The sequence below is a fragment of the Akebia trifoliata genome, chromosome 7, assembly GCF_017979445.1.
Source record: "Akebia trifoliata isolate Shusen 1 chromosome 7, ASM1797944v1, whole genome shotgun sequence".
Taxonomy (NCBI): domain Eukaryota; kingdom Viridiplantae; phylum Streptophyta; class Magnoliopsida; order Ranunculales; family Lardizabalaceae; genus Akebia; species Akebia trifoliata.
The window spans coordinates 33,309,802-33,430,721 of record NC_141381.1 but is presented as its reverse complement, the minus strand read 5'-3'; the positions used below and the strand labels follow the sequence as shown (position 1 = coordinate 33,430,721).

Sequence of the window (120,920 nt, the reverse complement as noted above, 5' to 3'; positions counted from 1 at the left end):
GAAGAAGGAAAAAGTGTGAGGGGATTCAAGGGAAGAGGTGGTAGTTCCTAACATATTTTTAGGAAAGAAGCGTCTCTTATGAGAAAGAAAAAGTGATTTTATTAGTTAGGTTTTAGGGAAAGTGACCCAAAAGATATTGCAAAAGCACAGGAGCTATCACTCAAGATCCTCTTATCATGTTGTGCCTTGATGCATCACTCAATTTTATCTGTCTACAGCCCATAGTTTTCATTTATTTTATGTTTTATATTATTTTATTTCATTATGGACCCTTCTACAATAATTGTATAGTTTCATGACAAGTCTTCAATAATTGTTAATAAATTTAATTTCTTTATATCATATTTAATAGGTTAAATCATTCACATCTAGGGAGCTATAAGTATATCATATTTAATATGTTAAATTCAAGAGGGTGCCCTGACCCATTGCATGTTGTTCTTATCTTAGTATTATGCTTAATAGTTTAAGGAATGATTTCCAATCAATATTTATAAGAAATTCTACGATCATAAATCTAATATAAGATTATAACCCCAAGGGGTTGGTTGAGTGACAAGTGGAGCCTTGATGAGGTTCTCAAGAAGAAAAGGTCAAGTGTGCGAAACTCCAAGAAACAATAAATTCCTTACGATCACCCTCCAGAGTTTGGTTGACTCTTAACTCAACCAGTTGCACATAGATCTTTTTAAAGGGATAAATAAAAATTCTAAGATAGATTATTCTTTTTATGATTGATACTTAATTACTTCATAAAAAAATAAATTTTATTTCCCTCAAATTAAAAATAAATAAATGATGCTCAATTCATAAATAATGATGGTTGTGAGCATTGAAGGAGGCCTTAATAAAGTTTCAATTTCTCTTATCCCAAGAAATGGAGAAAAATAAAAGAATTTACATATGTCTAAGATTCTTGACCAAACAAGCCCAAGAACTCTCCTCCCCATGTTAATTGAGAAGGGCATAGGATTGGAAAAAGGAAAAGAAAATCTTCATAGAGTTGGCAATGTCAGATGAGCAGGTATAAATTTTTGTAAAAAATAATGTTTAATAATTAAATAACAAAAGGTAAAAGTTAAAAAAATAATAATTTAATTTAAAGGTGGACAAGAAAGCTTAGTGTATATTTTTATTTCTATTTTTTTACAATAGCAGTGGTGGTGGTTAATCATTTAATGCTCACTTATTCATGCAGGCGTGGGTATAAATGCAGAACTTTAGCCATTCATCTTCTCTTTCTCAATTTTCTTCAATGGGTCTGATTCTCTTAGATCTCTTCTTCTCTGTAAACATAAAACATGGCAGTATGTAAACTGTAGTAGCTGAGAGAAAACAGTACTGTTTGAACAAAGTTTACAGAAAGGTTTCCAATAAAGGGGAGACTGCCAAAAGTAGCACCGAATTTAATGTGGGTTTGGGGTTTTCTCTGTTTTAGAGCTTCTGGCTTTTAAAGCGTTGATTAGAATCAGTGGGTTGGCCTTTTTGTTCTCTGGAATCAATGTTTTGTGTTGGAGTTTTCTCTTGATTTGAAGTGAGTTTGTGCTATTTTTGGTCTTCTCTTGTGTAATTTTGGATTGCAATTTAGAGATAGCTTTGGAAATTGTAGCAGTTGCTCCTGTGTGATCTCTGAGACATACTAACCAAGGTACTTGGTTTGATATATTGTTGTTTGGGTTTCTCAGCTAATGTCCTGAGTATTGTTTTTGATTTGTGAGCTCTTAGTTGAAGTGGGTTGCTGCTTTTCTTGCTCTAATTGAGTTAATTTGATTTGGGTTTTGGTTTAAATTTGATCTTTGTGTATTATAATATTGGGTTAGGGAGATATACCTTTGTTCTTGCTGTGTTTGCTGGTCTATTTTTATGTTGCTGAGTGGAGTGAGATATTTGGGCGAATAGTTTAAATTTGGGTTTGAAAAAACAAGTGTTGATCCTTCGAATTATCATTCATCTCATCTAAGATGTCCGAAGACTGGCGATTTGGTGATGCGAATCTCACAATTGGACCAATGGGTTTAGATCCTAGAGACAATTCCCTTGGGGATCTGATGGGTTTATCGGCACGATCATCTGTTTCCATGGTGGACTCATTTTGCCCCACTCTTTGGGATCACCCCAATTCACAACAATTAGGTTTTAGTGACAATGATCTTCATACAAGCACAAGTGCCTCCAATTCAGTAGTGATTAGAAAAGGGCTTCCTGTTACTTCAAGAATTGATATTGATAGAGAACTTGGTATGGGTTGGAATCCCTCAAATTCGATACCGAGAGGAGATGGTGTCGGGATCCTCCCTCAGAGCTTGTCTCAATTTCAAGCTGATCCCGCGTTCATCGAACGAGCGGCCAGGTTCTCATGCATCAATAGTGGCAATTTTAATTATATGATGAATCCTTTTAACATTTCGAAACCTCTGAATCTGAATTCTAAGAGTGGTGGACCAATTCAAGGGCCACAGGAGATTCACTCAGCTGATGGATTGAAACCTTTTCTGGGAGCCCAATCTCAAAATAATGAGCCGAACATGGCTGAAGTTGCCAAAGATGTTTCTATATCCATTGAGTGTAATGAGATGGAAAAGAAGAGCTTTTTAAGGGGTTGTGAACAAGGAAAACAAGGAACTGGTGTGTTTAACAATGAGTCTGATGAGGCTGAGTTTAGCAGTGATGGCTGCAGAGAGGAGCCATCTATATTGGAGAGTGTTGGCAAGGAACCTTCGTTATCGTTAGCTAAGGGAATTGGCATGAAGAAAAGGAAGAGGACTAGTGAGGTAGAAATAATGTTTCTAAGATCTTTGTTTAATTGTTATAGAGTTTACAACTTTATTCTCATCCCATGATCCTAACTTGTTTATGTAATAGAATGTTGAACTTAACCGAGCTAAAGGAGCATCACAACTTTCCGGTGAAGCTTCCATGGGTGACACTGAAACTAAGGAGAAAGTTGATCACAATCCAACTTCAGCTAAAGATGGTTCACAAGCTTTGGATTCCCCCAAGGAAGATTATATTCATGTTAGAGCACGTAGGGGGCAGGCTACAAACAGCCATAGTCTTGCAGAAAGAGTAAGCTTTTTTGTTTGGAAATTAATAGTTTTTTTTTTTTTGGATAGGTGAATCAATAGTTGTTCGAAGGTTTTCAATTTATATTGATTTGTTTGGATAATAGGTGCGAAGGGAAAAAATCAGTGAAAGGATGAAGTTTCTTCAAGAACTTGTACCTGGTTGCAACAAGGTAATTTTCTGGGATTCTGTTCGATATTTCACTAGAATTCCGTTCGATAATCTTTATATATTTTACGAGAAATTCTCTGTTTTGCAGGTTACAGGAAAGGCTGTCATGCTTGATGAGATCATTAACTACGTCCAATCACTTCAACGCCAGGTTGAGGTATGTTAGTAATAATCTGAATTTTTCTTAGGACTCTTGGCTGTTCATTAAAAAACAAATCGAATTTTTGTGTGTTTGTTTTATTCCAATCTCTTAATAGAAAATATAAATTAATAGAGTTAATGTTAAAATACGAAAGAAATATTTCTATATTTCCCTGAACAGACTATGCTCAAAAACATCTTTTCGCATCCTTCATTAACTTCTTTACTGTTAAATAATACTGTTATATTTAACTACAATTGGCCATCTATGATATTCAAGGAGATATCATTGCTGAAGCCAATTGAATGGGGTTTCTGCTCCGTGTGCATGCATTTGTCTTGATATTTCAAATATGTCATATAGAATTCATGGCATATCGGAGTTTTCTGCCGTGGGTTTTCAATTACAAATTGTCAAATATAGAACAATGCAATATTTTTTATCCATCAAGTGGATTCTTTTAATCATGGTGATTTGTGATCCTTTTATTTGTGGATTTTGTTAACGTGCCCCTGAGGGCATACGTTAAAGTGCGTTAAATACACATTGGGATCTGATTTTTGTACCGCAATTGCCCTCAAAATTTTTGTTTTAACCAAAAAACCCCCAGTTGATTGTTCCGAAGGTGTGCTTAATGCATTTTAACTTGTGCCCTAACAAGACCCTTTACTTATTTACAAGCTGATTGCCAAAAATATGAAATGTTTTCTTCTCTTGCTTCAGTTTTTGTCGATGAAGATTGCAACTGTTAATCCAATGCTAGACTTTGAAGGGATCCTTGCAAAAGATGTAAGTGAAGCTGAACACACGGATGTATATTGATTTTGTGTTTTTTATTCCAACATGAATAAACTATTTCTACTTTGTTCATAACAGATCCGTCAGTCATCAGGTGGTCCGTCTACAATGAGATTTTCACAAGATATGAGTATGGATCATCCATCTTATCAGGGATTGATCCAAGGAGGAATTCCTGGCATTGGAAATCCCTCTGATGCACTTAGGAGAACCCTTCATTCTCAATTGACAGCCATGGACGGTGGTTACAAGGAACTTGTTTCTCAGGTATTTTTTTCTTTAAAAAAAAAAACCAAACTTGTTCACCCATAATACTTAACTTCTCTGTTTTTTATCAGAATAGAAACACATGCTTTATTTTCTTGGTTTTTTTTTTTTTGTTGTTGAAAGTTTCCAAGAATAATTCTATCTGGCAGTATTGAAGAGCATTTGTTGTTCCTGCTCTAATGTTTTCTTTGTTGAACCACTGTTTTCTTAATTGACATGAAACAAGCATGAAACTTGGCTGACATATGGTGTTGTGAAATCACCGACACATAGAAAATCTCTTGAAAAACTTTTCTAATGTGTCTATTTGGATCCCCCAAACCTGCAATTGAGGCAAGCAAATATCTATGGGCTGATATTTAATCCTCTTGGCTTATCTAGCCTATTGCAGTTAGAGGACTTCAAAGAAACTTGAAGAAAATGCACTTATGAAGAAACTTAATATGCGGGCATTTTTAATTATTTTTTCTTCTAAAGAACATATATGCAACATAAGTTTGGAAATTTAAACATTTTTCACAATCTTATTGGATCAATTACAGATACCTAATGTATGGGATGATGAACTCAACAATGTCATCAAGATGAGCTTTGGCGCCAACATTCCTTTCAATAGTCATCAAGACTTAAATGGTAAAAATCTCCTTGGATTTCCACTAGAAGTTACATTCTTCTCTTATCCATCTCAAATCTTGTGATAATAACTTCATACTTGTCATCTTGGTTTCGCAGGTTCTTTGTCTCAAGGGAATATGAAAATTGAGCTCTGATCCTTGACCCTTTTCTACAGCCCTGCAATCCACCCTACCCCTTGTGTGTATGCATTTCTATTATTTCATGGAGATACCAAATCTAATAAAAGGTTCTTCGACCATTCTTTATTGCCGATAAAGATAAATGCATTTCACCTTGTACTGGAAGAAGATCCTATATTACTCGAGGAACTACTAATATGGAGCTAAGACCAACATTTGTTTTAGCTAAAGGAGTGGGGATGAATCCGCCGAGGGGTTTCTCAGGTATCATACCACCTTAGTTTCTTAAAATTGAGTATTATTTACCATATGGGGAAAAGAGAATACTATTCTATATGGATGCAGCGTTAACCGTAAAAAATGTGATGTATATTTAATTGATGTATGTTAATCTTCCAAATTAAAGCTTGTTAGTGAGAAGCTCAGTTGGGGTTGTCTGTTGTTGGATCTGTTGTGAATCTTGTTGGGTTGAGAAAGATCAACTGTTCCCTTGGAAATGATGTGTGTAACAACAAATTAAATGATACTTCTTTTTTTATTTCTCCAAAACCAAGTAAATTTGTGTCTTGTGGTTGTAAACTTGTAATTGTTTCTCATGTTTTCGGTTGCTGCTATTGGTTGTCGTCGCTGTTATCGAGACAAGGCATGGAAATTGGCTTTGTAAAGTAAGTTTTCTCTCTACAATTCAAAATGTTTACTATCTTGTAATGTTATTAGAAGAACTTCTAACCCCTATTTTAGACAATGTTTACTATCTTGTAATGTTTTCCACTTATGTTCCTTCGAAATGGGTCTCTCAACAAAGTAGGATTTCTAAAGTATTTGTGAAAAGTTTAGAGAATTTTTTTACAATTAAAATCAAAGTTTGGATATTTACTATAGTTGTGGAAAGGATTGGGGATTTATATACAATTATGGAAATTTAAGTGACCTAATTTTAAATACTAAGAAGCTAAGGGACTGTCTATAATTCAGAAAAGTAAATGGCCTCAATAAAAATATGGAAAAGTGTAGGGGCTTTTAGAATTATGGAAAATATACGGACTATATGATATAATTGGTAAGATATTTAATTATGAAAAAGTTTAAGACCCAATTAATAATGAGAAACCCTTTCCTTAGTCCTTACTATGATAGCGAGGAAAAAGGCATTACTAAGCCTCATCTACCATCAAAAAGACCTCGAGATTTGTAATGAATCTTGAGGTCTTCTTGACGGTGGATGAGGCTTAGTAACGCCTTTTTTCCCTCACTATCATAGTAAGGCTAGTCGGATTTATTAATAATTACTAAATTAGGAATTCATCCCTCACCAAAAAGAAGGAAATCCTAAGTAAAGAAACCCATTTTACTCATCAACGACTTTCTGGGGCAAGCAGTCAGTGAACCTTATTGCAATGTAATAACATGTACTGGACTACACTGTATCATTTAGTAGTTGTGGAAATAATGGCCAGAGAGATTGAAAATAGAATGTATTACTCTCTAGCCTTTTATGGAGAAACTTATAACTATCAAGAAGGCAAAGTATGGTTGACGTGTACCACTTTGATTGAAGGAAAAACCCATCTTGCATCAACTAGATGATACAACATCTCGAGGAACTTAAGGGATAGGAATTAATGATCAAATGAGCGAAGGGCCAGTTAAATTTATTGGTAAAGTCGATGGGGGTTGAGATAATAAACTTGGTTTTCAACTCCTAGTGATCTCATTAAAAATAGGCTTACTTGTAAAAAAACAGATATAAAAAAAATAAACACAATTTTATCCTTATTATCTGAAAATTTAAAAAGAAATAAAATATTATAATAACAATAAATAAATAAAAACATAATTTGATAAATATTTCGGAATATATATTGTGAGGGTAATTTTGAGACTTGTTTGGTCCATGAGTTATGTAAATTTATTTAGAAAACTCATCACCCAAAAGTCAAATAAAAGGCACTTGAGTGCAATAATGGTGTTCCCCTGCATCCCATTGGAACCCACCATCATATCCACACTTCACATAAGAAAAAGTTTTTCTCACCTTTATTTGTTCTCTAAAGCACTTTAATTGCCCCCACTTAATCATTCATATAGGAAGATTGTAATTTAAACCATAGTTGAATTTTTTGGTAATTTAGATAATTTAAACAGGAGCAAACATATTGGATTAGAATGAAGAGAAAGAGAGCTTGGAACATCGAAAGATGGGTAGCCACATGGAGTCATTAAGCTTTTCATGTATGAAAATCCAAAATGAGAAACTCAAATTGCAGTAACCAAGGCTTTACATGAGGATTTAGGCAATTTATTTTCTATCATCATATTGAGAGAGGGCTATTAAGGATGGGAAAAAAATCAAGTTATTGATGACTTGTTATATCATGATCTCGTTGGAGCGTCAATAACTGGACGTGAAAAGGACTACAAAGATCAATGGGGTCGAAGTGGAGCCGTCACGTTATAAAGTGAAATGTTAAGGAGGAGAGTGATTAGTCCCATATCAGACAAGAGAATATTTAGAACTTGGACTGTAAGGATAAACTAGACCGTATAATGTAAGGTCTACCAATGATAAACAAAACCTTAAGAAAATGGATACTTGTGTGATAGATAAAACCATCAAATAGGACAATATCATGAGTGAGGCCTAATCCATTGTATAACCCTGACACAACGCGTTTTAAAATCATGTGAACTTTAACTCAAAACGAATAATATTATATTATTATAAGTTTGGGATGTTACGTATTAACATAACTTAAGATGTACCAACCAAAAGAGAAATTTCTAATCGAGAGAGAAAGACAAAGGATATTGTAACACCAAACATATTGGAAACTTCACTTTAAGTTGTAAATTGGTCCCACCATTTCAAATGATCAAAATAACATGATGTAGTATTGTACACTTCAGGGTAGAGCAAGGATTTTGCTCCCATGGGGGCAACTAAGATTAGCAAAAAAATAATTGTGTGGGTAATAGCAATGGATTTTTTTTCCGCCGCTAATATTTGGGATACAAAATTGCACTTCCCTGTAAAAAATGTATCTCAAGGCACACATATCAATGATTCCCAAAGTTGTCACGGTAGGAGAGTCAATTGAGTGTGTCACGTGGGGTAGTCAGATTATCACTGACTCTATTTTATAAGAGACTAATAAAAATGATAGAACTACCCTTCAAGCTTCTGGTTTTTCTCCATTTGGTAAAGCTTGTAGTTTACCAAGGAACTCATATGTTCATCACACATAATCTCAACTATTTACATACAAAATCCATCCAAACGTCAAGATACAATATGTATCTCAAAAACAGAAATACATCACAAATCTTATCTATTTAGATTTCATATGTACATTGTCAAGAGGATTGTGTGATATATATATATCACACATTATTATCATTATGACATATTTCTCTAACCATTAAGCATTCAATAAAGGCCATCCGATTGGTTTTGAAAATCTTTCATGGGACCCAAACTCCAATGATAGATTCACCAGGATATCAGGATTGATTATAAACAAAGCACCAAATCTTTAGCAGTGGAACCACCCATATACAGTTATAAAACGTACAAAGGCTCCATTTCCTTGGATCCTTGCTGTCGAACCATATGATGATGGATAGGATCCTTATCGAATGTCGTCACATCTCAGCTTTTTGTCGGACACAGAGATTCCAACGTCGTTGGATGTTAGAATTTTCCAAAATTCTTGAATGTTGTTACGTGTAACTTTCAGTAAAATGGCAAGCGTACGCATGTGCGTAAGTTAGTGATGTTCCTTAGATGAGGGCCGTGCTTTATGCTTTAATTATACCACACGTGCCACTTTCTTTCTCGACGCCGAAAATCTCTCCTTATTTCAGATCCTCGCGGTTTCGGAATCTCAGTTTACTCCTCTCTCTCTCTCTCAAAAATCCAGAAAATAATGCAGATTTGACAATAAAAAGGCCTAGATTTCTTCATTGTAGTTTCGGTATCCGATCCAAAACAAAAAAAATCTAACACATCTCTCTGTTCTTCTCCCTCTCAATCGACGAACTTCAATCGCATTCGATGCAGAAAGTCAGATTACGATGCTCTTTTCTCCCCTCGATCTGATCTAAAACACAAAAAATATTGAATTTTTACGTCGATTTCCTGGTTTTTGATTCGAAATGGGAGGTGTAACGTCGTCAATGGCAGCGAAATTCGCTTTTTTCCCGCCAAATCCGCCTTCGTATAAACTAGTAGTCGACGAGGCGACCGGAAAAATGACGATTTCCGACGTTCCACAGAAAGAGAATGTAGACGTGTTGAAGCTTTCCACTATGAAAGGAAACGAGATAATTGCGATGTACGTGAAGAATCCATTGGCGTCGCTCACTGTGTTGTACTCTCATGGCAACGCTGCTGATCTAGGGCAGATGTATGAGCTTTACACAGAGCTTAGTGTTCATCTCCGTGTCAATTTAATGGGGTTTGTACAGATTTCATATTTTCGAAATTTTGAATTTCAATTACATATTTTGCTTACAATAGTAGAAATCATGTAAAAAACAAAAAAGTAAGCGTTTTGAATCCAAACTAGTTCTGAAATTTGATTTGTTTTTTTTTTTCTTCTCTGTTTGAATGCTCTTGAATACAGATACGATTATTCCGGGTATGGGCAGTCTTCTGGAAAGGTATGGCATCTTCAACCAAGATTTATTGATTTAAGGAATTTTTTTTTTTTCCAGTTGATTAAGTTGGAGATTGTTGATTTATGCTTTTAATGGCTACTGATAGCCGAGCGAGCAAAACACATACGCAGACATTGAAGCCACGTATAAATGCCTTGAAGAAATATATGGAGCAAAGGAGGAAGATATCATCTTGTATGGGCAATCAGTTGGTAGTGGACCAACTTTGGATTTGGCAACCCGATTGAATCGATTAAGAGCTGTGGTTCTTCACAGTCCTATCCTTTCTGGTCTCCGGGTTATGTATCCAGTGAAGCAAACATACTGGTTTGACATTTATAAGGTTTCATCTTTTTCTTTTTTGTTTAGATGTTTATAATAACAGAACCTCTGTTGTTTTGTTGTTGATCTTTCTGTCAAATTAATGCTTTATTGAATGAGTGTCTATCTGTTTTCTATGCAGAATATTAATAAAATCCCAATGGTTAATTGCCCAGTCTTGATAATCCATGTGAGTCTTTCTGTTCTGTTTTTTTAGATGTTAAACCAATTATCACTTGTTAGCTTGATTTGGTAACTAAATCTTAATTAAATTGAAGATGTGTGCTTTAACTTACCAACAATACTTGTTAATTAACTAGCATTCCCTTCATCCAATGCTGTATTCGTTGCTAACTGACTCTTTGGATGGGTAATATGCCCTAATCCCATAGATTGTAATTGACCAATCATTTTAACAGGCTCGTCCCATGGTTTCTTCTTTGCTGTTAACCTCTATTTTTAGCTCTTCCAAATTTAATTTATGGATTTTACCTTTGAAGATCGTCGAATTGAAATTTGGGTTGGGTTTTCTGCCAATGAAGTGGTGTATCACTGATTGAACTCTTCAGTGCAATGCATAGTTGCGCAGGGGGTTCTGCATTTCTTCCGGGGTAGGTACACACTAGATGAATACCTTACCATCCATTCTATTATAAGTCTCAAAAGAATAAGATTGTAAATGGGCATGGAAATTATATAATAAAACACAACGGATATTCCCCTCCTTTGCCTCAATCTTTAAATCCTATAAAGAATGTATCTTGAGGACACCTTTTACCTTTTTTTGCCTTTACTCTTCTTGCCCTTTCCAAGAATACTCCAAACTTTATTGCATTTTCTCTTCTACACTCTTTCCAAGAGTACCCGTTCGACTTTATATATTGTCTTTCCTCATCTCCCCTTTCCAATAATACCCTTCCAATGTTATTGTCTTTCCTTTTCTCCTTCTCTTTTAATAATACCCCTACAACTTTATTATCTTTCCTCTTTTACCCCATTAACCCAAGAGAGGATGCCCGTGCCTGCTATGATAATAATTCTCAAGGGAATATGCTGCTTACCAGCCATTTCATACCAAATTGGTAGGGTTCATGAGTGTAAGTCCTACGAGAGTTTTCAGACTTTTTCGGGCCTTTTAAAAATAAAGACTACCTGACCTAGGTCAAGGCCCATTTACTTCTAGTAAAATACATGTTTGCTTTCCTTGAAATTTGATGTGCATGTGGTGTAAGAAGTGTCACTTAGCTAAGTGGTAAGACGTGTGAAGAATTGTTCCCACGTCCGTAATTCAAACCCCCTTGAACCCATACTTCTTATGCTAACCACTAACCATATTACCAGTCACTAACCACTAATAAAACATTTACTCATAAAAAAAAATAAAAATTGATGTGGTGTAGATTAATTTACAATTAAGTCGGTTAAAACATTAGGCATGCTAACTTGGGTAGCTGTTTGACTGTTTCATGTGCTTTCAGGGAACTGCTGATGAAGTTGTGAGCTGCTCCCATGGTAAGCAGCTATGGGAACTCTGTAAAGAGAAGTATGAACCTCTGTGGCTTGAAGGAGGGAGTCACTGTAACTTGGAACTCTATCCAGAGTACATAAGGCATCTCAAGAAGTTCATGTCGGCAATTGAGAAAGTGCCACACCTCAGGATTCAATCTGAACAAACAGCAGAGAAACCAGAGCTTCCTCAGAACAGCACGGACAATGGAGAGAAGTCAAGAACAAGCATGGACCAGAGAGAGAGGTCTAGGCCAAGTACAGAAAAAAGAGAGAAGTCTAGGCCAAGCACAGAACATAGAGAGAAGTCAAGATCCAGCACCGATAGAAGAGACAAATCAAGAAAGAGCGTGGATCACACTGAGAAGACTGGGAACAGCATGGACCAGTCAGAGAAAGCGAGGAAAAGCATTGATCGGTTAGATAAAACTTGGACTGGCAAAGAGTTTCTTTCTGTTTTCTGTTATTCTTTCTTTTTATTCCATTGTGGCCAATGTAACTTACTATGTAAGTATAAATATAATTTCTGGTTTTCTTGACTGCTGGAATCAAATGGTGGCAGCTTCGGAGTCATGGTGAGATCAGTCGCATTGTGCAACATTGATTGTTTCAAGCACACAGCTCCCGACGTCTGAGGAAAACAAAGGTTAGTGCTTGCAATTGGGATATGTTTTGTTTTCGTTTTTCTTTATTTGATTTGATCAGTTGAAATGTGTGGGGTTTGATATACTATCTTCAAATTTTTTTTTCTCTTCTGTGTTTTCAGAGGAAAAATAGCAAATTTAACAAGGCAGATGTTGCCCCAATGTATTATCTGTCTATAATAATAGAGAAGTCCTATCTTTGTACTTACAAGTGTGCCTTAGTTACTAGGATGGAATTTTTTTTTTAGTTTTTTAGTTTTTTGTACAAGACTCCTCCTTTTATTGGATTTTGTTGAAACCAAAAGCTTTGGACTTTATGGTGGTCGAGTCTGCATAACTGTATCAGGTTTTCTGGCATTAATTACAAAAAACAAAGCAGGAAAGCTGAAAGCCAAATTTTATCCAAATTTAATGGCTTTTAATTTGAGGGCCAGCATGAAATTTGTTATGATAGGGTGGTATTAGAACATCTATCACTTTATGAAAATCTCAGATGCAGTTCAATGTTTACAAGTAACAATATTGGCTCTTACCAGACTTAGTTTTCTTTCTTTTTTTTGGATAAGTTTATTGTTTTACGAGGAATTCAACAGGAGTAATTTGTACTCTAAAATTGGTTTCAAATGATTGTAGGTTACTTGAAAGATTTAGGCCTTAATAATATGTTTAGATTTTGTACTCGTTGTTTCTTCTTTGAAGTGCTTCTGTTTGCTATTATATAGTGTAATAATATGTATTTAAGCGGAGAAAAATGTCACTATACACCCATGCATGCAAGTATTTTGTACAGGACCTGGGATATGCCTACATGGTGCTTAGCTGATCATCTTTGGCAATTGGGATTTTGTAAGTCGAGCTTTCATTTCAATGATAATTAGAACAGAGGGACACGTGACGCATCTGAAGGAAATGAGATCCATTGACCCAAAGGCGGCATACCTTTCCTTGTCACAGCACAGACCTGGTGGATTGCGAGATTCGTACTCTTGAAACTGGATGGTGAAACACTTGGACAGAACCGATCTGTAGAGATCAATAGTGGGTCAGTTCGTGATGGGTGAAGCTTGATCCATCTCAGGTCTCTCATTTTTCCATGTATAGGTTACATCTAGCCTATTACTTATATATTGTTCGTTATCGGGGAAAAATAGTGTTTTATAGCTGTGATTATCTCCAAAATGAATAGCTGAATCACACCAATGGAACGTGATGTGGCCATTCATAGGCAAGTGTCATGCTACATGTGACATATTGAATGTTACCCTCCAAATTTTAATGTTTATGTAATTTTTGGCTAGTCTAAAAAGTTGATGTCAATACCATTTTACTGTTTCTTCTTCATCCTCTCTCTCTCTCTCTGTAGTATTTTTGGTAATTCTAACTATGATTTAAGCACTTCATGGGATCAGGAGGTATGGTAATTGGCTGACCTTAAATGAATCCTACTCTCCTATTCGCCTATATACAAAGCCAAGTCTTTCGTTAATGAGAGAATTGCTATTTGCTTTCACTACCTCCACACCCAGACCATTTCTACTGGACTCCCTCTTAGTTTATTGCTTATCAGAGTTACTCTTTACATTTTTTTTTTTTTGATAAGTACTAAATTTTCTCGGAAGTGTTTTATGGGTACAGATTCATAACTGTGGGTACTTGTAATGATCGTCAACATTGTACATAATTATGGGTACAAATTCATAACTGTGGGTACTTGTAATGATCGTCAACATTGTACATAAAATCGTAACTCTGAGAAGTACCCATTCCATTCCTATGCATACAGACAAATCAAGATTGGCTCCAGTCTTTATAAAACAGAAAACCCTACTCTTAGATTGTCTTCAACCCACATTCTAATGTCAACATCTCACATATAGCTACTCTTTTAACAATACCATTAACATAGTTGCTGAGCATGGATTACTTTGCAAACTTTTCCATTCTATGAACACCTTTACCTCTCATGCTTACCACCCTCTAATCCAAAAGCCAATCTCCATAAAAATAAAAATCGGCTTGAATTCACGTCATGCAACCAGGTCCCCCAGATTTCTGTATCTAGCATCTAAAATCCTCCATACCCAACATGCTTTAGTGGTATGCAGAATAACATACCTTCCCTCCATTCCACCAGATTCTTAGGCCTTTACCCCATTCTCAGATTCTTCATCCTTTCTTGAATTAACTAGCCCATTGACAAGCTGAACCACATGGCTGATTGCCACGACCGGTCTGTCCAAGAGAATACCCTTCTCAGAGAAGCAGCTTCTGAACTTCACAAGAGATCATAAACCTGCAACTCAACGATTCTTCCAACATTTTTAGAGGTTTGGTAGAAGTTCCCTGCAACACGGCTCACCTTATAGCTGAAATCTACAAACCATCCCAAGGATATTTGTTTCATTAAAATGAGAGCAATTTTTTTTTCCTTCTTTTTTCTTCATAATATTTTTATCTTTCTATTGTAATGTGTGAAGGTTGATCAGTCTGGCCTTCCCCTGGGCTGTATGATATCGAAAACAGACTGCGATGACAGCTTCTGAGAATCTCATTCAATTAAACTTAATTATGATGTTACATATTTAAATAAAGAGGTTATAGGTCTCATAATTGTTATCTGCATCTCATAACGTTCTGTTCTATCCCAACTAGATTCATCTCTTCTCACCGCATAAAGATCTAGCAGCTTGTAGAGCAAAATATGATAGAATGATGCTTGCTCCAGCCCGTCGGAGGCACATCAGTGATTCCATCATCACTTTTTCTTCATCTATCATTTTCAAAACACCAGCAGCCTTTATCATTGAATACTCACCTGAAACCTGGATCAGAAAGGGGAAATAAGTCAAGCTCTCAATAAATGAAAAGAGTTCAGAAAGAAAACCACATATAATATATAGCTAGAAAAGAAAGCTAAAGCCTCCATCAGGTGTAGTAACAAGTATTGTCACTCAATTTGTTTGGAGCATCAATGCCTCCTCTAAATTGGTTCAGTTGAGTTCGAACTGTTTTCTCATTTTGAAGTGGGTAATGCCAACCTGACATTACCCTCCTCTTCTGGTCTCGGGACCAGCGATCAGGGCAAATAAACAAAACAAAGGCAGACAAGCAATTAGCATCTAATCTCAGATATTTCTGTTTAAAACTACATATTGGATGCTTCTCTATTGAATATTCGCAAGAGAATCCACAATTAGGTCAGAACTCATCCTAAGCCACACTGGTTGACATCAATTTCGTATATGATTATACAATTCCAAGTAAATTGTACCCTTTCAATTACAAAATTGGAAATAATCCGAAGGGAAAAATTCCTATCAAGAATGAAGAAGGCAAGTTGATAACCTCAGGGACAGAAAAAGATTCTTAGGACTCGAAGCTATAGCTAAATTGGCATTCTATTACCTCGCTCTCTGTAGTAAAAGCATATTTTGAAGGGTCCAACCCAGCTTATTATAAAAAAGAAATCAAAGAAGTAGACAAATGAGGAAGTTACCTGATATGCAGCAATTGGTAGATGGGAGTTATCTCGGAGAAGCCGTATAATATCTAAGTAAGGCAGCCCAGGTTTAACCTATGAATTAGATTAAATTACTCTTATTAGTGTCCTGCCACATACTGATATGTGGGATGGGAAATGCTCATACAAAGAATGTTTACCAGAAGGATATCAGCTCCCTCAGCCTCATCGGCATGGGTCTCAACCAGAGCTTCTCTATAATTTGCTGGGTTCATCTGGTAACTTTTGTTTGCCAATCCAAATTGATATGTGATAGTAAGCAACAGTTACATAAAATTTAAGAGATTCAACAATGAAACTAAATTTTTCTGAGCTTCATACGTTTTTTTGTCTCCAAAACGTGGATTTGAGTCTAATGCTTCACGGAATGGACCATAAAATGCACTTGCGTACCTGTTTGACATACACATTTGATTAACATATTAAAGAAGTAACTGGTACCAGATTATTCAGGCAGGATAACTAAAAGTCGCCAGAGTGGTTGCTAGTCCAAAGCAAGACAAAAAATGTTGAACAAGGAGGCTCCCAAGAGTTAAATGCACTAAAAGAAAGAAAGAGATCTCAAAGCATAAAATATTTCCAATAGGCTCCTATTTGGCACACAAAGTCAATGGCTCCCAATCTCCTATCAGCTCATGTGGCTCACATGCAGAAAGGGTGAGAGCTACAATTCTACTTGCTCCACAGAAGGAAATTTTGAAGTGTCATACTAAAGTATGTGTTAATTACTTTGCTGTATAAGACATGATAGACACATCTAGAAAACCTTCAGCATCCAGAGCTTCTCGGATTGCTCCTACACGACCATCCATCATGTCACTGGGACTTACAACATCTGCTCCTGATCGAGCCTTTTTTCACACCATGCCAATAGAATCACAAATTAATTTGGAATAAGGTTGAGTTGAAAGAATAAATACAAGTTGTATTCTATGAGTACTTCTTAAATTACCTGAGCAACAGCCTGCTTGCATAATTGATGAACTGTTTCGTCATTAATTATGACTCCTGTTAGAAATACCAAATGAGAAGTGTGATGAATAACATATAATTATTTTTTCTCTCCCAAGATTAAAGATCAAACTGAATGTTTGCTTCAGACTATTAACTTGCATCTTCTGAAAATTTGAAATAATTTAACATCAAGTAATCAAAACCACGAAATTGCAGACCTCACTTTCAAAAAGGTTGCTAAACAATTAGATGCTGGAACCTAGAACTGAGAAATAAGCACAGCAACAACAGACAAACCCTGCACCAATGAAAGAAAGATGACACTAAAAAGGGAATGGTTATTGGGATTAAACCTAAGCATCTCAATTTGGGTTGAAGTGCTGACAATTTCTATGTAGTCAATTATTGCTGGATTTAAAAGCCAACAGGTCGAGACAGGCTTACTTCAAAGGTATTGAACTCTTATCATCCAATGAACTCCTTCCAACTAAAGAGCTCAATTAAATCTATATTGAAGGTTTTCTGAATTGAAGACAAGATGAAAATATGTGCAAGGAGCCACACATCTAAGAAATTTTGGAGACATCATTGCTTGGTCCCCTCATAGGAATTCACATTGCCATCTTCTTATATCAGCAGTACAGGTAAGGAGATAAAGACAATATCAAGAAAGTTCCCTCTACAAGTGGTATCAATGATAAGAACAAAGCCAAATCAAGAATTCTTCTAGGATCTTACCAGGCAAGAACCTATATGGTGGAAAAAGGCTGCTTTAACATGAACTGGGCCTCTTGAAAGGGGCCATGAAGTAGGGAGAACATATATTGTAGATGAAACTAAAGATATAAGCGACTCCGTTAGTATTTCTTCCACTCACACCCTATGAGATGAAGATGTTGAGATGAATGACTTAAAGGATGGTGAAAGATCAAAATAGGAAATGAACACAACTGCGAAGATTTTGTAGCAGTCCCAATATGTGATAAATTGGAGGAAAACCAATTAACCCTATTCATTTGCTAACCACCAACCCTGTACCCATCCAAAAAAAAAAAAATGAAGGAAAGCCGATTGAGATGGTCTTATCATGTGCAACTCAGCATCAACAAAAAGAAACATGCATGTTGAAGATTATAAAAGAGAGACCAAAAGGGATGTGGATTGAACCTAGAAAAGGGATAGGTCAGTCGACCCTAGTCATTTAGGATAAACCTTCGATAATTTTCCAAAGCACAAATTACAAGCATAGCCACTCATCAGTTTATTATTATGGTTAATTAACATTCAATTAGAACCCAAACCATGTGACATATAACGTCATAAACTCAATTTATTAACAGACGAGGTTTAAGAGACAAAAACAAAAAACAAAAATCTTCAAATATTATCCTTACCATCTTCTCTGACAATGCCATCATGCCCGTCAGAGGAATATGGGTCCAAAGCAACATCAGTGTATATAACCTACAAAAACAAGATTTTGTGGCATCTATAAAACTACCATACTTCACACCCAATGAAACTGTAGAAAAATGAGGAAACTGAAATATTTAGACTCACAAGGTCAGGGTACTTGTCTTTGAGCAGACGTATTGCTCGAGGCACCAGACCATTCTCGTTATATGCTTCATCTCCAGTAGGTGACTAGGGGAACAAGAACCAAAAAAATTATGAAAAATAATAAAGTAAAATATATATAACATCATTCCCTTCAGATAAAAGACCCTAGAGCATTAAGAAACGAAATTGGGATTGGAACAGTGAAAGGGAGAGGGAAAAGAACCTTTAAAGCATCTGGTACTTTAGGAAAAAGGACGACACTATTGACACCAACATCACGGGCCTTGTAAACCTGCATCAAAGAAAGCTTCAGTATTAGAAACTGCTCAGACAGAAAAGTGTCCAGTGATGTAAAATAAACAAGTTTCAATGTATTTGATTTAGTGAACAAACATTCCAGATAATAAAATATAGAAAACTTCAAAATGGAGCATAAAAAAAAGCTTAATCACCTCTTCCAAAAGACCATGTCTCCATCCAAGCCTATAACATCCAGGCATAGCTCCTATAGGAGTGTCCTCTTCACCTACAAGTCCAAAAATATGTAAGTAAATAGGTGACAAATGATCAACATTTACAACTACTACCAACCTTCATGGATAAATAGTGGGTAGACAAAATTTGCAGGACTTATTTGCGTTTCCTGGAATGAAGCTCTTAGCACTGGTGACCTCCTATTACGACGAGGACGCCTACTCAGGGACTAAAAGAAATGAATATACAAGATCAGAGAACACAAGTGATTAAAAAACACATAAATGAAACCATTCCTATTTCAAATAAACAAGAAGATTTTTTTTATTGACACAAAAAGGTCAATTTGGGATTTCACAGAATTTGACCAATTGCAAGACATTATCTGTATTGAGGGCTTCCCTAATGTGGTTATTTTTTGTAAATTGGTGATGCCACAATGGGAAAAAAAATTATAAAAGAATTGGAACTCATAAATGGCAAGTGCTTTAACACCATACACCACAATGGGAAAAAACTTTGAAGGAACCCTCTCCATTGAGTTACATGTGGCATTTCCAAGGGGGTGTTCCAAATTTTGGCAGAAATGTAGGGGTGTGAAATAAATTCAAAACGCCAAATGTCTTGTAACAAGGAGGGTTCCTTCAAAGTAGGACTCTACCACAATGTGGATCTCCAGCCTAATAACATGGATACATTCACTAACAAGCTGAAAAGGTAAGGTAATTTAGAGGATCTTCATTGCTAAGGATAGTAATCAAACATACAAATAATGGGATCACAGGAGTTCCAGTTGGTGCCGCCGCTTTAGGAGGTACAGGTGGCGCTTCTGGAGCGTTCCCAGCTACGACAGCAGCTTCGCTTTCCTCAATACTTAATCCTGACTTCTTCAATGATGTTTCTCGTTCGTCACTCGCTCTTATAACAAATTGAGTCCGTGATCGTGTCTTGATTGCACGCTTAACGTTTATAAATTGCAATTTTACTGATGGCTTCAAGCCAGCATAGCTTTGCCCATCAAAACGCCTAATTGTGCCAACATTGTTTGGACCAACAGAAATTGTGGTGCAGGCCATGAATTTCCTGCAATTATAATTCTCGAGATTTAAAGATCGAAAAACCGAGTGTGATCCAATCCAGAAAGCTAGTCCAAAAATCAATTATGAATCTGATAGCTAGAGAAGCAGAAATCTAATAAGAACAGATGAATCAAAATCAGATTTTTAGGATGAATTAAACAACCCTAAAAGCATTGATATTAGAATTAATGAGATATAATCTTCTTTCAAGAGAGAGATCTGACAATAGATCAAGCGCAACTACAAATAGAGCATCTGAAGGAAAATTTTGGATCAAATATAGGAGAATTAAGCTGAGAATCTTACCTCGGATTAAACAAAAACAGGTTTTTTTTAGAAGAAATTCAAGCTTTGCTTGCGGTTCAAACCAGCAAAGTCTGCGCAGCCTTATCGTCTGATGTTAAGAAACATGAAAACAACTTCAGGACTCCTACGTGGCAAGCAGCCTTATCTTCTGATGTTAAGAAACATGATAACAACTTCAGGATTCCCACATGGCCCTACGTATATACAGGATCGTGATAATCTGATTACCCCACGTGGCAAACTTAATCAATTACCCTAACGTGGCAAGTTCAGGAACCGTAGATCGGCACTCCTCAGGATACACAGCTGCACTTTCCCATAAAAAAGTGTATCTCGAGGGAACTGTGTTTTGCGAGGAACACGGATCTATGGTTCCCGAACTTGTCATGTCGAGTGGTCGATCGAGTTTGCCAGTCAAATTATCACGATTGGCATACGGGAGGTTACCTCACGTGGACATACGTTTAGGTGATGTTAAGACCCTAACCAATGCTCGAAAAATACTTAGGTGTTAAATGTAGTGAAAAGTTGAAGTATTAACCTAAACATCATAACATACCCCCACGTTTCAAGGTTGACATCCTTGTTGGCCTATTTTATGGCGAACTCTTTGGCCTTCTTTTTAAATATTATGTATCCCTCTTTTTTTTTTCATAAGTCGCCCCTTCCCAAACTAATCACGATAGCCTACCATGGCAAACCCCTCCCCCCCTCCTTTTTATCCAAACCTCTTCCATATTCAATATTATAGAGGAGTCTCTCTTTTTCTCGTTTTTTTTAAAACCCCTTCCATATCCCATACTATAAAGATGCTCTTTTTTTACTCTCCACAATCTCCTCCCTATGACTCGAACACTGGACATGGGTTGTCTTTGATACCAAAAGTTAAGATCCAAACCAACGCTCCAAAAATACCTAATGGAGTAGAAACATGAGATCTTTCGCGTCATCATGTGAAATTGACTGCTGATGAGATAAAACGCACAATTACAAGTTTGGCATGATTATTGTTTAGGGCTGCAACCTAGGTGGGTTGGAGAGTAAACCTAGGCTCAACCCAAGCTCGACTCAACCCAATCATCAGGCTCGAGCTCTCTAACCCAAACTCAATCCAAGCTTAATCTTCTAAAATCCGGTTGAACTTGGTCCAAGTTAGTTAATTTTAGGTGGATTGACTCGTTGAATATCCCTAATTTCATTTTAATCACTAAATAATTTTTTTATAAAAATATAACATTAAAAGCAAAACCACTAGTAGATTGTAGATAAAATCACATACAACCTCAAAAATCATTATTGAGAGAATATTTAGACAAACCATACTAAATCAAAGTCCACATTAATAACATCCAATTGTCCAAAAGCCATAACAATAAGATGGAATCAAGAAAGTAAAACAAAAAATATATAATTACGATAAAAATATTTATAAATTAGTATATAGGCATTAGATTCAGGTTGGGTTGGGTTGCTTGATCCCTCATTTCGATCCAAGCTCAACTCATTTTCTACATAACTCAGTCCAGGCTATTAATCGGGTTGAGCCTGAGATGAGTTGTGCCAGCCCACCCATGTTGCAGCCCTACTATTGTTGGACTAAAATGCCCTGCTAGATCGGATTCAGACCGCGCCTCCACAATCTGTAACTGTGTCACCAATCTTTCTTGTTAGGGAAAATTACTTAAAGGACCTTGGCGAAGGGGCTTGTTCCTAAGTAATCCCCAAGTTTTAGGTGGTATTTTAATAATTTATTTAGTGAACTTCTCTTTTCTTTTCTTAATAGTCCCCGTTGTAATGTTTTTGAAATACCCGAATTACCTATATTCTCGTCTTTTTCACATAAATATTTCATGGCAATTGCGATACTTTCTAATGATTTTTTATTGTGAACAACAAATGGAGAATGATGTATTCTTAATTTGAACATTTCGATATACTTTTTTTTTTTACAATTTATTAAAAAAATGAAGAACAAAAATTCAAAATTCATAAAATTTTAGATTCTAGTGTTTGTTTCGAAACTATGATATATGTATTTTGGATATTTTGAGAAGATTTACTAGATGTCGAGTTCGGAAAAATGAAACAAGCTTAAAATTTTGGATCACATTTACATAGTTGAGTTCACCACTTTTTATTCTTGAATTCAACATTTTTATTGTTGAGCTCAATAGTAATTAAATATAAGTTAAAAATGTCGGGTTCATCAATAATTATTGCCAAACTTAAAATATTGAGTGTTGATATTCTAACTAGAAAGTCTTTACTCGGCCAATACTTGGTTGACATGGCACGGACACGGAACCATAGACATGTTTCCTCGGGATATACAATTACAAATCCCCATAACATAGTGCAATTGTGTATCCCGAGAAAATAAATCTATGGTTTCTGTGTCCATGTCACGTCAGCCGAGTATTGATCGAGTGAAGACTTTCTAGTTAGAAAATCATTAATCTAAATATTAATAGTAGTTAAATCATAAATTTGACTTTGATACCAGGGAAATCTTCTAGAAATACCTAAAATGCATATATCATGGTTACGAAATGGACAATCAAATTAAAGATTATAACGTAATCATCAAAAAATTTAGAAGTTCAACTTTATCATTCAATTTTTTTATTAATAAATCATTAAAATAAATAAATAACATACGTCTAAATATTCCAGAGTAAGAGCATATCATTTTTCATTCGTCATTCAAGATTTTAAAAAAAATCAACAAAAATAATTGTAATAGCCGTTAGAAAATCTAATTATTTGAAAAAGATGAGAAAATGGTAATTTGGCTACTTCAAAAATATTACAACATGAGATGAGGTCTAGGGAGTAGGGACTATTAAGAATTTTTTTTTATATATACTAAATTTTGGACGAAGACCACCCAAAACTAGGAACTATTTAGAAAGAAATCTCTCTATCAGGATCCTTTTAAGTAAATTTCCCTTCTTGTTAACAGTATTCCAGAAAAAAAAATTCAGTTTAACGATTTGCACATTTCTCTCACTGATAATCTCCTTAATTTTAACAGAGAAAAAATGGCCAACCCATGGTCATAGAATAGGCTTAGCAGGACTTGCTGTCATGGGGCAAAATCTTGCTCTCAACATTGGAGAGAAAGGCTTCCCCATTTCTGTATACAATCGGACGACCTCAAAGTTGACGAGATTTCAAGCGAGCTAAACATGAAAAACCTCCCTTATTCGGATTCAACATCCTGAATCCTTTGTTCTTTCAATCCAAAACCTGTAATAGCCGTTAGAAAATCTAATTATTTGAAAAAGATGAGAAAATGGTAATTGGCTACTTCAAAAATATTACAACATGAGATGAGGTCTAGGGAGTAGGGACTATTAAGAATTTTTTTTTTATATATACTAAATTTTGGACGAGGAGACCACCCAAAACTTAGGAACTATTTAGAAAGAAATCTCTCTATCAGGATCCTTTTAAGTAAATTTCCCTTCTTGTTAACAGTTCATGGTTACAATTCCTCAAGAAAAAAAAAATTCAAATAAAAATTTAACGATTTGCACATTTCTCTCACTGATAATCTCCTTAATTTTAACAGAGAAAAAATGGCCAACCCATGGTCGAACCTTTCGAGAATAGGCTTAGCAGGACTTGCTGTCATGGGGCAAAATCTTGCTCTCAACATTGGAGAGAAAGGCTTCCCCATTTCTGTATACAATCGGACGACCTCCAAAGTTGACGAGACAGTCAAGCGAGCTAAACATGAAGGAAACCTCCCATTATTCGGATTCCATGATCCTGAATCCTTTGTTCTTTCAATCCAAAAACCTTGTGTCATAATTATGCTCGTTAAGACTGGTTCTCCTGTCGACCAGACCATTACAACCCTTTCTGTTTATTTGGAGAAAGGCGTTGTATAATTGACGTGGGTCTACTTTATCTAGGAATGGGAGTTTCGGGCAGTGAAGAAGGTGCCCGACATGGACCCTCTTTGATGCTTGTTTGCGTTTTTCTACTTGATTAAGTGATTGTCATTAAGTCTAATAATCATCCATTGAGACTGAAAATTTGGGTATTTTTAGTTGGCTTTTGTAGTTTGTTGTGCTCTCGTAGCCTTTTTGGTCATGTATTAAGACTCCGATACTTCTTTAAAGCTTCCTTTTCTTTGTTAAGAACATGTATGTTTCATATTGGTTTCTTGAGAGCTTTTTCTAGTTTCATGTGACCTCTGATGAAGAAATTATGCCAGAACTTTTCATCTATTTGTGTTGGTGCCAAGTGTTCCCTTCCTGCTCCAACAACAAACACTAAACAGCGACTAGCTCACAAAACACCAAATCAATGAGACATGACTTGAAAATTCTGAAATGTGGTTCTTAAGCCACTTGAATCTGGTACCAGTCTTGATTATAATGAAGAAGAAATCGATAGTCCCATTCTAAGTGACTGTGCACATAACCTTCATTGGGGCAAGTTATTGGTTTCTGTATAGCTGAGATTCGGGTCATGAGATGCAGAGATGTGAGATTCCATCTTTCTCTACTTCTTTGATCCTTCTCAACTCAGTGTCAGTCATTCGAGGAAGAATCAATATAACAGGTAAGAACTAAGCAGAATAAGCAACTGATATGTCTGGCTTACTCAATATGCCCTTCTTAGACCTTTTTATGAGTAAGATGTGTATTTGACATGTTATTTTGAGCATGAATTGATAACTTGATGATACCCCAAGCATTTTTAGCAAGGAAACTTCATTCCTAATGATTTACAAATATATGAAAATAAAAATGAAAACATATCTAAAACAAGGGCCCACACGGCCCCTTTGAGAAGTATGAAACATCGATAAATCCATCCACATGCATTATAGTATAAAACAATTTTTTGTTATATGTAACTCAAAAGGTTTTAAAATAAAAATATATATGAAAATAAAAATGAAAACGTATCTGAAACATTTCTCATACTAAACCATGGATGTGTTCACCAACTTAAGAAATTATTGTAGAGGATGGATTATACCAAGTGTAGAGTTGGCACTTTTCATCCCATTAGAGAGAGAGACTGCAGGGCGGATTTACGGTGGGAGCACTTTTTCCCACAAAAATTTCAAAGTCTATGGATTAGTAAGCTATTGCAACAGATTTTAGAGACAAATAAAAAAATATTTGTGCACGCAACTAATTTTTTTTTCCACTTCTAATTGCCGGACAACTATTTTTTTTTTCAATTGTCCCCACAAAATTTTTTCTACTCTCAGGTTGCCCACCCCACCCCCACCTCATTGGGCGAAATCCTGGTTCCTTGCTAGAAATCATTTTTATTTGATTCTTTGGCTAGTGGGATTGATCCTCCTCATTGGCACCCTAACTTTTAATTATTACAGCTCATCTTAAACTATTCATGACACCCTAATTAAAGATTATAGCACACCATTCGAACATTGAAAATTTTTGGCAAAAAAACTTTGAAGTAGCCTTCCCACTTCAAAATGTCAGTAGAACCCATTCCTTCAGATTACATGTGGTGTTTTAATACGAAAGGCAACTTGTCTTGTAACGAGGAGAGTCAAGTGAAGAGGAATTCACACGGGTGTGGATTGTGGAAAGATATTATAAAGACTTTTCTGGTGTTTAAGGTGAGAACAAAGTTTAAGGTAGGAAAATGCGATAGGGTGAGATTTTGGAAAGACATTTGGTGCGGCTCTTAATCTCTTAAGGACGAATTTCCTTCCCTTCACTCCATTTCTTCAAAGAAGGGACTTACTGTTTCAAGTTTCAAAAGACTTGTAGATGGTGAGTGGGCTTGGGACTTTGATTTTCATAGATTGTTTAATGATTGGGAAGTAGATGAAGTTGGGAGGTAAATTGCTGGCACTACATTCCACTGGTCAAATATTGGGAGAGAGGATGAGAGAATTTGGAAAGTAGGCAAGGATGAGAGGTTCTCGGTTAAGTCCTTCTATCACTCTTTATGTAATATTAAAGGGCCTTCCTTTCCTCATGTTGCCATTTGGGGTCCAAAGGTTCTAAAGAAGATAGCTTTCTTTATGTAGATTGCAATGTTTGATAGAATTCAAACTGTGGACTTCTTGATGTGGAGGGGTATGTGCATGGTCAATTGTTGCTTGATGTGCTTGAGAAATGGAATTAGCAAACCATATTCTTCTTCGTTGTAGTTTCACTTTTGAGATTTGGTCTCATTATTTTAGATTGTTTGGTGTCTTGACATGCATGCCGAGAACGGTTAGAGATCTTTTTACTTTTGGCTGAGATCTTGACCCACCATTCCAAGGCCGCCTAAAAAAAATCGAATTGTTTAATACCTTTAATGAGAAGATTCACACAATGAGTTTCCTTCCTTTCCACACCTGAACTGAGCTCCTGACATTAGAGGAATAGAATAAAGGCCATAAAAAAAAATCAAATTTTTTAGTACCTTTAATGAGAAGATTCACACAATGAACTACTGAGGTCTTGACCCACTATTCCTTGTTGTTAGAAGAATAGAGTAAAAGATACTTAAAAAAATCAAATTGTTTAGTACCTTTAATGAGAAGATTCGCTTCATTCCTCTCCACACTAAATGTTTGATTGCATGGAAAGTGACTTTTCACGGAATTTGAAATCTATGAAAAAATAATGGTGAAAAATAGGTAGGGTTGAAAAATCAAATTCCATTGTTTGATTTTACTTGGATAAAATCATGGGAAAAATATTTGAGGATATGAAAAGAAGAAGAAGAAGAGGAAGAAGGAGAGGAGGAGGAAGATGAGAAAGAAGATAAGAGAAGAGGGAGAGGCTTGGAAAATGATAAGAGGGGAGGGGGGAGGATGTGGTGGTGGTAGCGGAGGTCAGGAAAGGAGAAGGATAAGGAAAAGAAGAAGACGAAGAGAGATAGAGAGGTGGTCGGAGATGGTGACGACAACGAGGTTAGTGTGATGGTGGTGATGGTAGGGAAGAAGAAGATATTTTGGGAATGAAAAATATAGATTGATTTTACTTTCCCACTCATATGAGTGGGAAAGTGAAATCCATGTTTTGGTGGACTTTTTGATTAAGGTGGAAAATCATTTTCCATGAAAAAATGCAATTAAACACATGAAAAATGTCATTTTCCATAGAAATTAATTTTCCACCCTATTTTCCATGTGCAGTCAAACATACACAAGTCCACACTTGAACTACTAAGCTCTTGACCCACTATTCCTTGTCTTTTATTGGAATAGAGTAAAGGTCGGTACTAACGCTTGGAATAAGAACTCAATTACATCAACCCTTCCCTCTACCACAGCCAGAAAAAAGATTTATCTTCTTCGACCACCGCTATAAAAGAATCGAATTGTTTAGTACCTTTAATGAGAAGTTTCGGACAATGAGCTTCCTTCCTGTCTACGCTACGTTCCCCTATGGAGCAATCGGAATAAAGTAAAGGCCACCATAAAAGAATCAAATTGTATAGTACTCTAATGAGAAGTTTCGCACAATGAGCTTCCTTCCTCTCCACGCTACATTCCCTCTATGGAGCAATCGGAATAAAGTAAAGTCCACCATAAAAAAATTGAATTGTTTAGTACTTTTAAAGTGAAGTTTCGCACAATGAGCTTCCCTCCTCTCCACGCTACGTTCCCTATATAGAGCAATGGTTTATTTTAATCTGATGTAATAAGTAAAAAAATTGGGGTGCCAATAGCAGCTCTCTAATTAAAAGTGGAGAACATAGTAAACTTTTCGTATTCCATGGGTCAGTCTTAATTTAAAGGTCTCATTCTTAGCAAAGCTAGGAAGACCCTCATAGTCATTCCATTAACTTTCCCTTCTTTGAGAGAAATGGCAGGTAGTGCAGTAAACCAATTATCAGAAAAACTCAAAGACTCTCTCCCTCTCTTAGAGAGTACATGGAGGTTCCTCTTACAGATAATAACTAGTCTTGCATGTTTCTCTGTAGAGAAGATAAAACAGTATCCTTACTTTTTTGGGTTGGTGGTTGTTTTGATAGTTTTATGGAAATGGAGTGGTGGTGGGTCTCCTCCCAAAAAGATGATGAAGGCCCCTGGAAGAGATCACAGAATGCCCAGGAAAAAATTTGAGGAAAACCCCAAATCTTACTTTCGGGGTCTGAGAGGGAAAGGTGATTGAGATTGAATGGATGTCAGATTTAGATTCTGGGTTTGAGCTATAGTCTCTGATTAATCTTTCAAGTCTCTTATTAGTGTATTTTGGTTTTGTTTCTGCCTTCTTGTCATCTAAGTGGATTGTTATTTCCTTCCTCTTTGTATTTTTTCTTTTTAAGAATAATGATGAATGCGCATTTAGACTTTAGAATGGATTGTGATGGGTTTAGTGTGCATTGTTATTTTCTTCATAATATTAATGCACACAGTTGGATACACGGCTGATGTGGCAAGGGCACAAAACCACACATCTTTTTCTTATGTATCAAGATGAAAAAAATCTATGGTTATGTGTACTGACCAAGTCATCTGGCCCAACCGCGTGCATTGATAAAGACGTGACATTGGGGTTTACTGCGACTTTTTACATTTCTATCGTGGGGTGTGCACATAACCGGAGATGTATTTACTTGAGACACGAGTAAAAAGCATCTAAGATTATGTGCACACCTCCACGACGGAAATGTGAAAATCGCAATAAATTGAGTGGCACGTGGGTGTTAGTGGTATTTTCTAATTCAAGCCTTGTCTTTAATTGAAAATACTAGCAATCCAACTCATTTCATAACCCTACTCTTTTACTTTTTAACTTCTCCATTATGTGTGACGGTGTAGCATTTAACAAAACATTTAGTTTAAATCAGTTTTTTCTGATTATTTTTTTTTTTAATCAATCTTTGTTGCAAATGATCAAATCATCTTAATTACTTTTCCCTTATTTTTTTAACCTATTGAAGATACACAATTCCACAAATACATACAATTTCATCTTATCTTCTTCTTTTTTTTTTTAATTTATTTTATCTCAACATCTTCATTTCTCAAGAACACAAAACTCACCTATTCAATCAGATCAAAACCATGGTACGGACACAACTGCAAACAATTTTTTTACAGTTACATCACTCTTTAAATATTTAAAAAAAAAATTTTAAAATTTAAAATAGGGATATAGACCTTATAAATTTTCAAATATATATAATCAAGTGTAGCTATAAAATAAATATTTTTAAAAATAAACAAAATATGAACTATAATTTTTTATTTATTAAACATCCATGTTTCTATTTGGTCCACCTCTGTATTGGTGGTCTTTAAATAACTAGTGATTCTTCATATATTAAGGTTCAACTTGTTAAAAGTCTATGGTTTTGTGACTAAATTGGTATTAAAATTTATATTGCATTAGACTGAAACACATACGTTTAGAAAATATAATAAATATTGTACATTCTTAATATACAACTCTTCCTGACATGTTGATAATATTTGAAATATTCATCTCTTATGCGTGGTAAAGTTTCATTGTCGTCATCATCATCATCATACGTATCCATTGAAAATTTAGCATAGTTCATTATGATACCCATATTGTCAAAAGTTTCTAATAAGATGGCTTTGGAACGGAGAGTTGAGAAATAATTCATCTGATTAATTGGGCTAGCTTGATCATGTGAATTTTCAATTATATAAGTCAAGTTTTTTAAGTTGTTCGATAAACTTGATTACTTGTAACATGATTTCTTCTGTTACAAATGAGACTAATCAAATGGTCTCGACAAAGGGCACCATAGTTTAAAATTCTCAACGCTTTAAAAATATTATGATAGAACATTACAATAATTAAAATCAACACAAAATATTGAAATATTTCAGTCTATCTTTAGGAAAAATTACAAGTCTTTATCAACAGAAACAATCGTCATTATTATCCATTGGTCAACCATTAAAACTTCTAACCCTATGAAAAATGGTTACAAACTAACAGGGTTAAAATGAACGGTTTACGATTCTTTAACTTGTAAACTGGGACTAGAAATTTTAGAATGGGCTGATTTTTTTTTTTTTTTGTTGCAAAGATGATCCCCTCTCCATAGAGATCATCCTCAAAAAAATTACCCAATTCCAAACCTTTTTGCCCATATAAGACAAATATGAATTCTGGCCCATATATATATATATATATAGACACACATAAGGATTTACTTGGCCTACATCTACGGATGAGAACTAATCTTCTTCACTAAGAAATCAAATGAAAACAATACAAGAAAAACACCAAGGTTTTATTCCCAAACCCAAGCCCTAAAACCATTGTACACCCTTCTCCCTTTCCCTTGTAGTTTTTACAACCTTAGAGATCTCTAGTTATATACTGGGAGTTATTAGAACATGTCTATCTCCCCAAAAATAGGAAATCCCCAAATAGAAAAAACCTAAAAGAAAATATCACTTAATTTCTTTTTAGTAAATTCTAAAAAATATAATACAAAACAATTACTAAACAATTTCCTCTTGATCTTCGCCTCAATTCTCACCTTGATTGTGCATGTCCCATGTGGTGAATCACCTTATTGGACTTGGCCTTTAGTTTTATTGGACCAAAATCCGACTCAAAGGATATCGGATTTGAAAGTGCAAAAATCTGCAACACTTGACATTGAATTGTGAACAAAGTGCATTGAGGTGTTCCTGCACCAAAACGCTCCAACGACCAAATCAAATTTCTTGGTATAAAAAAAGTTGAACAAAAAGAAATTGCATACCTTATCTTCTTATTTATAACATAAATCTAGATAATGTTTTCCATTTATTCCTGTTTTGATTGGTATCCTGATTGTTCACCACACGTAACCACTCTAGCAAACACGGGATTGTCTTTGAGCTCAGAGATTGGGGTGTTCCCTAGATTTATTTGATTCGGAGCTCCACCGTATTTCCTAACTCTGAGCATCACACCTTTTCTTGAATTTGAGTCCGACTCAACAACAACTCAATACATCAAACAGTCTTGATGTTGAGGATGATCTTTCTTAAAAGATGAACGATCAAAGAACAATTATTCCCCCATAGACACTGCAAGAAAGGCATACGATCGTTAGTATTAGGCATCATTTGGTATATAAATGATTGATCAATCAATTACCCTCTCTTCTCAACCAGAATGACTCTCCCTAGGAATATGAAAAAAACCATAGACCTCAAAGGTATTATTTGCGGCTCTAATAGCCTTAATCACCCTCCTTGTATACCGAGGAAGAACTTCATTCTCCAAAATGAAATGGACCACAATAGTAAATCATAATCAATTATAATCTTTTTATTTTTACTTTTATAGTACAAATATAAATTTACTAAAAAGTGGGAGGAGTGCAACACGAGGACTCCCCAATTAATGGATCATCCATCCTAGTACTTAAGAGTAAGATCAATGCCTTTGTCAATAGCTTGGATCTCATTATATTCACATGCAATACCACTCCCTTCTTTTTCTATATCCATTAAATTTTCCTCCCTAAATATTTTGTCATATAATTTTCTCAGTTAGTAAAATTCATATGAATTTTATTCTACTTTTTATGTACATTTCTGGTTTGAAATCTAGTTATCCAAGTCTCTTAGAGCACCCGACTAATCCTCGTGCACTGTAGAAAGATTAACAAGATGGTTTGTAGTTTGTGCAATTAAATTTTGTCTATTCTGGTACATATATGGATGATAGTATCTTTTTTACTTACAACATAGATGATGAAAGTTCAATTATTCATTATTTATGAACTAATAATATAAGTCGTAGAAGTGGATCCTTGTAAAAAATAGAATTCTTTGAGTCCGATGAAGGCTTTGAAGATAAAAAGTCCATGACCTCCAATTTTTAACGAAACAGATTTTATAACTATGTGACGTGGCTGTCCTTCAATAGTCTAATATCACTACAAGGTACAGCAAGGAAAACCCACTACAGAGGATCCGCTCCCATAAATCTCACCCATGCACGTGTGCCAGTGAGGTGTTTGGGTCAAATATATCATCGTTCCACTAAATACCCAACAAAGAAAAAAATACTGACAGAGAGACCCAAATTAAATTCTATTAAATATGTTCCCACTAATAACCCAACGAAGAGAATGTGGGAAACTTTACAAACAATTAGTGGCAGAAATAATTATTACAAGTGTTTCTAATTCAACAATGTGACGTGGTATTGCTTCCTCCATTCCTCCCTATGAGAATAAAATTTCAAATAAAAACTTCTAAAACCACACTCTTTGTCACTTACATGGCCATATCCATCCACTTTTTAAGTCTTTCAACCCAATTTTCTCACCCTCCCAACATTCATTCACACACTAGTGCACTTTTCTTAGTTTCTTCTCCTCTCAAACCTCAATTCATTGTATATAATCATCAAATTAAACCGCTTCACATGAGGGCTTTTCGTGTCCGTCCCGTCGCGTCCAACAACCTAATCCACATTCTAACTACAATTAATGGTCTCCCTGTTGTCAAATTTGGATGGCTAATGCCATAATAAAATATGAAATATGTTTAATTATATTAAAGAATGACCTGAGACCATGTGAGGATTTTTTTTTTCCCTCAGTGTCCAGAGAACTAATCATTTTCATCATCCGAGGTTTAAAATCATATCTCGAAGTATTATCTTAGAATATTTATATTAAAAAAAAAAAAAAAAAAATTGTAAGCTTTCCCCTAAAATTTATGATGCAACGTAAAACAATAACAATATTGATATCCCAAGAAAATATGGAATCCACCAAAAAAGAGAACTCTTGAAAAGAAATTTTATTAGATCCAAGATCATCTATGTATTGTAGTTACAACATTTTTTAAAAGAAAAGAGTTTTATTACTAATAAAACACGAAAATAGTTAAAATAACCAAAAAACTACTAAAAATTATAAAATCAAACTAAACATGAAAATGGATACTACTTAATTCAAGAAGCAAGTCAAAATCGATAGTGTGTGATTTTGAATTCTATAACTAAAGTTATCACCGAAACATAAACATTCCTAAAATGTCAAGTTTGTTGAAAAATGAGTCTAAGCGAAGGAATTTGGCATAATTCTTAAAAATCTCGACATTTCAATCAGTACTAGATCTCTTCAAATGATTTTGACTCTAGGGGCCCATTCGCTTATGATTTCTACTAGTGCATTTAAGCCTTTGCTTGGACTTTTGGTCAGGGATGGAGTTAGGATTTTGTCTATATGGGGGCAATTGCATTAGATTTTGTTTCTCCACCATTGTTATTAGTTGTAGTAGCATATAAATCCTTATAATTTTTAAAAGTTCTTGTGGGGGTAAGTGCCCCCTTGCCACCCATTGTAAATCCACCCTTTCTTTTGGCGATCCAAACGTCCATGAAGACTTCTACCACTTGTCCTGTTAGAAAATAGGGGCAATCAAACTAAGAAAATAAATCGAGAGAAAGAAAACAAGATGCAATCACACGCAGAAACACATGAATCATACGTGGCTCCTTCAAGTTTGAGGTACATCCATAGATCACACTGATTCCACAATGAAAAGTAAAACTTACAGTTAGAAATTACCTACTTTCTGGGCGTCACGTCTTCATTGTGTTAAAAGATGAACAATACTGACCAGTGCTGTCAGGCTCCACAAACAATAACATGTTCTACATCAGTTTCTCTTGAGAAGCGATAAACGTAGAAAATTATCTGAAAAGAACAATACAATACGCAGAAACTAATGGTTCAGTCGATTTAACAGAACCGTCAATTCTGTAAAATTTTGTGTCCTTAAGACACAGAAACAATATTTTATTTTATTTTAACAAATTCCCTTAAAGTGTATATTTTGATTCCTTCAACCAGTATTCTTTAAAAGTAAAAAAAAAAAGGAAAAAAAAAAATGCAAAACTTCCGCCAAGCTCTCCATGCTAATTAAAATCAAATACTAATCCTTGATTGAGGTTTCCTTGTGGAAATTTTCATGAATAAGTCGAGTTTCATTTCCATTGAATTACAATCACTGGATTTGGATCCATGTCAAGAGATTTTGTTATACCGACAAAGTCGAGATGCCAAACACCAAAGCCATCTGCTTTAATTTACCAAGAATATACATAATTGCTTCAAGGGAATTTCAGGAGCCAGCATGCCTTTGCCTGTGCATTCTCATGTCCAGTTAGAACATTTGATCTGCACTCTATATATAACACCTAACATATTGATATTAATTGCTCATAAATACAACTATATATTGAAGTATGCGCCGTATATAATAAGGTCATGTACTTGAATACAAGAGAAGCACATATAACTTCGATCAACATTATCAATTATAATTAGCAACTCAACGATTTACATATTCCCGGATATCTTCTTTAAGAACTTAAGATCAACACAAAAATAAAAAAAACTAGAAGAAAAAAAAATTAATATCAAAACTCCTATAAATTTTCTAATGAGAACAAATATTAAAAAAAAAAAAAAAAAATCATCCTAGTGGAGTATCTATATATATCAAGGCCTTGTTCTTCATGAATGAGAATGAACCTCAGACTTGTTGCTGGGTATGGGGTGTTGAGGTGAGGGGCTTCGCTAGGTACCTGGGCTGATCGTCTCCCGCCATGATTACGACCATCTTTGGTTCCATCTCGGGTGGTGGAAGGGAGGATTTTCCGAGCTTTTCTATATCGTCATCGTCGTTGTTGTCGAGTGGTAAGTTAGTAGAAGAATTATGGTTAGAACAAATGAGGATTAGCAATGCTAGCGCTATGAGGCCCAACATGACTGCTAGGCCACCGAAGATATATGGGGTCGGGGACCTCCATAGATGGACTCCAGCTGCTGTGTTGGGTGTGCTTCCAGGCCTCATCTCTCTCTCTCTCTCTCTCTCACCTGTTTTTCTTTCTTGTGTCTCTACCATGTAATGTAAGCTAAAAATGGATTAGAGGAAGCTTGATGGTCTCTATATTTATAAAGGAAATGAGAATTAGAATAACACTTGGATCAGGAGAAAAGCCAAATTTCTTTGTTTCAATTACTGAAATGCCCTTTAAATCTTTGGGTTACTTGAGCTGCAAACATGCCATCTGTATTTTAGTGGATAACAACTTAATTTGTTGTAGTTGTACATAGCAAATCAAGTTGTGTGAAATTATTGAAAAGTCCTTATATTCATCTTAAATTATGAATAGTTCCCTGAAATCAAAATGGATCACAGCCACGCATCCAAATTAGTCATAACAGCTGGGAATTAATGAGCTTACCAAAAGTTCTTAATGTCATTAAGCTTAGAATGAGACTTTTTTTTATTTATTTAAATGACCCACTTAGAATGAGACTTATTTGATCTTAAACCACAAAATCTGAGGTATGATTAAAATGGGTTTTGTTAACATGTGCCTTAAGGGCACGAAAGAAGCATTTGAGGGTTTTTTTTTTGGTAAAAGTAATTGATTTTTTTTTAGGGCATTATGTTTTATAAGAAATTAAATTTTCAAGGTGTATTTAATTCACCTATGGGCACAAAACCCAATTAAAATTTTGAACAAAACTAAACCTATAACTATCAAAGTCAAGGTCATTAGGAGGGAGACTAAATCATGTCTTGAGAAGACTTGGACTCTAGAGAATATAAAGCAGAGAAGCCCTTGTCTATGTAAACCCATCCCTATCAACACTTGGACTCTAATCCTACAACCAACGAAGTTAGGCTTCTAGCTGGCTCACAATCCCCTCTTTAGAGATACTGGCCTCCTGAGAAGATGAGTTCACAAGTCCTTCTCAATTGAAATCATCCTCTAGAGAACATTACCCTCGTAAGTACTATAAAAATAAAACCTACTTCTCAATTTTATTATTATTTTTTCTTATCGTGGTATCCCTACTCTTCGGGTGAGACTAATTCCACGGCTGCACACACCACCCCCTTGTAAGGCCCCAAGGAATTTATATCTTTGTGGGGGTTTCGAACACTTGACCTACGCTTCCTAAGGAACTTATCGAGGCTCGGCTTGCCACTAGGCTAGGGATTAGAACCTACTTCTCAATTGACAAAGCACAAACCTTCAAAAAATAAAATCATGCAAAACCGTTCCATAGAAGATTAAACACTATTACGTCCTCCGAAAAAAAAATCCATTTTTATATAGTCAAGGTGGGAAAGGCCCTCATCCATAACGTTCAATTTTTAATTATAGGAGAGAGGGAGTGTAACTGATATATGTATCACTCTCATCATCAATACCAAATTATTTGTTATTTTATTTCACACATTCAAATTATAGGCTGCAAAATTTATTTAAAAACAAAAATTCCTATAATTCCTCTTTGGCCAAACAACAAATATCCTACACCAGAACACCATGTATCCGTAGCCAAAATGACATTATATATATATATATATATATATATATATATATTTAGAGTGGTACGAATAATAGCTTTAAATGTTCTGTTTCAAGGTGGTTTAGTTAAATTCGACGAATCCTAGTGTTGAATTTACCCTTTCTTTCACACAGTGTAAGACACTTTCCATAATTTCACATATTAAGAAAGCATGTTTCATGAATGAAGTAACGAACCCGAATAACAAAACGAGTGTGAAATCGGCCTTGTGCATCTTTACTTTTCATATATATGAGTTTAGGACCCACCCCCACTATATGCGTGCTCTTTCAGCTGAAGTATTCTCTTTCTAATTTCATAAAATTGGCCCAATTACCAAACCCACTCTTTCATTTTCAACAATGACCATTAACTCCTACATTATCTGAAAAAGAAAAAAAAGGGGGAAGAAGGGGAAGGTCTTTGGCTTCAATAATGCTCAATTGGTCTCATCATGCAAATGTAGAAAGAGAAAAGGTCTTTGGCTGCCCATATGGTTTCAAAGAAGGGAGAAAGAAGAACACAATGGGCCAAAGAATTTTGGTTTGTTTTCATTCAACTACTAATACTGGCCCCATGCACCAATTGTATGCATTCTACATATTGATAATATATATACCAACAAGATCATAACCATCCTGATATATATGGTTTCTAAGATATCTCTTCTATGTGATGAACATAAAACTAATCAACAATTGCACATCGTGTGATCATCATGTGGGGCCAAGACTTTTTTATCTGTTGTAGATGATGATATATGGTCTTGATGTTGAAATACGATAAATATGAATTCATAATTAACTTTATTTAATAAATTTTGGTGTCTTTAGTTGCAGTCCATATTGTTAAAACTTGACGAGTTGATTTTAAATTTGCCCAAAATTCTATGGAACCAATTTGCTATCAACTCGATAAGTCATCAAGTTAACTCGTTAATTCGAGGTGTGGTATTGGTATAAAATCAAATTCAGTTGAAAGATGAGAAGCTAAGGGTTGTGATCAGAACGAAATCCGATAACTTCGTGCTAAGTTCTAATGGTTCTGAGCCTGTCCACTATTTTGAGAACAACTCATGTCACTTATTAAATAATGTCATCAAGTGGAAAAGCTTGAAGAGAAGAAAATGTCACAGGTCACAATCTAAAAATCAGAAATATTTTCCCTAATCAAATAATAAGAATTTCTGAACTTATATAGTGACTATTATAATAAATTGCACCATATGTTGTGAGGTGGAAACTGTTAAGAAAAAAAAAGGTGCGATCGAAACAACTAAATAAATCGAAAAATAAACACAAGATTGCTAATACAAAGAAACACAAAGATTTTTACGTGGTTCCCTTAAATTGAGGTACGCCCACGGATCACACCGATTCCACCATAAAGAGAAAACTCGTAGTTACTGATTACACTCCTTCACTAAAACGAGAACTATAAATACCTCAGGAAACCTAACTAGGATTTTACATAATATTAGTAAAATTACAAAAATACCCTTAGAAAAATTTCTTGAGGGTGAAGGCATGGCTTGATTTACGGTACATCCTTGTTGACCAATAATACCAGGCTCCACAAACCACAACAAAAACCTACGACAAACAATTGATGATGTATTTTAGAGGGCCGCATGGTCAACGCCAAACTCCTAGTTGGCATATTGTAGCAATGCGGTGCATTGATAACATGTTTATATACTGTTAATTCATTTTGCATCGTCGACGGCGGTCATTGCGTCATGCTTTATGGTATTGAATGTTGGGTGGTCAAAAACATCATGTTAATAAATTGAGAGAAAGATAGAATTGAAAATTAATTAATTTAGAAATAGATGATAAACTAAGAGAAAATCAACTGAGATGGTTTAGGCATGTTGAACGAAGACAAATTACTACCCCACTCCAGTTAGAAGAATTATATATTCAAGTCGAATGTTCTTTTATCAGACCCCAAATCTTTGCGATAAGACTTTACCATCATTGTTGTAGTATGTAGTTCATATTGAGTGGAACATGTATATAGAAAAAGCAGGCAGATGCCGGAGTGGAGAGAGGGGAATGTTGCATTTCGAGTGAAGCGAGGAACGCATAACGTATCGAACAGAACGGAGCGAACAGCGATATCTATTTTTGGGATTGTTGGGACAATTAATAGGTACGATACAGGGGTATTATTGAAATTTTCTAATATCTATTGTATGGTTAGGGATTACTATAAATTCATATGATGTAACCCTAATTTGACATATAGTGAAAATTCAGCTTCTCGCTCTTGTAGATGTAAGCACACCGCCGAATCACGTTAAATCTGTGTTTTTTTTATTTCTTTCTTGTTTTTTTTTTTTTTTTCTCTTTTCATATTATTCATCATAATTGCTGCACGTAGCACAATAATCATTGTAATAGTCATCATGTTAGAACTTGAGGGAATGAGTTGTCAAAGGTAGCCGCATCTCCAAAGTGATCATACGCTGCTCTTGACCTTGGGTCTGCCCAAAAAACATTACTCATGTGATTATCATCATCAAGTTGTATAGCATAGAAGAAGCCAGGGTTATCGACCTGCTTCCTCTTGAAATAATCCAGTAGAGCCTGAGCATATGTCCTCCACCTTATGGGCTTCAACATCTGTTGCATGATCCATTGCTCATAGATCATATGATATCAAGTCAGATATCTTGATTTGGAGCAGACCAAGAAAAGTTCCACTCCATGCGTATTCTTGAATCTAAAGACTGTCTATTAGCACAAATATCAACTAATGTAACTGAAAATAAACAACAAAATTAATGACACAAATAGCATAAGAAAGATTTAACACAAAAGAAATAATCATTATGGGGATAAAATTACCCCCACTGCTATACACGTACCACCTAAAATCATCCCAAGACACATCACACAACACACATACATATATAATCCTCACCTTTGTAGATATATAAATTGCAATCCTCTTTTGCGAGAAATGTCTAAATGAAATGATTTTTGGTCTCCATGGTGAGGAGATTTTCCTAGAAATATATCTAAGGGCCATTTTTACGCCAAGAATTCTCTATTTTTTTGAGGAAAAAAAAAAAACTCTTGAAGTACAATTTACAGCGAAGAATGATAATAGGACACTATGAATTGCATTTAAAGAAATCAATTTTTTTTTTCTTTTATTTTTTAAAGAACCAAAAAGAAAAAGAAAAAAATCAGTCGTGGAAAAACATGATCACTAAAACCAACATTTCAAGAAATCAAGTTTATGATATATCTCCATTGATCCTTCCCGTAACTCAGGAAGAGAAAAAAAAAAAAAAAAGGTCCTGCATGTCACTCAAAAATTTTACGTAGAAAGTCAAACCAATAAAACCCATTTTTCAAAAAAAAAAAAAAATTAACAATAATGAAAAATAAAACACTTCATGGAGACCTTGGCCTAGTACTAATATTGGACATTTTTATATTGTGGACCACTTTGTAATTCCTCCATGTTTCAAGTCCACTTTTTCTCATGGAAAGTACTCATCAAACCTCAACTTAGAAAGTATCCATTTTTCATGACTTACACTACATAAGATATTATCATCATTCCTTTTTTACTTGTCAAGTTTACGTATAAGAAGAGTCTGTGCTTGTTCGATGTCAACTTGGATACGCCTTGCTTCACAACTGCATTGGGTGAGCTTTGGGAGCCGTGGAAAAAATGATCATTTTCTTTAGCCGGTCCCCTACCTACCATGTTTTCTTCTTCTTTTGCCACCAGTTTCTGCTTCATCAACTGAGTTAGGATCACTTCTTTTACCCGTCCCAAATTGTTGTTTGATAATGCAGCAGCATTAACACCAGGGCCACTGCTACTACAATTCAAAAACGGAAAGGAGTGTTAGCAGCATTATTATTCTGAGGTGCAAAAATAATAAATAAATAAATAAAGTCTGAAGAAAGAAAAAGATCGAACTCTGTCACTGAGTTGACTCAACCCACATAAACGATTTGATGCCCGAGTTGACTCAGTCATCGAATTAACTCAGTGGTCAAGTGACTCGGTCAAAACGAGTCAACTCAGTGATCGAGTTGGCTCATGCCACCGAGTCAACTCAATTGACTGAGTTGGATCCATGAGTCGGCCATACACTTTCTTTCATCTTAGTTTTCCCTCCAAACTCCCAAGTCCAAACCTCACACACTCACTCACTCACACACTCTCTCTTTACAACGAGAGAAGGTTTTGAAGATTAAGAAAGGCGATTTTATAGCTTTACCTCTTGGACTAATCTCATGGTGGTTCAACCATGGAGATTCTAAATGTATTGTGGGTGAATGAGATGTAGGAGTTCGAATAGTAGATTGACCAATATGATGAATAGCCAAACCTGCTCCATTACCAATTTTCACCGAGTCTGAGCTAGTGTATCCATTTGAGAACGTGAGATTGCTCAGATCCGAAGTAATGTGATGAGTTGCGCCTGTGTCAGGGAACCAACTGTCAAAAGGTTGAGCATTGGTAGTAGAGGAGTAAGCCTGGGCCGTGTGTGTATTAGGCAGAACATATTGGAAAGCTTCATTAAAGCGATTGCGACATTGGAGAGCAACATGGCCATAGCAGTTGCATACTTGACAGATGGGGCGAGAGCTAGAGAATGATGCAGATGAATCATTGGATCCATGGCGTTGGTGGCCAGAGGATTGGCCACGGCCGCGATATTTGGGATTGTGGTTATTGTTATATCGTTGACCACATAAAGGTTGCTGGCCTCGATTTGGATCAAATGTAAGAGTGCTACGATGAGCAATGTGTGCGGCAACACCAAGGGCAACACCAAGGTTGCTGGGAGCAGCATCCAGAGTGATTCGATATTCTTCTGTCAAGAGGAACCCAAGCATATCAGCCAGGGATACAGATTCGACATGAGTAGAGATGGAGGTGCGGAAGGGACCATATTCAGAGGGGAGGCCGCCGAGGATGTAGAGCAAAATATCCTCATCTTGAATAGGACGAGCAGCAGCAGCAAGTTGGTGAGTAAGCATCTTTGCACATTGAAAATATTTCTGAATAGGTCAGATCCCTTTTTGAGACATTGCAACTCCATACGAAGTTGAAGAATGAGTGCGCGAGAATGTGCCGCAAAGGAGGTCTCAAGTGTTTGCCATACTTCTTGACAAGTATCAATTCCAATACTTTGGGGGAGCACCTCATCAAAGAGGGAAGTAATAAGCTAACTAAGTAAAAGTTGGTCTTGACGATGCCAATGAACAAATTCTGGATTCAAGGTGGAAGCAACAGATGCAGTAGCACTTGGGATCATTCGTGGAGACATAGAGTGGAGCCGTCCACATAACCAAGGAGTTCGTTACCACGAAGTTGTGGTAAGATTTGGGAGAGCCACATAGGATAATTATCAGGTTCTAATTTGGTATTGATAACATGAGAGTGGGAAAAAGAAGATGGGAAGAGAGGTCTGGTAGATGAAGAAGACAAGGTGTTGGATGTGTCACTCATGTTTGAGGAGAAAGAGAGAAAAAAATATATATATATATATATATATATATATGAGAGATGATCAGATTGAATGCTCTAATACCATATAAAGGATTTGAGATGAAAATATTTCTTGTGTTTTTGTATTGAGTTGATGGACTATTTAAATAGATTATAGAAGATAAACATAACTACAAAAAGATAAGATAGAGTTTACACATGTCAAAGGGATAGAGAATCCCTACTATGAGATTTACAAGAAACCAACTGAAGATGGTATTGTTGTTCCTATTAATGTGGAGATGTGAAAACGTCCCCACAAGACTTGGTCATATTGTTGGAGGAAGTCTTTCAGTAGATACATTAATAAGAACCAAGGGTGTCTTAAATGGTTTCTCGACTGAATTTGTTAGCAAGGCTTGGAATTTAAATGAAGAAGATGTGAACAAATTCGTGAAAAGCCAAGAAGGTGTTCTAATTATCAAACTCAATAAATCACAAAATATGCCTAAGCCTAACAAAGCTCATGATAAAGATGTTGTCTTAAGCATTGATGCTGCATTGCTTGCCATCAATGGCAGAGGACGTGCCATTATGACGCAGGTGTGGTTGCCTTTGCTTGGATAAATGGGGTTTAGTGTTGCACTTGTGTAGCTTCATGGGATTGCTATCTTCTCTCCAGAGTACTCTTCTGATTTAGGGTTGCAAATGATTTATATTGTGAGAGGGAGTGGACATGTTCAAGTGGTGGGCATCGATGGGCAACGCGTCTTTGATGAGAGGATAATTGCTGGTCAGTTGTTTGTTGTTCCTAGATTTTTTGTTGTCTCAGCAGTTGCAAGAGTAGATGGAATGGAGTGGATTTCTATCATTACTACTCAAGAGTAAGTACCATCTCATCATCAGTAACAATTCATTGTCGCAAGTCCCTACTATAGTTTTAAAACTAGTCGACTCAACTTGAAACTTGTCTGAGTTTACTGGACTCAATTTTATTTTGAGGTGACTTAGTCCCAAAAATCAATGGACATTTGAGTCGAGTTTTCGAGTTCTATAACTATGGTTTTTACGGGTGCCATCATATATTCTTAGTTTTACATGCTCAAACATTGTTCATTGTTGTTGATCTGAAATCATTGAGTTTTGGCAGACCTGAGTTTGGTCAATTTGGTGGGTGAATCAGTATGGAAAGCTTTATCTCCACAAGTTGTGCAAGCTTCTCTCAATATAAGTCCAGAGTTACAGGAATTCTTCAGGTTAAAAATGTGAGGCAAGTTATGGTTTGTGGTTACTCCAAGTTATTATTAATAATATGGTTTGTATTTGCTCCAAGTTTAATTATATATTGAGTTGTTAGGAATAAAAACTCCCGTTTAATCATCCAAAGAGTAGTTTTTGTACGACTCAATAAATAAATAAGTAAAGCGGATGACGTTTAATTTAATGTTTGTAACATGTTCCTTCTCTCGCAACTCGCATCAAATGTGGCCCCATGAGTTTGGTGATATTTATTAGGGAAAATTACATAAAGGACAGTGGTGGAGGGATTTATTTCTAAATAGTCCCTAAGTTTTGCGCGGTAGCTTGATAGAGATTTAAATGTGATGCACGTTTTAAATGTGATGCCACTCAAGTCAAAAGCAAGATACACATTTTGATGTTTTGGGAAAAAGAAACATTCCCAAAAGTGTCCTTGCACCGATGAATGATCAGGCAACCAAAAAGATCATTTCAGTGCACAAACACCACTTAATTAAGTGGTTAGGAATCTCTCACAAACTTGTCCCTATCTTCCTGATAAAGTATTTGATTATGAGATATTCTTCCTTCAAAGTCTACTTTGATACTTTATATGATTTCACCGACGTTTAAAGCTATCTGGATCATCAATCCTTAAGGCTTGAAGTTTAAATGGATTTAGTCGTCAATAATAAACATGGGTTTTGCCACAAATTCTTGTGGAGAAAAACCAAGTCCTGGGACAATCAACCTTAATTACTAGACAGCTTGTTGTACAACTAGTAAGGATCCTCTTGGAAATAATGCAGTAGATGGTGCCCCATCATGACGAGGTTGGTCGCACTCAAAAGACCATCTTTAGATCTGTTTTGAACTTGGTTAGGGATGACAAAGTGGAGTAGTTTGAGGGATTCAACTTATACAGCAATATAATGTCAAAATGATGAATTTAGTTAGATTAACACCAACTTAGATTGACATTAAGTACTATAAATTTTAATTCTGTGGGGGAGTTCTCTTCAATCTTCTGTTTAAAAATTCTTTGCTTTTATAAAGTATTTACATCATCTCAACATAAATATTTGTTAAGACAACGGTAATATGAGTCAATATTATCAAAAGCCCCGAGTTTATTAAAACCCGTGGGGTGGAGATGATATCTTAAGTTCAAAATCAGATTAATTTGTGATCAAAGTTTCGCTGAAATCCGAAGCAAATGCAATGATGTTGGAGACCCTCGATGAAGAATATCTCAATCAAGATCTCCCCTTTCTTGCATATGTCAATGTCTATTGTTTTGGTGTGATAACATTGACTCCCATGAACTAAGAATCTCACGCGGAGTGTTCCAGTGGACAAAAGCATGAGGACAGCCAATGACAGTATAGAAATGGATTTTAAAGCAACAAAAGATAAGAGCAAAACGAGCAAGGCCATGATATCAGTGAGGCCCCTAGCCGAAAGCTAAAAAGCATGGCCAAGCACTAATAATAGGTGAACTTGACAAGAGGGAACAGGAGAGCCATTGAGCTATCCAGTTAGTGTCTCCATGAGAGACTCTTCTTTCATTCCTTTCTATGTGGATGAACTTTGTTCTCCTTGGTGCATATCTTTTTCTTCTAGAAAGGTGAAAAAGTGAAGTGTGCCTTTTGTCAAAGATCACTACCAAGAGTAGAATACTCTTTACTGCTTGTCGGCCTATGTGATGTTTTCTTCTTTATCCATCTCAAAGTGAAAATCCAAAAAATTTGATAATTGTAGGACCAAAAACATATGATTTCATCTCAACCGCCCACATATTATCCCGAGATCCAGACAAAGACTGACAAGATTTAATGGGCAATTGAATTGCCAATATCTTGGATCCCAAGGCGGGTGTCCAGATGAATCAACATAATACCCAAGTTAGGATCTTACCACACCCGGCCTATTAGCATCTAAGTCTAGGGATGACAAACTAACCCGACACGCAAGAGGGATTCATATCTTTACATGTATCTGGGTACCCAACTAAAGTGTAATCTTCATGGCAGAAATAGTCCTACAAGGAAAGTCCCCTAAAAAGGGGGACTTAGTTCAACCCATAAATATGAGTGACTTTTATTTATCTGATTCATTTGATTTTGAACTAAACAATATTATGAATATGTCTTTGACTTGAGCATCGAAGTGCCTTTAGCAGGTATCACCCTGATACAAGGCACTAGAGAAGAAGACGTCAAGTGGTTTGGTGGCATAGAGCTTGAGGTGTGCAGATTTCAATAATCGCCCCAAAATAATAATTCAAAAACATAAACTAATTGTAGAGGCAATTAACCAAAAGATCGAAACTTTATTATGTACGAAAAGGGAACACAGATGAGCAAGAAAATGTACAAAATTACCATGAAAAAATTCTCATGGATTCAAACTGCTTATCCTGAGAAAGATACAGTAGTAGTACTGGTACTAGTAGTTTAATTCATTTTTTTTATCCTTATCGATGTTAGAATGATGGGACAATTCCGTAACCACTTTCAGCCATTACAGTGGCGGAGAACATTTGATCCACTTCAAGTTCTACATCTGTTCTCTTTGCAAACCGGCCCTTAATTCGTGGCCTTGTCTCTGCATAGGCCTTCCTTGAGGCATACCTTATTGTCTTCTCAAACTTTCTTGTTTTCTTCTTCTCCCTATATCTGAGTACTCTGGCTTCCCTGTCCTTCGGAGATAATTGGGTCGGCACCTGAAGGGGAGGGCTTGAGAAGAGGTCAATGGTTCCTTTGGGAGGTCTAGAGTAAGAATTTGAGATATCGTTCATAGTAGAGTCCGGTACAACACTTGCGTCCATAGATGACAAAGAAACCTGATTGTAAAATCACATAAGAACAAGATCATCGTAGAAATCGAACAATTCAATGAGTTTATGAGGTGGGTTCTTGGCAATCTGCCAAGGAAAGCATTGTGAACAATCAAAATTACTTATCTGAAAAGAATAAAATTATTATTAAAGTCATGCTCCTCCCTAGTTGGTAATTGTGAAAGGAAATTGACAAAAAATGTTAGATAAAGGGACTACGATCTTAACGAAAATCTTTCAGAAGTAGAGAAAGAAGATCATATGATCTAAAACTAAATATGCTTTCAAGCACAGAGGTGCTTAATAAAGAGATACAATCCATCTCTCCTAATAAAATAAAAAATTAATCCAAATAAAAGGTCTAGCTTGAAATAAAGTATAAACATATGACATTCAACTGTTCTGGATTTTTCAAACCAATACAAATTTCTTGCTTAGGAAATATTTTTAAGGACAGGGTCTTAACTGATCTATTAGAGAAGTTTCATAGAGAAATACTAAAGATGCCCACACAGAAAAATGAGAACTTTTGCACCTGAAAAGAGAGGGATGGAAAGCTCATTGACCCAAATTAAACAGATATCCACACACCTATAGATCATAAATTGCATAAGAAACACAGATACTCATGAAAAATATAGAAACCAATTTTGTTAATTCGAATAAGTTAACAAAAGTTTTCTTTAAAAATGGGGAATATATAAATGAAGTTCTAAGGTTTCTTACCAAATCCCATCATCATCAACCTCTCTAAAAACAGTACTCTCTTGTTCTTGAGATTTGAATGTTGAAGAAAATAAAATTTCGGAGGTGAAGGGTAAAAATGTTACCATATTCAGCGACAATTAATGGGCAAGCTCCCTTATTTGAAGAATTTTACGATTTTTTTTTTTTGGGAAAAAATTGGAGAACTCTCTCTTTTTTATATGTGGGGGAGACCCAAAGTCAGAAACCACCTTAAGTAATTAAAGATACCACTCTAACATAAAACACATAGAGAGACAATTTTCAATCAAATCAAGACCATAAGGCATTTAAGTTACCAATCTAATAACATAAAACTTACAATGTGACTCATTGAATAATTGAACCCAGATTTTGAGGCCTCATACTCCATCTCCAACTGAAGATCCTGTGGGCACTGCTGCTGCTCTAGAGTCCCACCCTGCACTGGCACTACACGGTCGCTTCCATCATTTTTAACTTGGTTATGATGAACAGTGAAGCTCTCTGCACATGAATTGTACTCTGCAAGATCCAAATACTCATCAACTTCCCCACCAAACAAATACCCATTACTCTGATACTTGTTCTTAACAGGATTAAGCAACAACCACGATTCTGTCCCAACCTCTTCTTCTTCTTCTTCATCTTCTTCTTCCTCAGTCTGTGGGGCCAAGAAGTTGTCATCCACGTCAGCCATGGACCCCACAGTCCTACTAGGGTGGGCAGCCCAAGGCCCATACAAGCAGCCTGAGATGGGAAGTATTGGGGTACGAAGGTGGCGACGAGCGAGTGGATTGGCCGAGTGTATGTCGGCATCACAGGTGGTGCAGAGCGCTGCAGCGTCAGCTTTGCAAGTAAAAGCTGCAGGCGCGCGCTCGCACGCCTCACACACCAACACGCGCTCGGGCAGCTGCGACGCGAGACGGTTGGTGGTGTGGATACGCGCGTCGCACCCAGCACATAAGTAGGCTGAATCAGCCCGGGAGTAAACCACAGAAGCCGCAGCATGACACGAGTCGCACTCTCGGGCACACATGCCAAGGCCTCCAGGACTCACTCCCTCCAACATTTTTGAATTATTCTAAGTTTTTTTTGTTTTTTGTTTTTTTTTTTTCTTTCAACCCCACTCACTGGTCTGAATTCTCTCCCCCCTTTCATCTCCAGTGAAGATACCTCTAAGTAAGCAAAACGGTTGGAGGAGAGAGTCCAATGAGTGACACGTGGCAGAAAGTTAGGGGTTACAACTTGTTCCATTATCTTGTGGTTGGCTGTGTTTTGAGTGTAACCAGAGTTGAGTGGTGGTCCGCTGGGGCCAACTGCTTTGCCTTTGTCTTTTTTGGGATCATTGATTGTGAGGCTATTTAAAATTTGTCTGATTTAGACATACACCTCCATGTTTTAGTTAATTTTAGACACTCCTATGTTTTCAAACTTATGACATGCACCCTATCATTCTCCCATAGACTAATGAAAAGAGTCGTGATAATGTGACGCTCTTTTTTTCAGACGCCCCCATCATAAAACCATAGATCATTTGCCTCAAGATACACATGGATTTTTTTTTTTTTTTTTAATGATTTTATAACTGCTAGATCAAGGAGCATATGGGGCGCGTATGAAAAAAAGAGTGTCAAAATTACCATCAGTCTACTGAAAAATGATTTGAATGCGATCATCATCAATCTCTAACCAAAAACAAACATTTGATATTTCTTTCTAAAATCTGTCGTCTTGAAGCTCATGCATCTCTAGGGTAAATTATTTGTATTTTTAATCCCTTCAATCCATTATTTTTTCAACCTCACCTTAATCCCCCTTAGAGCAACTCCAACCGATGTCTCTAAAATTTGCATCTTCTTTAAATTTAGAGAAGATGTTCTCCTCCAAACCAATTTGAATTCCAACCGGTCACCTCTCTGAATCACTATTCATTCTCTAGATGAACCATCACATGGAAAGTGTCTCTAGACTACATATGGCATTAAAAAGTGGCTTCCCCAAGTGGTATTTGGGAAGTGATTCTGGCAAGTGCCAAAACCCATATCCGATGTCAAAGTGTTTCAAAGCACCCATGACGAATTGCACTCTCATTTTGCAGTAACACTCTAAACAGTTCAATTTCAATTGGAGGGACACTTGGTATGTTTTCGTGCCAGATTTCACCCTTTCTTGCATTAACATAAGGTAGTTTTACTCCATCAAGGCGAAAAAATATTACCAACTAAATGTCTTTTTCACAAGACTCGTGATAATCTGATGCTCCCTTCTAACATAATCCCCCCTAACCATAGATCATTCACCTCAAAAAGATTTATGATTCTGCATATCCCAATGCAAATGATCTACGATTCTGTGATGGGGGAATATGTCAGAGTGGCATCAGAAAATCATTTTTCTTTTCACAATTATACATCATCATCACTGACTTAGGGATGATGGTGAATCTCGTGTTAGAGTAAGAAGGGTGTGCATGTACTATGTAAAGGCAGCCACACAAATTGTTCCCTCTTCAATCGTGTACATCTTATAAGTCAAAGGAAGCTTTTGTTTGTTCCTACAAGTAGTTTAAGATTTTGTGGTTGAGATGTATCAAGGTATGCAAGAAAATGTTTCTAACTTCGTCCAAAAGTGTTTTTTTTTTTTACTTTCTTTTGTTTCCAAAACCACAACTCGCCACGGACAGTAACGCATGAGTCAACCAACCCGAAAATTTAATGAAGCAACGTCAACATAGAAAAAAACTGAAAAGTATAGTTTTAAAACTTGATTTTGAGTAAAACAACCAGAGAGTCGTCTATCGAGTCAACAACTTCATGACTTGCAAGTTGACTTGGGTGAATCAAGTAGACATTTAAATTTATCAATCATTTTAAAATATTTGTAAAGATAGGTAGGGGTGGAAAAACTAAATTCCATTGTTTGATTGCATTTGGAAAATACAAAATCTGTTGGTGTTCATGGGTAATCTGTAATCAAATATTTCTGAAAGGCTTATCCACATCTAGACATACTCACACACAGAGAAAGACGGATTTCCATTAACATCGAATTGATACAGATTTATAAAACAACAAAAAAATAAAAAAGGATCAATTACCTGCTTAACCAATAAATAATAATAACTGTTGTCAAGATGGAAGGCAAGAAGGGTGCATAATAACTTGAATTCATAATCCAATATGTTTTGACATACGGCTTGTGCTTCATCAGTGCTTTGTGATCAACTTCATAGGCAGCTTCCCATTTTAGATCATGCACAAAACTTTGAGATCAACTTGTCAACATGAATGATAATATCATTGATGCGAGGACGGACTGCAGCCTGAGGCTGGAGCATCCATATCACAAACTGATGAAGAGGTTCGGGATATGGTGGATTAGGCCCCGCTGGCCACTTTATTTGTGCATTTAAGATGGCCAACTGCAAGCTGCCACCTGCTTCGCCAAGTGCATACTCAAAAGGGGCTTCGCCATACCTATAAAATGTAGAAACAAGTGAAGTTGAAATAGAGTAGTGGAGGGAAAATTTTAGAATTCGATAGCTAAAGAAGTTGAATTTAAAAGTTTCTCTATCCTATGTTTATAAAGATTATTTTTCTAAGAATTTTGTAGCAGATGATCTTAAGACATTTCTTTTTTCTCTCAAATAGGGAACTCATGGGACACTTGATATGTCTTCTTATCATCCTTTGGTGTACAGTTTTTACCGATAATTTTAGAACTAATGTCCCATAGGACACTTTCTACCAGTCTTTTGAGAGATGGTTATAGAAGCATAGTATCAGGACGGGGTTTTAGAGAAACCCAACTTGGCCCAGTCATCTCATATTACAGAGTAAACTAGCACGCTAAAACGATAATTAAGGCATGAGGGTAATGACCCAACACAATGGGTTCGTCCCAGTGATTGCTAGGGACAAAATTGAACCCGGATGTTTGGAACCATCCATCCATACACCTTTTCTAAAAGATTCAATATAGTATTTTTTTTTTCCCATAATAAAAGGAAATGCAATAAATTGGATGGTTGCATTGACCCATCAATAATCACTTTTGACATAAATCTCATTGGTAGAACTATTATATAATGTCCCCCAATGTCATGTGTGATTTGTACTACTAGATTGTTGTCACTTACAATGGTACTGAAAATTACAGCCCAACATCATTACATGTAAAATTGATACAAAGTGTCATTTCAAATAAGAAAACAGAAGAGTAGTTTCAAAATCTTGTCACTTGGGTGGCAAGAGATATAAATAAATCACACACTAGGTACAATAAAATAATCCAGAAAAAAAAATGGTTGCACAGAATAAATAGTGTACTAAGATAGGAAAGATAGGCAGGCCTTACATTATTGCATATAAAGTGCACCCAAGCGACCAAATATCTGTTCTCTCATCAATATCTGCATGGCTCGGGCAATCCCACAACTCGGGAGCTCGGAAAGGTGCAGAACAGTGCTCTGCTGCCCATTCCTACACACCAAAAAACATTTCCAAGTTTTTGTCTTTTTCAATTACAAAAGCAAGAAAAAATTTCAAAGTAAACTAAGAGATTTGCAGAATCTTGAGCATAAAATTTCAAAAATGTAAGAAAACAAGAAATAGAAAATTTATTGCCATAAGACTAGAATCCTGAGTAGCAAAAAAGATAAATATTAAGAAAACTGATCAAGACTACAAGATGATGAATATGTATCTTAGTAGAAGCACAATATAAGCCAGGCCAGCCAGGTTAGGGGAGTTATTGGTCCAGGATGCACTTAATGGGCTTTTTGTCAAAGCCCAGTATCTTGGCAGCTTCGTCCTGGATTACTATTGTGTCAAATACATAGGGTGCCAAATACATAGGCTGGTCTTGGGCTTACATTTTTAACAAAAATAAACTCTCTAAGTCAAATCTAATGGCACACATTGTTATACCTGTTCGTTGTCTTGGGCCTTCACTATATAGTCCAGTCTGGACTGGATGGGCTGAGTTTGGGCCTAGCTACTTACATTCCTGAGTGAGTTTGAATGGAGGCCCAAACTCAACCCATTAATACCACTGCACAGCTGATAAAAATAGGATCGATTATCACATTATAGACTGCATAGATACTCTACACTTTACTCACAGATATAGGTCCAAAAAGCTACTGTTTGCAAGAGCTTGGTTTTTAGGTAATTTGGCTGGCCAACGTACAGTGTATTTAGAGATGATCAAGAAGCGGTCAACTCAAGATTTATGATTTAATTGTTTTTTCCTTTTTTCTTTTCTTGTGGGCCCTTAGCAGAATTAAACATTGAATAAAGCCAAGGTGATGGCATAAGTGGAAGGCTCAAAATTTTCGAGTGACTCTTCATAAGTTCACTAAGTGAAAGGTGAACCCATCTAATGTGCTCTATGAAAATTTCAGGGGAAAACAAACAAGCTCATACCTGCAATTGTAGTGCCTCCGTACGAGAGCGAATTTCCTTTCGTGCAGGTCGAGCACTTCCAAAATCCATCAATATGGCAAGAGGAGGTTGTCCTGTCCTGTGTGTGATGAGTACATTACCTGGTTTGACATCATTGTGTGCATATGGAGGCTCAAAACTGTGCATATGCTTCAGTCCTGCACAAAGCTGTAGCATGGGTCCTTCATTAATCCAAGATGCTACCAGTTCAGACATGCAAAATCAATAAATCTAGCAAAGCCACACTATAAATGGTACCAAAAATCCTTTAATGTACAGTAAAAGATTGACACCTAGCTGTAAGTCCAAATGATAGAAAGTGCAAAGTCAATGTTTCAAGTAATACAACCAGACCAAATGAAATACAGTATTTGCAACTGTGAAATGAAAGTTCACTTAGTTGCAACCTAAACGAGTGACAGTTTTGTTCTAGAACTGAATTCTTCATCTAGGATCATAAAGAGGTAAGCTAGACCCAAAATAGCTTGATAAATGCTTAACAAAGAAATCTAGAATGAAGTTCACATAAATCGAATCAATGGCCATGTCCAAAATACAAATAGATATATGATATAGCAATCCTATTAGATTTACAGTAGTGGTGGCAACATACTCATCATCATTAAAGCCATATATCAAAAACTTGGGACCTGCTGAATGAATTACGTTCCTCCATTCAATTCTTTCTAGGGCCATATCTTGTGTTATAGAAAGTGTGTTCATATCTGCTTTCAATACCTTGATCCACATTCTTTTGGGTCTTCCTCTCACTCTTTTAGAACCTTCAACTTGTACATTCATTCGAATTGGGGCAGTAATTGCCCTTCGTTGTACATGGTAAACCATCGCAATCGTCTTTCTCTTAGTTTGTTGCCTATTGACATAGTTATCTTGGCACTTCTACTTTGGAAAATTTTCCATGCTGATACATGTTGGCACTTGGACATTTCTCAATGTGGCACAACAGTTCCGGACATGTATGCATAAACATCATATGATATCATCAAAATGTCTTATTTCAACACAGAAAAATGAGTGTCCTTTTAAGGGGGAAAAAAACAAATACATGTAAAATATTGTGCAAGTATCACAACTTATAAATAAAAATACTTGGGTCCTCAAAAACTATTGTTAGATATCATTGAGCAATTTAAGTTAGGTGATGACATACATAATTTAACTTCCTGTCTTTTTGTCAAGTAGGTTTTCAATCAGCTCTCTAAGATTTCCTTGTAGTTTTGTTTCATTAATACATGTTTCACATCTAACACGTCAAACAATTTGCATATCTTATTCTTTTTTTGTCTTTTTCCACTATGTTTTCTCTATTTCTAAGGGAATAAATTGTGCTGTAAGCATGACCTCTAAAATAGATTTTTTATGGTAGTCATCCACTTGAAAATGGTGGAAGACAATAATGCAATCTAGAGCCTCTAGAATGAAAAATATTGGACAATAGCAATCACTAAAATGTATATTTACTGAAAGGAGAGCATGTTTTGACCAAATATAGATATAACAATATCTCATAGGATTAGGGGAATGCAATGAAATTTTACAAAAAAATATCCATAAAATGAAGCACAATGTCAAATTCTTCAATTAAATTATTATTTAATAGTTTAAGAGAGAGAGAGAGAGGCAGGTCTTGATAAGTAATTACATCATACCAAAAAAAAAAAAAAAAAGAAAGACAGAGCTGGCCATGAGAAGGATATTGGGATCCTATACTCACCTGTCGGAATATCTGGAGAACATCAATTGTAGAAAATAACTCATTTTTCTCTTTCTTAGATTTGGAATTGTCCAGTAAAGTTCCATCTAAATGAACTGGAAATAACAAGTATGCTTCATGATTCCCGGATACTTCTTGTGTAGTCTAGACAAAGAAAAAAAATAACAACTAAATTAAACCAATTGAGAGAATTGCAACATGGAAGAACCAATATAAAGGCATTGAAAGTCAATTAGTACAGAAGAATTTTGTGGAAGGCATCAAGAAACAAATTACATCTGAAAAACAGGAATTGGGGTTAAAATATGGCACCTTCAGATACAAAGGTGCCAGCTTGCTAAGTTGATTTAAGTCCATGAATGTTGATAACATGGCTTGGGATCAAAATCTGTCTTGACCTACTAACTCAATTGCCTATCAATTTTTTTTTTTTTTAATATCTTGATATGTAATATGGGATCATTTGTTGTTATCTGGATTTGGTAATACTTTTTTTTTTCGATTTAACGACCCCTACTCCAATGGAAGGGGAGGGAGAAAAACTATAAAAAAGAATGAAGATAATGAATTGACTCCAACGAGCCTAGGGGGGAAAATCCAAAGGTGACGACAGAAAGCATGAACTTCACTCCCGCAATAACAATTTACTACATTGCCAATTCCAATATTTGGGATAAGGAATAAATGATGATGATGAATATTTTATTGCATGTTATGTCTAGTAAACAGAATCATAATTGTGATTTAGTTTCTCATAAATCTCTAGAAGCGTAGAAGGCCATATTGGTATCTTAATATGTTAAGATTGATTAGAGAATGATGATGCATATTGGTGTATTAATATGGAAATATTGGGGGATTTAGAAGGAACGAAACAGCAGATGTTTTGAAGGCAATGGTGTGGACACTTCAGTTGTGTCTCCGTCGGTCCTCTCTTGTATCTTTTTCTGGTGTAAGGTGTTCGAGTTTAGGTGAGTGTTTTACTACAATTTTGTTGCTAGATGGGATTGGGTCTGCAATATTTCTGTTCCTAGTGTGACCATGTATCTTTAGTTGGCCTCCTCGACCAGTTCATCTATAAATTCCATTGTTGATCAAAAGAATCTACAAGATCCATCCACAAATCTATCATTACCAAATCCATTAGTAACGGTTTCAATCCATGTTCCCACTTACAACAAGTAGAACCATGAATTGGTATTGGATCATGGCCAATTTATCATATATAGAACATAGATGAATAATCCAGATCTTATAAACAACTCAAAGGAATTACCTTAACCGTGACAATAGCATGATCAAGAATTGGAAGTAGATTGGGATGGCTAAACATTGATGAGACCCGGATCTCCTCCCTCACCAACTCTAACTGCTCATTATTTTGAATTAGAATTTTCTTCATTGCATAAGTGCCATCATCTGCAGTAAAATAAAAGGACATTTCATATTAGATTCATTAATAGTTTTTTTCTCTCCCAATTCATCAAGAAAAGAAATGATAACTTACTAAACAATTCAAAAAAATTGAACCATGACACAACTAAACTATGAAAGATGTCAAAACCACAATTATGGATACAGACTAAGAACAAAAGATTACAATAACAGGAAACAAATATGAAAAAGTTCACATTTTTCAAATCAATAACTAAAATTAGGGAAGAAAAACGACTACTCACAACCTTTTTACCTCAAGAAATTACTGGAAAAAAAAAATTAATTGTTTTACCATTTCAGATTAGAACCATGAAAACAAAGAAATTCCAATTATCAACAAATTTAGAAAGAACAAGAGAGACCCATTTTCCCCTAACATCAAAACAACATAATTTGTTTAGAAATTTAATAAGAACAAGCAGACAATTTCATGTTCTTTTGCAAGAAACAAACAGAGCTAAAATCATTGAAGCATAATAAGTAGATCTTGACCTGATACATGAGAAGGGTCCTTGAATTTCTTGCCAATACCACCAGCACCAGAACCAGTTTCTGTAAAAAGCTCCTTAACAAGGTAAACGTAGGCAAACCCGCCTTCTCCAAGTTGTCTAACGATCCTGAAACGGTTCTCATTGATCCAAACATCTCCTCCGCCATTAACGACATCGTAGAGAGCATTTAAACCAGAAAATGAGCAACCCATCTCTCTGGTTTGCTCTCTCTCTCTCTCTCTAAACACGAATAGATCTTCAACTTCTCAATCTCATGTACACACGCACTAACAGAGAGTCAGAGATCTCACTTTTTAGAGTTTCTCTTTCTTTGATTCTAAAGCTTTTTCTGTATAACAGAAAAAATGTTTTGTTGTAAATCATTTTCCAAGGGAGTATGTAAACCCATTTAAAAAGCGCGCCACGTTATATACTGTGTGGACCCATTGAGCTATTATTATTTGATCATCCCTGATTCGAGATCATGATCAAATCCTATAGCTTGAAATCAGTAGCAGAGTTTTTATTGTTTCGGTTAAAGTAACAATTTATGAACCCACATATCTTTCAAAAAGTTTCGATCTCACTATGGTGGTTGAAACGTTATGTTTATGGTTATTAATAAACGAGTTAGCTACTGTGCTCCCAGAAGTTACTAATTATTCAAGTCTTGTTCTCCTTGCATGTCAAGTGGCACACTCCTTCGGTCTATAACTTCATGAGAGAAACAATTTATTTATTGAGTTAGACTAGCCTTACTATGGCAGTGAGAAAAACATTAATGAATCTCAAGGACTTGTTTTGCACATCTCAAGATCTTTTTATGGTGGATGAGGCTTACTTGGACATTTTTTATCCTCACTATCATAATAAGGACAGGGTTTTTGTTATTCTAGTAAAGATTTTAAATCTTAATAAAGATTTTTTTGCTCAAAAGAATAACAACAATAGCAAATCCACTCCACAATCCTTTAGATTTCATTAAAAAACTCATATTCAAAATAAAAAATAATAATAATCAAAAAATAATTTCTTTTAAAATCAATCCAAAGAAAATGGATGGATATTGAACTTCCACCTATCTCCAAAATATACAACTAAAATAAATTATATATATATATATATATATATATATATATATATATATTTTAAAGTTCATAGAGTTTTGTCTTCTACTCATCAAAACTATCATCCTTATGAATTACTATTGAACTAAATGAAAAATGTCTTAAATTGATTGAGTGTGCTTCCCAAGTTATGACTTTGAATCTCTGTAGTCCCTCCACCATTAAGCTGGTTACTTAATGACTTCACGTGACTGGTTGCAGGGGCGGAGCTAGTAAAGAGCTGGTGGGGGCAATTGCCCCCACAAAACTTTGAGACACCCCTATATTTTCAACTAATTACATGCCTCATTTGCTCCCACACCCTCATCTCCCTCCAATTTTTGCCCCCACACCCTCACCTCCCTCCATTGAAGTTCTTCAACTATACAACTAATCATAGTTTGCCCCCACTACAAGAAAATCCTAGCTCCACCCTGACTGGTTGGGATGATGCATGTAATCCGAGGACTAGTCCTATGGATAAGGTTGGTCTTTGGGTCCCAATGGTCCAATGGCTGGTCCACTGTCATAGGATCACCTCGTTATATATATATATATGGGGACGGTTTGAGAGACTTCCCAAAAAACGTCTTCAAAACAGACGTTTTGTGAACATTAGATTTTGTAGGTTTAACGGTTTAGATTACAGGAGACAAAAGTGCACTCCAGCTATAAAGAAACGAGTTTTTAGTAAAAATGAGACGTATTTATTTTTACCTCCCTTTTTTTTTTTTTTTTTTTCTTAAAAAGAATAAATCTCCCACTGTCTCATCTCTCTCTCAAAATACGAAACTCACCCCTCTCTTTTTCTCTCTCTCTTTCTCTCTCATCGACGGCATCATGTCTCTCTCTCAAAATACGAAATTACAGTCAACCAAACTCAACCCTCTCTCTCTCTCTCTCTCATCAACGGCATCATGTCTAGCCATTAAACGTTATTTATGCTTGGCAGAATCTTGACAAGGCGATTGATAACAAAGCACTACATGAAACATTTTCTTCATTGGGAAATATTCTCTCTTGCAAGATAGCTACAGATCCTTCTGGCCAGTCGAACGGCTATGGATTTGTTTAGTTTGAGGATGAAGAATCAGCACAAAATGCAATAGATAAGCTTAATGGAATGTTGTTGAACAATAAGCCAGTTTTTGTTGGACCCTTTCTTCATAGGCAGGAAAGGGAGACTGCTATAAATAAGGAAAAATTCAATAATGTTTTTGTAAAAAATCTTTCTGAATCAACAACAGAAGAAGATCTAAAGAACATTTTTGGGGAATATGGACCAATTACTAGTGTAGTAGTGAAGAACTTAGATGACAGCATTGATAACAATAAACTGAAGGAATTGTTCTTAGAGTTTGGCACAATTGCTTCATGCAAGGTTTGTAGCAATGTTCTTTAGGATTTAATTATTTGTGCCCTCAGCAGGCCTCCAATGACCTCTAGCACAAACCTTTGATTGCCCACTATCTATTTCTTTCCCATTCAAAGAATTCTCATTTGGGTTCTCTTCATTTAAGTTGTTGTTGGTATTGTCTTCTATGGCAACATTGTTTTCTCCTAACCCGTCACTTGAATCAGAGCCCTTTTCATCACCTCCTTCACTGTTGTTGTGTGGATCCTCTAAGTTGTTAGTAGACTTCCCTATAAAAGGAAAAGTTCAATAACTTCTATAACTCTCTTGTGAAGAAGACCCAGTTGGGATTACTGCATAGTTTGGATTTATAGACAGAGATCGAAAGAGCTCGAATCGTTCGAGTCGACCAATCGAGAGAGAGAGAGAGACATGATGTCGTCGATGAGTGAGAGAGAGAGAGAGAGAGGGTTGAGTTCGGTTGACTGTAATTTCATATTTTTGAGAGAGAGACATGATGTCGTCGATGAGAGAGAGAGAGAGAGGGCTGAGTTCCGTATTTTGAGAGAGAGATGAGACAGTGAGAGATTTATTCATTTTAAGAAAAAAGAAAAGAAAAAAAAAAGGGAGGTAAAAATAAATACCTCTCGTTTTTACAAGAAACTCATTTCTTTACAGCTGGAGTGCACTTTTGTCTCCTGTAATCTAAACCGTTAAACCCACAAAATCTAATGTTCACAAAACGTCTGTTTTGAAGACGGTTTTTCGAAAGTCCCTCGAACCGTCCCCATATATATATATACATATATCTTAAATCTAATGATTGAAATCAATCTCATCAATGAAGATGTTGTTTCTAGTATGTAGATTAGAAAAGTTTTGCAAGGTTTCATCTAATAATAATTTTTTTTTATTTTAATAATTATTATTATGTGTAATCAAATAGTCAACGAAACACAAATCCCAATGCTCTGAAGACCTAATATTTTATTGGAAGATTATTTACACAACAGGCAAGGATTGGATCTGATGATTTGATATTCTATATGCATAATATATCAAAACATGTGGCACTCAGACTCAACATAATGTGTGTGGATCATTATATAAGATGTGACTTGTGAGAAAACCTCTAATAATGTTGCTATATAGGTTCCTCGTATGAGTTTTTGAGAAATCTCCAAGCTGACAATTCCACAAATGTTCTTGCATTCAGCTTGGGTTGGGCTTTGTTGGAGATAAAAGTAACTGGGCCTCTAGCTAGGTTCGACGGATTCTCATAGTACATAATGGCCTCCGGACCAGGCTCACATAAGCCCCTTTGATATATTAAAAGTCAAGGGTGCGACTCGTTGTGAGATCGAAGCTGAGTGCAGCTTTTGGATAAAATTAGCACACGGGGTTGCGAGTTCAACGTGGAGCCCTAAGGAGACTTAATCTCACCAATATGTGGATACTCCCTAAGTCAACCAAAAAAAAAAAAAGAATTTCTATTAACCTAACTTGTTTGGGAGTCTGCCTAACTCCTTGATTAGTTTCAAAAAGAAAAAATCATTATAGAAGAAAAAAATTTCAAAATTGCCAAGTGGGAAAGGGGGATATTGTAACCTAACCTCTCTCCTTATGGATAACTTTGGAGAGCTTCTATACTTTTACTTAATACCCCTCAATTTAAAAATAAATCAATGGTAAAGTTGGGGTTCCAATAGAAACTCTCCTTTTGTTTGTTAGATTTAGGATTTTAATTTTATGAGCCTAATCCCAATTATAAACAACTACCAAAGTTGTTTGAAGAAGTTATAATGTTTTTTAATGTTGAAGTAGTAACTTGAACCAAACTTTTGTAATGTTTAAATGGTGTGTTTTAATCTTTAATTATGGTGTGATAAATAATTTAAGAAAATGGAGTGTAATAAGTAAAAAAAGTGGGGTGCCAATATCAGCTCTCTAACTTCTGGTGGACCTTGGATTAGGATTTCAAAGCCCGACCCAAACTTTGGGTCAACTCCTTGGTCAACATACTCCATCCAAGCCCAACCATGGTTTTAAATCTTGTTCGAGACCAAGATGACTCGTCTGATATGTCTCAGTATCATCCACCAACAAGATGGATAGACAAGTCAAACTTATTGGATGAGATTTAAAAACATGGTTCATTTGTCTCATTGTTGAATGAGACGACTCAAACATATCGAAAAACTCGTCCAAGATGACTCGGTCTCGTTCATGGACAAGACGAGACGTCAAAACGAATTGTAAAACCATGAGTCCAACCTCTATTATGTGTTTCAATTATCAAAATACTAGCTTTGGTTGGTCAATTTCTTAGTTACCAGTACTGACTCTTGAGGTGGATTTGGTCTAGCCTAGAAGTACTTAATTGACAAGAGAAGACATGTGCAATGCTCCTCCAACTTACATGATAAAGGTGGGATGGGATGCTTTCATATGGATAAGGTGAAGACATGGACCATATGTTCTCATGTAATATCTTCACATTGTTGCCTCTTGGTTCAGATTCCATGAATTTGTTTTTCAAATATCAACATCATTTATAAAAGATATGAAATCAGCCCAATATTCTTTTATTAGATCCCAAAACCTTGATCCAATCCTAATGTTGGATTGGGTATGAAAATAGAATCCTTATTTGATCCGATAAACACAATGTGTTTATTATCTATATTATTATAAGGGTAAATTCCACTTTGAACCCCCTATAGTTTGGCATAATTCCATTATGACCCCCTAACATTTTGATAATTGCACTTACCTTCTCCCCTTTTGTTGACAGGGTTAAATTTTAGATGTTATTTTATTCTTTTACCCTCTTATTTTATACTATTTTTTATTAGTAAAAATAAATTTTAAAATAATAATTAAAATGGCCGCACCTAAACATTCATTGAAATCATTTTTTGCAGGCCTCTTTTTTGTTTATAAAAAGGAATAAAATTTTAAAAAGGGTAAAATGGTATTTATAAAAGGAATTTAATTGTTAAGTTGACGGCAATTTGACAGAACAGGGGTAAGTGAGGCCCTAAGATAACTGTAAGCGAGGTAAGTGCAATTAGGGGGTCAAAATGGAATTATGTTAAAGTAGAGGGATCAAAGTGTAATTTACCCTTATTATAATGAGAGAGTGGGGAGTACTGTTGAGCTTAATCCAAATTAAATAAGTCTTTAAGGTACAACTGCAAAGGTTGGAAAACATTTTAAGTAAACTCCAAGATCTGTTCGTTTGAAAAAATATATATATATATATTTCTCAAAATAGAAAATTAACTGTTTTGAGCAATACTTTCAAAACATGTCGGTCTAATAATTAACCAATCTTCGGTGCATACTTTGGTAAAGAATAATGATTTTATGACAATCCTCTCGAGATACACAACTACACACATTTATGTCCGTACAACTGTGCATCCCGAGGTAAAAATCTATGATTCTAGCCCATGCCAGATTAGGGAGTGTGTGTTAGAGGGGGTGTCAAAAAAATCATGACTCTTTAGTAAACACCCTTTGTTTTTTAAGAGGCAAGATTTATTGACGCCCCTTTGACACACGATCCATGATGTGGCATGGGTTAGAATTATAAATTTTTCCCTCAGGATACACAAATGTACATCCCCATAAATATGTGCAATTGTGTATCCCAAACAAAAGAATGTATGGTTCTAACACATGCCATGGGTGTGTGTTAAAGGGGTAAGTCAAAAAAATAATTATTCTTTTCCTAATCATTTTAGATATTTGGGATGTAGATTGACATATATCTTAAAGCACATTATTTATATGGACTTTAAAGTAGGGGTGCAACTTGGTTCGAGTTGGTTCGGTTTAGAGCAAAATCAGAACCGAATCGATCAAGATCGGTTTTATTATATGAGAACCAGAACCGAACCGACTTGGTCTAGAACCGAACCAATCCAAACCGACCTTAATTCAGTTTGGTTCGATTCGGTTCGATGGGTTGTCAAAAGAGAGAGATCATTCAAATCCTACAAGAAATTGATCCCCAATTCTTCGATTCAAACCCTATAATCACTAAAGATCAACACAACTAAAGAACGCATAAAAAATAAAAACCAAACTCAAACCTTTGCAGGTCGTATTTCGTAGGCCGCAGGTTGCAAATCGCAAGTCCCAGTCGCAACGAGAGAGAGAGAGAGGGGGGGGGGGAGATGTGCCGGTTGCAGTCGGTGGCAGCCGCAGGTCACATCGTCGCAGCAGCAAAAACGAGAGAGAAAGAGAGAGAGAGAGAGAGGGTTGCACGTTACAGCCGGTGGTAGTGGGTGGCAGTGCAGGTCACACCGTTGCACCGTCGCAGCAGCAAAAACGAGAGAGAAAGAGAGAGAGAGAGGGTTGCACGTTGCAGCCGGTGGTAGTGGGTGGCAGTGCAGGTTGTAGTTGTAGTCGGTGGCAGCCGCAGGTTGCAGGTCATACCGTCACAGCAGCAAAAACGAGAGAGAGAGAGAGAAGGTTGCACGTTGCAGCCGATGGTAGTGGGTGGTAGTGCAGGTTGTAGTTGCAGCCACAGCCACAGCCGCAGCCGCAGAGACGAGAGAGACGAAGTGGATTTTGATTATATAAAAAAAAAAAAAAAAAAAAACATTTTGTTTTTATATATATAATATCGATTTTCGATTTGGTTCGGTTATTTACCAACCCTGAACCGAAAATCGAACCGAACTCATCGGTTCTAATTTTCTTTAACCCGAAATCAAATCGCATGTAATTAAAACCGAACCAACCCAATCCAAAATTTACAGATTGGTTCGATTCTCGGTTTGAATCGAATTAAGTTGCACCCCTATTTTAAAGTGCTATTTCATGGGACTAAACTTTCCAATGCAAAAGGGATAAGGTAAAGCTGCAAATATTCTTTTTTGACATTTTGTTTCCCACCAAAACCATCATTTCAAGGTTGTAAGCTCAAATTGTGACCTAAAAAAAAAAAGAAGAAAAACCTTCATTTAAATGAAAAATACAAGTAAGTGATGACCATTCTAACTTCTTTATTTTGTAAATTCCCAATGTAGTCATTGTCAATGGGATCAAAAGAATATGTCACATGGTGTGGAAAAGGTGCACACTGACATGTTCGTATACATAGGATGCTTATGGGATTACTTGACCAAGATGAGTAAATGTTCGTTAAATGTCTAGTCTCGTTGTCACTTTTTGGTCCACATCCATGAACCTATAATCTAAATGTCAGCATCATCTCAAAGTTATCATGTACTCGATATAGATCGACCGACTTGAAGAATTTACTTTCTTGTGTTATTTTAATGTTAGATCTAGTTTGTTCGATGATGCAACTACCAAAATAGTATATTACAGTTGGACTACTTTGATCTTACATATTCCCTTGAGAGTATTTTACATGTTATGTCCATATCAAACCTATTTATGTGGTCGAAACGTAGTTTAGGTTTTTGTGATTATGGAGGAGTGAAATCTAAAAGGGATGTCGGATGTATAAGGTTGACTTACTTCCAATAACGTAAGACTTGGCACTAGATAGACTGTAATATAGGAAAAAACATTCCATTAGCCAAGCCCAAATTTTGGGGACAAAAATTTTTCGTGTTGTTATAGTTGTAGGATTAATAAGGTATAAGAGATGTGTTGGGAGGTATATGAGGTGCGATCTCTTTCTTATCAAGGTGAATCACTCTCGTGGACGCTAATAAATCATTATAAATCTTATTATTCTTTATGTGTTCTATTTTATTTATTGTCTTTGTTTTCTTGATATAGAAAGAGTTATTAAAAGATGGTTAAATATTTTAATATTTATAAAAAAAATTACCAAAAATGAATTAAGTCGATGGATAGTTCAATGTTTTAATAACTCATTGGACTGTCTAGCGTTTTAATAATTTTCTTTAACACTCCAACAATTTAGCCTCCATTTAAAATGATGGATAGTCTAGCAAGTTATTAAGACGTTGAACTGTCCAACGACTTAATTCATTTTTGTTAATTTTTTAAAAAGTAGTTTATTTTTAGTAAATATTAAAATACCTAACCCTCTTTTAGTAATTTGCGCTTTAATATATGATTTTCTAACTACCCTCTAATACATTGGCATAACATGTGCATAGAATCATAGATTTTTTTTCCTTGGGATATACAACTACATATATTTATGGGGTTGTGTATCCCGAGGAAATCTATGATTCTATGCACATGCCACGTCAGGAGATTAGAGGGGGAGAGTCAGTTTATCATTATTCATAATCAAATTGAGTCATGCTAATCGCACTCCCCCTCTGACATACTCCACCGTACTCTCTTTAATGTGGCATGTGCAAAGAACCATAAATTGTCTTTGGAATACACCATTACACACTCCCATAAATATGTGCGATTGTGTATCCCTAGGAAATCTATGATTTTATGCACATGCCACGTCAAGAGAGTAAAGGGGGAGTTAGAAAATCATTATTTAATCAAATTATGGCGAGGATGCCAGATTGGCACTGACATTCATATATAAAGCCACTTATGATTCGATACAAATTGGACACGTATGTTGAATCATGTAGATAAGATACATGGGATGATCAATCAATCGTCTTTATTGGCTAATTGGCTAAGGAAAAGTTCACCATTTCCTTCTTCTAAAGTTGCACTGTTTTCAAATAGAACATGTAGAGGTGTACTCAGATTTTAGGAAACCATACAATCTCACAAGAAAGGATACACAGAGAGAGAGGGGTCTTTGAGGTGGTCCTCACAGATTTCCACAACCATTTAGAGAGTGCTCAATCCACAAAGATTCCAATTCTTTTGGATCTTTTTCAAAGGGAATATATTTGATGATTCAATCAATAATTGTGACTCCAAAGTCCAAATTACAAACGTTTGCAATATTGTTTCATTAAACCTACTTTCCTCTGACAAATTAATTATAGGTTTTGTTCACATATGCTCTAAAGGCATATGTTAAGGTGTATTAAATACACCTTAGAAATTTATCTTCCTAAAAACAGTTTAATTACTAAAAGCACCGTCAAATTTTATTTTCAATTAATGCACCTTAACTTGTGGCCGAGGACACATGTAATCAAAATGTATGATATAAGGTTTGATTACACAACTTTTAATAAACTTTGATTTTTTCAAAATCTTTTGTATTTCAAATTAATTATTATCTCCCATTTTGACTATTGGAGGAAATGGAATCTGCTTGAGGGATCAATTTTATTTTAAATATAATTGTTGACTAGTTCTATTGACTTTTACAATAACCTATTGAATTTTAATAGAACATTCTTAAAACAAATCTAGATTACGACTTTTACATGCTATAAACAAGCTATAGAACGGGTAATCTAATTCACATTTTTCTCATTTTAACAACAAATTTCTCATCTTTGAGGATCAAATGAATTCCAGTTATACGAAGTTCGATATTGATGTAGTAGTTGATTGCATTTGAATGTTCAAAGAGTAAGAGATCAGTCATCAATGAAATTAACCCATCTATCTTTTAATTTTTTGATGATAGGGTGTTTGGACCCGTAGGTTCAACTAACAGAGATGAGGCAATTGACTTCATAGAGCACTATATCTTGTCCAAATCCCCTGAGTACATGCAATACCCCCACAAACCATGCATACCAAATAAGTTGGGATAAATTCATGCGAGTAGTCAACGAGGGGTTTTACTATGAATAATATATCATGACAATTTTGACATTTTTATGAACGTCTATATAAAGAAATGTTTACAATACCCCAAAAAAAGCTACGATCATTTATTCGAAATAATCGATGATTACAATTCATCGGAGACATGTCTAAATTGACTAAATATATGGATTCAACATGCTAAAAGTAAATATGGGCACATTTTCAATAAGAGAAATCATGGCTTCGGCTAGAGTTTAGCTAAATCCCAAACTTTTGAATAAGACTTTAACGATTATGATTCGACATGTGTTAGTAAATGGAAAACATTTGTCGGTGCCACTCCTACCTGTCCTAGTGCATGCACTCGACGTTACATTCGCGAGACGTGGACTATCATGTGCAACGTGTACGATTTACTAACCTAAAGCAAGTTTAAAGGAGATATCAATGATTTTTTTTATTTGTAAAGAGATGCAAAACCAAAACCAAACTCAAACTCAAAGCACAACCATTTACCCACGAAAGAAGGTATAAATTAAAGAAAACTGAGCCTCTGCTGCCCAACTCAAAACCAAATTAGTCCCCCACACGACACCCACACATACCTCTCTCACCTCGCACGGTCACACTCCCACCATTTATTTTCCTTTTTATAGAGATCTAGAGAACACGAAATAAATAGAAAACAGAGACTTGTGACCAAAATATATAAACGCTCTCTCTTTCTCTCCAGTGTTCTTGCAATTCCACTTACAGGCTCTCAAACAATCCCAAATCCCTAAAATAGCACCCAAAAACCACTCCCATTTGATTCCAACAAAGCTTAGAATTCCAAAAAAGGGGAAAAAAACAGAGATCCATCGAGAAGAACAGGTCTCTTCTTATTTCTTTGGTTTGCTTATTAAAGGTTGATTAGTATCTGAATAAATTATTCACAATATTTATTTTTTCCTCTTGTGGGTTTGTTTTTTTCCCTCATTTTATTTTCTGGATAACCAGTTATTTTCGTTCTTGATATCTGTATGGTTTCGTTGGGTATGAAATTAGATCCGAATATTATCTCAAAAAGTATCAGATTCTTTAGTTACTGTTCTATAGATTTTTCTTTGCTTCATGTATGTTTCTTTGTTTGTTCTTAGAATTTAGAACTCATGTTTTGTTTTGTTTTTTTGTTTTTTTTCCTGGAATTATTGTGTGAAATATGAGAATCTGTTCTGTAGAAGAGATTTTTGGGATCTAATTTTATCTCTTTACAATGCAGATGTCCACTTAAGAATTCATGTTTGTTAGATAATTAATTCGGATCATGATGCTTCTTATTTATATCTGGCATTGGGTATTTTTTTCTGATCACTGTTTATTCACTATACTCATATATTCACTCCTTACCTCAATCTATGTATATTGGGTTTTCCTCTCACTCTTTTATAGCCATAAACTTGCACATTCATTCTAGTTGGGGCCTTAACCATCCTTCAAAGCCCATCAGCAAACCATATCAATCAGCTTTCTATGTTTATCTCCTATTGTGGTTACTACTACATTTTCATGAATGCGTTTATTTCTAATTTTATAATTTTTTAGTCTTTTCACTCATCCATATCAACATCCTTATTTCTACCATGCTTGATCTATTAACATGTTGCTTCTTGATCAGTCATCGTTCAGCTTCATAAAGCATATTCCCAGTTTCACAATCCACATTGACCTTGTGGGTGGAGAAAGTGATACTTATACGTGGTTGGAAGGTCTTTGGCTTGGTATTGTCATTTTAATGGACGAGATGGTGGTTCCATGGCAACGATGAAAAAATGGCACCATGACATCTTATCATGGTCATCTCATGCATGAACCCTTTCTTGAGCGTCATGAAGTCCCGCCCTTGTGCAGTAAATTGGAATTATGTCTCCCATAATTACCTAATGAGTCTAGTGATAATGGCACCTTGGTTGAACCACCATGTAGGCTAAACTATCATGCTGTTTGAATGGTAGTTTCTCAGTCAACTTATGTCTAGCTTGAACAAATTGGGTTGCTGTGTTTTGACATGTGACCCAAAAAGTTAGTTCTAGTACTTGAATGGAACTTAATTGGTTAATTAAATAGATGCTATCCATCATTCACTATAAAGTATCGAGGCTTTTGCTTTCATTCTTCACATAACCTCTGACAAACATGGCTTTTTGTTAAATCATCTTTTTGGGCAAATACAAGGTTCTTACACTTTTGACTGTTTTTATCTGATTGGACTTTCTTCTCTTCTTCTTTTTTGTCAAACTTAAATTCCTATTACATTTTTTACTATTTATTCTGTATTGCAGAGAAACCAAACATATTTCCAGGTTTCCAATGGCTCAAGCTACTTTTGGTGCGGAATCACCTAGGCGAAGGTCAGGCCTCTTAAGAGATCAGGTTCAGTTAGTAAAAAGAAAGGGCTCTGAGCGCAGTGAGATAGCCCCAATCCATGACCAATTATCCTTCGAGAAGGGGTTCTTTATTGTGATCCGTGCATGCCAATTGTTGGCCCAAAATAATGACGGGATGATATTGGTAGGGGTAGCAGGTCCTTCTGGGGCTGGGAAGACTGTGTTTACTGAGAAGGTGCTCAATTTTATGCCCGGGATTGCCGTCATATCGATGGATAACTACAATGATTCCAGTCGTATTATTGATGGAAACTTCGATGGTAACATCTAGTTCTAATTGTTCTTATGCTGATTTTTGGTTTCTTTTTGATGGCCTCTTTTACTTTTGGCCTGAGATGGACCCACCTAATGCTTGTAATGTTTTCACAGACCCACGCTTGACTGACTATGATACATTACTCAAGAATATCCATGGCCTTAAAGAGGGGAAGCCTGTTGAGGTGCCGATATATGATTTCAAGACTAGCTGTCGCACGGGACACAGGTCGGATATCTCTCTACATGATTGGACTCAGTGCTTTACATGCTAATGAGTTCGATATTTTTCTTAAAAAGATTACTTGAGCTTACACTGGTTCAGGGTAGTCTGCTTCTAGCAACTCCCCTCTCCCTGAGATACATATTGAAAGTCCCCGATTAATGGTGATGATGCACAATAGAAAGGAAAAATTGTTGCCATTTCAATTAAATTTTTAGGAGCTATGGAATTTATATCTATGACTACTTTCATGGTGAAATGGTGTAAACTTGACTCACATACTCACCTTTAACTGTATATCATCTTATTTTATTCGCTATTTCTGTTGGTAATAGTAAAAGTAGTGAATGTTGAGTATTCCTTTATTTTTTAATGAAATGATTCACTAGACCAAGTTAGGGGTAGACCATGTGTCAGTCCACCAACCAAAGGAGAGTTATGCATTCCCTGTCAAATGAGGAGATCATTCCCCTTTCTTTGCTAATCTTTTCCAATCATTTTTCTGGTTTTCTTCTTGTGGTTTCATGCCTCAGGCTCATGTGTTCACTTTGTTATCTTTCAAACAATTGGTGATTAGTGTGTAATTGTATATCTTCTGCAGAAACAAATTTTAATCTTCACAAGTCATAATATTTCTGGGATTCTAGAACCGTTTACTTATTTAACTCATCCATATCAGGACACTCGAAGTCCCGAGCTCCCGAATTGTGATTATTGAAGGCATCTATGCTTTGAGTGAAAGATTGCGATCTTTCCTAGACCTTCGAGTATCCGTCACAGGCGGTGTTCACTTCGACCTTGTGAAACGTGTTTTACGGGATATACAACGTGCCGACCAAGAGCCCGAAGAAATAATCCATCAGATCTCTGAAACGGTTCTTTAACTTTTCCCATGTTAGATATTGCTCTTTAGAAATAATTTGACCGACTTGCATGGATTTCTTAAGGAGGCATTTAAAGATTCTACTTTTTTTTCTAGTAATTCTAGACCACATTTTTCTATGCAGGTATATCCAATGTATAAGGCTTTCATTGAGCCAGACTTACAGACAGCTCATATTAAAATTATCAACAAGTTCAATCCATTCACAGGTTTCCAAAACCCAACTTATATTTTGAAGGTTAAACCTCAACTCATGTCTTTAAATGTTCATGTCCTTCTTACCAAAATTGCCTTCAGTATAAAGACTAATTATGATTGTCTACATCTAGCACTGAGTCCTTTCTATTGTTGTAGTCACCGAGGACTCTGACAGTTGATCAAATCAGGGCTGTTATCAGCAAAGAACATACAGAAACAATGGAGGAGACTTATGATATATTTCTTCTACCACCAGGTGAAGATCCTGAAGCTTGCCAATCATATCTTCGGATGCGCAACAAGGATGGAAAATACAGTCTTATGTTTGAGGTTTGTTTGTCAAGAACTTCTGTTTCTTTCTCAAATTAGTTGTCAATGTTTGGTGATAGGTTAAACAGTTGAGAAGAAGTTTCAGAGTCTCTATTGTGGAAAAAATGATGTTCTAAATTCCTTGACCCATATGTAAGCTTGTTCCCATGAAAATATTCGAGGAGTGAGATTTATAGTTGTAAACTGCCAGCTTGGTAAGTTGGTAAAACCTGTGAGTGGTAACCCCACAAACCTAGGTACAATACCCACAAGAAGAAGACACTAAGACATTAATCAGGGCCGAGAAACGATGTGAGGAACTGATACATGAAGCAACATTATGCAAAAATTTATTAGTTTTATACATTTATACGAATAATGAATATTAGGTGTTTTCTTTTGAGCTTGAATACCTATCTGGTCTTTATGTGATCTCTGTTTTTGCTATGGATATGTTTTGCTAGTGGAGTTGACAAACACTTTTGAACGAAGACTTATATCTTCAGAATATTTGTACATTTTGATTTCAGGAATGGGTTACAGATAGTCCCTTCATTATATCACCAAGAATAACCTTTGAAGTCAGTGTACGCCTTCTTGGTGGCCTTATGGCCTTGGGGTACACCATAGCTTCCATACTGAAAAGAAGCAGCCATGTATTCTCTGAAGATAAGGTCACTGTGAAAATTGATTGGTTAGAACAGCTAAATCGTCATTATGTCCAGGTATTATACCATTTTATAAACAAATTAAGTATTCACGTGGATATTTCAAACCTGCATATCATCATTTTCTCCTCTCCTTTTAGATTTGAACTCATGTGCTAGTTTTGTAGCATTTGCCTTCATCTTGTAATTATTTTGCATCTTAGGAAGACTTGGTAGCACATTATCCACAAATCTTAGTTAACATAGAAAGATACATATGAGTTAGACAAACTGTATGTTAGTTTGGAGTGTGGGTCTTCCACTATATCCTATACTCCATGAGTGAAAAAAATCATATTTCCTTTTACAAATGACTCTATAAGAAGTTTCAAGAGCCCCTTGTTTTGGGAAAATCGCCGTGTCTTTTTCAAGGGTGGTAAAATGCCTCTTACCTTGAAAATTTCTGTGATACACATTTTCCTGCCACACCAATGATATCAACATGGAAATGCATGGCAGCATGTCCTGACACCCATCATAACAGTACACAAGTCCCCCTTTTTTTAATGCTTTTACTTACAGAATGATTTCCCAAAGGGCTAATGTGTCCTGTACTTTGAAGGTACTTTTCCAATTTAAACCAAATTATGATTGTTCTGTTATTCTTCCTTTTCAAAAATCTAGTTATATTTGTTGAGCTCTCTTATTAAAAAAAATTATTTTATGTCCCATGTTATATGGAGTTTTTTCTCTTTCTTGTGTTATGTATTTCTCTTCCAATTTTATTTAAAAATATATAAAATAATATATTACCATGCATGTGTATTGATGTGTTTGCATTTTTCCCTTTGTTGTAATGATTTTTCTCAAACAATGATTTCTAAAAGAGCTGATGTGTCCTACCTGCCATACACTACCTTTTTAACTTAAACACAAACATGGCTAAATCTACTTATAGTTGTGTTATTGGACATTCTGTGGTGTATCAAAGCTTTTTCTTTTGCTTTTGATTTATCTCTGTATTTTATCTAAGAATTTTTTTTACTAAATATAACTAAATCATAGTATTAAATTCAACATACTTCCATAACATATGCCAAAATATTTCCATTCACAAAAGGTTCGACACAAAATTTAACCGACAATTTATTTTTGTACATATTTTGGTGGAAACCACTATTCATTTCCCAAAATATTTCACTGAATGGTAATGTTGACTGAAATAATCAAATTCTAGATATTAAAATGCATGATTTCAGTGGAAATACTACGGTTAATAGTAAAAGCCAACCGATTATACATATAGCGCGAAGGTCCAAATAGAGCCTGGACCAAGGTCCTCATTTGGGTCACATTACCCCAAATGATACCTCAGCCCTCTAGGGTTCATGGTTTAGATGATGTTAAAAATAAGAAAAAAATGCCCCGTCAAAAGGCTTCAAAAATAGATGGTCATTCATATAAGCATGCACATTTTACGTAGGTCTCTCGACCTTGCTTGGCTCTATTGCTTTGATTTTAATAAATCTTATACCTATCATAAAAAAAACATGAAAATTGAAACAAAAGAAAATAAACAAGGTTGTGAATTTTTACATAGGTCTTAGCTTCTTACCTGAACTCTGCAAAAGCTAAGCACAAATATACTAATTTTGGTACAGGTGCAAGGTAGAGACCGTTTATACGTAAACTCTGTGGCTGAGCAATTGGGTTTGGAAGGTTCATATGTTCCTCGCACCTACATACAACAGATTCAGCTGGAAAAACTTGTAAATGAAGTTATGGTGTGTATGGGATCTTTGAGACCCTCTTCTAAACTGAAATAACATTTCCTGTTTCCATATATTATTGATCTGGTCTTCCCACAGGCTTTGCCAGATGATCTAAAGACAAAGCTCAGCATAGATGAGGATCTGGTCTCATCAAGCCCCAAAGAAGCACTTTCTCGGGCATCGGCAGATAGGGTTGCAATGAGAAACAAGCATCTTAAGAGGTACTATTTTGTGATCACTTTTGGTCTTTGTTCTATCCACAGTTTGGATATAAAATTTGGCCAATGACTTTGAAACACACTATTTGAAATATTGTTTAATACTCTCTGTAATCACCACTAGCATTATGTAATGCCATCTCATTACCATTATAATTGGATTTAAAATTTAAAATTTAAATTCATCTTTGTAGTTTTCAATTTGGACTTAACACAAATAACAGAATCAGAGGCCGTTATTTTCAAGAAAACACTAAAATAACACTAAATTTGGTTTTTTTTATTTTTATTTTGAGCAGAAGTTTGTCACACTCATATTCGACACAAGGTGACAAGATTTTATCCAAGCTCACTGGCCTTGCTGTCAACAATAGAAGATTTGATGCAAGAAACATGGAACTACCTGCAACGCTTGCAAACCAGGTGACTTGTTAAAAGTCTCAGAAATGAAGTTATTCTTGATGTCTAGTATAAATGAATAATTCATTTATTTGTATAAGACAATGCTAAAATTCCTTCTTACTTGTCGTCTTGTTTTTGGTTCTGTTATAGGGAGTCATTACTCAACTTTCAGAACAAATTTCCACACTAAATGAGAGGATGGATGTGTTTACTTCTCGAATTGAAGAGTTGAATTCCAAATTCACTACGAGAAAAGTTTCTACTAGCCACCAGAACTTGGCTTTGCAAGCCGAAGCCTGCAATGGTTCCACACCCACATCTCTCTTCATATCTGGTTTGAGCAATGGTTCCCTTATACCCAACTCCTCATCTTCTTCCCAGTTGGCAAAGGAATCTCCTTTAATGGATGAGGTACAATGAACAAATCTTTCCTTCTTATAAATTTCCTGAAGGGATGAGATAGCTTCAAGTCTTTGTCTGATGTTGTGGGTTTTATTTTATAAACAGATCCTGCTCATTGCACGAGGACAGCGTCAACTTATGCACCAATTAGACAATCTTAGGAATGTTATCCATGAGAGCTGGGGTGAGCAGTATCGAGAAATAAGAACAGAAAGGAGAGGCAGAAAGTTGGATTTTGAATTTATCAGAGCTCCCCTTGTTCTAACATTAGCAATTGGTGGTGTTGGAATCTTTTTGTATAGGGGCTTATCATCTCGAAATTGAGTCCTCTGCAAAAAAACATGGGTCATTTTTTTTTTTCCAATTTTCATAACATATACACACCGTTGTTTCATTTCTCTTCAGTGAGACTTCAGATTTTGTTTTTACTATTCTGCTCAGGAAAGGCATTATATCAATCAATCATTAAACTTTAGAAGCAAATTACAGCTTTCATAATGATCTAATGACTTGAAGATCTTAACTTCATTGTCAACAAATTTGTTCATTGAGATCGGTTCATGATGAAGTTTTTTATTCCATTTAGAGCTTTTTAATTGGTCACATTAAAGATTGATTTTCTCTATGCTGAGTTTATCCAGGGAGATCCAATTTGTTTACTATGTATTGTACAGCTGTTTATTTATGAGGATCTTAGCACCATATGGTGCTAAGATGAGCCTCGTTTTGTGTCTTCTTGCCTAGCAGATCCACATCCTTCAAGACAAATCGTTCAATTGTTGCTCCTTTTGTTCAGAATATTTGGACTACTGTTTCTTTTTCAATTTTTTTTACAGTTATTTTCCTCTAAGAAATGCCAATGATTGACTTTTCTTCAATAGATTTCGAATTTTGTTTTAATTGTTTTTTTGGGTCTTTTTTCCTGTGCAATGTGTTTTCCTTGTTTTGATTATTTTTTAGTTAAACTATTAAGGTAGATTGTATTTTCTATTTTTCCGAGGCAGAAATTAAAATGAATTTGATCAATGTTTGATTTAGTTTTTTATCTGTTTAAGAAACACTCGAACCATTGGCCACTAATAGGGAAAAGGGATTTGCAAGATTAAGGGATTCGGACAGTAGAGAAACTGCTACTTATTTTTAATAAGAGAGAACACGAAGAGAAAGAAATACACAAGTGATTTCCTCTGTTACATCAAAGTAGTTTTGTCGGTTGGTTAATTGGTCATCTCTTTTTCTTAGAAGGAAATCTTTTTCTCAGTGAATTTATGGTATCAACGCAAGTTGATGGATATTCATCGGGCTGCATACGGAGGTACCACTGAAGCAAGCAATCGCAACACCACTGTTTAGTGCTTCAGTAGGGTGAAATGCATCCCAATAGATATGTTTATTCCTGTCCAGGCATGGTGTTTGATCTGGAAGGCATACCCCTTTACCTCCAACTACACAACATGGGGCTTGTCCTGCCGTGAATCCTACAAAAATTTAATTATAATTACACTCCAACATATTTAGAGATTAGACATTATAAAGGTCAAAAAGAATAATTTTGTTGGCAATGAAGCAAGAGGTTTATAATATATTTAATTTAAAAAACAAAAAAAAGTAGTCAGAAAGAAAAATTAAAATAATGAAATCTCACCAAATAGAATAGGCTTTTGGTTTAGGAGATAACCAGTCTTGTAAATGTCTCCAAGAACAAAAGTTGAGCCATGTAGGGTGGAGAACAGTTCTAAGATCACACCAGGAAGCCCAAAATTGAAAGTCAACACCAACTTATTTACATCCTCTGCACATGGAGTGATGGGTTTCGGATTCATGCCATTTACTATGGCTGGCAAACACCCAATAGAACCAATCCCAAACACTACGAACTTCCTTGCTCCCAAGTTGTATAATTTCTGCAAATATAAATCCACAATAAGGTAAGAAAAGTTGAACTATAACAACAACAACAAACAACAAGAAAGCCTTATCCCAAAGATTTGAGCTTAGTTGGCTAAATTCCTTTCATTCTATTCTATCTAAAGTCAATTCTATTCCTTCAGTTCTTTTGGGTCTTCATCTCATTCTTTCAAGAACTTCAACTTGAATATTTCTTATTTTCCTAGAATAACGATCCAAAACGGTATCCATTCCAATTGCAAAATAGGGTGTCTACATGATATGTGTTTATTGGAAAACAAACACATTGGGATGCGTGCCATATAGGAAAAAAGGCTTGGTTAGGATCCTAATGTGTCTTAAACTCCTACTAAAATATGTCACATAGACACCATTCCTGTGCTATAGAAACAGGACACGGCTGGATCCTTACTCTATTTGTTATAATTGAGGCAGTGTTCAGCCATCGTTGAACATGCACAAATCATCTCAAATAACTTTCTCAAAGTTTATCAACTATTATATAAGCGATAATTTTGTATCACAAATTTTACAGAGAGTTGATACTTTATAAGAACGGCATGAAATGTAAGTTTAAACGAGAGAAAAAGAGATTAAAAAAAAAAGATCAGTGAGTGATTCTTACCGTCACTTGTTGTTTAAGTCGATCTAACAGTAGAGAACCAAATTGTAAAGGATCATATGTCTTGCTACTATTGTAAACAGCAGGTTGTAGATAGTTATTGAGATAGTCATTGCTACCTATACAGATCAACACAATCGACTTCGACAAGTACAAGGAGAGTTCATCTTGTGTTTTAAAGATATTGGGCAAATCATTTGACACAGTTTTTTCAAAGAACTTGATCTGATCATCCATGCACAAGTTATTCCCCTGCACATATTACAACATCAAATTTAAACTCACACCATACACCTTATCACAATGCATCATATCGGATACTTCAAGATTACTTACTAACGCGCTTCCTGTTTCAGGAAGAATGCCAGCTGACCCAGACCCATAGTTCACACCAGTTGTGATTTTTATCTTGTTAGCATTGGAGAGACCCCAGTACGCAGGTACATACGGCAACCCGAGTAATTCAGCTAGAACCAAAATCACAACAACGAGGTAAACTAAATTTAATAATATTTTGTAACAAAGTTTCATATTGATCCTTATTGATATTTGGGGGTCCAACTCAAAACCAAGTGAAAATGAGTGGAGAGGCCCACGAGCTTATAAGGAGTATGGTTTCAAAACTTGTCCATGACTGAGACATATCGCCCAAGTCATCTTGGTATCAGGCATAGACAAGACTGACAAGACAATTTTTTGGACAAGATTTAAAACTCACATTCATTTTTCAAATGTTTGAATGAGACGTTTGAAAACTCGTCGACGACAAATCGGTTTCTGGCATGGACGAGAAGAGATGCAAAATCAAGTTTTAAAACCATGATAAAGAGAGACACAAGGCAATGAGTGTCTGATGTGGGACTAAACTCAGCATGCACCCCTCACGTGTGGGCCGGATTGGGTCAAAGTACGTGGAGATATGAACTGGGTGACATGGAGGAAAGAAAGGCCCACTCTGATACCATGATAAATTTGGGAATCCAACTCAAAATCATTTGGAGATGAGTAGAGAGGCCAAGGAGCTTATAAAGAGAGAAATAAGGCAATGAGTGTCCGATGTAGGACCAAACTCAACACTTACCAATGAAATCTACGGTTGTTTTTCCATTAGTAAACCTACCAGTGGCTCCCAAAGGAAAATCTATACCATATGGTTTGTAATTCACTTTCGCTTTGGTCTTTAAATAATTATTGTTTCCGCTATCGATGAGAGAGTCTCCAAACACGTATAAAGCTGGTGCAAGAGGACTTCGGGACTTAACCAACAAGAGATGAAGGAGAAAACAGACACAAAGAAGGGACATTGAAGAGCTTTTCTTAGCCATCTTTCCTTCAACTCTTGTACTCGGCAATAGAAAACAAAATTGATGGAGATTTATTTATAGTTTTGGGTTTTTACATATCGCCCAAGTCATCTTGGTAATTCAGGCATAGACAAAGACTGACAAGACAATTTTTTGGACAAGATTTAAAACTCACATTCATTTTCAAATTTTTGAATGAGACGTTTGAAAACTCGTCGACGACAAATCGGTTTCTGGCATGGACGAGAAAGAGATGCAAAATAAAGTTTTAAAACCATGATAAAGAGAGACACAAGGCAATGAGTGTCTGATGTGGGACTAAACTCAGCATGCACCCCTCACGTGTGGGCCGGATTGGGTCAAAGTACGTGGAGATATGAACTGGGTGACATGGAGGAAAGAAAGACCCACTCTGATACTATGATAAATTTGGGAATCCAATTCAAAATCATTTGGAGATGAGTAGAGAGGCCAAGGAACTTATAAAGAGAGAAATAAGGCAATGAGTGTCCGATGTAGGACCAAACTCAACACTTACCAATGAAATCTACGGTTGTTTTTCCATTAGTAAACCTACCAGTGGCTCCCAAAGGAAAATCTATACCATATGGTTTGTAATTCACTTTCGCTTTGGTCTTTAAAATAATTATTGTTTCCGCTATCGATGAGAGAGTCTCCAAACACGTATAAAGCTGGTGCAAGAGGACTTCGGGACTTAACCAACAAGAGATGAAGGAGAAAACAGACACAAAGAAGGGACATTGAAGAGCTTTTCTTAGCCATCTTTCCTTCAACTCTTGTACTCGGCAATAGAAAACAAAATTGATGGAGATTTATTTATAGTTTTGGGTTTTTAATTTCAAATTAGTAAGGCCTATATTTGTCCGGAGGATTGAATTAAATTTTGGTAGCTTAAGCCTTAAAATTACTAAAAATAGTAATAGTTGATATTTGCTTCCATTATGGTCGTGTTTGCCTCTCAAGATAGCGAATCTAAGCTGGCGTGTAAAATATCTATCCATTAAAATTGTGTTGTTTCACACATATAGAAAATAAAAAGGGATTAAAATAATCAATTGACAGATTAGCGGAACTAAAAAAACGGGGAAAGAGGAATCCCATCCTCTTTCCCACTTTTAGTAAACTTTTATTTTTTCTATTTTAAAAGGATTTCATTTTTATTTTCTCATATTTATTCTCTCTCCATTAAAAACACGATTTCTAGCCTTTAGTTTGTAGTCTCAACTCTCAACACGTCTTCATGTGTTAAATGGTTGGAAAAAAAATAACAATAAAGAGTCAGACTAGCATAACTATCTTAGCAAGATTTTAAATCTTACCATGGGTTGTGAGCTTACATTGTGGCATCCAAAAACATGATTCAATGCCACAAGGATGTAGAGGAGAAAATTTCAAGAGATTTGAAAAAATATAAAAAAAATTAGTTATTTTTCTTCATTGAATTTTACTTTTAAATTTGAGAGTTGGGTAGCGGTTCATTTCCAACACCTTGGATGAAGGTCAAAACAGCTTTTTTATGAGTTTTTCCATGAAATCTATAAGACTGTTGTGGTGTTGGATTGTCAATGTGGGGATCCATGTTGAATTAGTCATGAAAGTGTTATTCTTTTTTATATTGAAGTTGCTTTGTGTATAGAAAATCACTTTCTTAACTAACCTACGAAGATTTCAAATCTTACTAAGGTTCTTCGAGTTCAATAGATTACCAACCTTGGCAATCCATCACCATAATCCTCTACGTTTCATGAAAAAATTTTAATTAAAAATATATTCATAAAGTTTTTAAAATGGACTGTTAACTGAATTTAAAATTAAAATTTAACAGTGAAAATTTAATTTTTTTTAGTATTTTATTTAAAAGTTCATAAAAAAAAATCCTCAACGTTTGTGTGGCCTCATCGGATCATGTTTATGGATACCATATGATGAAATATATTTTTTACTTTTAATTAAAATATAAATTTTTGTTTTAAGATTTTATTTTGTGATATTTATTTTGGAGTTATAATTTCATATCAAATTTGAATTTAAAATATTTATTATAGTAAAATAGGTTCACACCAATGTCGAACAAACAATATGCAGACTAAACCCGTTTTAGGATCAATGTCAGACAAACAATACAAAAGCTAACGTTTCCACCACAAGATCAAGGAAAATCCTATTCAAGATATGTAAACCAATTTTTGTTGCAGCCAAACAGACCTATAGTTATTATGAAATACTTTCCTATTATAGGTTTGGTCTATTTATTTAGATTTATGGAATATTTCTAAAGACAGCTAAATATAAAAAAATTTAAATCTTAACCTTCCTACTGTAAAAGATATAATTCATTCTTGTCCCTGTCAACCTTACTATAAGTGTCTAACAGAAAGCAAGACACAAAATCAAACCAAAAATTTCGGGTTCAGTTTTGGTTCCGGGTTCAAGTAAATCGTTTTTTTATTTTGAATTTGGAATTTTTTTAAATAAAATAGTATATACATGATTTACAATTACTTATATAATTTATTTTATATTTTTTTTACCATACAATAGTTACTTTTGTTACCAATTGTAAAAAATATAAACATAGAAACAAAATTTGTGTTAAATTGCCTATTGTATATATCAAGAATAAAAATATAAAGATAGAACATTTTTTCTATTTATATATATAAAGAAAAATGGTTTTATAAAGTATAAAACCAAAAGATAGAAAAAAAAATTGTTATTGGTAATTATTTACTACTATAAAGTATTTATTTTGTTGCCTATAAGTACTATTTTATTTATTTTTATAATCGACGGGTTATGATTTAATGGTTTCTAGATGCTTCTACAATATCTAATTATCTATAGGTTGAGTTGGGTTTGATTAGATTTCATAAGTATCTTTTAGGACTAAAATACAATAAATTAGGATGGTGGATTCTATCAAAAGAAAATATTATGTCGCTATCTTCTTTGTAATTTCTATTATCATTATTTTAGCTTTTAATCTCATTTTCGTTGGTGAGCTCGCCCACTAAAATTGACATATTGCTTTCCATTGTATTTGTTGAAAGGTCCTTTACATCTCATCTATGTTCAATTATCAGATATTATTGATTTTCATTAATGAAAATACATGAATGTATTATATGTAGGGGTGCACATGGTTCGGATTGGTTCGGATTTTGGCAAAATTGGAACCGAACCAAACATGATCGGTTCTACAAATTTGAAACCGAACCAATCCAATTACCCTATAGAACCGAACCAATCCAATCCAATCTTGGTTCGGATTGGTTCGGATCGGTTCTCGTTCTCATACTTATTGAAGATAGATACATTCTTCCTCAACCCAAGCATTCTATCTCCTCCAATCTTCAAACCTTAAAAATAAGTAGGACTTTTTTTCACGTGGACTTTTGGGAAATAAAAAAGTTAAAAGGAAGAAGAAGAAAGAAATAAAAAAAAATTTTTATTTTTTAAATAATTATATATATATATATATATATATATTATATATATATATATATATATATAATTGGTTCGGTTTTCGGATTGGTTCGGTTCTATTTATCCTAATCCGGAACCGAACCAAATTAATCGGATTTTTTTTCTTCGATCCGTACCCGAACCGTGTGTGTTTTAATCCGAACCAATCCAATCCAAAAGCTTCGGATTGGTTCGGATCTCGGATTTACCCAATCCAATGTGCACCCCTAATTATATGTATTTGATTTGCCTTATAAATTGGACATTTGATATGTATTGATATTTTTTCCCACCCTATCACTTGATAGCATGTAAATAGCCACCTTTTGGTGGAGGAGCATATAGAGATTTGAAGGTGTAACCTGAGAAGCAAATTCAGTCGCCCATACCATCTCAGTTAATCCTGGTAGATGTATATATTGATATATCTATGCTATTATTTAACACATTTGATCTCATCTCTTCAAGCTATCATATAACTTCCTCCCTTCAAGACAGACAAGGATATTTTCAAGGCTAGTCAGGTGTGTGCAAACCAAACTAATCCTAATAGTCCCAACAACGATATCTTATAGCAACAATAAGTTTGAGTTTCTTAATTACTTAGCAAAAAAAATAAAAATGATTGAGTTTCTTAATTATATATTACTGGAGACTATAAATAATCTTTTAAATGTCATGCATAGTTGTTCGAGCATTTATGATAGGCAATTGGATATGAATGTTGGAGTGAGGCTACTTCCTATGAAAATATGGATTAATTCTCTAGACATGTGGTTTTTTTAATTATAATGGGGGTGTCTGAACTTATATCCAACTAGAGGGGCCAAAAGAGCAAAGGCATATGGATCCCTGCCCCTGGCATGTGCAATGCCCGCACATCACACGCATTGAGTAAGTGAGGGTGTGCCCTTGCGGGTGGCCTTGAGGAAATACTGCTGATATTGGGTATCGAACTCACAATCAACGGACTCTAGACATGAGTATTGATCCACCTATCTACCCTTCTTTGATTTGGATTGCAAATACAGAAAAAGATAATCTCTCTCTTCTTGAATTAATTAATTTGTCTTCTTTTTCAATTTTATTTTTTAAAAGTGGGGGGTTCTTGATTCTCTGTTTAGATGTAGAACGTGAGAGAACATTAATATTGGATGTATTTGATGGAAAATTTTCCAATCTCAGGTCACTGGATACAAATTTAATTGAAGAGAACAAACAAAAAATCAACCACATAACACATGGATTTACGTCAAAAATTGTAAATCGCTAAAAAACCACATAACTACACCGATTTCACTAATGCTCAGAAGGCCAAAAAGAAAAACAGAATTAATTAGAAATTTAGATCAACAAACTCATTGGAAGGTTCCTCCACCACTGTAAAATATGAGTGTGTCAGATGTGGTGTGGAAGGCAAGAACATCTCTCTCACTTACATTTCCCCCCATAGAGTATATCCCACCCATGTTCATATGTCTTTTAATATTATCTTCACTCACTTTCATGCTAAGGTTCCTTCCTTCCATCCCACTTGCAGCTTTTTCATTCCTCTTCTTTCCATTATTCCTATCATCCAAAGCAAATGGTTATGAAGGAAACCATTTGATGTCTTTGGGCTCACTTTGCCTACCTTTTAATGGCCATAACTTATCCTCACCCACAAAAGAAAAGTAAAAGACCATCATTTCAAGACAGCTACAAATGTTTGTCTTCGCTCCTAATTGGATACATCATTCTATCCTCAACTTTATAACACCATGTCATTTATATAGAGTAGACTCTCACTCTAGTATATTTTTGGTTCCTGCATCGTTGATTCAACTCGCAACTTGGCCAAGTTGACTCAATTGGATTCCAGGTAACTTGACCTCCAAATTTGACGGGGCCAATCATCGAGTTAATATATCAACTCGGTCTAGTCAGCTAAAAAATGCACCAAGAAGTTGAGTCAGGAACTTGACCAAGTTTTGCATATATATTCTTATTATTTATTTTAAAATGCTATAAACTTTTATTAAATATTTATTTAATAGAATTTAGCAACTCATGACTAAAGATCTTGAAATTAATGTAAAGGTAGATATTCTAAAACATTTTACCAGATAATGTTTTATAGTGTTGTTGATATTTCACCAAATTAACATCAGAGGATATAATGATTTCCTTTAGATTTGTGGACTTTGACAAGAAAGGATCACCCAATTCACTATTAACTAGTATCTTAGTTGAATTATATGAAATGACCAATAAACCCTTTTCAATTCTATAACTAGGTGTGTAATTTACTTCTTTTGGGACAGGACTATTGGAATGATTTATATTAAAAGTGAGATCATGTGGAAGCCAAACAAAGGGATAATCTTGTTCCAAGTGGAAATCTATTCATAGTAAACTTGTAGCCAATTAGTTCAATCCAAATAGCAAAAAAGAACCAAAAGGCGATCATGGGAATCTAAATCTAAGGAACAAATAGCCAGTTACATTAGGATGGCAAGATGATATATATTTTTTCAATGAGTCTTGCTGGAGTGACCTCAAGATTGTACCTCACATCACACATCCTGACTTGAAAGTGTATATCGACCATAGATGCTTTTCACACCTATCTCGATGAAAAATATCTATGATTCCTATGCACTTTCAGCATTATTCTTTTTTAATAGGATCTCCTCCATCTCAGACAAAATCAAGGAGAGCCATTATTGGTCCTGCCAAATAAATCTTTGATCAGGGCCAAGAAGACATGGGAGCACATCATGCATTGTTTTTTTTAATGCTTGAAAAATATCTTTCTTGCTTAGTACTTATCAAGAGATTACTTTTCTTTTAAACTAAGATAACATATTGCAACTTGCCATTACATAATAAAGAATATAAAGTGTGAGATAGCATAAATCACAATTAATGAAAACAGCCCTTAACAACCAGAGAAATAAATAAATTAGGGAAAACAAATCTGTCAACCTACTAACTTTGAATCCTTCGTCTTGCCCATGTCTTCAAAAATTTTAATCTATTTTCCATAATCAGACAGCCCCATCTCTAAAGAATCTAGTCTATCTTCGCAATCTGAGATGGAATTGTTTATCCTCCTCAAGAGACAAAACATTAATATGACATAGTAGTGGGGGGGGGGAAATACGGATTGAAAACCCAAAGATCTGGTCCACGAGTATCATGTTTCCTTCTTTCGTGTTCTTGCTGAATGACACTAGCTTTGTAGATGCATGATATGAGAACAACTCATAACGACCCATGGCTTCAAAACTCGTCCAAGACCAAGGTGTATCGCTCGGCAACGAGACAGACAGACAAGTCATGTCAAACATATCGGAAACTCGTCCGAGACAACTCGATCTCATTCACGGCCAAGACAAGATGTCAAAACGAGTTTTAAAACCATGTTATGACCATTTCCCCTAATGTATGATAGCATGTTACCAAAGGAAGAAAGCTCAGATAAGAAAAGCAAACGGAAATATTAGTAACTCATATAGCATATAACATTACAATGTACATTAACTCTTTTTTTGGATTTTATTCTACAAATTATTTCTAGAACATATGCAGATGCAGAGAAAAGGAAAAAAAAAATAAAAGAAAGAAATCGATTTCACCTCCTGATGACTCATACTCTCGGTCCTCCAAATTCTACAATATTTACAACATCTTCCTCCTACCATACAATTACTACTGGGAGAAAATCCAAAATCAAACCTACCAACAAAATCCTTCCCACTCCCAACAACCTGTCTCGTATTCTTCTTGTCCTCCAGTCTTTCTTTTTTCTTTTTTTACGTCAACGAGTACTTGACCATCTCAAAACTGGCATGAAGTCCCAAGCCTCTGCCTCTGTCCAACACTCATGGATTTTCGGTTGGTAAATGCAGGGTACAACAGCTCCTGGAACTTCTCAAGGAACACTGTCCACTCCTCCTCGTTCATGTCTGCCAGCTTTACAAAGCTTACACTCCCAGGAACTTGTTCATCTGCACTCCTGTTCCCTGATGATGGGCCTGCCGCATACTTGCCATCTGGTTTCACACCCTGGAACCACTGCTTCTCCCCCAGACTTGTATTCTTCAGTGACATAGAGAGCTTTGAAACTGTTGGAAACTGGGTTCGAGTTGACAGCCCTGCAAACACTTCCCTTGCTGGCTCCTCCTCTTCACCTTCACTAGAGTCCTCCTCGATGCTCTCTGCTAGTTTGGAGAGTGGGTTTCGGCCATTCCCAAATCTGAAACCAAAATGGAATGGTTGTACTTTGGTCAAGAAGTCATCAGCCATCTTAGATCTAGAATCCACTTCTGGTTCTTCACAGTCCAAGTCAAACAAAAACTCTTCTTCAACTCCTACTTCAGCTTTAGGAGAGAATACCTCTCTCTCAGCTATTATCCTCCTTGCCTCAATGCATATAACTTCAAGCTCGCTCGGCTCCTCTTCACAACCTCTAAACTCTCTGCTCATCATCGCACCAATCTCAGAAAGACAAAGACCAAAGGCTGCAGCCTCCTTGAGGAAAATGGTGCATAGAACCAATACCCGAAGACATGCCTCCCGAATCATGGGCAGCTCGGCCCGAAGCATCTCGCAATCACTACATAGATTGAGATTTGCTATATACTCGAGCTCATCCTCAGAGAACGGTATTGATGCCTGAGGCCAATGGATCCACTCAAAGTACGGGTCTTCCAAGCTCTCTGGCAGGCAGAGACCATGATCAATTGGGATGAGCTCCACCTGACCAAATCTCCCAACCCCATCAAGCTTCCTAACCAGAAGGTTTCCAGCATGCCTGTCTGTATTGAAGATCCTAACATCTAATATACCTATTCTATGCACAGCAGCGACAGGGAAGCTTGAGGTCCCATGATCACTCGCATCAAAGTCATGAGGAATGAACTGCTGTAGTGATGCAATCTTGCTAACCAGTTTATGTTCATGAGGTTTGTTTCCATTGACCCCATCATTGATGTTGAAAATTGAGTGTGTGATCTTGACAAGGGCAGTAGGTGGCACATTGGCGAATTGACCATTGTCAAGAAGGTAAGCAGCAACTTCTCTGAACCCCGTCTCCCCAACCCTTACTGACCGTTTAAGGCCAGGTTGGCCAAGAGTTTTCCCAACAAATCCTTTTGGATTATTCGGGGCAAAGGGTTCTTCATCGGTTGGCTTCACAATTGCTACACTCTCACCTCTGCTGTTTCTGAAATAATAAGCACCTCCAAGCCCACCATGAACAGGGGTTGGATCAACCCCACTCTTAATTGCCTTCACAATGTCCTTCACCACAGGTTTCAATCGAGCAAAGCAACTTGAGCGCCCTAATATTTCAATAGGACCACTCTGATCTCTTTGCTGAAGATCCCTCCCAGTAGGTGAGAGACATGGAGTTGACGAGCTTCTATGTAGTAAGTTCCTTGTTAGAAGAAGTGGGGAATCATTTCGAATGGCGCTAAGATCGTTATTCAATACACGATCCCCAAATGTCAATGAGCTCTCCTCAGTCGGGACATTGAGTGCCAACTGTAACCTCCTTTTCACAGTATGGGCATTGTCCCGCCGATCTAGCTCTAGCCCCAAAACACAGCCGGTGTCGGTCTGCACAAAAACACGCCTCCTCCCAGCTGGTTTTCCTCCCTCCACTCTCTGGTTCCCATGATATTCACCACATAAGGTTCCGTTGAATAGCGCAACAGCCATCTGCGTCTGAACAGGGCTGTCCAAGTTGGGAGACATTGAAGGAAGGTGAAAACCCAGGGTCTTCGAGGCCGGCAACAGAGGTCGCAGCCAACGCTAGGAGACAGATTTTTCTTATCTGTCTCAAGTGGATGCCAAACTCAAACGCCAACACCAAGTGTAAGAGAGAGATACGTGTTTCACAACCAATCATTAATCAACTGAGTAGAATTTGAATTGCGTCTGCAGTCCTCGTATTAGAAAGATCGGATGGTGTGGAGACAAAGAAAGAGATCTAATGATCACTACATCGAGGAAGCCATCTGATGCTGGACACGTAGTAGAAGAACCAAAATCTGTAAAAGACCTAATTAGAAATAGTGATTTAAGGGCGAAGACACTCAATTAGAAAATAAAACAAAAGTTCTCTCTTTTCTTGATTGACAATAAAGTAAATAACTTCTTTTATTTATGAACAACTTCAGAAATGCTAAAAATAATATTTAGCTGATTCTGTTGTGAGCGAAAATAAGGAAGATAAATAAAGAAATGGTGGATGTGCTCTACAGAGTGCCAGAGATCCTGTATAAAATTCACCAAAATAAGTATGTCTTTGTAATTTTTAAACAGAAACAGCGAAAATAGAAGAACATTCAAATCAACATTCAACAAAGATTTTGCTTATTTTCAACGTTCCGAGAAATTCTACATTATTTTCTTACTATGGATTTTTTTTTTTTTCCAGATCTACAGAAAAGTAAAGAGAAATTAAATTGTTGTAAATGAAATCCAAAAATGTAAGTCGTGTTTTTAAACTCGAACAGCTATTTCTGCGGAGAGTGAATCAAACTTCAAAAAATAATGAAAATTGAACTGTTTCAGAGCTGTCAACTAAATTCGGCCATAAATGTGGGCAAATATAATAGAGAACCCTAGTTTCCGCCAATCAGAGAGAAAAAAATTAAAATTTCCACCAAACATTGAACCTGGAAACAAATCTTCAAAGATCTAAGATCATAATCGAACGAAACTGAACGAATTGAATCACCGAAAATAAAAAGAATCGAAGGCAATTACGATTCATTCAAAAAAGAACAAATGAACTACAAAGTTTCAGCTTTCAAGAAACCTAATTCAAAACACAGTTCGGATCAATCATAAAATTGAAGAAAACGAAGAAACAAACTAACCAGATTGTGAGATCTGGAAAGAACCTGCAAGGAGCTCGAGCGGGGAAGCACTGGCAGCCGTCGATTCTGCTCGAAGGATGAAGACGATCGCAGATCAATGGATCCAATCCGAAATAACGAAGGTTTAACGGATGAGATTCGAAAGAATTTCTCCTGAAACCTCTACTTCGAAGCCAGATGTTCTTCCTTCTCTGGTTCTCTCTCTTGCTCTGAATCTTCTTTAATTCGTCTCAAGTTGAGGGACTCGAGCAAGGTTAGAAATGGACACATGAGGGGTTAAAAAACTAACCATAGTTATCCTACTCTTCTCTCTCTACTCGATTCGAAGACTCTAGACACTCGAACAAGGACCGTTGATGTAAAAGCGAAAATGTAATCTCAACCGTTTATTCTTTTATATGAATACGTACGGAAGGCCACGTAGGATGTGACGTGGAGATAAGTAATTGGATCACTACGTGGTGATGTCCCCGTCAAACAGATAATACTTTCTGCCGGTAGCGAAACCGGCAACACCGGATCGCAGTTTACAATTTCTGGGCCTACCAAATATTTTCGCCACACTTTTCGGGAAATATCAAAATTGCCCTCGAAATCAAGAAAACTATTATGACGAAGTTATCCTTGACCAAAGGTTCAGTTAAAGCTTCTTCAATGACGTGGGACCCACGTCCATAACGAAGGAGAATGGGGCACCTCAGCTTCATTTTAATTTTTGGGATGAGTTGGCAGAATTTGATTGGTCGGATGATTTTTTGTTGATGGTGAAGTTGAGATTTTTGTGTCCATTAAATGCATTAAAGAGATTTGAATGAGGAATAAAATTTCTTCAATCCATCCGAAAATTTTGGACTAAGATTTTAATGACAATTTGAAAAAAATATATATATTTGTTTAATTGTCGCCCAAGTAACAATTTGGATCTTTTCTTCCAAGTTTCTATTGAGAATCTGAAATTTGGTGTATTTTTTAGGTGAAATTAGAGAATGTCATGACATGTCCCTTGACTTCAATCTTTTGTGAGAGATTAAGAAGAAATAATTGAAATGCCCTCAACTTCTATTCTTGTAAGAACACCCCCCCCCCCCCCCATAAACCCTTTGTCTTCATCTTTTAGGGTATCTTTTATTATCTTTCAGTATTGTTTTTTTTTTATATATATAAGAATAATTAATGATTAGTATTTAGTACGTGAAAGTTGGTTTTAAACCCAAATCATGCTATCAACACTTATAATCTTTAGTCACCTTAGCAAGTATGGTACCTTCATTGTCTTCAATCTCTTGTTAAGAACCTATTTTATTTTCAAAAGAGGAGCTGAAATCTTGACATTTAAGGCATGTTAAAAAACATTTACCCAAGAAGTGCTGATTTTCTAACTCATCCCGACAAACTAACTCAAAAACTCATTGACGTTGCATGTGCGAGAATCATAGATTTTTCTCTTAGAGATACATAAATGCATATGTTTTTTGAGGTGTGCAGTTGCGTATCCTAAGAGAAAAAATCTACAATTCTTGCACGTATCACATCAGTGAGTTTTTGAGTTAATTAGTCAAAGTTGAGTTAGAAAATCATTACACTTTACCCAAAAGGCAAGAGGGTTTTTTCAGGAAGGAAAACATTTTTGGCAAGAGGTTAAATAGGACATATCCGTCATTTTATTAGTCATATGTAATGTCAAAGTCAAGGAACAAGTAAAAATCTAGGGGTATCTCTAATTGTCAAAAAAAAAAAAAAAAAAAATCAGAGGTTTGCCTCAAAATTACCCCTCTTTTAGTTTATTTTATTGGTACATTGGATTTTACCTTTGTTGGTGTTGAATGATGCCTAGTGGGTCATGCGAAGAGAATGGAATTATGGAGTGAAATGCTAGAAGTATGTAAAAACATTCAGAGTGGACTGAAACATGAATCTGTATGCGTGTGTTTGCATCAATAGACCATGTTAGTGTCATATAAAGAGTCTTGTCTTGTCCCAATGTATGGTAAAGGATTCAATCCTTTTTAAAGTGAAAATAGTGTGAGAGGTGTCCTCACTATAATAATATTAATAATTATAATAATATGACTAATGGCAATGGGACGCTCCTATTTTCAGACGCCTCCCATACTCTCTCTAACTTGAACCATAAATCCTTTTCTTGTGTATTCTAAGACAAATAATTTTTCGATTCTATGATGAGGGCATCTGAAAAAAATAGCGTCAGATTATCACAACTCTAATAATATTTGAAAGACAGTTAACTATGAATTTTAGATAATAAAAGAAATATTTTTCCAATCAACATGTTATTTAAAATAATAATAATTTTTCTAATTAATATAACACAAAATATATGTTAAAAAGGGTAAGTGGTTGGAGTGGACTTACAGTGGAGGTTGTTAGGGTACTTACCCCCACAAGAAGTTTCAAAATATAGGGACTAGTGAGCTGTTCCGACGGATAAAAAAAATCTGCTATTATGTCCTATAATATATTTTTTCCACTCTTAGCTATCTCCACAATTATATTTTTTCACTCTTAGTTGCCCCCACAAAATTTTCTACTCTTAGTTGGCCCCCACATGGGCTAAATCTTGGTTCCTCCCCTGGTAAAACGGATAAATAATTATATTACTTTTCTTTTATGTATTATTTTTTATTACAAGAAAAAGAAAGTATCTAATGGCATAATAACAAAGTATTAATTTTATATATTTGAATAAAAGATTTAGAGCATCACTGTTAAAGAATTCTAGCAATAATATTTTTCTACAAATCAAATTGCCAACTAGAAATTATGTCATTATTTGCAAAACCTAAACAAAACAAAAAACTCAACACCCGAATTCATATGACACCAATAAAGATTTAATGCACATTCTAAGGTGTTTTAAGTAAGAGTTGGTGTGACGATAAAAGCTTTATATATTTATTGATGTGATTTAGCTAAGTATACTTGCTTTAATTTATTTTTGTTAATAGTAGTTCTCTAAATATTAAAAAGTTATCTTGGAATTTATACAACTTCCCAATGGGCTTATCTAAATTTTTTAAATAATTTTAGGTTAAAATTATATTCAATATGTGTAGTTATTCTAAAATCTTGGTAAAAGATTTAAGCCGTATTATTTTAGGTTGAAACCAACGTGCCAAATGACGATTATGGTATTTTTAGAAAGAATAATGCTGAAGTGATCTCATATCGCATTTTTCTGACGTGGAAGTGTGTAGGAATCATAGATGTTTGTCACTCGTATTTGGTTATGTGTGCATCACCACGTCAGGAAAGTGTGATATGAGGTCACTCTAACACGACTCTTTTAGAAATCAAAATCAAACAAAATCGCATTTTCAAAATCACTTTTAAAGAAAAAGAAGGCGGGGGGCATTCGTTGGTTAAAATAAAGTAGCTTTATGGTTGCACACCCTTTAAGCAGCATCCTCATATGAAGATCCATAAAGATCAACCTGATTCACGATTTATAGTTGTTCATTTGCATTTTACGACTCGAATGTCAAGATCAATCTGATTCATGATATATAATTTTTCCTTTTTATGACTTGAACGTCAAACATGATGTCGACAACCACAAATAAAGCATGTACAAATGGGAAATGCAATACAAGCATAGACTAACTTATAAGACATTAGATCCTCGAGCTCATGGGGAAATTGAACAAAAAAATCAAACTAATGATTTGATGGATTCAAATAGTGTGTCATAGGTCAATATTTGGCTTGATCAATAGTGAGACATTTCTTCAATTTATAGATTAATAAATTTTTTTCATAAATAATATTGTATTTTCTAAAATGCAAGCTTGGCGATTTGAATTTGAATAATGTTAGACCTCATATCGCACACCCTGATGTGAAAGTTTATGGAACCATAAATATTTTTCTCAAGATTCTTATCCACTTTCATATCAAGATATGCAATTTGAGGTCCAATCTTGAGATCGCTCCAATGCAACTCTTAGAACTTTAAAGAATACTTATTAGAATAATGCTAAAATGACCTTAAGATTGACTTCAATTTACACTTTACTAACATGGAGGTGCATATTGTCAATCTTAAGGTCACTCCAACACGACTCTACTTATTATGTACACTCTAGACTTTTATGACTTTATACTTTTTATTATTTATATTGGGGGCAGATCATGAGACATAAGTAAAAACAATGTAATAATAATCATTTTTCAAAATATGGGTTAGAATTTTTAGATTGAATTGATTTATTTTATTATTATTATTATTTATTTTTTTATTTTTTTTTATTATTATTTTTTTTTTATGATGATGAGAAGATCATCTAAAAAAAATTTGTCCAATTTGAAACGTCTAACCCCATCCCCATCAAAAGTGATTTAGTATATGAATCGTCAAAGTTTTATAAATAATTTGTAAATGACTTTTGATAGATTTAGAAATTTTTGACTGATTTTTTTTAGGATGATCTTCTCACTACAGAGATCATCCTCACAAAAACTCAATTGAATTTAAAATTTCTAACTAATATTTTGAAAAATAATTATTTTTACAAATATTCTTACCTATGTCCCTTGAACCACCCCCATTTATATTATATTAAGACTGCAACAAATTCCCAAGCCGACATAAATTAAGCTTTGAATCATCAAGAACTTGAACTAATACCAAAACTCGTGTTACTTGATAAGGTCCCAATAATTTTATTTTGGGACCATAATTTCACCAAGATTATCACAAGTTTTAGTACTAGTTCCCTTAAAATAATAATAAATTTTATTAAATTTCGAATTAATGTGACTAACAATAGTTTGTTATTAATTTCAGGTGAAAATGATACATTTGGAAACCAACAAAAGGTGTAACAATTATTGTTACAACATACGAGCAAAAAGAAAGTATCCGGTAAAATCTCGAGGATTTTGGGCTCCATGTCATCGCGCCGCGGTCATTTTAAGGAATTTGTCATCGAGATTTTTACAGAAGCTTCGGTGGTTGTAATTGATTGGGTCATTCGAATCGAATTATCTGCCAAATTATCCCGATTACCCGAATACGAACATTATAAATTAGAAGGTGGATTTCAGATAAGGGGGCTCTTCTCTCCTTCTCTTCTTCCATAATTTTTTATTTTTCTTGTTTTAAAATTCTCTGTAATTTTCCTTTGGGTGAGCTTTTGAGAGGAGTGAGAACATCAAGAGTAATCCATTAGCTCTATTGTAACTCTTTTGAGAGATCATCAAGGAAGGAATCAAGTTGCAACACTATTCTACCTACTTTTCTCCATCTATCATCTTCTTGCTTTTATTATTGTTGTAATATGATCCTTGCGATGATCGACTAAACTCTCCTTAGAGAGGTCAAGAATGCCGGAGTAATTTCATCCTACCAATGTTGGTTTAATTCTTTATTTCTGCTTTATATGTTAATTCTGAGAATACTCTTAAGATAAGATTAGCAAACTCATACATTCAAATCAAGCTTAGATGATTGTTATTTAGATAAGCTCAAGAACAATCGTGTCATGTGAAGAATTGAAGTCTAAGTCAGCTAATCTTGTTTAAGTTTAGGATTCTCATGAATACTCTTTGGTTACCATCAATGTTTAATTCGATTTATTTTTCGATCAACGAGCAATGACTTGCTACGTGGATTGAGTTATAATTAGAATAAATCAGCATTTTGGATGAATTGCAAATGTTGAATTGACCTCTCTAAACTCTTTTCCTTATATCTTCAATCTCTATTGTTAGTTTAATTTCATTTACAAATTAGTTGTTATTTTCTTCTCTATTTTGTTTTTACAAATCAATTTGTTTTAAGAAAAATTTATTTTCTAATTCTGTTTTGACTTTTTTATCCGAATGAGATATTGAATCCAAATTTTCTCTGTGGAATGAATTCGACTTGCTCAAAGTCTTAGTTCACATCTCTATCTCTGCATTTATTTAGTAAGATTTACAATCGATCATTACTCACACCCCTGAGATTTTATGCATTTAAAGGCCCACTTAAGTCAATTAATGATTAAGACTGACTTTTGAAGACTATGACGAAAATAATAAAAGAAAGTGGTCTTGTTAACGCACACGTTAAAGAGCAATAAATACACCTTGGTAATTAGGATCTACGGGTATTAAAAAAAAAAAAATTTAAAAGCATTTTCGGTACAAAATACAATTTCTCAAGTGTATTTACTATAGTTTAACGTGTGTCCCAATCTCCATGAAAAGCACCTACACACATCCACGTCAGTAATACGTAAAACGATGTCAATTTTAGTGCTCTTTTAAAAAAAAAAATAATAAAGTGCTGTTCTTTCAACTAAAATCGCTAATGGTTTTTTACTTGATTTATTTCACTCGGTCAATACTCGACTGACGTGGTAAAAGCATAGAATAAAATATTGTTTTCCTTGCGTCAATTAATGCATTTAAGAGGGCTATTTAAGTCAATTAATGAGAGACTGACTTTTGACCTTTGACAAGACTATGACGGAAATAATAAAAGAAAGGGGTCTTATTAACGCACACGTCAAAGAGCAATAAATACACCTTGCTAATTAGTATTTCGGTGGTTGTGTGTGTGCGCGCGCGTGTGTGTTTGTGTTATGTTTGTTAAAAGAAAATTTATACAACAATGTCAATTTTAGTGTCTCTTTTTATTTATTTTTTTTATTTTTATTTTATGAATAATGATTTTTTGACTTAATTTTTCTTTTTCACTCAATTGACGTGATAGAGGCACGAAGTCATAATTATTTTCCTTGTGTATCCCGAAGAAAATGATTTATGATTTTTTGCCCTTGTCAAGTCAATCGAGTATTGACTGAGTCGAAAAAATTATGTTAGAAAATCACGACTCAAGTAAAATTTTCCTTCAAATCTTGAAGAGAGATTTGTTTTATAAAAAGAGTTGTGATTTTCCTTAGGATGCACAATTGCATATTTGAAAGGATGTGTATCCTGAGAAAAAATATATGATTCTATACCCATGCATGGCAGGATAGTAAGACGGTATATGCCACATGGGGAGAGTCAAAAATCAATATTCTTACGAAAATTATGTGCTAAACTAATGAACCAATGACATGATGCCACTTGTATTGAAAAAGTAAGAAAAAACGTCGAGAAAATTTCTCCACTAACCCTTAATACAAATAGTGTCGTGCCATTGGTTCATCATGAGCTTAGATGTTGATGCCCAGTTCATTTATTTACGTTCCTCTACTTGAAGATAATTGAGTAATTGACACCACATATAATGGTCTCAAAATGAAATTAATTCCAAATTCAATCAAAATATCTTCTCAAACTATTCCTTATTGCTTTGTACAACCAATTTATCCCTTTAGACTCCAAACAAATGACGAAAATTTAAGATATTTAGAAGATGACAAGATATATAATTTTTCTAATGATGAAAGGGAATGATTTTTCAATGTGGTTTTGGAACTTTTCTACAAAAGACAGGTCATAATAGTGGTGCTGTGTTTGTGTCGAGTCATTTAACTTTCCTAAACAAGTACTGTACTAGGAAATTAAAATAGTAATTTACATCTTTTGTAGATAAACTATGTGGACTGATTACACCCATTGGATTTATTTTTATTATGAATCATGGATCTTGATCATCTAAAATCAATGGTTCAGATTGTGTTCATTCGATGTATCGTAGCTGATCGTACATACTGCTCATATCAATGGTCAAGTTAATCTCTCTATTACATCGTGTTTTGATTAAGATGTGATCTTAATATATGATTACGATCATATCTTTGATCCCACAAAAAATAAAATCTTTATTGACAAATGATCCGAATCAAAATCCTGTCTTTAGGGTAGAATTAAATTTTCAATCCAATCTGAATAGTACAATAGTTTGCCGACCTTCGGATCATTCAAAACGCGTTTTGAAGTCTTTCAAAACTATTTAGATACTTTTAGGTTTGAGGGGTAATTTTATTTGAAGAGTATTTTTCATATTTTGTTAGTTAATATTTAAAATCACTTTCTCCAAATTTATAAATAACTTTTATTTTTACCCTGATTTAAAATAAAGAGCTTAGGTTTTCCATCTTTTTCTTCACATCTTATTGTTTCGATATTTTTCCTTCATCATTGATAATAATATCAGTACAAAGTATCTTACTATTATAGATAGACATCACAAACGATAAAGAGTCGTGATTTTCTGACTCTCCCTTCTAACATACTCCCCTGACGTAGCATGTGTTAGAACCATAAATTTTTTTCCTCACAATACACAAGTACACATCCCCATAAATATATAAGATTGAGTATCTCGAGAAAAAAATTTTATGATTCTAACACATACCGTATAGAGTATGGTTGTGTCAAATGAGAGTCCGTAAATCATTATTTAACAATAAATATATTTGAACTTTTCCACTTTTGTCTTTTTTTTATCTCTTGTTATATTTGAAAGTGACTCCCAGCATTAAATCTTTGAGTTGCAGACAACAACAACAGTAAATAAGGATGACACTTAACCACTAAAACAACATTATCCAATTAAAATTACATGTAAAAGATTATTATAATGTTGGTAGATAAGAGTTAGGTTCATAAGTCCAAACCCTTTCTCCATCACATGAAAAGATCCCTCTCAATACTTTATCTCAATTATTATTTTATACGATACCATGTGTTATCTTTATTTTAATAGTTCTGTAACCATCAGAGGTACAGTCAAATGTTGATTTCATCTTCAATTTTGACTCTTCCCCAGTTAGAGCTCCTAACCTTTTTCTAAGCCCAAGTGGAAAAGAATCCATATGCGATTGACAAGTGTCATATATAAAATATAAAAATACAAAAAGTAAATAAAGTATATTGGTACGGCACATGACACGACTTGCCTTGTTTATTGTTGTTGGGATATTTTTTACAAACTCGAGGAACATCCCACGGTGTGAATCCTGGGAGTAGGGTAATGAAATAAAATCATGATGTTTGAAAATGATTTTAATAGTCAAAGTATACATAAAAAGGGTATTTTTGTAATGTTGGGTTCAATTTTATTAAGACATTAAGAATTGAGACGTCCAGGGCCGGCCCAGTATGACTTTCCGTAGCAGTGGATTGCATACGACAAGGATGAGTGACTTTGAAGCGGCTAGTCCTCTTCAAAATTCGAAGCAACCCTTCTTGTTACAAGACACGTGGTATTTTAAATTTATTTTATACCTACATTTCGCCAAAATTTGAAACACGTCCTTAAAATACCACGTGTAATTCAATCGAGTGGGGTTGCTTCAAAATTTTGAAACAGGCTACTCACTTCAAATATTTTTTTTCGACAAAGATGATTTTATAAAAAATTTAGTGAGGATCTCAAAATGCCATATGTTATATCGCACATCTTGACGTGAATGTGCATAAGAATCATAAATGCTTTTAGACTTGTATCTCGATGAAAAATATTTTGAGGATACATCAATATTATTAAAAAAATATATATAATCAATAAAATTCATTACGTTAAACACTATCCAGTTTTGATCAAATCAAATCGAACCAATGGTTAAGATGGAAGAATATTCTTAGACATTTTTCAAACTGTCAATGTCAATAAGGAGGTTTGGACCGGGCTTCATTGAGTCTTAATCCTTGAATAGGTAGTTTGTAACTTAGTCCTATAACGATGTGATCCCATCAAACTTAAGTTGACCAAGTCCAAGTCTAGTCTTATTGAGCTGGTTGAGTTTGGATTGATTATTTGACTTTACAGAAAAAATTAAATTCATACTATTTTAAAATTCGTTTTAAAATGTTAGATATTATTTTTCATCAAAATGGTAGTTTAATCTCTATCCTAATTGTAAAAATGAATAAAGGTGAAGATAAATTTATTATCTTTTAACCAACGAGGCTTGGGTGCAGTGGCCAAGGCATAAAAAAGGGAGAGGTATTGAATCAAGTTCCCTCGTTGGTCACCCACATGAATTTATCACTATTTACTATTAAGAAAATAGGTACAATCGAAACAAGAAGATGAATTGAAAAATCAAACACAAGATGCAATCACACGAAGATTTTATATGATTATCTCTAAATTGAGGTACATCCATAGATCACATCGATTCCACTATGAAGAAAAACTTACAGTTATAGATTATACCCTTTCATTAAAAATGAGAAATATAAATATCCCAGACTTCACAAATCACAACACTTATTTGGTATGTGTAGTTGGTGGGGTATCGCATGTAACCAGGGATTTTCAGAGAGTTATGGAGAGAGAGAGTGAGACCACTTGGAATTGCGATATAAGGTACAATCAAACTTGATGGGGAAAAAGCATCCATGGTTCCTGCACATTTCCCTGTTAGGTATGTGCGATATGAGGTACAATCTAGAGGTCACTCTAGCATGCAGGGGCGGAGCTAGTAAGGAGCTGGTGGGGGCAATTGCCCCCACAGAACTTTGAGACACCCCTATATTTTCAACTAATTACATGCCCCATTTGTCCCTACTCCCTCACCCCTCCCCCCATTTGCCCCCACACCCTCTCCTACCTCCAATCGTATTTTCCAGCACAAATAATTTTCCCACCATTCAAGTTCTTCAACTATACAACTACCAATAGTTTGCCCTCACTACAAGAAAATCCTGACTCTGCCTCTGCTAGCATGACTCAAAATTTTTAGTAAGGACATGATTAAAGGTATTCTTTTTCCGAGGCAGCTACATTGGAAGTATACAGTTTATTTCTTTAGCAGATCAAACAATTTACTGCAGTCCAAGATTGGACCTGAATATGACACTTGGGAGTGTTTTGTTAGATCAATGTCGTGTCGTGCAGCCACATGCCTTTCACATTTATCTGTAATTAATTAATGAAATTCAGATAATTAAAGAAGCCCATTGTTTTTCTTTGATTTCAAACGTCTGCTTAAATTTGTTTTCGGCAAAATTCTAACTCACGCATATTTCAAGCTAAAGAGCAATTGTGATCAATGGTTTAAAAATCGGACCTATAATCAAACTGAAATTATGGTTGGATTGACCCATATCGAGACCTTTGATAAAGCGACAATAAAATAGATATTCCACGTCATGTTTTAGAGAATCTTAATAGCTGATTGATCAAAATTCAAAGATTTCAGTCGAAAGGAAACTAATGATGATGCTAATACCAAAAGTCCAAAACTCAGTGAGGACACTATCTTTGAATATTGAGGCAACGTGATTTGCATAATCCTTGGTATTGTATGTCACGTTATTTGATTTTGTGCTCATTACTAGTCATTTAGGCTACTTCAAAGAGATGAAAAAAATAAAAAATTGAAAGGGTTTTTCTTTGCCGAAAGTACGGGGAAACAATTTTATTTCCTCAACATGCCCTCTCACGTGTGGGACAGATTGGGCCAAAGCACGTGTCCCCGCTTTTACATTATGATAAGTTTGTGAGTCCAACTCAAAAACCAATTGGCAATGAGTGGAGAGGCCCAGAAGCTTATAAGGTGATAGACAAGGTAACGAGTGTCCAATGTGGGACTAAACTCAACAATATATAGAAGAACAATTCTGTGTATAAACTGCTTGCTAAACATGTCAGTTTTACGATCAAAGAAAGAAGGCAAGCTGATAGGAAGATGCATAAAATGGGTATTTATTACAATGAAAAAGAGATTTAAAATGAGTAGAAAGATGAGAGAAGGAAGAAACAATAAGCCAAGGAGGAGAGATGCAGACAGTTAACATGCCCGCAACAAGGACTAGTTTAAAGGCATTAGAATTGGAGGGATTGGCGAAATGCCAAAATGGGTTGGGTTTTTGCGGGAATTTAATTAAATTCATTGCGTTCGATTCATGAACATTTAAATATCTATTTCCATCATTTTTTGTTAGGGGTCGTTGATACGAGTTCGACCTTAACTATGATTGGTTTCATTCACATATTGTAGTTGAGATTTGGAATGTTTGAAGTAATAATCATAATACTTGAATAAGGCTGAGCCTGGCCCAATTACTAAACAGGCTTTGAAATACTAACCATAATATGCCCGTCTGACGCAAAATCCGACCCATTGACAACTCAATATTTAAAACCCGGTATCTTGTCTCATTCTCTGATACCAAGTTGATTAGTATTTCAGACTAATAAATCTGTTGAGATCGCTTTAACATGATGTATTGATTTTAAATTTTTGTTTCTTATTATAAATTTGTTTAGTACATGTTCAGTAACAAACTCTTTACTATTTATATAGATTAATATTATATTTATATCATTAGAAATTAATTATTTGATGTCAAAATTACAAAATTTCATTGACTCAGTCAAGTCAAGTTTTTATAAAGAATAATGATGAATGCAGGCAGTTTTGCTATGCCGACGGCACAGACCAACACATCTTTTTCCTGGGTATCCCGATGAAAAAGATCTATGGTTCTGTGCCCTTGCCATGTCAGCCACATAGCAAAACCGTGTGCATTCATCACGACTCTTTTATAAACTAGGCTGATACATATGAAATTTTGAAGAACATTCACTTTAAAATCGTACTTAGAAAATTTTGCTGAAAATGCAACCTTCGCTCTATGAAGTGGAACTTGGCACTGTGCACAACATCCAAACCTAAATAACCAAACTCTTTTGAAGAAATAAGGTTTGAAACACCTCATAAAGCCACAAAGATCACATGCCGAAGTTTGAAAGTTACATAAACCCAATCTTAAGAAAAGCATACTATACATTCCCAACATTTTGACTAGAGCCGCCATCACAACATACAAACCAAGTCCCCGAGTTTCAGAACAAACCAGTTATCTTCCTTTAAACTCATACACTTGTGAGAACATGACTAGGAAAACTTCTCGAAGACTGCTGTGCATTCCATTACACCTTGTAGAACTGAATCCCTTGCCACAGATTAAGATATTGGTACTTATCTCTTGATGCCATCCATAGAGTAAACACCCAAATTATTTTGCAATTCAAACATATTAGAACATGAATCACTTTTTGTGCCAATTGTTCATCGTCTTCGTTGTCCTCATTGTCAATGTTGATCTATTTCTTTCGTGGGCATGTACTCGATAATTGCTTTGATGATGTTCTCTTAAATCCCAATAATTGGATTAGTAAATCTCTTCTTTCTTCGGAAGAAGTCACCATGTAATTGTAAATATTTTCATGTGTTGAAACACTGGAGACTTCGCTAATATAAATTTTAGATATTTTATCACTCGTGGTGCATCTGAAAAAGTGGAACATCTGAAAATATTGAAGATGAGAACCCAATAACTGGATTTGTAAATCTAATTCCCTCCTTTCTTTCTGGAGAAGAAGTCACCATGAACATATTTTTCATGTATTGAAACACTGGAGACTTCGCTAGTATAAATTCTAGAAATTTTATCATTGGTAGCGCAGACTATCAATTGGTGATCCAATTAAATTTAAACAAACTTAAAAAATGTATAATATCAAATGTAGAAACAAGAGAGTTAAATATGAATATACCACAATTTGAATTTACTCTAAAATCGGAGAGCTCATCAGCCATAATAATATGAGTTATCGTGCACGGTTGATTTGGTATGTTCTTTTCACATAAATACTTAAAAAAAGAGAAAGAAAAGAAACAAACAACATGTTAATAATATTACTTTGCCCCAAGTAACTACTAAACCAACCAAACCAAAATATGAATTTCTTTACCTGTGTAAACTTGTTCTTCATGAAAAGCATTCAAGAGATTGCGGTATGCTGAGAATATTAATGATTTTATGTCAGAAAATTAGTTGATGTGTTCCATGATTAGATTATAATAGTCTAACGAGACCAACATGTGTGTCAAACATGGGGTGTTTAGTATAGAAATAATGAACTGGCCTTCAAGAAAAAGATGTTTGAAGTTTGAAGCAAAAAATTCTTACTGTCTCAGCAATGACATATTTGACATATTAATCCACACCTCCACACCATGAAACTCAGTTAATGGAATGAGACACCTAAATTTAAATCTTGCGAAAGTGACTATGGGTTTTGGGTTGGCATGGACCTAGAACGAGTTTGGATTTGGATTGAGTTGTGGGTTTGGATCAGGATAAATTATGAGTCTAGAGTGAAAATGAGTTTGGGCTTGGGTTATTGGTTTAAAGTAGGTTATGTGTTTGGTTTAGGTTTATGGGCTTATTCCAAGGAAATGGGCTTAGATTGGGTATGAATAAAATGGATTTAAATTAGTGAAGTGGGTTATACATAATGTTTGGATATGCAAAATAATATGAAATGAAACACGTATGCATGATAAAGAATGATAAGTGGCAGTTAGTATGAATTGTGACCCCATTGAAGACCCTTAGATTTTTATTTGAAATTAAATTTGAGATTTTTGAAATTTTGGATTTTTTTTTTTTTCAAGTGGACTCCTCCAAGTTAAGGTGTTTACATTAATTAGTAAAGAAATAAAAAATAAAAAATGATTTGATATACTCATATCCGACCCGAAACCGACGCATTTAAGTATATCTTATCTGTTTTAAAATCTTGGTCCAATTAGATTATGTTCCTTTGACTCAAATAAATGATACATATCTTGTCACGTGAACCGCCTAACAGATACAGATGACATGTCGCACATTTATTCCTGAGATGGATAACCTAAGCCGATGGGTTGTTAAGAGACGAAGTCAAGGTACCACGTGTCATGCAAAGGAGACAATTTCTTCGATATTTGATGAAAGGTGTTCGCTTCGAAACTTTTTTCCAATGGTTAAGTGCATCCGCCATGCTCTGCCCACCGAACCACGACGAATGTTCTAAAGTCAAAGCTCTCAACAAAATATTTCATCATTAGTACCGTGGTGGCGCAGCTTATTAAGCATCACCTACTCTGCGCATGTTAGCAAGGCTCATTTTAAATAAAATAAAGGATGGTGAAGGAGAAGAGCTAGGGCTACTCTCTGTGCAAAACCAGCAGAGCCATTACAGACTCCCTTTCAACCTTCAAGTCTATCTCTCCCTCTCTCTCTGTTGTTCATGTTCTAGGGTTTCTATGTATGTGTTCTTCTCTCTCGACTGAGGGATTTTGATTTTGTTTATTTGAATTTTTGCGGGAGATCAGACCAGAAGAATCAAGATTCATGGAGATGATGAAATCTGGGAGGGGTCTTCAGGAAGAAGAAGAAGATGATGAGGAGGATTACCTACCAAGAAAATCTGGTTCTTCTCAGAAAGGTATGTTATATGCGCACCTTCTCTTGAATTCTAGAGCTAAGGATTTAGGTTTTTTTTGTGGTTAGGTTTCTAATTTTTCAAGAATCAAAGAATTTGGGTCTTGGTGTGTTAGAAATATATATATGCCTCCCCAATTTCGGGTTGCCTTGATGAGATTCCGATAACAGTTTATGTTTTTTTTTTTTTTTTTTTTTTAATTCATCGGTAACTGTAGATGGGAAGAGCGTGGATCATGGGGCTAACACACCAAGATCGAAGCACTCCGCTACCGAGCAGCGGAGGAGGAGCAAGATCAACGAGAGGCAAGTTCTTAGGTGTTTCTTTTGTTTCATAAATTGAAGGTTGGTTGTCATCTTCAATCAGATTACTTTAGTATTTTGTTAATTGATGCAGCTAGTGTTCTCTTATGGTCTCTTTAGATCAAACAATTTCTGGTTATGTTTTGCAATTTTCATCTTCTGTTGTTGATATTGAATTATTGTGAGATTCATTTTCTAATCCCGGTTCGTGATCATCTTCTTCGTCGTCAAAACCATATCACAAATTTTTTTTGGAGTAGCCCTTATTGGTAATAAATCAAGGGAAAGTAGACTGAGATGGGCTAAGTTAAGACCTCAACTAGGAGAAGCTTTACATTTAGTGCCAGAACATCTGTTAATAAATTAAGTGTAATAAAAATGTTTACGATTTGATTGATGAGTAGAAAGAGTAAGAAAAGTAACATTAGAAATGAATGCATTCAGGAAAATGTAGTAGTAGCTCTAATAAGCAATAAACTAAGAAAAAAACCAATTTAGATGGTTTGGGCATGTTCAACAAAGGCCGATTACATTTCTATTTATATGAAATATTTAAATTGAAGGTTCTAAAAGAGAGAGGAAGACCCAGAAGAATGTGGATAGAGATAGTTAAGTGTGGATAAGAACACTCATTCAGTAACAGGAGACGAGGATCTGAACAAAGTGGAATGGACGAAAGGGATCTTTTAGCTGAATCTTTGTGATTTGGCTTTGACGATTATGAGGATGTGCTATTAATCAGAGTTGTGATTGGTTATTTTTACCCAATGTGTGGCCCTTATACTTATCTGATAATTCTTTATAATGACTGTTATGACGTTAAATATGATATCTACCAAATGTCTGGTGGATGTAGATCTTTATGTTTCCTATGTGATTAATAGCTTTTCCAGTTCCCACATCTATAATGAAACCAGAGAGAATGGTAGGCCAACAAAATGGGGTCACAAAGAAACTAGTCTAGGCTTGAAAGGATAAGTGACTTGAGCCATTTTCTGTAGGTTATAAGTTTCTCGTAAGTAAACAAAAGGAATCTGAGATTTTTGAATCCGTTGCTAGACATAAAAGTGCTCCCAAGGAGCATCGTCTTCATACTTGTTAGTTGGCTTGATGGTCAATAAACTTTTCTTGCAGATTTCAGATACTGAGAGATCTAATACCCCAGAATGACCAGAAAAGAGATCGGGCATCATTCTTATTGGAGGTACAACGTAAATTTTAATGGTATATTATGTTAGTTTCTTTACGTCGGATGCTTCAAAGTAAGTGCTAGGTCTATGACATTATGTTTGTTACATACATCTGAACACCTGATTACAATTAATTCTTTCAGTTTCAAGTGGTTGATGGAATATCTGTATGCCCATGCAGGTCATTGAGCACGTTCAGTTTTTACAAGAAAAAGTAAATCGTTTTGAGGCATCAGCATCATACCAAGGGTGGCACCATGAACCTATGAAGTTAACACCATGGGTAAATTCCAATTGCTTGCTATTTACCTGGAGTGGACATTTTAGATTTGTTGTGTACAAGGGCTTGGGTGTCTGATGTGTGTGGGTAGGAGATTGTCTTGGGCTCTCTTGACTTCTCCGTGCTAATATGTTTGCATTTGTGCCATTCATAATTGTTTACACATTGTTTTAAATATGATGGCATGTTTGGGGTGTAAATTTTGTAGATGTGTTGTTCATATCACGCAAAAAAAATTGACTTTTTCATAGTTCACATTAATTTGTTTCTATTATTAGTGTGTTTTTTGTTTTTGGTATGGGCTTTTATTGATTCCTATGGCATGATTTTTGAACTGTCACATTCCCTGAGTAATTGTTTATTTTTGGGTAAATAATTTTTTTGACACAAGGGGTAAGGGGGTAGCATTTAAGGGTGTAAAACAGGCGGGCATGAAAGTACAATATCCAATTGGGTTTGAATTGAAGTTCCAAGCTAGAGCTCGACCCATGGCCCTAATATAATTGGACTTCAGGCTGGGTTTGGTTCAAGCCCATTTTCATGAAATTAAAAAAAAAAAAAAGCCAAAAAATTAACAATAACAATATAAAAAGAAAAATAGAATAAATTAATTGAGATTACAAAAAGTAAATATCAAACTCTTTATTAAAGAATTGAGATTACAATTTGAGAAAATACAATTACAAATAAAAAACAAAAAATAGAATAAATATAGTGAGATTACAGAAATTGAAGATTAAGCCCTTTAGTAAGTTCTAACTTTTGCAATATACAAAAACTAGGGGTGAGGAGCTGAATCACAATAAGTTGAGCACATCTCAAATAGGTTGACAGTCATTCATCTATGATTTGCACAACTCTACCCCAAAAATAAATACAATTAAAATGTATAAAAAAAAAAAGTCGCAATAAAAAAATGTAAAAAACTGAGAAGAACACTTCAATCCTTCTCCAACTCTACCATATTTCCATTTCCTCCTCTAGATCTTCCCCAATGAGCATATTAAAATTTCTCTCATCTACCTTTAGCAATTTCTTAAGCGAAAAAATGCATAGTCGTCAAGTACATGCTTACTTTCGCTGAATACTGAACTTGGGTACTGTTAGTAGATCACGGGCCATAGTGAAAAAAATAGTAAACCTACTTTCTTGTCCCTTCCACCAATCCAAAATCAAATTCATCATCATATTGATGTTGGGCTAGTCTAGATAGCATTGCAGTTCCAATTTTTTTTTTTTTTGATAAGTAGTTCAAAATTCAAATAAGTCGCACTTACCATTGAACAGTTTAACCAATGCCTAACTATTCTTCATGCTCCATTATGTGATTCTGATGAGCTGGAGTCAACATTCAAGTTGATCCTATCTGCAATTGGTATTCTTGATAGAGTATTGTTAATACTAATCTTTTGATGCAATTTCATTTGTACATTCAATACGTATATTGTGATTGCTATCATGAGTACAAAATTTTAATCCTCTTTAAACCTAGGGACAATAACAGAAGCTAGTCCAAAAAGCAAAAATTAATGGAATTTCTTCCCAATATTTCTCTTCTTTGTTTGAAACAGAGAAACGGCCATGGAACTGGAGAAAATAGAGTTGATCATTCTTTATCCATAAACAATGACCCTGGTCCAGCAACGATGTTTACTGGAAAGTTTGATGACAATAACATAGCTACCGTGCTTGCAAACACACATAACCCAGTAGAATCTGACCCGAGCACTGGTGCCGCCTACAAGGAAATGGATGGCCACCCTGGGCTAGGAAACAAGGCCATGCCCCAGCCTGTATCTCTTCAGACACATACGTTCACTACTGTTGGAAGGAGCAGTGGGGTGGCTGAACCTCTGCAGAGAGCTATCTCTAATGCAGACATGGCAATCCAGCCTCAAACCCAGTTATGGCATGGTAGACCAAGTGCAACTGAGTGTCTTGGCACGAATGACATGTTAAATGAGCAGGCAGAGCACACAATTGAGGGAGGCACAGTAAGCATTGCGGGTGTTTACTCTCAAGGGTGAGTCATGGCAAACTTTGCAGTTCCGCTTGTTTGTTTAGTTCTTACTAAGTGTGAAACTCCCTTGGTTATGGAGAAATTCATACAAATAAATAAATAAATAAAATCTGAACCACATGTAAGTTTTTTTATTTTATTTTCTGGATGAATATAATATGTATTATGAAAGAAAGGAGAATGAGGTCGAGAAGACCTACCAAATACAGAGAGAGAAATAGAAAGAAAAAAAACAAAACAAAACAAGTAACTACAAACCATAGCCCAACCCACAGCTAGAATCTCTCGTTACAAACAAGTCTTATTTCAATCTCTCATTCACCACTTGAATTTTTTAGGGAGATCTAGCTCTGTTTTCTTCAAAGATGCATTCAGGAGGATTTGATCTGCACTCTAAGCTTATCAATGTTTAAACGGACTAATGAATAATGAGTTTGGAGCAGGTTGTTGAATAATTTGACGCAAGCACTGCAGAGCTCGGGGGTTGATCTGTCACAAGCCAGTATCTCAGTGCAAGTTGATATTGGGAAGCGAGCACTTAATAAGCTGACTACTATGACATGTGGTTCTAAGGTACACAACTCACAGTATCTTGGGTCTTTTTTTTAGCTCAAGTTCCTAGGCTTAATTTCCTATTACAAAGGGAAGATCTACAAGCCATAGCTGTAAATGGGAATAACAATTGATTTACCAGAGTAATAATGTGGTAAGTGCCGTATTAGTCGGCATACCACACATTTGGATGCATTGCTGGATCATTTGCTCACAGGATGCAAACCAAATTTGTAGCCCTATGTAAGGACTATGCTATTCTTATGTTACGTTAAGTTTACTAACAAAAAATTATACGCTATGCATGAGAGTACCATGGGATTTTGCTTCTGATTTTGGACTTGTGTCCCCCCATGCCTGAACAACATGACCTGTATTCTGAGCACAAGTCATGATTCATTTGTCCGGATCTTACGAAAGTCACCTCTGGAAGCCAAGTTCTTGTGGAAGTTGGTTGTTACTTGTAACAACTAATAAAAAATAAAACCTTATGTGGGCTATTAACTAAGAAAGAAGTTCCCCTTTATTTTTCCCTCATGCCCCAGGATCATGAATACCCTTCTAGTAATCGAGCAATGACACATTCTAGGGTTACAAGCAGTGGTGAGGACTCAGATCCAGCTCCAAAGAGGTTCAAGATACAGTAGAAGTTCACCCAATTCTTTCTATCATGCCGCAGCGAGCCTGGTCAAGCTCTGAAGAAGTTTTCCTTGTCCTGCATTTTTTTCTTTCTTGGTCTTCCAACTCTTTTTTTCTCTACATTTTGATGGGTTTTGCTTATATGTCAGACCCCTGGTGAACAAACCATCTGGTTTATAGATAGGTCTAGTTTGTTGGGACATGTACAGTGTATTTATTTACATGTATTTTATCTCCAAAGGCTTCCATAGAGATATTGACAAGCTACTCTTCAAGGCTGCTTCCATTTCTTTTACTGTCTGTCTTGTTTTGCCGTGGAAAGTTCATGTAACATAAAGGGGCACTTTGTTTCTTTCATTAAGTACATCCTCATATACCTGTGCATATTGAAGACTCATTCTGCGATAGGATTAGTTTACAGGTTAATAACAAGGATAGTGCACAACCATGGTTTTAAAACTAGTTTTGATGTCTCGGACAAGTTTTCCGATACATTTGAGCCATCTCATTTAACAATGAGAAAAATGAACCATGGTTTTAAATCTCGTCCGATACGTTTGACTTGTCTATCCATCTCGTTGGTGGTTGATACCAAGATGTATCGGACGAGTCGTCTTGGTCTGGGACGAGATTTAAAACCATGTACACAACAGCATTAAATGATTGTGTAGCCTTAAAATATAATAACCTGATTTTGCCATCGATATTGATCTTGAAGCAAAAGAAGCCAAACCTTCTCTTCCTCTTCTATAGGAGACTAGAGCTGTCATCAATGAGAGATGAAAGTTTCTTGTACATCTATTGCAATATTTGTAAAAATGAAGGTTTTAAAAACTAAATTTAAAGGTGATTTAGATTTAAACATGCGACCTATGTTTTGGCGAATAATACCGATGTTGCCCAATGTTTTGAAGCTTATGTCATGGCTCTCTTGACCAGAGTATTCTTAATAGACTAACAGTAAAGACCTAAATGCCTTCATCTTCAACTTCTAGCCAAATGCATTTGATTATCTTCCAAAAACCAGCATCTTCAATCTCTATGGCATATTTTCATAATCTACTTAATATCATGTTCAACTAATCATATCCAACCTAATATTAACTCTTTCCGAAAAAAAAAAAAAAAAAAAAACACCCTACCGTTTTCTATAAAAAATCCCATTGTTTTCTTCTCCCAAAATCCTATTTTTATTCCTTCCCACAATTAGACATCTTCAAGCTCTTTAAAGAGGTTGAAGATGATTGGTTATCTATTCCAGGCCATCATTTTCTACTTTGCCTCGACCCATCTTAGAAAACCCTAGATTTTTCTATCTCAAATTTCATCATTTTACCCATTAAAAAAATTATATCTTGCCTTTATGTTTGAAAGTTGAAGTAGATAGAATCTTAATGTTGGGAATTTTGATCAATGAGATTGAAGAGATTTTGAGAAGAAAAATCAAGCATTTTTTACTAGAGGTCGAAGACAATAACGTAAGAAGATTGAGCTGGAAGTATGCCATCAGTTTCAAAACATAGGGGTATCTCTAATATTCCTCAAAACATGGGGGGGGGGGGGGGGTCGGGTCTAAATTACCCTAGATTTAAGGCATTTGGAAATAGGTAGACATTTTGGTCATTTTCCGTAAGTCTCATACAGAAGGTGACTGTCAAGGGGGTTAGATCAATAGTTTAAAAATGCAGTGGCGTCCCAATATTCAGTAAAAGCTTGAGGGGTAAGGATAAAATCAATCAAGTCATACTGTCATTGGTTGTCAGAGAAGACTGCGGCTGAGATGAGAGAATATTACTTTTAGTGATAATCTCAAGGAAATCTGTAAAAACACTAAAACGGTAGAGCAGGAGACCCAAACTATCTGGAATTGTAGAACTTGTTTCATAGTTGGGACTTGGGAATCCTTTCCCAACTTTTATAAGAATATCTAAACCCAACAAAAGGTCCCGCCTTTTAGATTAGGATCCAACTTCAATGATTTTGGTTTACAACCCCCTTTCTTAGTATGAATCCCCAAACCTAATCTTTATTTTAGGGAGTAGTTACTATTTCCACATCAACTTTTACTATTACCACACCAATTTAAAATCTTCTTACAATCCATATTCCATAGGCGTGTGATAAGTAACTCCAAAAAAGTTTCTCTGTTTCCAATTGAACAACTCTCCCTCTCTCTTTCTCTCTCTACCCATCATCTTCACCCTACACTAAAGCCCTAGATTTTTCATCCCTAAAACTCAACATGAGGGATCTTAGTAGTTTCCTAGTCACCAACAAATCAGAAACTCAAGATGAGGAAAAATGAAAAATAGAGAGAAGAAGGCGACCTAGAGGAAGAAGGAGGACTCCACCTTCTTCGTCATCAAAGAACTGAGGCATCCTCTCTCTCTCTCTCTCTCTCTCTCTCTCTCTTTGTTGCACTATTGTGATGTGGGGGGATTAGGGTTACTTGAAGTTAAAAAAAGAAATTTTTGTTTGCAAGCACAACTTATACAATTTTTTTTTTTAATTTTTTAATTTATTTTTCAACCACTAGAGATTCAAGTAATTCCTTTATTAAATCTGTGGGTAATTTCCAACAAATCTATGTTAAATCTATTGGTAAATTTTCACTTTAATCTATGTTGATTTTGTAGGCATCAAAGGTGTTTGATGAATTGTGTGAGAGAACAATGTTTGCAAAGGAATCTCTATTTGTTAAAAATACTTATGTTTATTGTTTAGTTTGATGTCATTAAGATTTAACTTCAGATTTGTTAAAAAAACAAAGGAGTAAAATTCATTTTATTTTGCATAACCAGATTTGTTGTCTTTGTACTCAGTTTTGTGTTTTTAGTGAAAATACTAAATGATTTTAGATTGTGACAGATATGCTATTGAGCTACACTTCATGGTGATGTTTTGATAATGGATTGGGATGTTCTGTTTGAATCTCATGTAGTGGTATAGAACATTAAGTTTTGTTAATGGAGATTTTGAGTTTGATAGTCGTGATGTTGTTTTGATTTGTTGTTTAGTATTAGATCCATGATATTTGTTTTAGAGTTGCATTTGTTGTTCTTGATTAGGTTTCTAAAAAATCGTATGTTTGTTTTAATTATCCCTCAAGTATTAGAGATTTAGGTCTTTGGTATTTGATCTAGAGTTGTATTTCTTCTTCTTCATTAGGTTTATTTGGTATCATTTTGTGTTTTTGTTTGATGATGTGCTAATTGTAGATCCCAATATTCGGGATAAGAAGTAAATGATTGTGTGATGTTTGGTACACTCATCTCAGCTATTGCTTGGGGGGTGTGGAACGAAAGAAATAACAGGGTGTTCAATAACAAGATGAGAAGCCCTCATGGCAGGTTCTTGGAGATTTTGGGCATATTGTATCTTTGGTCTAAACAGAACATAGATTTTACGGGAGTTACATTTGATGACTTTCTTTTTAGATGGAACTCTTTATGTAATCATTGACGTTTTAACTTTCTTTTTTGTAGCTCTCTGTGAGGCCTCCTCGGCCTCTTTGTATTTTCCCCTTCATTAATTCATTATACTTATCAAAAAAAAAAAATGTTTGGTACACTCATGGTGTTTGAAGAAATTTATCAAACAAAAAAAGATTTGTCTTTTTGGAGGAGGCCTAGTTTAATATGTTGTCTACTTTAGCTCGATCATTGAAAAATTGGAGTGAAGGGTGAAAGAGGATCTTGATGTTGGGAGCTTGTGAGTTCACTGTTGTTGTGGAGAGACCAACGGATGCATCATGAGGAGAGAAATGAGAAAAAAAAAAAGACCCACTGAATAATTGGTGGGTCTCTTATATAAAAAAAAGATATCAATGAACTTCTATGAAATGGTTTCACCGGGATTCAGCCAATTGTCTTGACCATGGGCTATTGTTGAGAAATAGGAATCAGTGTTATAAAAGGATTTCCTGTGATTCTTAGTGTGGAATGAGTCAATCGTTAACTTTGGTATCTTATTGAAAATGTTGTTATGCACTTAAGCTTTTGTGTTCTTGATATTGTAATAATTTTGCATTGAAAAGTGGAATATTATGTTGGAGGGAAATATAGTCGCCTTTTAATTTTATGCATAAGTTGAACTACATTTTACTTCCATTCCCCCTTTTAATCAAATACAAAAATTCATTCAGAGTAGTCAAATTGTACTAGGAAATGGTTAGAACGGACAGGATTATGTTTTTGAAGGAGGCCCCATCTCAGGGTGAGGCTCACTAAAAACGATATAAGGCGCAACGGTAAAATGAACAAATAAATAACCAGGGCTCCCAAAAGGTGTACGCCTGAGGCATAAACAAAATCAACTTGTGTTGTAGTAAGTGTGTCTCTCCATATTCTCCTTTGGTAACTACCAAGTTGGTTCTATTTTGGAACCCCTTTGGAGCTGCTTAGAAAATAAACCTAATTGGCGACAGGTCATGATGAAAATACTTGAATTTCTAAGCCCAGCAATCAATCACCTAACATGATGGTATTCAGTATATAGGTCCATCATGGGGGTGTGCCAGAAATTCTTGTGTGACCTGTGTAGCTACTTTTGAGGAATGTGATCCATTTGTGTTGCTTGAATGACCAATGTAGGGACCTTTGAAGAGTCATTTAAAAGTCTGAAATAGACTCCTCCAATAAAAAGTGACTATGCGTATGGTTAATGTTCCCTTAGTGGATTGCTTTTAGCTTGTAAACTTATAAACTATTTTAGTTGCATGCATGCTGCATTTATATAAAAATGAAAGATTGTGTGCGTACTTGGTCATTGCACACGTGCTGCTTTTACATAAATATGTTCATTATGTCATCTATATGTGGTGTATTCCTTTCATCAAATCGACTAGTCTCATTATCTCAAAGCCACCTTTCTATTTGTCGAGAGAACTCTGTATGGGTTACTTGTTATACACTCTAATGTGTCACTGCTCATTTTAATTTCCTCCAAAACCAAAATAGTGGGTGATTTGACAAAGGTGTGTTTGTGTTTGCAAAAATAGGTTCAAAAGCGGGCCAACACTCCTTAATCAGTTTATGCCAAGCAGTGAGATTTGCCAAAGAGAGTCCACACAAATTGATGGATGCCACTTCAAAAGAACACAAATCTGAAAACTCTAATTCCAATGGGCATTGGACAATTGTTGTACCTCGTCGCAACAAACAGAGGAGGAGAAATCTCCCCAAGATGGAAACCATCGAGCAACAACAGACGTGGGCCCCAACTGATTCCGAAACCAACCCCGAAAAAGAGCTGAGGTTGATGCAAAAGATGCAAATCTGCATAAGAAAACTCGAAAATTCTGAATTTTACCGTACTTTTCTTTCCCAGATCCAGACTCCTGAAGTTCTTAATCATTTCCATAGGGCGTTAGCCCAGGAATCAAAGATGCAGATGGTGATATATGGGATTGGAAGCATAGACTCATACGAAACCCCTCGATTGCAGCTTGCCCTTGCGATCTTGATCAAAAGAAAATTTGATTGGATCGGAGACATCGAGGTTTTCGACCCAGTTCTCTCTACAACAGAATCTATGGTATTGGAAGCTCTTGGTTGTTCAGTTCTGTCGGTAAACGAGCAAGGACGGAGAGAAGCCTCTAAACCAACGATGTTCTTCATGCCCCATTGTGAGGCAGTGTTATATGACAATCTGTTACAGGTGAATTGGCGAGCCGAACACTTGAACCGAATGGTAGTGTTTGGGAACAGCTTCAAGAGGTACGAATGGTACGTGTCAGAGTTCAAGAACTCAACCATTCGTTATTCAGCTAAGCACGTCCTTGGTGCTAGTAAATTTTCCAATGATGTTGGAATTGAGACAGTTTCAGATGATTTTTTTAGAGCTTTCCATGATTCAAGCTGGCATTTTTTCAATCTGGATCCAGAAATGGAGCTAGAATTGCAGTCTATTAAATAAAATATTTTTTAGTTCTCCCATTGCAAGTGGTTATGCTGAAACCTAGAATTTTGAAAATTTGTATTTAATCTGATATTCTTGTGCTGTGGAGTGGAATTTGCTACACATTTAGGTTACTTGGTCTCAATTTTATTTTTGTTAAGTAGGTAAAAGGTTAGGGAGCATTTCGGTACGCAATTATCTGTCTCATCATCATAGCTATTGATGTTTAAGTTTACCTTCCCATTGATCTCAGCAGGTTTTCAGTGCATGTTAAACAGGGAATCCACATTTGCATTCCAATGGGGGTCAGGTCTTGATGATGGAGTGAAAGACACATAAAGGAGTTGGTCCCCCCCCTCCCATACTGCCAACATCTACCATCTACCCATAGTAAACCAGGTGTTCCACCAGATGATGTGTCTAACTGAAAATTAATGAATTTTGGAGAATAAAAACTTCTTGGGGACTCTGAATAAGATCTTTAAAAGACAAACGAAGGGGGTTTGATCTCACATGGCAATAAAAATTAATTATTTTTTGTAACTTCCTCTTAACTAGTAATCTCTCTAAATTGAATTATGGTCCAAATTACATCTTGGGTTCAACATACGACAGAAGTTTACTTGGAAAACAATGACATATATCTAATTCAACCTTCAAGGCTTGTCTCATGAAATAAGTGTTGGGCGCAGCGGTCAAGATATTCCTCCCAAAAGAGAGAGATCTTGAATTCAAGTATCTTATTGGTCACACAGATTTATCCTTTTGCTTTGCTTATTTGATATGTGTGGCTTGTAAGATATTATATGTATTGGGGGATTTAAGTGAGATATGATGCTTTTAAGTAGTTACTTGTCTCACTCACTCTAGTTGGTCTATCAGATCAAAATCCGAATAGATGGATTTTTTTGATAGAAAAATCAAAGATTTTTTTTTTTTAAAAGTACGAATTAAGATGACATAAGATTGAAGAGTTATAAGATCATTGATTTTGAAAGAGAAAAAAAAGAAGAAAAAAACTCTTAGATTTGGGCTTGAGGGTGATGATGATGATGAGGGCATTTAAATCATTAAATATGTCTAAAATTTAAATGGGCCTAAGATATTGAACAGCTGTCAATGAATCAATTAATCAAACTAAAATGATGTACATATCGAGGCCACACGTTTATACTGGCGAAATCACATTTTTGTTCCTCCTCATGGACATTTGGTATAGCGTTTTCAGTCTCTGTCACTAGTGTATAAGGCGGTTACACTTGATATAAAGAAATCGGCAGGGCTATTTTGGTAACTGTACGACTAGTCGATAAAACAAACAGATATTCTTCTGCAACTCTGCTTAAGAGAAAAAAAGTGTATTTGGCAAGAATCAAAGTGATCTTCGAACGATGGAGAGCGGAGGCGGTTGGATCTTCAATGGAGAGCAAAGAGTTCGACCGTACGAGAACCAATCCCTGAATTGCCCTCGCTGCGACTCGGTCAACACCAAATTCTGTTACTTCAACAACTACAACCTCTCTCAACCTCGCCATTTCTGCAAGAACTGTCGACGCTATTGGACTAAAGGTGGTATCCTCCGTAACGTCCCGGTCGGTGGTCGTTGTAGAAAAACCAAGCGGTCCAAACCGGATCTGAACAAGAAGATAAAATCAACTTCTCGTTCCAGCACCAGCAGTGACAACTCAAGCCCTACAAACACCGTCACAGAGACAGAGGTTGTTCATGGACTACTCAACTACCCTGATTCGCAACTCTTCGTCTCCCAAACAGCTATCACTAACCCTAATTTCGCATCCAACGGTGGAATCATACCAGAGTACGGTAACTTGATGACGGTGCCGAATCAGGCAATTCTAGGGTTACAGCAGCCGAAGCAGGAAATTCAGTTACAAGAACACAAGATGACGAACATGGTTGATGAGCTGAAGACGCAGGAGTTTAGGGTCCAATGTCTTGATCAAACGGTTCCTGTTGATTTAGCAGGGTCAGAGTTAACGGCGTTAGATTGGAATAGCAGTGAAGATCAAGGGGGGTGGTTTGTTAATGATTTGCCCAGCATCGTTGATCAAGGATACTGGAGTCAAACTCAATGGACTGACAATGATCACCCTTTTTACTTCTTGTAAGTCAAAATATCACAAACTTATAACTTCTTGTTAATATTATTGTTGTTTCTCTTCAACTCAATTGCAAGTTAGTTTTTTTTTTTTCCAGTTATTTGTAGTTTTTTAATTTAATTAATGTATCTAAGTTTCAAATATACAGAAAGAGAGAGGATGAGAGAGGACAAAGAGGCAGATTTTTATTTAAATTGTCTGTTTGTTTGTTCTCTCTCTCTCTCTCGAGATATTTAAGTGTAAGAAATGTGACACATCGTCTTAAATAAATAAAGAAAGTGGTCCGTCCGTATGAAGTGTGAAGAAAAAGATTGGCGAAGTGAGAGGTCGTTCTCTTTGTCCACTGTCCACTGTCGACTGTCGAGAATTGAGAATACGGTACAGAAGATGGGGACCACATGACCTAACCTGAGTTGTGTCATTTGCAAATGCCCACGTGCACTGTCGCTCTGCCAGTGGTTTTGTTTAATGGAAATGACACGTGTCCCACTGTTGAACTAGGTCGGTATTTTCCTTGCCCACTGACGTTTGACTGTACGACGACGCCAAGGAGAGTCACGACAAAGAGGAAGAGGAGGAAAACTCCTCCGCACTTGTCGTTTATTATTCAAGAATTGAATCAAAGTTCATTGAAATCAAATCAACTCAAATCGAATTAAAGTCGATTTGATTCGATTAAATTTTAATTATTAATATTTTATAAATTATAAATAATATTTTTTAATAAAAAATAAATATAAAAAATTTATAGAATAAATTACAAATGTATCCATAGAAGTTTATATATATTGGGGTGGTTCAAGGGTCATACGTAAAAGTATATGAAAAAACAATGGTTTTTCAAAATATGAGTTAGAGGTTTTGGATTGAGCTGATTTTTTATGAGGATGGTCACTATGATGAGAAGATCATCCTTACAAAAAATCAGCTCAATCAGAAACTTCTAAATCCATCAAAAGTGATTTACAAATTATAAATAAAAATTGATAAAAAATCGACGATCTACATTCTAAATCACTTTTAATGGGGTTAGAAGTTTCAGATTTGACTGATTTTTTTTTTTTCGGATGATCTTCCCATCATAGAGATCATCCTTACAAAAAACAGCTCGATCTGAAACTTCTAACCCATATTTTGAAAATTTATTAATGTTACATTGTTTTTACATATTTCTCATATGTCCCTTGAACCTGACATATATATATATATATATATGGGAAATGTTCAGCACCCTAAGCTTTACCACACACTTTAACAAACGTTTTTTGTCCTACATGGGTTAGAAGTTTTGGAATGGGCTGATTTTTGGTGAGGATGGTCTCTATGATTAGAAGATCATCATCCCCAAAAATCAGCCCATTCCAAAATGTTTAGCCCCATGTTTACAAGTTGAAAAATCGTGGACCGTCCATTTTTTGTAAACAATTTTTGATGGGGTTAGAAGTTTTGGAATGAGCTGATTTTTGGTGAGGATGATCTCCTCACCATAGAGATCATCCTCACCAAAAATCAGTCCATTCCAAAACTTCTAACCCATGTAAGACAAAACACGTTGTTAAAGTGTGTGGTAAAGCTTAGGGTGCCGAACGGGACCCTATATATATATATATATATATATATATATATATATATATATAGGTCCCGTTCAGCAACTAACATTTTGGCAAACACATCTTTTAAAACATGGGTTAGAGGTTTTGGAATGGGTTGATTTTTGGTGAGGATGATCTCTACGGTGAGGAGATCATCCTCACCAAAAATCAGCCCATTCCAAAACTTCTAGCCCCATGTTTATAAGTTGAAAAATTGTGGACCGTCCATTTTTTGTAAACCATTTTTGATGGGGTTAGAATTTTGGAATGAGCTGATTTTTTGTGATAATGATCTCCTCGTCGTAGAGATCATCCTCACCAAAAATCAACCCATTCCAAAATCTCTAACCCATGTTTTGAAAAATGTTTTGCCAAAATGTTTGTTGTTGAACATTTCCCCATATATATATATATATATATATATATATATATATATATAGGGTCGGGTTCCTGCAACACACATTGCGACACACATATAGATAACGTGTTTGTCTTATATGGGCAAAAATGTTTGGAATGGGCTGATTTTTTGTGAGGATGATCTCTGTGATGAGGGGATCATCCTGGAAAAAAATCATCCCATTCCAAAACTTGTAACCCCATCAAAATTGATTTACAAAAATTGGACGGTCTACAATTTTTCAACAAAAATTGGACAGTCTAGAAGTTTCATAATGAGCTGATTTTTTGCAAGGATGATCTCCTCATCACAGAGATCATCCTCACAAATAATCAGCCCATTCCAAACATTTTTGCCCATATAAGACAAAACACGTTGTCTATATGTGTGTTGAAATGGTTGTCGTTTGAACCTGACCCATATATATATATGTCCTGTTCAATGGCTAACGTTTTGGCAAAACATGGGTTAGAAGTTTTGGAATGGGCTGATTTTTGGTGAGGATGATCTCCTCACTGTAGTGATCATCCTCACCAAAAATCAGCCCATTCCAAAACTTCTAACTCATGTTTTAAAAAATGTTTTGCCAAAAAGTTAGCCATTGAACGCTACTCATATATATATATATGGAAATGTTCAGCGTCCAACCATTTGCCCAACATGTTTTTTCTTACATGGGTTAGAAGTTTTGGAATGGGCTGATTTTTTGTGAGGATGATCTCTACGGTTAGATGATCATCCTCACCAAAAATCAGCCCATTCCAAAAATTCTAACCCCATGTTTACAAGTTGAAAAATAAATCAGCCCATTCCAAAAATTCTAACCCCATGTTTACAAGTTGAAAAATCGTGGACCGTCCATTTTTTGTAAATAATTTGTAATGGGGTTAAAAGTTTTGGAATGAACTGATTTTTGGTGAGGATGATCTCCTCACTATATATATATGCATAAGGGTTTGATTCTCGATTTGATTCGGTTTTGTATAAGTTTGATTTGCGAATCGAATCAAATTGATCGGTTCTCCATTTTTGTAATCCGAAATCAAACTGCAACTTATTTGAAACTAAACCAAATCAGCCCAAAGTTATCGGTTTTGTTCGATTCTCGATTTGAAACGGATCAAGTGGCACCCTTAGTTTATAGTTGTGGAAACACGCACACTTAACGTTGTTATGGATCGGGTTTGGGCTTATTAATTTAGTCCATTTAGTTGTGAGGCCTGATCATGCTAAGACCGTTTTATTATAGGGTCGGATTTGGTTTTTGAATGTAGGTCCGTTGGGTGGTCTGACCCATTATATTATATCTAAATACGTTACATAATAATTTTCTTATAAATTAATAATGGTGACCTGAAAATATTATTTTGTAGAATGCAATTAATTTTGTTAAATCTAACAATCAAATATTATTTTGATCAATTTAATATTATTTTGTATGCTTTCGATACAATAAAAGATAGTAAAAAATAGGTTTGGCTTGACCTGGCTCACAAATGCCCCAAATGTAGGTGAATCGGACTAAGGTTTTATTTCTTAGGCCCGACCCGGCCTGATATTTCGTGGGTTGCATTCGGGCCCAATTTTTTAATCTTAAAAAATTGGCCCAGTCCTGCCTCGGCAACAGAGGTCATAATCCTCCTCTCCACCAAGGATTGATAGTTAATTTCTCTTTTCATCATCTCACATCACAAACCTTCCAATTAGCCAACACTCGGATTTTGTGAGTGTTTATGTTCTTCTTCCATCTACTAAGCATTGGCTGAATGGTGGTGAAAGTGAAAAGATTGGTACCTCCAGTTCTTGGATGATATAAGGTTTTAAGTGTATTATTGTTTGGTAGACGACCCTTTTTCACAGAGTGGTTTTTGGTTCACAGTGCTCAGACAATCCTTAGTGTGTGAAAGTATGGTTTTGTAACTAATTGTAAATTACACGTCGGTTCATGCGATTGGTGGATCCCGGATTTCTACGAGTAAAATTCTGTTCAGTGACGATTCCCCCCCCTCGGTTCAGAAACGCTTTTAAGTTTGATGAGATAGGCCTAATGGCACTTCAACGTAAATACCACATTGCAACCCAATAAATACACTTTCATATAGAGCCATCCATAATCACCAATTCTCCAATATATATGAATTGAGATGCTGTAAGTCTCTTTGCTGTTCCGCCATTTTCTATTCAGCTAAGAGAACTACAGAAGGCTTGTATGAGTGTTTATTATTATAAGAAAGAGAACAGATCCACAATATTCTCCTTAATTAATAATCAAAAGTAAGATATTAGTAGATTGATAAGCAAATGTTATTTTCGGTTTAATCAATTATCATAGCAAGACTAAGAATTTTTAGCCAATGACATTACAGTGAAATATTTAGATATAATTAAGAAAAAAAAACTAATTTGAGGTATAGATTATGGTAACTATAATAAATTGTTTACATCTCATCTTCGTGCCTAAAATGATAACTCAAAGCAAGACGAATCTTTCGACCTACTGCACAATACACACCAAGCCAGAGCTAGGGAGATGGAAACATTAATATAAAAACACACACACACACACACAATAAAATATAATATTTTGATAATGCATAAGTTTAACTTAACTAATCTGGATTAAGAAGGAGAATTCAGAATCTACAGCAGAGAAGTGATAGCCTCCATCCCCGATGCTTCGGAAGATGTCTCCTTTCGGCTTTTGCCATTCTTACTGGGCTGCTATTCCACTCTGAATGTAATCTGAAGATGCCCAAGGCCAATCCAAGTTTTTTAGTTATCCGATCTCAAGAAATA

The 120,920-nt window shown here is 35.4% G+C and overlaps 13 protein-coding genes across 20 annotated transcripts in view; 6 read left to right on the top strand and 7 right to left on the bottom strand.

Moving 5' to 3' along the window:
• Nucleotides 1-1,201: 1,201 nt before the first annotated feature.
• Nucleotides 1,202-5,775, top strand: LOC147399268 (transcription factor bHLH49-like). Of its 2 annotated transcripts, XM_086448761.1 has the most exons (9): nucleotides 1,202-1,648; nucleotides 1,821-2,771; nucleotides 2,863-3,066; nucleotides 3,170-3,235; nucleotides 3,323-3,391; nucleotides 4,100-4,165; nucleotides 4,253-4,441; nucleotides 4,984-5,074; nucleotides 5,174-5,775. In XM_086448761.1, the coding sequence occupies exons 2-9, from the start codon at nucleotides 1,962-1,964 to the stop codon at nucleotides 5,209-5,211; spliced, it is 1,533 nt and encodes a 510-aa protein (XP_086304887.1). In that variant the 5' UTR covers nucleotides 1,202-1,648; nucleotides 1,821-1,961; the 3' UTR covers nucleotides 5,212-5,775. The 2 variants fall into 2 exon arrangements, with proteins under 2 accessions (XP_086304887.1, XP_086304886.1); XM_086448760.1 differs by having other exon boundaries at nucleotides 1,202-2,771.
• Nucleotides 5,776-9,023: 3,248 nt separating this feature from the next.
• LOC147399267 (uncharacterized) lies at nucleotides 9,024-12,328 on the top strand. Its single transcript, XM_086448759.1, has 6 exons — nucleotides 9,024-9,653; nucleotides 9,822-9,858; nucleotides 9,962-10,198; nucleotides 10,319-10,366; nucleotides 11,655-12,100; nucleotides 12,245-12,328. The coding sequence occupies exons 1-6, from the start codon at nucleotides 9,352-9,354 to the stop codon at nucleotides 12,315-12,317; spliced, it is 1,143 nt and encodes a 380-aa protein (XP_086304885.1). The 5' UTR covers nucleotides 9,024-9,351; the 3' UTR covers nucleotides 12,318-12,328.
• Nucleotides 12,329-14,863: 2,535 nt separating this feature from the next.
• LOC147399266 (delta-aminolevulinic acid dehydratase, chloroplastic-like) lies at nucleotides 14,864-20,378 on the bottom strand. Its single transcript, XM_086448758.1, has 13 exons — nucleotides 20,220-20,378; nucleotides 19,602-19,917; nucleotides 18,952-19,063; nucleotides 18,813-18,886; nucleotides 18,584-18,652; nucleotides 18,361-18,444; nucleotides 18,195-18,264; nucleotides 16,799-16,854; nucleotides 16,576-16,697; nucleotides 16,168-16,239; nucleotides 15,987-16,068; nucleotides 15,823-15,900; nucleotides 14,864-15,148 (listed from the first exon to the last, which is right to left on the bottom strand). Exons 2-13 carry the CDS (start codon nucleotides 19,908-19,910, stop codon nucleotides 14,981-14,983), a joined length of 1,296 nt encoding a protein of 431 aa, XP_086304884.1. The 5' UTR covers nucleotides 19,911-19,917; nucleotides 20,220-20,378; the 3' UTR covers nucleotides 14,864-14,980.
• A 14,320-nt stretch (nucleotides 20,379-34,698) lies between these two features.
• On the bottom strand, nucleotides 34,699-35,019 carry LOC147399265 (protein GLUTAMINE DUMPER 4-like). Its single transcript, XM_086446795.1, has one exon. It carries the CDS (start codon nucleotides 35,017-35,019, stop codon nucleotides 34,699-34,701), a length of 321 nt encoding a protein of 106 aa, XP_086302921.1.
• Nucleotides 35,020-45,550: 10,531 nt separating this feature from the next.
• Nucleotides 45,551-47,964, bottom strand: LOC147399264 (zinc finger protein CONSTANS-LIKE 2-like). Its single transcript, XM_086448756.1, has 2 exons — nucleotides 47,144-47,964; nucleotides 45,551-46,083 (listed from the first exon to the last, which is right to left on the bottom strand). Exons 1-2 carry the CDS (start codon nucleotides 47,870-47,872, stop codon nucleotides 45,724-45,726), a joined length of 1,089 nt encoding a protein of 362 aa, XP_086304882.1. The 5' UTR covers nucleotides 47,873-47,964; the 3' UTR covers nucleotides 45,551-45,723.
• Nucleotides 47,965-49,819: 1,855 nt separating this feature from the next.
• On the bottom strand, nucleotides 49,820-56,245 carry LOC147399263 (uncharacterized). The gene is made up of 6 exons (XM_086448757.1): nucleotides 55,912-56,245; nucleotides 55,259-55,401; nucleotides 53,983-54,126; nucleotides 52,230-52,415; nucleotides 51,160-51,284; nucleotides 49,820-50,279 (listed from the first exon to the last, which is right to left on the bottom strand). Exons 1-6 carry the CDS (start codon nucleotides 56,120-56,122, stop codon nucleotides 50,054-50,056), a joined length of 1,035 nt encoding a protein of 344 aa, XP_086304883.1. The 5' UTR covers nucleotides 56,123-56,245; the 3' UTR covers nucleotides 49,820-50,053.
• A 10,252-nt stretch (nucleotides 56,246-66,497) lies between these two features.
• Nucleotides 66,498-74,235, top strand: LOC147399262 (inorganic pyrophosphatase TTM2-like). The gene is made up of 12 exons (XM_086448754.1): nucleotides 66,498-66,890; nucleotides 68,339-68,703; nucleotides 68,813-68,927; nucleotides 69,601-69,796; nucleotides 69,929-70,042; nucleotides 70,159-70,332; nucleotides 70,842-71,036; nucleotides 72,620-72,742; nucleotides 72,827-72,951; nucleotides 73,248-73,371; nucleotides 73,501-73,761; nucleotides 73,858-74,235. Exons 2-12 carry the CDS (start codon nucleotides 68,367-68,369, stop codon nucleotides 74,074-74,076), a joined length of 1,983 nt encoding a protein of 660 aa, XP_086304880.1. The 5' UTR covers nucleotides 66,498-66,890; nucleotides 68,339-68,366; the 3' UTR covers nucleotides 74,077-74,235.
• Nucleotides 74,236-75,003: 768 nt separating this feature from the next.
• LOC147399261 (GDSL esterase/lipase 7-like) lies at nucleotides 75,004-77,660 on the bottom strand. Its single transcript, XM_086448755.1, has 5 exons — nucleotides 77,364-77,660; nucleotides 76,619-76,749; nucleotides 76,286-76,534; nucleotides 75,398-75,656; nucleotides 75,004-75,230 (listed from the first exon to the last, which is right to left on the bottom strand). Exons 1-5 carry the CDS (start codon nucleotides 77,605-77,607, stop codon nucleotides 75,019-75,021), a joined length of 1,095 nt encoding a protein of 364 aa, XP_086304881.1. The 5' UTR covers nucleotides 77,608-77,660; the 3' UTR covers nucleotides 75,004-75,018.
• A 6,873-nt stretch (nucleotides 77,661-84,533) lies between these two features.
• Nucleotides 84,534-88,211, bottom strand: LOC147399260 (phosphatidylinositol 4-kinase gamma 7-like). 2 transcript variants are annotated; one of them, XM_086448752.1, is made up of 2 exons: nucleotides 87,969-88,211; nucleotides 84,534-87,110 (listed from the first exon to the last, which is right to left on the bottom strand). In XM_086448752.1, exon 2 carries the CDS (start codon nucleotides 86,812-86,814, stop codon nucleotides 84,895-84,897), a length of 1,920 nt encoding a protein of 639 aa, XP_086304878.1. In that variant the 5' UTR covers nucleotides 86,815-87,110; nucleotides 87,969-88,211; the 3' UTR covers nucleotides 84,534-84,894. The 2 variants fall into 2 exon arrangements, with proteins under 2 accessions (XP_086304878.1, XP_086304877.1); XM_086448751.1 differs by having other exon boundaries at nucleotides 87,945-88,210.
• Nucleotides 88,212-102,710: 14,499 nt separating this feature from the next.
• On the top strand, nucleotides 102,711-108,414 carry LOC147399259 (transcription factor BIM2-like). 2 transcript variants are annotated; one of them, XM_086448749.1, is made up of 8 exons: nucleotides 102,712-102,907; nucleotides 103,022-103,134; nucleotides 103,349-103,436; nucleotides 104,568-104,637; nucleotides 104,805-104,906; nucleotides 106,475-106,926; nucleotides 107,367-107,496; nucleotides 108,021-108,414. In XM_086448749.1, exons 2-8 carry the CDS (start codon nucleotides 103,041-103,043, stop codon nucleotides 108,120-108,122), a joined length of 1,038 nt encoding a protein of 345 aa, XP_086304875.1. In that variant the 5' UTR covers nucleotides 102,712-102,907; nucleotides 103,022-103,040; the 3' UTR covers nucleotides 108,123-108,414. The 2 variants fall into 2 exon arrangements, with proteins under 2 accessions (XP_086304876.1, XP_086304875.1); XM_086448750.1 differs by having other exon boundaries at nucleotides 102,711-103,134; nucleotides 108,065-108,414.
• A 1,820-nt stretch (nucleotides 108,415-110,234) lies between these two features.
• SRR1 (sensitivity to red light reduced protein (SRR1)) lies at nucleotides 110,235-114,207 on the top strand. The gene is made up of 2 exons (XM_086448748.1): nucleotides 110,235-110,489; nucleotides 113,114-114,207. Exon 2 carries the CDS (start codon nucleotides 113,191-113,193, stop codon nucleotides 114,028-114,030), a length of 840 nt encoding a protein of 279 aa, XP_086304874.1. The 5' UTR covers nucleotides 110,235-110,489; nucleotides 113,114-113,190; the 3' UTR covers nucleotides 114,031-114,207.
• Nucleotides 114,208-115,303: 1,096 nt separating this feature from the next.
• On the top strand, nucleotides 115,304-116,228 carry LOC147399257 (uncharacterized). Its single transcript, XM_086448747.1, has one exon. It carries the CDS (start codon nucleotides 115,404-115,406, stop codon nucleotides 116,139-116,141), a length of 738 nt encoding a protein of 245 aa, XP_086304873.1. The 5' UTR covers nucleotides 115,304-115,403; the 3' UTR covers nucleotides 116,142-116,228.
• Nucleotides 116,229-120,508: 4,280 nt separating this feature from the next.
• Nucleotides 120,509-120,920, bottom strand: part of LOC147399256 (uncharacterized) — a 5,171-nt gene continuing 4,759 nt past the window's right edge. For all 5 annotated transcript variants that reach the window (XM_086448742.1, XM_086448743.1, XM_086448744.1 and 2 more), the window contains exon 6: nucleotides 120,509-120,866. In XM_086448742.1, the coding sequence (XP_086304868.1) occupies nucleotides 120,758-120,866 (109 nt within the window). In that variant the 3' untranslated portion in view covers nucleotides 120,509-120,757. The remainder of the gene's footprint in view (nucleotides 120,867-120,920) is intronic.

Bases quoted from the DNA above. Each gene is read 5' to 3' on its own strand.
- LOC147399260 (XM_086448752.1), bottom strand. From the start codon at position 86,814: ATGTCTCCCAACTTGGACAGCCCTGTTCAGACGCAGATGGCTGTTGCG.
- LOC147399268 (XM_086448761.1), top strand. From the start codon at position 1,962: ATGTCCGAAGACTGGCGATTTGGTGATGCGAATCTCACAATTGGACCA. The intron at 3,067-3,169 runs GTAAGCTTTTTT...TTTGGATAATAG, and splicing joins GCCATAGTCTTGCAGAAAGA to GTGCGAAGGGAAAAAATCAG. The intron at 4,442-4,983 runs GTATTTTTTTCT...GATCAATTACAG, and splicing joins ACAAGGAACTTGTTTCTCAG to ATACCTAATGTATGGGATGA.
- LOC147399266 (XM_086448758.1), bottom strand. From the start codon at position 19,910: ATGGCCTGCACCACAATTTCTGTTGGTCCAAACAATGTTGGCACAATT. The intron at 18,887-18,951 runs GTTGGTAGTAGT...TTGGACTTGTAG, and splicing joins CCCACTATTTATCCATGAAG to GTGAAGAGGACACTCCTATA. The intron at 16,069-16,167 runs GTATGAAGCTCA...GGCAAACAAAAG, and splicing joins CGTTTTGGAGACAAAAAAAC to TTACCAGATGAACCCAGCAA.
- LOC147399262 (XM_086448754.1), top strand. From the start codon at position 68,367: ATGGCTCAAGCTACTTTTGGTGCGGAATCACCTAGGCGAAGGTCAGGC. The intron at 68,704-68,812 runs GTAACATCTAGT...ATGTTTTCACAG, and splicing joins TATTGATGGAAACTTCGATG to ACCCACGCTTGACTGACTAT. The intron at 70,333-70,841 runs GTTTGTTTGTCA...TTTTGATTTCAG, and splicing joins AATACAGTCTTATGTTTGAG to GAATGGGTTACAGATAGTCC.
- LOC147399261 (XM_086448755.1), bottom strand. From the start codon at position 77,607: ATGGCTAAGAAAAGCTCTTCAATGTCCCTTCTTTGTGTCTGTTTTCTC. The intron at 76,750-77,363 runs GTAAGTGTTGAG...TTTTGGTTCTAG, and splicing joins AACAACCGTAGATTTCATTG to CTGAATTACTCGGGTTGCCG. The intron at 75,231-75,397 runs GTGAGATTTCAT...AAATTTTTGTAG, and splicing joins CCAAAAGCCTATTCTATTTG to GATTCACGGCAGGACAAGCC.
- LOC147399263 (XM_086448757.1), bottom strand. From the start codon at position 56,122: ATGGGTTGCTCATTTTCTGGTTTAAATGCTCTCTACGATGTCGTTAAT. The intron at 54,127-55,258 runs GTAATTCCTTTG...TTCTTTGTCTAG, and splicing joins ATGCTATTGTCACGGTTAAG to ACTACACAAGAAGTATCCGG. The intron at 51,285-52,229 runs GTATGAGCTTGT...TTTGGTGTGTAG, and splicing joins CGGAGGCACTACAATTGCAG to GAATGGGCAGCAGAGCACTG.
- SRR1 (XM_086448748.1), top strand. From the start codon at position 113,191: ATGGATGCCACTTCAAAAGAACACAAATCTGAAAACTCTAATTCCAAT.
- LOC147399259 (XM_086448749.1), top strand. From the start codon at position 103,041: ATGGAGATGATGAAATCTGGGAGGGGTCTTCAGGAAGAAGAAGAAGAT. The intron at 106,927-107,366 runs GTGAGTCATGGC...AGTTTGGAGCAG, and splicing joins GCGGGTGTTTACTCTCAAGG to GTTGTTGAATAATTTGACGC. The intron at 107,497-108,020 runs GTACACAACTCA...CTCATGCCCCAG, and splicing joins CTATGACATGTGGTTCTAAG to GATCATGAATACCCTTCTAG.
- LOC147399264 (XM_086448756.1), bottom strand. From the start codon at position 47,872: ATGTTGGAGGGAGTGAGTCCTGGAGGCCTTGGCATGTGTGCCCGAGAG. The intron at 46,084-47,143 runs GTAAGTTTTATG...TTTTACAATCAG, and splicing joins ATTATTCAATGAGTCACATT to GTTTCTTTGTCATCTATGGA.
- LOC147399257 (XM_086448747.1), top strand. From the start codon at position 115,404: ATGGAGAGCGGAGGCGGTTGGATCTTCAATGGAGAGCAAAGAGTTCGA.
- LOC147399267 (XM_086448759.1), top strand. From the start codon at position 9,352: ATGGGAGGTGTAACGTCGTCAATGGCAGCGAAATTCGCTTTTTTCCCG. The intron at 9,859-9,961 runs GTATGGCATCTT...GGCTACTGATAG, and splicing joins ATGGGCAGTCTTCTGGAAAG to CCGAGCGAGCAAAACACATA. The intron at 10,367-11,654 runs GTGAGTCTTTCT...ATGTGCTTTCAG, and splicing joins GCCCAGTCTTGATAATCCAT to GGAACTGCTGATGAAGTTGT.
- LOC147399265 (XM_086446795.1), bottom strand. From the start codon at position 35,019: ATGAGGCCTGGAAGCACACCCAACACAGCAGCTGGAGTCCATCTATGG.